The sequence below is a fragment of the Mytilus galloprovincialis genome, chromosome 1 (genome assembly GCF_965363235.1).
Source record: "Mytilus galloprovincialis chromosome 1, xbMytGall1.hap1.1, whole genome shotgun sequence".
NCBI lineage: Eukaryota > Metazoa > Mollusca > Bivalvia > Mytilida > Mytilidae > Mytilus > Mytilus galloprovincialis.
In genome coordinates this window covers 69,103,735-69,244,137 of record NC_134838.1, presented here as the reverse complement: position 1 = coordinate 69,244,137, position 140,403 = coordinate 69,103,735, and the positions used below count along the sequence as shown (strand labels likewise).

At 31.1% G+C, this 140,403-nt stretch overlaps 1 protein-coding gene across 1 annotated transcript; it reads left to right on the top strand.

The window, feature by feature from the left end:
- Positions 1-33,780: 33,780 nt before the first annotated feature.
- Positions 33,781-87,868, top strand: LOC143082635 (uncharacterized). Its single transcript, XM_076258425.1, has 13 exons — positions 33,781-34,090; positions 35,559-35,636; positions 37,766-37,855; positions 41,032-41,220; positions 41,725-42,027; positions 44,241-44,307; positions 47,295-47,350; positions 60,779-60,850; positions 64,380-64,430; positions 73,336-73,407; positions 78,700-78,795; positions 80,177-80,254; positions 85,527-87,868. The coding sequence occupies exons 3-12, from the start codon at positions 37,804-37,806 to the stop codon at positions 80,227-80,229; spliced, it is 1,011 nt and encodes a 336-aa protein (XP_076114540.1). The 5' UTR covers positions 33,781-34,090; positions 35,559-35,636; positions 37,766-37,803; the 3' UTR covers positions 80,230-80,254; positions 85,527-87,868.
- The last annotated feature ends 52,535 nt before the right edge of the window (positions 87,869-140,403 follow it).

The following is a 140,403-nucleotide window of genomic DNA, read 5'->3' as shown; positions in this document are numbered from 1 at the left end:
GGTACTTCGGATTATGTTGATGCATCCTTGTATGTTATCACATCTGGAAAAAAAAAACTGTAAATTGATTTGTTTTACTTGAAAAATGTAGGTTTTAATTGATCACTTAATTTAGAGCTAAACATTTTGTGTCGTCTTTCAAGTGTTTGGAAAGAAGTTCATGAAGACGTATTTAGATGTCGATAAAGAAACAAGATAACAAACGCTTCATTTTCAATTAGGATTGAAGATGTACTATAAACAAGTAAAATATTTAACAAATAGTGAAACTGTTTCTTGTGCATACCGATCATTTCTGCATAAGCCAAATATATATGCATTTCAAACGAAGAGAAATAAGTGGCAGTATTCACATTGTCGTAAATTGAAGGTGACTAGAGTATGCAAGGCATTAAATAGTTATCAAAGGTACCAGGATTATAATTTAGCACGCCAGACGAGCGTTTTGTCTACACAAGACTCATCAGTGACGCTCATATCAAAATATTTATAAAGCTAAACAAGTACGAAGTTGAAGAGCATAGAGGATCCAAAATTCCAAAAGGTTGTGCCAAATACGGCTGCGGTAATCTATGCCTGGGATAAGAAAATCCTTAGTTTTTCGAAAAATTCAAAGTTTTGTAAAACAGGAAAGTCTAGACAAATCAGGTACTTTTGTAAACATGATGCAATTGTGTCAAATGACAAACAAATTGTTTTGACGTTTTTGTTTACTTTGAAAAAAAAAACGACAGGTTTGCCGGTTCCTTGAAAGATGACCAATTGAAGACACTACTATAAAACTTACACTATTAATTTACTTACATTTCATTATCTCTGCATTGGCATGGCTGTAAACACCTTTTCCCATACGTGTTAACGTTGCTATCACAAGGTATGCAAGTATTTTCATCTGTTGCCTTAAAACCTATGGAACATTCTGAAAAATAAGCTTACAGTACCAAATTTTATTTTCTAAAACGTACACATAAGCTGTAAAAATCAATGATATCTTAATATTTATCCACACGCAGCGTTGTTGAAATTCATAAACATCAATCTCTTCATGCAATACAAGTTTCTATATGAAAATAATAAGATGTGTTAGGATTGCAAAGGAACACCTTTCAAAAGTAATGTTGTTATGAAATATAGCTCAATTTACAATAAATCATAAAAATGTACTTTTTCAGCCCACCATTTCTTCCTGAAATGTTCAGTACCAAGTCAGGAATATGGTAGTTGTTAACTAATACTTCGTTTCTGTGTATGTTGCATTGTCGTTTTGGTTGCAAGTCAGTGTTTCTGTTGTTTCTTTGTTTTCCTCTTATAATTGATGTTTTTCTATTGGTTTCAGTACGAAACCCGGAATTGTTTTCTCCTAATCGATAGATGACTTCTGAACAGTGGACTACTACTGTTGCTTTTCTTTAAATTAAGAAATTGATGCGTGCGTTTTTTAATGCAAATAACTAAAATCTTGTTCATATACGAGATCTACTTAATGATTGTAAATATTTTGTGACGAAAATTACTTATGAGATTATCTGACTGCTATTTCAATTAGGGAAAACCTGATTTTGTCAGATACGTCGCAATAGTTTCTAATTTTACAGTAAACAGATTATTATGTTTGAAGTATATGAAAATACTCTGCTGTGTGTAGTATTTGTAAATAAGATAATGCTTTAATTAAGCGAATTTGCTGTAAAAGTACGAGATTTGAATACAATTAGCACTTATGACCATACAATATTCTGGCAAAATAGAGAGAGGGGTGGAGGATAATTTTTTCTTAAGGGTTATTATTAAAATAGGACAACCTTTACCAAATCTCGTTTTTCTTTATTTCTTGCGCAAGAATATTTTTTCTTCACGTTTGAACAAATATTTGTCCAGCATTTTGTTCTGGAAGTGTTCACTTTGCTTCTGCAATCTTATCTATTTTCAGTTCCTCAGTTCTGCATAGACCATTACAGAATATTTCAAAAGGTCGTTCTCAAATTAGAGATTGAAAAACACTACCTGTATTTTAGTAATTGATTTATTAAAAATGATTACTTTATTTTAAAGTGGGCGTGCACCACATTTTTTATGTTTTTTTCGAATAGGCAAAAAAAAAATATTTCACTCATTTCTTATAATTTAATTCTTAATTCCATTACAAACCTGAGTAAATCATGAAAATACATTAATGACGTCGCGATCACATGACAAAATTATGTCTATGAGCTGATAAACAAAACAACGTCAGCCAATCAGAAGGCACGTTACATCCAAAATTAATTTTTTGTAAGATATGAGTACCAAACGCGATCCCCATTTTATGTTTAGATTTATTTAAACTATATCATCACAATAAAAGAAAAATGGTGCATTTTTTTAAATTTTGGATGTGAATACATCAAAATAACCTTCGAAAAGGTTGAAAAGCAAAACCTTTTTTTGAACAAAGGAGAAAAAATAGAAATATAAACTCTTACCTATGCACTTTTCATCCACAAGTATTAAATTGTTTATCAAACAGCAATATGACTTTGTGAAATAAAGGGTTAATCCATCTCTCATAACGCTGATATAAAATAATAGAAATAAAATATTAAAAAAATGAAGCAAAGGTTGAATTGTAAACAAGTTAATATAAAAACACACGATTTAACGCATTAACTCCGTGAAAAGCAAGATTTTTATTTGTGGTTCAGAAAATGTAAATGCATGTAATGTAGGTTGGTCCATGTAAGAGAACAACCTATAATCTAAACTGTATCTTCTTCAGTTTGAGGCATGCGTTTTTTTAGCATATTCATGCCTAAAGTGATTAACTATTGGGACTCACATTTATGGTAGGTTCCAGATCTATGGCAGATTCAAATATATCGCAAATATATGCCAAAGCACCATACAAACTACTGATCTATGGCAGTTAGTTTTCTCGAAAGCTATAGAATTGCTGATTTAGAAATATCGTAATTGTCCGTGGAAAAGAGAAAACTATAGCGCCACAATTAAATAACGTCAATCATATCAACTCACAGGACTCACAGAGTTTTACAAACACATACATAGGAACATACAATCCCTCACGAAGATGTAGCCTTTATCTATAGGAGGAACACTATATGCCGTACCATCTTAATCCCCCGATGAAAAAAGGCACAGCTGTTTTTAGAGCAAATATTTCGGGAAAGAAATTATAAATAATATCATAGCGTCTACGGTTATATACTTTACAGAAAAGCTAAACATGATTAAGAATTAAATTCTATTAACTTTTGTTCATGAATATACAATAGTGGAGATATTTAGAACATAAATTTGAATTTGACAATAAATTAAAACGAATAAGGTTTATCAGTCACTTTTAACTCAGATAGCCGGGGTTACACCACATTATTCACTCTAACTGCAGACAATCTTTCAAAATGCATTTGTATTTCTTTCATCTAGGTTATGCCCTGCTTTAAACAAAAAATCAGATTTAGATGATGTGTGGTGTAAACACAGCCAATTTAGCCAAAAGGTTCAGGGACAACAGTAAATTACTGAGTCCAAATTCACAAAGATACAAATCCATTTAACAAACAACAACCGAAGGAATCGCATTATCTCCAAAGGGAGCGAAATCCAGTTCGCCGACAGAGCAATAATCTACTTATAAAAACAACTGCCACGCGAATCCACACCTAGAAAAATGTCATAATCGACTTTCCTATCCAACCGGATAAATAACATACTAAATTGTTATCTCAAACTAAAAAGACTTAAAGAAAGACCAAAATAACAACAGTGGCGGTAGTTCACTTGACAATTTAAGATGTTAAGTCGTGGACCATTAATATACCATACATTTAAGCTAAAAACAGTTCTTCACTTGAGGCTCAGAGTAAGCAAAATATCAAAATTCAACGAATTGCAATCAATTGTGATGTTTCTATATATAACATACAAAACTTTCATAATTTCTTATTTTAGTTTTTTTTTAAATCACTGCTTTTAAATTAATGATTTTATAAGTCGTTGCGCACGATGTTTGTACGAATTCCATTTTTATTGCTATTGTATAGATCATCATACAAATATATGCGAATAGTAGTCATCTCGATAAAAATTATAGTATTTTTTTGGTAGAATTGAGATTTAATATTAGGCTTGAAAAGTCTAATATTGAGATAAACAAGAAATTTAAAATACCCCAAAATTTATACACTTAATTGCCACATTTTTAAGCAAAATTATAATGTACAACGTTACATTTTGTGTGAGAAAGATCTGCTTTTTTTGTTTTTCTTTCAAAATTTTCTCCGTTATCATAAAAGAATTTTGCTTATGTTATTATCCTGATTTAGAGTTTTTTCTCATAATTTGATTGGCTGATATTATAATTTCAGTACAATTTTTTATTACGTCAATTAGAATTATCTCCCGTATTTATCACGTCAATTGGAATTATCTCCCTTATATCATTGACCTAATAGAAAATACAAAAATTAGTTGCTTTATAATCCAAATATTTTTAGTTAATACTGTTTTAGATTAAATATCTAAAATATATTTGGTTGATATTGTCCTAATATTGAATTTGAATATGATAATATGTAATATAACAAAATCAAAATAAATTCGTTACAAAGTGTTCAATTGTCGTAATACGGAATATGAATTTTATTGACCCGATAAATTCTCGTATTAGGACAATTGAACACTGTGTAACTAATATTATTGTATAGCAATATAATATATCCCACAGAAAGTAACCAAAAGTTAGCGTGCAATAAATTATAATATCGCAAGGTCGTGCAATATAAAATTCTACTCGGGACAATATTCCCCAATATTCATGCAATAACCCTATATTATCATATGCATGTTACAGTAAAACCAACATCACTCAAACGGGAAACCTGAAAATTTAATACTTGAAAACTTGTCAAAGATTTAATTACACAGAAATTAATAGCCATAAGTCACCGTACGGCTTTCAACAATTTGCAAAGCCCATACCGCAGAGTCGGTTTAAAAAAAACCCGAAATAAAAATGTAAAACAATACCAACGAGAAAACTAACGCCCTAATTAATGTACAAAAAAATCGAAGGAAAAACAAACAAATATGTAACACAGCACACAAACGACAACCACTAAGTTATAGGCTGCTAACTTTGGACAGGCACACATATATATATATATATATATTGGATGAATTTATATCGTTGAATTAAAAAAGCTGAGCGGAAAAATATTCAAAGTTAAAAAACTAAATTCAATGTTTATTTTGGGCCAAATGCACAAAGCTATCTTAGGACAAAGAAATGTGTTAGGATGGTTTTATGACATATTTTAGTCATAAGATGGTTTTATTCACAAAGTGGTCTAAATTAGGACATCTCTTAAAGTTGGTCATAAAGCTATAACTAGACAAGATGTGTCTTTTGATGGTCTTAAGATAGTCATACATTTGCTTATATAAATTACACATTTATATAAATTTTGCAAATTATCTAATTATTATCTAATTATCTATTCTCCTCTTCATGTTCATAACTGAACCTGTATAAGTTGACGGATTATCATGATTTGTCAACAATGACCGATCGATGTATTGCTATCAATCATACGCGACTTTATCATTTAACCTTATTATAAATAATGCAGTGACAAATGGAGTTCAAATCATTTGTACACAAACAAATGTTATCATTTTATTGCTTATTTAAAGTTTCATATGCATATTGGTGTATTATTAATAGATTACCTAGAAAAAAGAAATACTATCATCTTTTTTATAAATTCTGAAAATTATCTAAATATATCAATTAAAACGTTTCGTAATTTATAGGAAATACATACCTCATTCACATGAATTATTCCATAAATCTATGTTAATACTTGAAAATTAAAAAAAAAACAGGATATCTTTGCTAAGATCATATTTAGGCAAATTCGAAGCGAGGCTGAGATGATATGTAATAGAAAAGATATATCTTATGGCCTGTCTTTTGATAGGTTTGTGAAAGCGGACCCTGGTTGTTGGTATTTTCTTGTCCGATACATGAGTTAAGTTACAACCGCAATGACTTCGAAAAGTATAACAATCTTGTTACAACTGAAAAAGGTGATTGAGGTTTTGACTTACTGTATATCAAATCAGCCTCGATAGATAATAGAAAATACAATTGTTAATAAAGAACTTCAGTTTTCTATTTTAAATTAAATAGTTTTATAACTTATTTTGTTAGGAAACAATATTTTTAGAACGTTTTGACACAATGTCCAATTTTTTAAAATTTATATTAATATAATTATTTGTTTTCATATAAATTTAAATAAAAAAGAAGAACCATAAGCTATACTATATAACCCACGTATAAAATTAGATAATTTTAGGTGAAAAATCTAATGTTGATCAAATGAGATTGATCAAGCACAACAGATAACGGGATCTGCGTATTTGAGTATATTTTTCTTCGCTTTTTTATCGTCATTTACAGATTTGATAAAAACCCATCGAAATATGTGGAAACTGAGAGAAGTTCAATGAAATAACTGAATAGGTAAAATATAAAAGAAATAAATAAAACGAAAAGTGTATTCACTATCTAATTTGATTAAAAAAAACCATTCTGTATAAATTCGAAAATTTATCTATAATTTGTTAATGCGAACTGTTAGCAAAAGTAAAATATTAGATTGTGTAGCTGGAAGACTGACAATTTCTCTAAATGAAATTTCGTTAAATATTCCATGCGATTTCTAGGTTTCATTGTAAACACGTGTTATTCTTTATACCAAAATTGGGTTTAACAACTCACTACAATTAAATAAGCTTTTCAAAACTACGCTTGAAACGATCTTTGAAACAATGTCAAATTCGTAGTATTATAAGAAACACCATAAACCAGCCACTAGTAACAACATCGTGCTCACTGTCACAAAACGTACGAAACAAAATAAAAATAAGCAATGATATTTTCAAAAGTTTTACAAGTGAGATTTACATCATCTGTCTATCATAACACATATTATAGAATAGCATACCTCTCCGTCCGAATGCACATATCAACACTCGATGTGACATATCCCAAAAAACAAAAAAATAAAAACACAAACAAAGTATGCATATCTATCAAAACTGGTTAAAGCATATGCTGAATGAATTGTTCAGGAAATAATTTTACAGCCGGATGTTGAATTATAGTTTGTGATTAAATTACATTACATTATTTCATAAATTTTCAGAAGAATTATGAACTTTACCCTATATTGACTTCCTGAAACAAATAGGTGTAAACAAGAATTTTATATAAATAAATTATTGATAATAACCTACGAAAAACACATGGAAAGTTTACTGAATTATTACCTATTAACGATGTTGATTATCATTGAATTCAACAAAAAACTTCGTTTATGAATGTTCGAAAGAACCCATAGATGTTAATTTCGAAATTCGATATACCTGATTAAAGATAACTGATTGAAACTCAGGTTAAATCTTGGTTATACGTATAGCCATCAAATGCTTTAAGAAATATTGCAACATCTTAAAATGATCTCGTATTCCATTGGTCAATATAATATATTAAAAATGCGTGTTTTTAGCATTCATAAAAGAGCCATATAGATGCATTAAAAATCTCTACCGGAAGGAAGAGCCCTTGCACAAAAAGCCAATGATTCTGTTACATACTGCATTTCTTTAAGTGTAACTTTTCCTTTTTCCATTAGCCCATTTATTTGATTTTTTAGATTTTCAATTTTATCATCTGGTATTTTAACCATCATCTCATCTGAATCAATTAAGAAACCTAAACATTCAAACATTAAAACATTTGTGCAAGGACATTCTGTTTGTTTTATTTGCTGTAGTAACAAACATTTAAAAATGCAGTCATAATAAAGAGACCTTCATCTTTATGAGCTTCTCCAGCAAATCTAAATTCATAAAGATAACGATCAATATTCTCAGAATGCGTTTTATTTTTAACTGACAAATGCAAAAAGGTTGAAAATCTCTCAAACGAAAGATAATTAATAGAGCATTTAATGTGCATTGTTTTTTTGTATATAGTATATAGAATATTTAGTGTGATGCCAAGGAAATCTAAATCACCGGGATAACATTTTAGTAAAGGAAATGCTGATTTAATTTTCATTTTTGCCATTAAAGCTGATTTCCCTATTTGTTTTAATAATTTTGACTACATTGTCAAATGATGAATAAAAGAGGGACGAAAGATACCAGAAGGACAGTCAAAGTCATAAATCGAAAAAAGAAAAAAAACCCTGACAACGCCATGGCTTAAAATGAAAAAGACAAACATACAAACAATTGTACACATGACACAACATAGAAAACTAAAGAATAGACAACACGAACCCCACCAAAAAATAGGGGTGATCTCAGGTGCTCCGGGATAACTGACCTTAGTAAACTGGGTATCAATAAAATCATTTATACTTTCATTGGGTGGGTAAGACAAATGAGTTATCAATCTAAGTCCACCAGTTTTCTTAGTAACTTAAACCTTCGGAGAGCACCAAAGATTTGAATAAGGTTTATGTTTGAATTGGGCCTGCCATTCTACCTAATGATATCTCATTATTCAACTCCTTTTAGCTTCAATAGGTGTTTTTAATAGAAAACAGACAAAATAGGACCTTTATGATAATGAATTTTAAAACCATATGTAAATCCATTCAGAAGTTTAACAGCACTTTGATTGTCAGAATATAATTCTAAAGGCGTAAACAGGTCATTTACATTAATGGAGATGTTCCTAGAGCCCAAATATTAAACTGGTCTGGATGAAGTTCTAAAAATATGTAAATTATCTTCTGTTAAACCGTACTTTTGGTTTTGTTTATTAGCAGAGTTGTTTAGCAAAGGTCCAATGTTATTCCTCTTAAATCTAGACGGGCCAGTATTAACTTTATGGTCCGTAAATCGAGGACATCATAAAGCAGGATAATTAAAATCACATTTGAGACATACATGCCTGTATTGGCAATTATTTTTGCAAAAAACTTTAAAATTAAAATCGTAGCATTGATAACCAAATGAGTTTGTTGTTGTTTTTGAGTATTGGTAGTTAAAATATCTAACAAAAAAACAATCTATGTATGACATGTTTTTTGTTTGATACTTTGATACCCTCAAGTGGAGTTGTTGGTCATAAGTATGTCATTTTTGATCAGGACGGTCAGCCTCTGCAGCCCTTACTAGAGATTTCCAATAAAATGACATACGTACATAATTCGTACGGACCAAATGGGACTGGATATTGCCAATCTTTGAATTTGATTAAATACGTTGCTGAAGTTAAAAAAAAGTATTCTAAGACATTAAAAATCACATACTGGAATTTTCGTCCATAAAAAATATTTTTTCACGACAAAAATTGACAGTTATCTGGCATTTTTTATTTATCACGTGGTTTATTTAGATTACCGCCTTGATTTTCTCTGACATAAGATCACATATTAACACATTAGCACACATATCCCATACCTTTCATACGTACGATTTGAGTTATCTTTCATGGATTTGAATGCGAGATATAAGATATAAGATATTTTATTGTGTCAATCACGGCGCCCTCCACTGAGCAGAATAATCATTGTAATTACAAAAAAGCAAAATAATAGGTTATTAATGATTAATATGATTGTAATAATTTAAGGTTTAATACAAATTGAATGTAGTAAAATATAAAAATGTAATGTTTGTCATTTTTTTTAAGCAACACACTGCAACCTAGACCTTAGTATTCATTTAGTATTCATATATTCATGTGTTCTGAATATTATTATTATTATTATTATTATTATTATTATTATTATTATTATTATTATTATTATTATTATTATTATTATTGCTAGTAATCAGTTCTTGTTTCGTTTTAAATAGTGACAATTATTTTTCAATATACTTTGTAGGTGAATGCCTGAATATACTATTGTTTCTGTCTTTCTATATAGTTTTGTTATTATATTTGTTGCGGGGAAAATATTTAGAAATATCGAACCATAATTTTGTCAAACTTGTTCCTCTATAACAATACTAAAAGTTGAATTGAGATAAAACAATCGCAATGTTTCATTTCTGAGCAAAATTATTTTACATTTATTTCAAAATATTTTGATAAATAATTTACTTACATAAATTGTTTTTAGAATAAAGGTGTGTTCGATCATGGATTGTTTTTGTTTTGTTTCATCCCTTGAATTAAATAAACGTCTAGTTTCAAAATTTGGATATCTTAGATGAAATTCTTGGTCTTATTTGATTTTTATATTTATGTAAAGAAAAAGTTTGTTATTTTCGTTTAAACTCTTTATTTTATTTTCCAGTAATTCTGAATAAAAGTTGCTTAAAATGATCTTAATCCATGTCTTTAGTTTTGTTTTACTTGTTCCATATTTTGACAGGAAACTATTTTTTGTATATCAATATTCATTACTTGTGTAGAATCTTTGATAAAAGTGTACAAAGTAAAAACAAATTGTGGGACAAGGTGTTTACTTAATGTATACTAGTAACTTTCTTTCAGTATTCAATCTAGCCCAATAAAGAACTGCTTTTGTTTTATATATTTTTTTATTGGTTGTCTACTAAGTTCAGCTTTTACACATACATAAGCAGATCTTATTAAGTACCTAGAATCTGTTTTACAGAAATTAACATGAACATTTTCGAAAGTAGTCTTATCTAAATATTGGAATTTATCTATATTTTTGTTTTGGGATTTTTAATCTGCCTTTTGCTCTATAATAAGATTGATATGTATCCATAAATAATATTTCTGCATTATATGTTAAAATTGGTTAAATAAGAGAATCAAAAAGATTACATGATACATTTACAGAGAAATTGCCAAGAAAGGCTGTTTGTGATTTTATTCAAAACAGAGCTTTCCTAGCTTTTTAGGCTAAATCTTTTAAACTTGCATTTAGATTTCCATTATTTTTTATCAGAGTGCCCAGAAATTTATATTCAGTAACGTTATCAATTTTTTCGTTGTTGAACCTTACAATGTGTGGTTCCAGATTTGTAGTTCTTGGTTCAATGATCATTGTTTTTGTTTTTTAGTATTTAGACATAACTGCCATTTTTCACAGTAATTTGAGTTATTTAAGCTATTTGAAGACCTTCTTTACTTTCGGATAAAATGATAAGGTCTTAGACAAACAAAAGACTTCCTATATCAGAATTTACAAAACTTTGTTTTTTTCGAAAAACTAAGGATTTTCTTATCCCAGGCATAGATTACTTAAGCCGTATTTGGCACAACTTTCTGGAATTTTGGATCCTCAATGCTCTGCAACTTTGTACTTGTTTGGCTGTATACATATTTTGATATGGGCGTTACTGATGAGGCTTATATAGACGAAACGCGCGTCTGGCGTACTTAATTATAATCCTGGTGGTACCTTTGATAACTATTTACACTAATGGGTAGATGCCACAGTTGGTGGACTTTTCGTCCCCGTTGGTATCACCAGCCCAGTGGTCAACAATTCGGTGTTGACATGAATAACAATAATGTGGTCATTTTTATAAATTTCCTGTTTACAAAACTTTGAATTTTTCGAAAAACTAAGGATTTTCTTATCCCAGGCATAGATTACGTAAGCCGTATTTGGCACAACTTTTTGGAATTTTGGATCCTCAATGCTCTGCAACTTTGTACTTGGTTGGCTGTATACATATTTTGTTATGAGCGTTACTGATGAGGCTTATATAGACGAAACGCGCGTCTGGCGTACTAAATTATAATCCTGGTACCTTTGATAACTATTTACACTACTGGGTCGATGCCACTGCTGGTGGACTTTTCGTCCCCGTTGGTATCACCAGCCCAGTGGTCAACAATTCGGTGTTGACATGAATATCAATAATGTGGTCATTTTTATAAATTTCCTGTTTACAAAACTTTGAATTTTTCGAAAAACTAAGGATTTTCTTATCCAAGGCATAGATTAATTAAGCCGTATTTGGCACAACTTTTTGGAATTTTGGATCCTCAATGCTCTGCAACTTTGTACTTGTTTGGCTGTATACATATTTTGTTATGAGCGTTACTGATGAGGCTTATATAGACGAAACGCGAGTCTGGCGTACTAAATTATAATCCTGGTCCCATTTACACTACTGGGTCGATGCCACTGCTGGTGGACTTTTCGTCCCCGTTGGTATCACCAGCCCAGTGGTCAACAATTCGGTGTTGACCTGAATATCAATAATGTAGTCATTTTTGTAAATTTCCTGTTTACAAAACTTTGAAATTTTCGAAAAACTAAGAATTTTCGTATCCCAGGCATTGATTACCTTAGCCGTATTTGGCACAACTTTTTGGAATTTTGGATCGTCAATGCTCTTCAACTTTGTATTTGTTTGGCCTTTAACTATTTTGATCTGAGCGTCACTGATGAGTCTTATGTAGACGAAACGCGCGTCTGGCGTATAAAATTATAATCCTGGTACTTTTGATAACTATTTACAGAACAAACCTTTTTTACTTCTTTTCCTTCTAGGTTTTTTACTGCGTCTTTAATGTTTTTCAGAAATGAAAATTGAAAAAAAATCTCTGTTTCCAATATCTTTGTTGGTTGCTATAACATATCAGAAAAAGGATTTGTTAAAATAGAAATTCTGTATAAAATAAACCTTTTACTTGAAACATCTGTTAACAACTTTTAAAGTTCTATTTGTATACAAAAATTTTGTCTTATTAGTTTATCAAAATATACTAAATTATGATTAAGGTTTTAGTTTACTATACAAGTCATGATTTATTGATGCATAAATATAATAAACAATGATCTGCAATATAAACTAATATAATACAAAATAAGTATAACTGTACATGTTGAATGGGAAAATTTAGATAAATATAAGAGAAAGTTTCTTGACAATAAAGTTTTAATATAGAAGTTAATATATATATCCTTATTATTATTAAGGTAAAATGTATACAGAAAATAATGTATCATTATTTTTTTTGTGATCAATAATACTGTGATGACATATCACTATATCTTGCTATCATGACTATGTAAAGATTTAACTGTTTTTATTCTAGCTCATAATAATCTATCAAACACCACATTCTTCTTATGGTATACTTCTATTAAACTTAAGATGATTTATAAAAAACAAATTTTAAACAACCAAGTATATATATATATATATATAGATTATTACATTGATACAAGTGGATTATCGGATTCATCCAATCGAGATAGATAAATGATCAATTTTAAAGTCCGAGCTTCGGCTATTATATATAAACTGCATTTACCAACACAAGATTTATAAAAAATTCTGAAGGAACATGAAGAATAAGATACACTTAATTTCTAATACTTTTCATTTCTTGCAGCATTAATTCTAACATTGAAAGTAAGCTGTCTTTAGGTTGCATTTCTGTAAATATTGACAATGCAATTTCCCATTTTACTTTTACGGCTAAAACTGTACCACTATGAAGTTTTGAAAAAAATCTTATCCTAGAATTGAAAGTTAATATGCACCACAATTTTTTTCAAAGGTCAAAATATAGGGCTGTGCGGCATATTTTCAACGTTTATATGCCCTGAACTTCTCAGAGTTTAAACTAACACTTATTTTCTTAACTACCCCTACCTCGAATGAAAGGTTACCACAGATTTCAATGTAAACAATATGCACATGTAAATTTACTGGTAACATTCCCAAGTTATGTCTCTGTGAGATGGAACACAGAGAGCATAACTGGGAACCAGTATGTAAACAAAATGAATTTTCTATGAATATTCAAGATCTCCCCAAAACAGGCGTTGTTTGCGAAACAGCTGTATTTACAAAGTGCAACCTTTACTGTTCCTATATTGTTGACGGTTTACATTTGGTACTGATTTTGCCAATTTTGATTTATATTTCGGTTTTGGGTATTGTTATCATTTTGCCAATTTTGATTGTTATAACTCATATTTCTTTATTGTGTATTATTATCATTTGTATTTCTATTGTAAATGCTATGTTTGTGTCCTACATTTTCTGTTGTGTTTTGATATTGTCTGTTTCGACAGTTTTGGTGTCTATGTTGGTTGTCTGGACTTCTCTGCATTGTAACTGTTGTAGTAATACCAAGTAACGGGTTGGTAACTTTCTTAGTACATTTCACCATGATTCCTGCTCCTACTTCATTAAGATGAACTCCATCAGTATAGTCTGTTTTTCTCATATCACTATATTCTACTAGTTGTATGTATGTTTTTGACAAAACAGTAATCTTTAAAGCCCGCGTCACACTGTCCCGATTTTTATATACGATGGACACCCGAATGCGAAAATTGTATGTTCGTACGAAGTTGGTCCCGATGTCGTTAAAATACCAAAAAGTGACCGAAGCAAGTACGATGAATAACGAAGTCTATACGATGGTGCCGAAATTATATACGATAGCAAAATATGGACATACGAAGGTTAACCGAAGACGGGTATTTAAGCTTCATATCTCAGCCGAAGCCTACACGATGGATCACGAAGGCTACACGATGGATTACGAAGGCTACACGATGGATAACGATGATGGCGCGATGGCCATACGATGTCTAAAAGACGTCGTGTACAGCTTACGATGCATTTAAATTATATGCCGAAGGCATCACGCGTTTTAAATTGTTTGATCAATATTGAATATATATTATATTGTACATTTCATTTCTGGTTTAATCATAAGACGGAAGACCGTTGGCTTGTAGGGTAAAACTTGACTCTGAGTCTCTGCATATAATGCCATCTGTACAAGTCTGCCATACATGGCGGGAAATCGAGCTTTTTGTCTAATTCTTATAAAACTTAGTTTATTATCCCCTCGCCTACTACATGTAAGTTGCGTGTAGATAAAATTGTTATGGACACTCTAGAACCAAAATGATCAAAACTTGGTATGGTGTTACTCGTTAAGAATATCCTAAGCGCTATTGACTTTAAAATTCAAAGGTCAAGGTCACAGTGGCAGTTGTAATACAAGGCAATATCACCCTTGTGGACACTCTAAAACCACTATGCTTCAAAAGATTTTAACCGCATTTGGTATATTGTTCCTCCTTGTAATAATCTGACGTTTTTTACGTTGAAGGCCGAAGGTCAAGGTCATGCAGATGGACTTGTTTTGTCTCCTTCAAATAGCATAATACACAGGCAATTGGTTGCTCATTTTTTACCTGCTGGTTCTAAAGACAATATTAAAGGTTTTTCCAGTTACTGAATGTTTTGGTCGATTTCTAAAAAAATAGTTTATGTATCAAATATGCATATTCAATTTACCATTTTCTGCATGTGTCATATACAAATATATAGTGTCAATATTTGTCCCCAATATGTTACATACGAGGGGATGCCACGCTCGGCATTGCCTTGTTTGAACTGTAAAATGTGTGCACTAGTCTGAATAATCACCCATAATTATGCTATAGGTGTACCTGCAGTGTTGGTGTACGAGGCGCGTTTATGATTTTCATTATGTTACTTGATATGAAAAATTGACACAAAATAATATTTTACTTGTAAAAGTAAATCCTGAGCCTGTAATAGCTGCTCTTCTTGTTCCATTTGAATTAATAGAAACAACGCTGTCGCCTTTCTTGTTCTCATAGAATCATATGAAATGAGCTCCATGTTTTGTGAACGTCTTTCTTAACTGTCGTATTACACTGACCAGTGCATATCGCGCATGCCTCTTTAAATGTATTTTAGCGCGAAAATTAACTTACATTTAGCTGGATTTATTGCCGTCGCAGTTCCATCTTGTCGCCTTCGTACTTTTATTCGATGGCAACACGACGGGATTACGAGGTCTTCACGAAGTCGTGTTGCCATCGTAAGACCTTCGGGTAGCTTCGTGATTCATTCGTGTAGACATCGTAATGTCAAAGCTGCCCGATGGAAACGATGGAAACACGAATGCAATACGATGTTCAAAGATGCATTCCCGGTGACATTACGATGGTGAGGATGGTGATACGAGCTCAATACGAACCCTCAACATCGGACGCACCTTCGGGGATTTTTTAACATGTTAAAAAATTTAGAACCCTTCCCGAAGTTGTCCCCGAAGGCTAGAAAAAGTGGCCGATGGTTAAAGATGGTTAAAGATGGCACTACGAATTGCCCGATCTGGATACGATCAGTCCCGATTTTGAAAATTTCCATAATCGTGTTGCCATCGGCGTAAAAATCGGGACAGTGTGACGCGGGCATAAGTAAGATATTTAAAAGTCGTTTCTGTTCAAATTCTTTAGACTGTTCTCAGTCTCTCAAAAAACGAGGTAGAGTTTCTGCTAGGATGATCTTAGTTTTTGGAAGTATGTGTTGTGTTGTTTCCACTAGAAATTCTATTTCTTTTAGTACAAAATCAGCTTCATTTCTTTCAAGATCATTTGATCCTGTCTGAAAAAGTACAAACACAGCTTTGTCTCTCAGTGTATTAAATCGTGTAATTTTATTTCTATAAATCCTTCTGCTATTCAAGTTCTTTGATAACATCCAAAGATTAGCTTAAGGAATATTTTCATTTGTTGAATTGTGTGTACTTCTAAGCTTGTTTCTGCCTGACTTTCTCTTAACTCTTCAACAACGCGGTTTATGTTTACGGCATTTGCAGTCTGTGCTAATAGTTTGTGAGTTACTTCTATTCTGTTGAGAACAATCAATGAATGTTGGTGTATTTTCTTTGAATTTTCAAATCTGTCTTTATCCATCTTAATATTTTCTTCTTACCATGCTAACTGCTTGACTACTGTTGACATTATTTTTCTATTGTTGTTGGTATCTAAATTCTGAACCACTTTTTTTCTAATTTCTCTACGTCAGATTTAAGTTTTGTAACTCTTGATAAGTTCTCATTCAATTCATTACACACTTAAATGACCTCTTTTGTTTTAGCATCGTACTCTATCAATTTACGTTCGATCGAGTGCAAAACTTATTTTGTATCACTTATCTCTTTTTCTTTCGATTCCTGTTGAACTGGGATATTTATTGCTTTGTTATCAGACATCGTTTCTGAAGGTTTTTTTTGTTTTTCTAGGTTTTTAGACATTGATTTTGAATAACTAGTTTGTTCATGTTGTTCATCAGATTTCATGCTAAGATCAACATTTACCGACACCTTGTTTGTGGAATTATTTGTTTTTCATCTATAGATTCATCATTTATTTCATATGTTTTTAATATAAAAAAAAAAAGAAGATGTGGTATGATTGCCAATGAGACAACTGTCCACATGAGATTAAAATGACACAGACATTAACAACTATAGGTCACCGTAAGGCCTTCAACAATGAGCAAAGTTCATACAGCATAGTCAGCTATAAAAGACCCCGATAAGACAATGTAAAACAATTCAAACGAGAAAACTAACGACCTTATTTATATAAAAAAAATAAACGAAAAACAAATATGCAACACATAAACAAACGACAACCACTGAATTACAGGCTCCAGACTTGGGACAGGCACATACTAAAGTAATGTGGCGGGGTTAAACATGTTAGCGGGGTCACAACCCTCCCCTAACCTGGGACAGTGGTATAACAGTACAATATCAGAACGAACTATAAAAATCAGTTGAAAAAGGCTTCACTCATCAGATGGACAAAAATACAAGTTGACGTGGCCGGGTACTTATACATCCCGACAACAAAAAGACACTAGGAACAGATCTGGGAGTACTCGCAGTTATCTGACAGCTAGTTCAAAGCCACTAACAACTAATAAAAAAAAATCATGCATCTAAGATTAATCTACCAATCCGTACACATTAAACATGCTTTGTTAAAAGGTTCGTAAAGTTTTATTTCTGTTATTAACTCGTCCATATTTGGATCACCTCCTTTTGTCCGTTGGTTAACTAAAGTGTCAATCACCAACCATATCTCTTTGCATTCATTTTCTAACCATGTGTCAATAGTTTTACCTTGGATCATTGCATTTGTCGTGGTGTAAACGAGAGTTACTACTAACAACTTTTATTATTCAATGATATTTCAACAGCTGATTTGTACAGCAAATCTGTTGGTGATTTCCACTGGAAGGGCTTTTGTTCATCTTTAATGGCAATTGATTTTTATTTAATGTCAAAATCTTTCCATTTTACTCCGTAATTTGGATCAACACCAAATAATTTAAAGTATTTATTTAAAACGGACAAGGATCGACCCCAATATGTCCAGAACTCCAGCAATGGAGCTTACATTGACGCAATGAGGCAACTGACTCAACAAATGTTTGACCATTAAAAATGAGATCGAGAGAAAGAATAATATATCATGTAGGTCATAGTATAAAGTATATTGAGTGACGACTGTCCATAATTAACGTTGACAGCTTTACCCTTGACTCACTCATTCCTCATAGTTAGTTGTTAATTCCTGTGTCATTTTGGTCTGAAGTGGAGAGTTTTCTCATTGGCTTATAAGTTATGTGTATCATTTTATATTTAGATAATGCAATCTCTGAATAGAAAATTAACGTGGATGAGTCTCTATACATAAAAAAGCATTTGAAAAGAATACAAATTTAGTCGTGTTTTAAATTGTTTATGACGAAATCGATATTAGTGACAATTTAGACATTATTTAAAGATCTTTATCACATCATCAATGAAAAACACTTTTCCTAGTAGGTTTGGTTTAAGGTTCGATAAGTTTTCACGTATGACATAGTGGTTTCCGCGCTTCTAGTTTTTTTGTTTTTTTTTTGTTGTTTTTTTTATCCCAAACACTCAAAGAAATTTGAGAATATTTAATACTACTATTTTAATAACTTAACTACAAAAAAAAAAAAAAATTCTGTGATAGTAGCAAGGGTGGTAGTGAGAAGCACTGACATAGTAGTACATGAACACTTACAAGATACAAAGATGAAAAGAAATTGAAATGGTTGATTTTGAAATTTAGATAATCTGTACCTAGTCTGGAGTTTCAAATGTTCGAAAGAGGCTTTAAGATGGGTAGTTGAAGTACTATGCTTGTTTACGAATCGACTCTCTGTGGAGCGTACGGAGCTGAATGTAGAATAATTGATAATTCTCGTGAAGTATATACGCACCACTACTATATAATAGGCTGCTTCATCTGCCGCTACGAACACAAACCGCGTTGCGAGTACTTTTTTTATTTAAGAAATAAATTTATCATGAACACTAATATCAATTTCAGAAATGTTTTCAGAATGAGATATTTGAATATGAACAGTATTCACATTTGTTTCAATTAGCTGACTTGTAATCTTTATCAGATTTTTTTCACGTTTACACCAATTTTCACAGTGGGCAGGCAAAGCGTCTGAAATGACACGACCATACTGTTTCCAATCTATAACAGACGGAGGAAGAAATTTGGGTCCTTTCATTAGAATCTTTTCTAAACATAAGTAAACCGCTTGGATGCCAAATTGCACGACAGTTGTGGCAGCGGTTCTTACTAAGTCGCTTTTTTCATTTTTGAATAATAATCAGTTTTTTATTTTTCAATTGAATGAAAAAAATAAACAACTGATTTTTTTTTTTGTGTTCGATTGAAAACTACAAAGTATTTAAGTCTACAGATTTCATTGTTGAATAGAATCTTTAGAGTAAGAAAAACCATTAAGTGCAGTATACAGGTGTGTTCTGGAATTCACATGTTTATAGCATTTTACGGTGCATAAGTAATTTTGATGAGAGATCTATGATTTTTTAAATACCAGAAACTAAGTGTTCACCATTATATTAAGTCTCAATGTTATTTGGTAATTGGTGACACTATTTTCTACATTTTTTTCCATATATGTCTGTTTGTTTTGTTCACACATCGTTGTCAATATGAATTTATATCAGAAAATTTTAAAACCAAACGATGAGAATTCTTATCATTAATGGTAACTAAGATTTTGAAAAAAAAGATGTTAGTAGTTACAAATGTATCATAATACTCTATATGCAGATCAATTTGAAGTTAATGAATATTTTAAGAAATTAAATCTAATTGTAAGATGAATGAAGATATCAAAAGTCATATAAAATGTCATTCAGTTTTTATTAGGAACAGAACTTTAGGCAAAAATCAGAAATCAACTTTGAAAACACAGATAGCTGGTTATCATATGGACTTTATTGCTCTAGATGTAATTAACCAAAGACAAAAAAGTGGTAAGAGATTAATATTAGTAATTGGGGATCATTTTCACGACGAATAGAAGCGTTCATACTTCCAGATTAACAAGCAGTACACGTTTCTGAAAAATTGGTCCGCGAGTTCATCTCCAGATTTGGTACACCCTTTTAAATACATACGGATCAAGACTAAAACTTTGAAAGCGTGAACTGCCAGAAAATTTGTAAAATCTGATAAGAAAAGGTATACTTCTTACAGACCATGTTTAATAATGGTAAAATTTAAAACTCTAATGCTAAAATACTATTCAGAATTTTGTTGATTAAAATGGAAATGACTTAAATGTTACATTCGTATAGAATGAAATTCAAAACAGTGTGGCTTTGGCCATTGATTGACACATTAAATTCATCCATTGACTGGGAGAATTTAGGTGAACGTTTGTATGTAACGACCACTGCTCACTATGTACTTTTTAAAAACACTTAAACTATGGGGTCACCAAAGGTTCTCAACACCTTAATAAAGTAATTCGAAAAATATTCAGAAATAACACGATGTTTTGATTTATATCAATTATATAAATCAACACATAAAGGTTATTCCTGATTAATTTGTCGAATTATTTTATAATTAAAGGCGTTAAGAAACCTTTGGTGACCCCACAGTTTAAATGTCTATCGTAGGTACGTTGTGAACAGTGGTCGTTACAGACAAACGTTCACGTAAATTGTCCCAGTCAATGGATGAATTTAATGTGTCAATCAATGACCACAGCCACACTGTTTTGAATTTCATGCTATCAATGTCAGCTAACAAAAGTATGATGCACCAAGCTGCTGGATTTACTATGAATATGATGATGTTAGACAGAGAAGTTAAACTTCCTAACCATTTAATTTTCCCATTCCCTATACATAGTATGTATAGAAGTAATAATTACTAAGTATGTTGATTAGTATTATGTTGATTGGTTGAAATCACAGCTTAAAGATATATACCATCTCGCATGTGAAAATCGTAGAACCAGTGCTCAAAGACAAACGAAAGATTATGATACACGAGTTTCTAAAAATCAATACACCAAAGGGTCCTTAGTATATAGATTAAATCAATATTATCAGAATTTAACATTTGTCATGACAGAAGTTCTGAGTTCTGTTGTTTATAAGACCAGAGTTCGTTTAAAATCAGGAATTATACACCATGAGAGCTGAAACTTTTTTTTCTGAATGTTTTTTCAGCTTGGATTGTTAATATCATAAAGAACCTGCATACTAATTAAAAAACCCGGGGAAGGTCCAGTGACCTTGTGTCATCAAGAAAGTGATTACACAATTTCATATTTATAGATATATACATATATATATATATAAGTACGTCTGAGCCAGTGACAACTCTACAACAGATTTATCCATCGGATCACCATCAGTGATGGTGATATATGACTGTGTACATTATGTATATAAAACTTGTCTAAACATCAACCCAACAATGTTAGATCTGTAAATTTGCTTTCGCAAATTTTTTGTTCTCACCTCGCCGGGATTCGAACCCATGCTACTGAGATATCGTGACACCAAATCGCCTTCACTGTTGCCGTCCAGCTAGACCACATGACTTCCTGGGCTTCATAAAAATGAAGCTTTCAGTGGCCGGGTGTTACCTTTCCACCTCAGTTTTAATCTAGCTTCGTACTACAGTACATGATATATAAGGCATGGAGATGTAATTTTTACAAATATATATATTTCTCTAATTCTTCGTCATTTTATCACTTTCTGCACCCATTATATAAAAACAATTAAATCAACGTGTGGTTTCGTTTGATCTCAGTACTTTATTGGTTAAAATCCGATTATGACGTCGAATTTTCTTTCTTTCCTCTGAAATTCCTATTGTGACGGCATGAAAAAAGGCGACCATGCCTGATGACGTCACATAGAAAGAACACATCTTTTTGCAGAACATTCGAAAAGAAGGAATAAGTTTGCCTGCATAATGTTAGAAAATCATTAGAGAAACAGATTCCACGACCAAATCTCGTGTAATACGATATTTATCCACTTTCGACAGTTAAATTTTAAATATTTAAAACGCTCGGACAAGCCTCGCGTTTAAAATTTGAAAATTTAAATGTCTCGAGTGGATAAATCTCTAAATCTCGTATTACACTCGATGCAGTGGTAGAATCTATATATATATATATATATATATATACATATATTTATAGTTTATGATGTCTGATTATATCTGCTATTTATTAATTGTCAATTTGAAGATTCGAAGAATTTAGCCATTCGCTATGTATTATTGGATCATGCTCTACCAGAGAATGGGACATATATATGTACTCTATGTTCGTTCAGAGCACATCATTTTTTTTCTGCAGACACCAAACAACATTTAGATCATATGAATTATTAGCAAAAGAAAAACCCAAGTCAAATGACTACTTAGATAAATCTAATATTACATGGAGAAACGGACAACAAGATTAAACTCTGAACATGCTGAAAGAGGAGAAGTATATTTATCTAGAGTCAAATTTAGTTCCCGTTTTACTGGTAATAAATGGGGATTATTCAGCGTAAAATGAACAGTGACAGAATCAATTGCAGGTCAGACAGAGAAAACCCTTGGAAGTACAGAAAGAAATAAAAACAGAAAATAGTGAGTTAAAACAAGAACTTAGCGGAATTTAACAATTTATTTAGGGTTTTAATGAAATGTGCGAAAACTAGGTTCTGAACAAAACGGAGTAACAACGTGATAGAAACAGAGAAGACTGGAGGAGGGGGAAAGTTTAATCATTTTAAATATTTTGACATGATATTGTGATATGACATTTTATGTTTGTCGTTTTTATTGTAAGTATTTGTCATGTTTTTACGTTTCTTTTAAAGATTAGACAACATTTGTTTTTGATATTTTTAATAATTTGTCTTAACAGACCTAGGTTGATAACAAACTGTTTTTCTTTCTAAATTTGTTAAACAATTTATCAAATAAACAAAGACTCAGAGATTTTGGTATTCTAAACTTATTTTCAATGAAGCTTAGTTGAAATGATTTCTAGGAAAACTCAAATTAAATTTTGTCATTTCATTGTAATACGAGTTAAAGAGTTAAATGTTGAAGTCCATTCCGTAGTTTTAAATACCGCAATTTGGCTACTAAGAGGCTCAGTTGGAAACCAGGTTTAATCAATCATTTTCTATATAATAAAATGTCTGTACTAAGTCAGGAATATGACAATTATTGTCCCTTCGTTTGATGTGCTTCTATTTTTTATTTTGCCATTTAACTAGAGACTTTCGTTTTGAATTTTTCGGACTTCGGTAATTTTGTGATTTTACTTTTGACAGATAATGAGTATTAAAAAAATTTCTTAATTGTGAATGAGAGCCAAATGGTTATATATGGGACAAAATAGATTCTCAGAGGGACTGGCAGTGTAATAAAATTGATGTAAGTCTTTCCATTTATGGAGAATTTCTACACTATAAATCACTTGAACTAGTTTGATCGGTTTGTCTAAACTAACATGATTAAGAATATAATGTGGAATTAGCTATGTGTATGGTGAAAAACTTACTTCCTATGGATAGGTATAACTCAACTTGAATAGTTTCATGTTCGTGTTAAAAATCCCGCGAATCTTCAACTCTTGTGCTGGAGTTATATGTCTTTGATAATAGAAGCTACTCAACTTTTATTATTAGAATGTATTGTGATTAGTGATTAGTTATTTCTGAAATGCACGATAAGAAATTAACCTATGATGAAACTTCAAGATCTTATTATTGATTTACTAGTTTTCGCGGCTTTTGATTCCGCGAAATTATTCCGCTGGAAATGGGGCGTGATATATTTTGTCACTTAGCGCATGGTTAACAAAACAGTAAACAAAGTTCAAATCGCATAGAGCTCTGACGTGGAACTTTGAGCTCCTCATTTTTTTTTTAGAGAAAATTATTTTAAAATTATTTATTATTTGGTACAATATAATTAGTAAATAAGTACTACTCATATTCCTATATATCTATTTTTAAAAGTCGTAAAGCCATGAAGTTCGCGACTTAAACAAATGAAAAGTCTACTTTATTTTTATTTCAAGCTGATTTAGAGTCCGGGAATTTGTCCTTCTCTAAAGGTGATGTTACTAATATTTATACAATATGTAGTAAATATTTAATATCAAGTTTGGCAAAATTCACTGACACATAGGTTAATTGTTTCTTTTAACTGTCCTATTTTATAAGTTTAAGGTAGATTCATGGTATACCGCCATCTTGGATTGCACAATCACAGTACAAAATCGGTCTAGTTTTTTACCCAAATCTGCAAATTTGAATACAGATTTGCAATTTAATGGTTAGACTGTTTTTTTATACAAAGAAAACTTGGTGATTTATTGTATTATTCAATATATTTAAACAAATATCATTCATTTTTGTTTTTAGAATCATTTTTTTCAAATGAGCCATTTAGGGGAGGTAACTCTTTTAGTAAAAATATTAAACTGGACTAGTAAAGAATTTTTTAATTTTTACTTGTAGCAAGAAAACAAGTTCGGTGACAATAAGGATTTGTATCTTACTATACAAATCCTTACTGACATCATTTTTTATTTTTATTTTCTTAAAACATATAATAAAACCTATTTTATGCACACAAATGTGGGTTTTTTTTTATGAACAATCTAACCAAATTTAGGCAATTTTCAACGATTTATAGCTTGAAAAATAGCGCGGTGACCCATACTTTTTATTATATTTTTGAAAACAGCATAGTAAAATCTTCATTTTGGCAAATTATAAGAAAATTCTGTCTCAAAAAGTCTATACTTATGATCTACCTTAATATTCGTAAACATCAATGTAAATAAATTAAATTGATTGCTTTCTTTGATTTCATAAATAATCAGAATCCTTTCTAAAGGTATTCAAACTGCTCGGAGGCAAAATTTCACGATACACTGCAAGCTTTTTCAATTAGCTATTACTTTGTTGGTATTAAGACTGATGTATACGATTAACTTCCGGGTCTAAAATAACTGGTTCTACCTGAACACACACAAACTGTCGTACCCTCTCCGACTCGCATCCATTTTAAGTAGTGAAAAAGAGAAACTGTTCCACTGGAGAAACCCAAAAGCATCTCACCAATTCCGCATATTTCGTTTTTACTTTTGGTTAATGAGAACTTTTAAAGAAGTTAGATTTGTTACGGATAAAGCACGTTAACATACCTTCTGTTCAATACTACTGTAAAGAAGTATTCTGAAATAATTTGAATTACTTCACCATGAACTGCATTACCTTTATTTGCTTTTATATATAGCTGGTTGATAGTACCTTACTACATCGTTTTATTTGTATATAAGTTTGCCATTGAATAATTTTTCAAGGTAAGTGAACGGTTTTACCTATATATAATTATAAGTGTCATCATCTGTTTATTCTACCAGTTCTGATTGGCTGACAGTAATTGATTGGCATTCGATTCCGAAATGAGTTTTTATTTCATATGACTGTTATAATATCACGACAATGCAGATAAAAATGTTTTTTTTTATTCATGAATGATAAGCATACAAATGTAATTATATTAAATTATTAAATTGGTTAAATTATATGTATTGAATTCTGAGATTGAATTAATCATGTTGCAATTTTATAGAGCTGTAAAAGGGTTGATTATCTGCATATTAGTATGAAGCGCTTCATTCATACAAAATATGACTCGATCACCGCTTTTTTGTCCCAATAAAATTACAAAAAATGAGCATTCAATTCTCTATACACGTGCAATATACGTTCAAATCAGACCGAAGAATGACATGATCTACTAATTTATGAGAACATTGAAACAGTAACCAATTCATGCATATCTTTAACAGACAAGATGGCAAAAGTATTTTGCAAAAATAACATACAAAAAAAAGTTCTCCTTTAACATCCATCAAAGTTTGAAAGATAATCGTCAAGTTGTACATAAATAACAGGGCCCTCTTCTGAATTGTTTCTACCTTTTATTGGATTCATAACAGAAATATCACAGTGGACAAAAATACAAGCTTAAACATGTTAAAAGCAGAATAAACATTATCAAGGTGTGAAAAAATAGTTTTAACTTAACGACGGTACGTACATGCAAACAATGGGAAAGCTAAGACTTGAATAAAAATTTAAAAGAAAGATTATCATTCGTTGATACCCTTATGATTAGTTATGGTTTAACTAAATTATTCAACAGTTCCATACATCTTTGAAATGCATTCGAATTTTAAATAAAGAACAATGTTTGGTCCCGTAATATATAAATCAATATTTCATAATTGAGAGATAACTGTATTGTATTGCTGTTTTGTGGATGTCCAACAATAGTTTACTATTATAGAAAATTGAATTTTCTAAGTGACGCGTAAAATGAAGTTGACGTTTAAATTATGATTGATTGATTGATTTTTTGTGCCCAACGCCTATGCATAACATTCACACAGGGTCTGCAATAATGGACGAACAGATCATAGTGCAGAATATAAATACAATCTCTTTCAATGGTCTTTAAAACAAAAGCAATCACATAGCTTAAAAAAAACCAAAATAATAGCTTATATAGACAATGCTATTTTTTGTTGTAAATTTAATATCACTCTTTAATCGTATTCAAGTTGAATAAAATTGTGACTGGAAATGGGGAAAATGTCAAAGAGAAAACAACTCGATCAAAGAGCAGAAAACAGTAGAAGGTCACCAATAGGTCTTCAATACAGCTAGAAATTCCCGCACCCGGAGGAGTGCTTCAGCTGGCCCCTAAAATAAGATGTATGTACTTGTTCAGTGATAATAGACTTCATACTAAACTCCAAAATATGTAAAACAAACTAAAATTAAAGCATATTCTATTGCCGTGCATCCTTTTTCTATAATCACCACTTCCTGAACATGTCGTAAATGAGCTTCCAAATGATATGTGTGTCTACTTTTATTTAGTTTGAACAAGCTGATTTACTGATTTTTGTTCACTAATGGATTTAATTCAAAACTTACCTATAATTTTGGTATTTTATATGCCTCCACTGGGAATTGAACCTGTCTTTCAACTCTGTTATGTGTGACTGACATCAACATATCGACGAAACCTCTCGGCTTCTAATCGGTTTCACTTTAAATGTCTATCTTATATATTAATGAGCATGTGATATACTACTCGGTACAATGGACATACCGGTCGTGTTCCTTTATATATACATAATAGGAAATCGTATAGTATAAGTTGGTAGCCTCGATGCAAGCGTGGTTAAGATTTATGAGCTAAAAGTAGGAACTTGTCGGTTTAGGTTTTAATCCCTGTATTTTCTTAGTTTCCTATTCTTTAGTTTTCCTGGTTTCTTTTTTTTTCTTGTTTTGTATGTTATTGTGGATATATTTTTGTAATTATGATTTAGAAATAAAGTATGATTCCATCTGTTTTACTTCATAATTTTTCAAATATTTATTTCTAAAATATCATTTCTATAGTAAAATATGAATACCTTTGCTTTGAAGCTAGTCTTGTCATTGTTTAAAGTTAAATCCCTAGAAAAAGCAGTCTTTGGTGTTAATGGTGTATGTTTTATTTATGACATAATCGTTAACTAGAATCATCTGATCAGGACAAAAAGTTCACTTTGTTTTTGGTGGCCATGCCGAAAATAGTAACAAATATGGATAGGGGAGAAGTTCAGAGTAATTTAAAAAGTAATTCAAATATATTATTCCGAAAACAATATATCGATTCATTGTATTCCGTATATGACAAGGAAAAAAAATAATAAAAAATCGTGTTACCACATTTCAATAGATTGTGGAAATCTTTATTTCTGTCACAAATCGCAAATCTCTCATTTTATAAAGAGCTCTTACAATGTAATATATGAAACCAAGCGTCAAATAAATAAAATAGGAAACAAAATAAGGAATAATCCAAATAATAATAGTTTAAAGCAAAAGTTTTTTGAGTTAAAAAAAAACATGAAGGAAATGGTTAAACAGAAAAAAGTATGAACATAAACAAAAACTTTATAATTGTTCAAGTGAAAATATCAATCAAAATCCAAAGGAATATTGGTAAATTTTAAAATCTCTTAAGAATAAAACAGAAAAAGATGAAATACCAGAGGTATTAAAAGATGAAGAAGTTTTAATAAAACATTTTCAAGATCAAGGTAAACCTTGATCTATAAATAATGCTTTTATGATAGACATTGAATCACAATTAAAGCTATTAGAAAATAATATAGACTTCAAGGCTGAAACAGATGCTCCAATATCTTGTTCAGAAGTAAATAAGGTAATCAGAGGACTAAAACTTCAAAAGTCTGCTGGACCAGATAGAATTATAAATGAAATAATTAAAACCTCAAATCAAGTAATAATTAAGTCAATTGTTAAAATATTTAATTTAATTCTAAAAACGGGTATATACCCAAAATCATGGAAGGACTCGTATATAATCGCACTTCATAAGAAGGAAAACAAATCTTATCCCAATAATTACAGAGGTATATCTTTAATCAGTAATCTTTCTAAAATATTCAATGCTGTACTCAATAATAGACTAATCACAGTTGTGGATAAACAGCTAGATAACTGTCAATTTGGATTCAGAGAAAACCACAGAACTGCTGACAGTATTTTCATATTAAAATCTTTAATTAATAAATATATACACACAAAAATAACAGAAAAATCTATGCATGCTTCATTGACTTAAGAAAGGCATTTGACTCTGTATGGAGGACAGCCCTTCTATATAAATTATGCAAAATGGGAGTAGGAAAGTCTTTTTACAGAGTAATAAAACAACAACATTTAAATACATTTCTGACTATTTTGACATTACCAGAGGTGTGAAACAACGGGACTCATTAAGTCCTACTTTGTTCAATATTTTTATAAAAGATATATCACTAAAGGCTTGGAAGATGATAACTCAAGTCCATTGGAGCGTATAATAGTAAACTAGGCTTCCTCCTGTTTGCTGATGATCTGCTTTTACCATAAGAATCTAAGGAGGGTCTCCAAAATAGTCTTAATAAAGTTTCCATGTTTTGTGAAAACTGACAGCTTTCTCTAAACATTATAAATAAAACAAAAAGTATGATCTTTTCAACAACAAAGCAAAAGCCTGAAACATCTATACTTAACTTGTATATAAAAAAAAATAGAGAATGTTTTAGAATATCCTTACTTAGGTCTGCTGATTAAATCGAATGGTAATCTCAGTCATAGTACAGCTGAATTAACAAAAAAGGCAAAAAAGGTTTTGTTTTCTTTTAAAACATATACTAATTCTCTTAGCAGCCTTCCTATCACCTTAGTGAGACCTATATTGACTTATAATTCTGAAATAACATATTTGGACTCATATATAACATATTTCAAAGCTAAAAAAAGAGCTTTAATTTCTGGAAAAAATGTGGACCCATTTAATTTTATTGACAAGACTCCAATAGAAAACTTGCATCTTGGTTATTGCAAGTTTACCCTTGACACTAACAAGAGTGCCTCAAATTTTGGTAAAAAGTACGAATTGGGAAGACTGCTTATTGAATGTCATATAAAAACCCAAACTATTAAGTATTTAGCAAGGCTTTTCACCTCAAATTTGAATCCCTTATTACATGAATCTTTTCAACTAACTAAAACTTTGTATTCTAGTGACTCCTATTCATGGTTCACTTTTGAAAAATATATTCTTTCTGAATCTTACATTGATATAGATTGACTTAAAACCTGAGATAATTTAAAACAATTAAAAAATATTAAAAGCTATATTAAACCCCAAATAAACTCATACTACAACAACCTGTTGATGGATAAGTTGAGATCTATTGATGATAAAAGTAAATTAAATTTTTCTAAAGGATTTGAGCCAAATCTATTGATCAAATCTTACCTCTCCAACTCAAACTTTGAATTAAGAAAATTAATTACAAAACTTAGAATCAGTGACCATTCATTATTAATTGAAAAAGGAAGGCATTTTAAAATTCCTCGCGAAGAGAGAATTTGCAAAATATGCAAAGTACTAGTTGATGAAGAACATTTCTTAATAAATTGTTCTAACAATTCAAATATTAGATGAACATATTTTAATTGCATTAACAGAGAAAGTAATTCATTTGCTTATCTCACGAACAATGATTAAGTTATATATATACTTAACCCATCAACACCAACACAAGCGAAAAAACTAGGATCCTTTATAAAAAAGTCAATGGAACTGAGGACAGGGGACCCTTCAATATTACCTGAATTTGTATATATATATATTGAGCTACTTAGTTATTGTCTTTATTTGTTTTTGTTGTTGTTATATGTCACAAACTGTAAAGTTTATATGGCAATAAAACTTTGAATTGAATAGAATTTAATTTAAAATTCGAATGAATGCTGCAGACCCAAATCACAATTTACATAGCCACTCTTCCTCTGTCAAAATTATACAATACCTATAGAACTTTCTTGTTCTTCCATTTGTAAATAAAGTTTTAATTATGTCCTAAATTGTTAATTTTATTAAAATTATGGTTGTGCTACAGGAAATGAATAGTACGACGTTATTCATACATTTGCATGAAAAATAATGTCAAGTTACGCTTACCAAAGCTAACACCAACACCATACTCGTCGTCTATAATACTTTCATTTTCACTGTATTGGCGATTCATTCTATTGTATATGCGATGCATTTTCATAGTAGGACTCATTTTCATCAAATATAGTGTTATTTGGGTCGACTCTTACGACAATTCTTACTTTGTGAGTAAAAGTTTAAGGAGCTACACAATTGAATTAGGTAAAAATAAGAGCATTTTTTGCTGAAAATATTTAAATCTAACTCTTTTATAATTCATTAGGATAGACACACGAAGGGTTTACTTTATTTATTCTATTGACATTTTATCATTGAAATAAATACATATACCTTGCATGGTTAAGCATTCTATAATTAATGGCACCGAAATCTATGCTTAAGTTTTGGGTTTTGATCTGTATCCAGTGTATTATACATCACAAACTAATGAAACGTCGTTATTGAATGAATCTCGGAAAATAAAATGGGTTCAAACAACGACCTACATTAATATTTTGCCCATGAATGACTGGTTGCGTTTTCACTTCATCTTTTTGTTTAAATCTAAGGAGCTATACATCACATATCGGTACGTATATAGTTATCAAAAGTACCAGGATTATAATTTTATACGGCAGACGCGCGTTTCGTCTACATAAGACTCATCAGTGACGCTCAGATCAAAATAGTTAAAAAGCCAAATAAATACAAAGTTGAAGAGCATTGAGGATCAAAAATTCCTAAAAGTTGTGCCAAATATGGCTAAGGTAATCTACTCCTGGGGTAAGAAATCCTTAGTTTTTCGAAAAATTCAAAGTTTTGTAAACAGAAAATTTATAAAAATGACCATATAATTGATATTCATGTCAACACCGAAGTGCTGACTACTGGGCTGGTGATACCCTCGGGGACGAAACGTCCACCAGCAGTGGCATCGACCCAGTGGTGTAAATAGTTATCAAAAGTACCAGGATTCTCTGACATAGAAAGAATTCGCAATTTTGAAATTACAATGTCATGTTGAGAACAGTTTATTGTTACAAATTTTAATGGTTCTATATATCCACCGTACAGTTTATTTCGGACGTTGCCGTATCGCGAAGTAAAGTTGGTAGATAAATAGTCCAAATAGATTTTTTTTTAAATTATGGCCATAATAGTTAGTACAACCTGTTAAGTTAAACAAGGTTAACCGCTCCCTGACGGCATTTTTATTTTTTTAAACATGCACACCCATTAATAATTTATACAACAATAAACATCATTAAACACAAGAACGCATTTAGTGTTTGAGTAAACATACCAAGCTTTTATTAATAGTTAATTCAAGTTTATGTTACATAGCTTTCTAGTTTCGAGACATATAAGCTCGGTGGTTGGGATGGGGGCTACTTTTTTAGGTAGGGGTGAGCAGCTGAAACATCAAGTCACTTACCCTTATCATATATTTTGTTTATCAAAAATATATACCTTGTCATATATCCATTAACAAAAAACAGACCTATAGATATTTTTGGATATTTTCTATCTTCTTGTACATCAAATATACATACTAGATTGTTTGGGGGTCCCGCTCATCATCATGCACGTACGTTCTTGTCTAGGAGCAACGCAGTTACAATAATCACACCTTGCTATTCCAATAAATTTGTCACATCTTATAAACTTTACTCTTTTTGCCCCTTTGATATCCTTCATTATGAAGAAATTTCAATTTCAAAAAACAATAAAAGATTTTTGGTCATATAAATGTAGCAACACCCCAGGGAGTAACAATTTCATTGAGTTTAATATTAATGAAAAACTGACAAAAAGTTACATTGCCGTTCCCTCTTAACAAATACTGACACTATGGAATTTCTTTAAAAAATTGTGATCATGTTTCATGAATACAAACCTTTTAATGTTAATTTGGTGCAAATGTCAAAAGACTGGGATTTATTGCGCCTATAACTAGCATCAGTGAAATACCACATTGGAATACATAGAGATTAATTGGTTTGACAAATAGCTAATGTATTTACAACTATGGTTTAACCGCATCAAAAATGAAGGCGGACATCTAATTAGTTTCAGATACTGATGATGTAATCTAGCAAGTGATAATATCAACCTAATGATATATTTAATCTGAATTTCTCACCCTTTTCAAATATCATATGAAGCATGAAAAAATGTGACCTATTCCAGCGGCTCATCCCTACCACTCATTACATAGTAAGTGCGCCCCCCCCCCCCCCCCCGAGCATATAAGCAACGATTAGGAAGTACCGGGGAATTAATTTTAATTAGATTAATAAAGTGCTTAAACAAAACAAAGACAGACTATAAAGTTAAAGGGGCACTAGCTGTCAAATTCATGGTCACCGATTTGACTCAAATTCTCATATTTGATTTATAACAATGTAAAACATTTATCCAAACTATCAAAAGTCTAAAATAAACAGTTTACAGAGCATGGGGTAGATAATATATAGGTTCGTTTCGTGTGTATTTTAGTCCAGACGCCATCTAATTACCTATCGATTTGACCTCAGATGACTATATAAGTGATGTAAACATAAATAAAGATATGAATAGATTAAACCAACACATGCAATTGGTTTTTATAGGTCTGTTTGATTTTATTTTATAGATTAAAATATATGTTTCTCATTGTTTTTAACCGTATAAGAATGAATTTATGTGCATCGAATTAGTATTCAAATGATTTACCGTAGTTTCACCTTCATTGTTGACATTTTTTTTCTTTAAATAACCAGTACACGTATAATGCATGCGTTTTTAAAATCTAGCTAGGGGTTAAATTGAAGTTCACATGAATTCGGATTTAAAGAGGTCGACTCATTCACTTGCAAATGAATAACTAATTATCAATGTTTCTACGCTTAATTTGACAAAAATTGAACCATTTTGGCTGCTAAAAGCGAATTATTATTTCACTATTTCACTTTCATTATTGATTGAAAAAAAACCCAATCTAACTTTAGATTTTTTATATATCTCGTAGCTAGTGCCCCTTTAAGAGCAACTTCGATTCAATATGGTTTTGTGTCTCATGTAGAAATATCATGGAAAAGCATATAGTAACATACATAAACATTGAGGATAGGGGAAAAGAGATAATGGAGAACTACGAATAAAGAATCATCGTCAAGGAAAAAACAATAGACAGGATATGCAACGAAAAAATGGGGAAATAGTCGACTAAGAAATACTGAATACAGCTGCAACGAAGACAGCGTAAATAGCAACAGATGAGTCTATATAAGGAACATCGCCCTGTAAAAAGGAAACAGTTTTAGAGGAAATTCACCGACAGAAACGAGACTGGATATAAGGTTAGGCAGTAAAGAATAAACCATAATGTAGAAAGTATATAGCAACTCTTTCTCGGAGCAAAAAGTAATTTAAACGCAAAAACAAAACACGAAGAAATCACGATGAAACCACATAGAGAAGTCAAGCTTACCGTTGATAGTTCACTTGAATAGTTATCAAAAGTACCAGAAAAGTGTTGAAACAAAATTTACTATATTAAAAATATACGCACTGATTAATTTAATGATTGATAAAATGAATTTCAGGGGCAGCACAAATGGGTTTTAAAATATACTCATTTTATGAGATTTTTATTTTTCTGAAATTGTGTTGTTAATCTAAAACACAACAAAACGAAAAAAACACCAAAACAAATAATAATGAACTAGATATTTCGAATCACTGTATATCAAAATACAACCAAATCAACTAGATCGAGAGATTCTGACACCTTTTTTTCACTACATTGATAATTCACAAAAGAAGAATGTAGGATATCCATCCTAGAATATATGAGCATACTCTAAAAAAAAAGACCATTGTGTCATATCTATTGACTAATTATTATGTAAATTTAAAGTGAACGCAGAGAACAGCAAAACTGTATAATCATGGAAAATGCAATGATTTAAACAAAAAATGTATCAAACTGGATTATGAAAATTTGACTGATACACACTGAAACTACTTTTTAATCATTGTAAAGGACATTGAACACAGATTCGTACCAGCATAATCAGACCAAATGTTGAAAAAAAAAACAACATATTTTTCAAAAATATGAAAACACGAGCTGATAATAAGAAGAAAATATTATATAATGAAAAACTTAACAAGTCAAGACGCTGAAACAAGAACATAATTCTAGAATAAAGAATCCAGACTATAACTTATGTTAATAAACAAAAGAAATCATTTGAAAAGGTAAAAAAAAGAAGAAAAAAAAAACAAAGCCGTATATAATAATGGATCGACTTAAAATGATTATCTAAGACGATAGAAGGTATCGCAGACAGACACAATGATCCGGAAGCTTTACAAGAGAAAAAAAAGAAGATAAGAAACAAAGGGCAGATAAACTATCAGAGTACTTTACTATTGAATTCACAAACGAACCACAATGTTCCATCCCTGAACTTAAACAACCTTCCTACAATTTAAAAAACAGGAACTATAAACATGATAAATAAGTAAATATACTGTTTGGAAATCTCTACAAGAACTAAATACTAATAAATTCGGTCCAGGATTAGTGTTAGGTATAGATGAATTTTTTAGTCAATCGTTAACTAATACAGCAGTCACCAGAGAATGACAAAATGCACTAGTGAATGTAATAATCAGAAAAAAAAATATAAACACTTTAGGCGTGTAAGCCTTACTTCAATGCTTTTAAAGTAGAGTTATGAAAAAAATCATAAAAGCATATAATTAGTCACATAATGCTTAAAAAATTATTATAAAACAAACATAATGGTATTATTTCAGGAAGACCGACTGCTCTTCAACTGCTCAGTGATAGAAATAATTTATAAATGGACAGAAGCCTGCAGTAAAATGTACCAGGTAGATTGCATATATACAGACCTCACGAAAGCCCTCGAATTGAAAATTAAAAAAGTATAGTATAATTACTTCAATATTAAACTAGGTTGCATATGTTTTAATGTATGGAACACAAAGAGTACCAGTAAATGGTGAAACATCAGACTAAAAGGAGGTTACATCAGAAATACCCCATGAATCAGTATAAGGCCCTTGATACATGTTTGTGTACCTTAAATAAATGACCTGTTAGATTGCGTTTAATTGGCTGCTTATCTTTTGTTGAAGATTCTAATATTTTCAGGATCATAGACGTGAAAGAGAAATATTACAAAGTCATTTTTATCAGCTAGTAAATGGAGTGACACATATATAGCTTCCGAAATTCCTTCATGAAAAATGTAAACATATCAATATAAGAAGAAATGTATAGGATGAAATCATAATCCACTTGGTCTAAATGTAAGCAGATGCAGGGAAAAGAAGAACAAAGGCGTGGTCATAGACGAAGAAGCATCATATGAAATACATATTTACGCAAAAAGCAATTAAATGTCGATACACTCAGAAGATCATTGATAAATCTGATGCTGCAAGATTCCTTCAACTATACAAAACATTATTGAAAATGTACTTTTGCGATTTTACTTTTTAGACTATTCTAGTTCAGTAAGGGCACCGTTTCCAAAAAGTATACACAATATTGATTATGTTGAAAAAGATGAACCCAATAAATACCAGGCTTCAGCAAATAGGTTTATACAGAAAACTTAGGACACAAAACTTGAAGCTACTAACATTGTCATAACAAATCAAATAAATTCGGGATTGCTGAGCTGCCCTTTCTAGGCGTGTACTTATTTAAGGACTCGATCATGTCGCATACACCTGTTGTATTTGTTATTTTTTTTTTAGACTAAACAAATATATTTTCAAATAACAAAAATGTTAATTTATTAAAACAAAAATAGTTCACTAAACAAAATTATGTTATCAGCATATTCCAATAAAAGGAATTCTACTAAAAAATAAAGTCCCCCAAAAATTTACCTAAATTTGATATGGATCAAAATCTACGCGTCAGGTTGAAATGACATGGAATCAGTATATACTTATTGATACCCTCCCTTGTAGGCAGGTGAAGTTGGAAATTTCAAACTTTAATCGCCAGAAATAATACACGGGTATATCATATATCGTTCCATTAGCAAATGTGTGTATTTTGAAATTTATTTGGTTTTCAAAAGAAAATATGGTGCAGTTTTTCAAAAATCAAGATAAAAGGTCACTTATCATTTCAAGAAAAGAAAACATTGAGCGTAAGGTATTAGCGATATGTAAACAAAATACGATGGCACAAATAATACAATACTATTTAGATTTTGGAAAATTGCCAATTGGAAAGTTAAAATCGCCATGAAAATATAAAAATAAGATGTGGTATTATTGCCAACGAGGACACAACATCTCTCCACAAGAAACAAAAGCACACAGACATTTACTTTAGGCCATTGTACGGCATGCAGCCTGCCATGAGTAAAACCGATACCACATAGTCAACTTAAACATTCCCCGAAATGACGAGTGTAAAAGAATTTAAACGAGAAAACCAATGGCCTGATTTACGTATAAAGATTGGAAATTAGTTAATATGCGCATGTTAACATCAAAGTAAATGTCGAGATGGAAATGGGGAATGTGTCAAATCTTTTATCACACAATCACTGGCGTATATAAAATTAATATAAGTACTGACTGACATGTGGGTTAAAGTGAGACAGGAAATCTACAATATACCTGAACTTGAAATCAAAGAACTTCGCAAAATGGTTTCTGTTGTGTCATTGAAAAAATTCTGCATTTCCATTTAAAATGCGGATTGTAATAACACTAAAACATGATACAAAACATTCGGTTTTATACGGAAAAGGATCGAATATTCCCTTGAAATTAGCAGTTTTATAAAATATATATGAAATCAGATTTTGTCATCTTTTGTATAGAACATTCTGAATTAAGTTCGCTGAACCTATATTTATTTTAACCATGCCTAAAGTTTTTGAATTAAATGAATTAAAATGTGCAACTTTGTTTGATCTAAGAACTACATTAATGATCTCTTTATTCGTTCTTCCATTGTTGTTTTTCAGACACCTCTACATAATCAGTTTGGAAAACAGAATGCTGTATGTATCAACAGAAATTTCTAGATATTTGTAGAATGTATTCTAAATTTACAGGTAAGCTGTTTTGACGTGTCTAAACATATGACCAAAATAAATACAGGTCATTTTTTGGCTAAGAACAAACCAATCTATTGATTTTTACCGGTTTTTTTTTAAAGTTGGGTGCAGATTAAGCATTACTTTTTTAACTCAAAAATTATAAAATGTATTTCGTGACTTGTTTTCTTTTTAAAGTGCATTTTACTGCGACGTTAACATGGTCAAAAATGAAAATTTGTCATGTCTAAGATTGGCCCCGCATTTATTTTGTGTCTCTTAAGTCAGACATTACATGTAACATGTATTACCTACATAGTTCATACGTTTACTTGTTAAGTCAAATTAACTTGAAGTAAACGCACGTTTTGAAGGAAGACGGTACGAGATGAAACTTTATAGTTAAAGTGGTACAGTGGTACGTGAAAGGAAATTACATTGTCTATATTTACAGAAGTGCAACCTATACTGGTTAAATAAAGAGACCTGCAGAATTTCACCAAATCTGGTTTATGGCCAACGTTAATCTAATTAACTCAAATATAAAGTTTAATTAATATTTCATGAAGATTGAGAAGTTCTTGTAATGACTTAGCATAAATTCAAAGTAAACAATATGAATAGTTTACGTAAAGTCCTGTATGCAACGTAAATTTATAATATATACATTTCTAGCAATTTAAATTATTAGGCAGTGCTTATAGTACATGTAACTCTTCGCAGTCAAATAAATGTTGTTGGTGTGTGTTAGACCTGTCAAAAACCCAAACGTAAGATACAAAAAAAAAAACCTCAATGAAACTAAGAATAATGGGTTCTATTCTGAAAATGTACTAAATATTTCATATTGACCATGATTACAGAAACAGCAGAATATCTTGGGAAATTTGTATTTTTACTTTAAGATTTTTTTAGTGCGGGTGTAAAATCTACTGTAAAAGAAAAGCTAGACCCTATTCAGTGATTTCTGTTAGGTTATGATTCTGATAAATAACTATTGTTGTGAAAACAAACGAAATGAAGATTTTTCTATTTGAATTCTTGTTAGTTTATGCATTTTGAATATGATTATGTTAATTTTTTAAAAGTTAATTTCCTCAGTTTTCATAGGAATGAACGTATTGCTTTTTTTTTTTTTTTTTTTTATCTAAATCAAGATGTATTTCTAATATTCATGCATAATGTATATAAATCAACACTATAAATTAATACTTAACAAAACATTAGTTTATGAACAAATGCAATAGTAATAGACCGGTGTTCAAAAGTCATAAATCGGTAGTGAGATAAAAAAAAAATCCGTGTTACAAACTGGAATCGAGAGAAACATATCAACAATAAGAGGAAAACAAATGAACAACAGGAACACTGAAGTGCAACAAAAGGAAACGCCAACATACATAGAAACGAACTATTTGATAATAACTGCCATATTCTTGACTTGGTCCAGGAAGTGTTAAGAAAAAAAAAAAAAAAAATTGGTGGGTTGAACTTCATTTAATGGATAGCCAAAACAAACCGCTTATATGATATTGTAACAAATTTCACTAAAATGACAATACCGCGTGACATATACAGCACAATCACACACAATAATACTCATCACAGAGAAACACAGAAACAAATAATATAATAATTGACACAATATGCAAACAGCAGAATAGCAACGAAAATCTTCAATTAACGACAGACATCACAAAACAGTTAAGCGCACTTGCGTAACGAACATGCAATCTGGAAATTCGAACCATTATTTTCAAAATACCAGTCCAAACAATTTTCATGACAATGATGGTATTGAAAGGCTATTTTATAATTATTTGGACGACAAACGAGAGGAAGTAACATATTATTATTCAACCAAAACTATAACAGAAACATTACAAATAGATACATGAATATTGATTCACTTATATAGGGACTTTGTATCGGAAATAAACACAATTATTCTAAAACAAGTTGTGGGCATGGTACGGGTTATGTTCTTATCATATATTTTATGATAGTATTATACTAAACCTCTAACGGAAGGGATTGTACTGGAAATTCATATAATGAAGACACCTTTCAATCAGTTTAATTGAGCTTAAGAGCTGGCTTGTCAGTAACTGCTTGTAGTTCCTTGTTAATGTATGTATCGTTGTCATATTGCTTAGTTTCTTTACCTATTCTGACATGGGACTCGGACTTCTTCAAGAATGAGTTTTACTTTGCGTATTGTTGTGTGTTTGTTTTTCTACATTGGCTAGAAGTATATGGGGAGAGGGGAGATCTCACAAAATATGTTAAACCACGCCGAGTTTTTGCAATTGTCCCGAGTGAGATCAAAACTAAATCAAAAAGTAGCTTAAAAGGTTGACAAGTGGACATGTGAGTATGGTAATATGTGTTTGCTCTCAAATTCATAAAGTTGGTATCTTAAATATGAAGATGTAAGTGCCAGATTTAAACTCAAGTTTTGATTTCGAAATTGGACATTATGAAACAATGCAATATATAAAAAAAATGTACTTTAAGATCAACTCGTTGTGCACATTAATTTGAATATACAAAGAATGTCGTAAAACGAGAAATAGTTACAACTGTCCTATTCAAAATAGCACATACAAATGCATTTTTCTTATGAATTTATGTCCCATAATTTTTTTTTATGAAATACCATGTATTTTTGGAAATCTCTGAATGTTTCCCCATACATTTTGGCATTATAATGCAATTGGAAATGTGGAGAGTATTGTCCGGGGAGGGAGAGAGAAGACATAAATATCTTATTACAATTATATAGTGATATGGATCATTGAACCTAGATCTGAAATATTTATATTTATCTTTATTTGTTTTTTTAAGAAGAGGACTGTCATAGAAATCTGTAAAGTCATACAAAGAAGTTTGTGAAAATATGTAATACATTGAAATAGTATTCAATTTAAACTCAATTGTTCAGAAAGTTTAAAACTTTTGATATCCTCTAAAAATTCTAATTACGGAGACAAGAAAGAAAGAACAAAAAAAGTAATAAGTGTATTAAAAGTGACCATTATGCTCAGAACTGTATCCTTAATCTTATGCTAAATCTATAGCTCATAGGAAAAGTAAATTATGTTTGATACTTTTTTGCAAATGTAAAATATTTCAAGCATACAATGTAAATAAAAGGGGAAATGGGCTACGATAATTATTCCTTTTTATTTCAGTTTTTTTCTGTTTAATAGCACTCCCATTGCTCATTCAACCCTACCATCTAGATTGTCCTTCATTTGCGCAATGGAAACTCCGTGGTTTCGGATTTTGCAACAATTCATCGGATTACACTTGTTTACTAAACACCAATGAAAACAAATACAACGAGCACTGTGGATTGGGTTTACATTTTCTTGTGGCAGGTAAATAAATACAGATACATGTATTAACATGGTCTTTACAATATTGACTCATGTACATATACTCTGAGTGGTATTTATCATCCTAAAGTCAAATTTTGTATCATTTTCGACTGTTTGTAGGCAGATGACATAAGGATTGAATTATTTATGGTGCTCACTATATTTTTTTCATGATGCGGCTTCAATCGGGGTAGATGTTTATACCGAACTATTGAATTGAGTATGACAAAACTTAATTTTAATCGGTTTATTCAACAAAATAGTCTTCTTTATACAAAGGTGTACGCGCGTTAATAGATACATTTAAAAAAAATAAGAAAAAAAAAAAAATACATTTTTTAAATTGAGGCGATAATTGATTTTTAACGATTGAAACTGAATGATAATGATATTTTTACCATTGATGAAACAACTAGCATTGTACTGCGTTACTCGATTTAAACAACATTATGTTTATTTTATTGCACACTCAATCGTACACTTTATTATACATTTTCGTTTTAGGGTACAAATTTGTCATAAGTGGCAGTCTCGATAGACAGCAATGTAGATCAAAACGGTTTCAACCTTTCACATTGCCATCAAACATTAGTAGCAGCTGTGTTTTGTTGAAGTCGGAATGCAATGAAGATGGACAGATAATTTTCAGCGAGGGAACAACAACTTATGACAGATCATGTCGATGCAATTATATAAAAAATTATGCATTTGTCACAAAGCCAAAGTCTAGTTGCTATTGTTTACCCTCGCAAGAAGATTGTAGTTGCTACAAGAAAAAGTGTCCTATCGACCACTATCTTTCACCAGGTGATTATAAAAGCAAATTATGAACATACTACACAATGTTAAAGCCAGTCTATTGAAATTAAACTAAAATACAGTATATAAAGACTCACAATTTTGTATCCAGTGGTAGTTTGTACAAAATTATTCTTTTATTGATTGCTTGGTTGGTAATTTAATGCCTCCTTCAGCATAATTTACTTTTTTGTGTCGGTCAGTTTTTTTTAATGGCGGATGCCGTTGTGTAAGAGGAGAACAACTAACCTTTGGCACGATTAAATGGAAATCCTTGTCAATTAAGATTGGAGGTGCAAGATTCGAAGTCACAATCTCTTCAAAGCACAAGCATGCCATATATAAAACATATGGTGCAGACAATAACGGAAAACAACGTTTGAATTCTGGTTCATGACGTGAAGGTACGTTAAACATCACGCACACTTACAATATCTGCCCAATGTTTTCTAAAACATATTTATATCTTGCATGCGACATACGTTTTTCAAAGTTCCTGATAAAATGATGATGCCTGTGGCAGTGTCGGCCTACGTCATACACTTTTTGTAAAAATAATCAATCTTGTAATGAGAATCATTTTACTTCGAATTATTAATTTGGTTCATGTTATGAAAAGTTCAGTTTTTGTAATTAATGTACAAACCAATTTCGTGTATAAAATGACTGTTATATGTGCCTGCCTTTTTGACGAAGTTCATTCTGTTATTACCCTCATCCCCAGCTTATCAGATTTATAAATTAAATCACAGTGAATATTAATTAGTAAATGCCTCTCAATTTAACCTTGCCTTTTCCATAAATCACGATATTTTTTATTAAATACAGTCAAATATTTACCTCATTCATTTACTTGCGATGCATGTATAAAAAAAAAAAAAAAAAAAAAACACTTCATGGATTGCATGCGTCCGAAACGATTTCTGGATTTGTTTTCATCATTGGAGCACAAAGCTAAAATGTTAATGAGACCGAAGCAGTTGAAAAGCAATATAACCAAAAGGACCCAACAAAAGTTAAACCATTTAGTTTCTTTATAATGACACAAATTATTAATGGAAATTTTTAAAAGTTAACATGCCTTTCTCGTACTGATAAAATTCTAAGGGGAAAATTAAGATAGTCATTCATCAGCGTTAGCATTTATAGTAATTGAGTTATGGAAAAAAATTAAGCACGCATAATTCAGCTTATTTAGACCTCGTATTAAGGAAATTATTGTACATGCCATGAGTAGAAGTTGTAGAAAAAAGAGACAACGGTGCCAAAATTGCACTCAAAACTCGCGAATCAAGAAAACGACAAAAAAATCAACAAAACAATACATAGAAAACTGCAGACTGAGCCTGACAAACACCATCAGAATATAGGAATGAGCTCGAGTCCTTGGGAAGGGTATGCAGATCCTGCTTCATACATTGTACATGTTTTATTCGTTTTGCATGATAAGTACACACTCGAAGTTAAGTCTCATTTCATTGTGGCGTCGGGACAATCGAGAAAAAGGGGATAGGAGTATGGCTGCGGCAATTGGAACATGAATTTGGCCTTCTGTGATACAAATATTCTATAACGGTCTACAAATTCATTCAGGAATTACTTCAACCTAACCACTAAGAAATCTTTTTATAACTGCTCTCTTTTTAGTAGAAGTCATCTATCAAGATCGTGAAACAATTTCTATTTTCAAACAAGTGATTTTTTTTAAATGACGTCTTAGATGTATTTTGTTTTGAATTGCTGTTTTACTGTAATTTTTAACCTTATATCATCACGAACATATAAAAAGAATAAAAAATAGTGTTTGCAAAAAAATTAGTAACTAATGAAAAACATGGAAAAAAGGTGGCGTTCTATTAATCTGTTAGTAAAATTTTCTCAGTTCAAACGTTATATTTGCACTTAAAAGTTGTATATTTAGAACTTAGAAATGTCAACTTGAAATTTAATCTGAAACTGCGTAATGTCAAAGTTAAAGTAAGAATATTTGATATGAAAATATTATTTGTAGTATCCTTTCAATATTGGTCCTCCTGTATTTTAACGTTTTTAAGAACTTTTCTTTAACTTATAATGAATGTTTTTTTTTATAGACGATTCGCATGGGAATAAAAAAATGACCGTTGATACATCACGTAACCATCTCATCAAACTCTTCATAAATAAAAATGAATCACAGTTATAAAAATCTTAAATGTATTGATATTGGTTTTTTTTTACAGATTATCAGTGTGTTCATTTTAGCAAATTGACAGGAATCTTTCAATGCCCAGAGATACACAAAAAAAAGTAAGTGCAATTTAAGTAACTCAAAATAGGTAGACTAGACAAATGTTTCATAGTACTGAATTTATATATTTAAAAATAAGATGCAGGATATAATGCAATCAATCAAACTACTATTTATCAGACAATAAGTTAGGTTATCAACCGTACGACGTTCAGCAATGAGTACAACTCTTACCATAAAAAGATGATACAAAGAAAGCATTGTCTGTCGTACAAGTGAGAATTTTAGCGCTATAAAACCAGGGTCAATCCACCATTTTCTACATTTGAAAATGCCTGTACCAAGTCAGGAATATGACAGTTGTTGTCCATTCGTTTTTGATGTGTTTTGTCATTTGATGTTGCCATGTGATTAGGGACTTTCCGATTTGATTTTCCTCTTGAGTTCAGTATTTTTGTGATTTCACTTTTTATATGCTTATTATTATTGGTGGTCTAATTGTGAAATTTGACAAACGATAAACGTCTTTAATGCATAATGGAAATATGTTTTAAGTCATCATTTCATAATTGCCGTTCAAACCACAATACATCAACACGTTATGCCAGTCACCTTGATTCTTTCGTGTACGGTTATTACTTAATTTTCGTGTTGCATTATGAATTGGATTGCAAGTTGATCAGAAAATTCTGCAAATATAAATCGAGCTTTTTTTTGAAAGAAATAACGTGAAATTCAAAGCGACTTTGAAAATTTGAACAATTCTTTCTTTTAGAATTTGGCATGTATAGTAAGATGACAGAACACTTTGGAACTTGGTGTGTACACGCCAACTTATTATTTAAATTTTTTGCCTTTTTTTCTTGTGTAATTTTCCGAATTGCACCATTTTGACTGGGTATGGATAAGAATGGCGGGTGATACAAGCAAATCGGAAGCCAATTCCCTTGTCGACCAACACATGGCCAATATCACTCTAGTTGGAATGAATGCTATTCACCCAATGTTTGCTTAAAACAATGAGTTTTTTTTATTAATTGTGTTATATTTTTTGATAATCGGAAGACAACTGTTGCCCAAATTTGTTTCTGTATATGTACTTCCACTCGCGCCCTATTCGTTGCGCTAACCGTAGTTGCAAACTGTAGGCCTATCACATATAGGTCATTGGCTTCAGTGATTTACTCGGACAATCATATTGCCAATTCAGTTTTTAAAATTAGTACAGTTGTGTTCTTTTTGTGTATATTTTTTTATAACACGACAAGTGGTACATTTTGTTGTCTTTCACTCGGATGTGGGGGTGGGGGTTATGTCTAAAACATCATACAAGACCAGAACATATTAACTTGATGTTGTGATGTTATACGTTTGTTTGAGATAAGGACAAAGGTGGGTACCTATTTAAACGTTTAAACCCGCTGCATTTGTTTAAGACATTACCATACTTTTTACACTTCTTCAAATCGCTTTCTGTGGTTTTAACCATATAAAGTACATTTGTAAATCCAAAAAGCTGTTAATTTAGCAAGGGTATGAGTCCCTTAGGAAGATCACCATCGTTGGAAATAAATTCAGAAGCAATTGCCCTTTTTTCGTTTTAATCTATTAGTTCTTTTTGTTTGCAGTCACATCAACATGAAATGTAGTTCAAATGATCAAATATTCATGATATTTGGAATTCGACGCTACACAATGATCAATGCTATGTCATAGTATGATCAAAACATGGTGTCCTTATACACGAACCTTGTAATTTAGTGTTTTAATTGGCGAAAACAATCAATTACCACCTCTAAAATCTAATCATCTCGCACTAAGGCTGAAACTCTATTTTTGAATTCAAACAGAATAAGGACAGAAAAGACTAAAATTTGAATACCACACATCTGCTCACCTTCAGTGCATTGTTTGCACCATATGTCCATTACATCATACACATTACAAAATATTTCATTAAAAATATGTATGAAAAATCATTCAGCTGTACAATACTTTTAATTTTCCACTCCTTGTTTGTTCAATTTAGGCATATCTTAATGTCCTGAAAATAGGGGAACACAAAAAATTAAAATAGGATTTTTTGTTTGTTCAATCATTATTGAAAATTAAAATCACAAGTATACTGAACTCTGAGGAAAATTCAACACGGAACGTCCCTAATCAATTATCAAAATCAAAAGCTCAAACACATCAAACGAATGGATAACAACTGTCATATTCCTGACTTGGTACATTTTTTTTCTTATTTAGAAAATGGAGGATTAAAACTGGTTTACTGAAAGTGAAATAGCGAAAACATTGTTAGCTTTCAGAAAAAAAATTGGTTCGATTTAGTCGAAATTAGATCAGAAACATCGTAATGAATGTTTCACTTGTAAGTGAATAACTTGAACTTTACCTCATTGAATTCATATTCAACTTCAATGTAAACTCGTATGAATGAATTTATGCATAGTGTGTTCAGTTGTTAAAAGGAAACGAATGTCAACATTAAAAGGGAAACAATGATAAACCATTTGATTGAATGATTTAATCCACCACAACTCGATCATTCTTTATAGACAGGTTAATACGATGATTAACATTTTGTTACCAATAATATGAAATGGGACACACCTAGAACAAATCCAATTGCATGAGTTCGATATTTATTGCTTATGTCTATATTTATGTTTATGTCGGGTTTTTGTCTGACGGCAGCCTTAAAAGTTCACATATATGGTTAAAAGAATTGCATCTAGACTAAAATACAAAACAATGATGATACATATTATTGAACCAATGCTTTGCAAATGTTTTCATTTCAGACTTTTTATATTTTAAAGATCGTTATAGTATGATAGAAAATCAAAATATTAGAATTTGTGTCTAATCAGTGAACATTAATTTGACTGAAAATGTCCCTTAAAGCGTTACTACATACCTCCGGTATCACATTTGAGAGGTGAATTTTAATCTCAGTTTTCATTTTTTTATATGCTTGCAACTTCAGATAAACATTGGTATTGTAATAATTTTCTTCTTATCATTATTACTTTTACAGGATACAACAATGTGTCGACACAACTGAGGAACTCTTGACAATGAAGTCAACACAAGGTATGTTTGATCTAGATTTGTTATTGCTATATCATTTTGTAAAAGAATATTTGAGATAAGGCCGGTTTATGAGCCATTTATATTTGAAATATATTTAACTTTTAAGCCCGTTCTTGAATATTCGTCTGAAGTTTAGGATAATTGCGGAAAATTGAATTATGAAAGATTAGAAATACTACAAATGGAAGCAGCACGTACTGTGACTGGTCTAACAAGCTATACTAGTAGCTATCACTTTATTGAGAAACGGGATGGGACAAGTTAAAGATAAGACGGAAAGTTAAAAATGTATCTCTGTTTTCCAAATTATGAATGAGGACGCTCCAGAATACATATTGGATTTAATACATCCTTCCATTGCAGAAACACACAATAAGTGTCTATTAAGTAGTCAAAACATATACCAAACCCCAGCAGATTTGCTCTTCAATGTACGGTAATAACATGTATAATATCGACATAACACGTTAGTTTTCACAAAAGTCCAGAAATACATTAAAGAGACCAATCGCTTTTTATAGGGTATAGACATTATTGCGAAATATATAAACATTTATAGTTTAACAACTTTTTATTGACTTTTGTTCAATTTATTCAACGACACGGTTGATTATATATATAATCTCCTATAAATTGACAATTTAATTGATTTAAATATTAAATTTTTTTAGCCTACTTGGTCGACCATAAATTATCTACGGTCAATTTACTTTTAGAAATCGAAGAGCCATATCATTTAAATTTTTTTTCCATATTAATATTGCATTTGATGTTATTAATATTATTTTATTTAGATCATTAATAAAATATTATTTGTAAGTAATGGTGAAGACGATCTAAGTTGCAAAACATGTGGCTAATCTTAATGTCCATGTTTTTTTTATAATAAAATATGTTTAAACTTAAACTTAAATTTAACCATTTGTATTCAAGTTATTATTCGTTACAATAAACAAACAAAAACAAGAGTTTGGGTCACCGATTACTGCTTTTGATTTAATGGAAGCAAACACTGGGCGTTCTTAAAAAAGTTGATCATAAAAGCGTAATCGTCTTTTTCATTGTTTAACAAACCAAAAGCTCATTTTGCATTTTGACAAACATTTCACGATAAATATTTTTAATACCACAACAAATTTTGAAGAAAAACATTACGATAATTTTAACCACCTTACTGCCGCATTGAAGTACATATAAGTCGCCGTACAAACTTTTACAAGAAGCTTACCTATAAATCAAATAGTGGTAGCTAAGCGACGATGTAGTATACTCTTTTGGGGTCAAATAAATTTTCCTTCTAACAAATATACAGAATATAAAAATAACAATAAATATAAATCTTACATACGTTTTAGTATGTAATAAGTCGATTATAAGAATTTGAGTAAAATCGGTGGATATGAACAGCTAGTGCCCCTTTAAAACTCACTTTGCGGACAATTTCTCTTGATACACATTAACTGCGTATCGTTCAATACGTCTGTACGTTCAAAAAAAGTTTGCAAGTCGTTTTTTATCATTTAAACAGAGTCTATAAAATGTTTGTTTCTTAGTCTGATGAACTTTATGTTTGAGGCTGTTGTTGCAAATGCCCTCCATTAGGCAGGTTGTCAAAGTGTGGTGTCCCTTGGCACATATTTCAAGAAGAAAGTAGGTTTCCCCAATAGATAAAGTTCATTATCACTCCAACTACAAAAATAAATAGAAATAACTATCGCATTTCATAAAAAAAAAACATTTAAAAAAAAGTTTGCCTACAGATTTGTCTGGTGTAAAATTTACCATAAAGATTTTCACTCTCTGCCTTACTTTAAAAGCGTTTAAATTATTTTATCAAAAGTGAAAATTTGTTTTTTTGAAATTGATGTTTTCGATCATATTTTGTTAAAATCTCAAATTTAAAAAAACAAATTGTTTATGATCTGATGCTCACAAAATGTTTCTTCACCTGGATCGTTAGAGGGATACATTTACAAGATTATACTTAAAACATTTAAAGTCATAGGAAACGACGGAGACCGTGTATATTTACGCCAAACATTTTTCATTTTAAGCTGAAATATAGATTTTGCAAAATACTCTACAAATTTTAAAGTTAATTTGTTTGATAAATGTAACAAAAATTTGATAAAGTCACTTCTTAAAATTCACTTTCGTTATAAAATTTGAAATTTGTTATTTTCATGAGATTACATTATTTGATTCCAAGAGGATAATATAAAAAGTAATGATAAGTTTGCGTTAAAAAAAACTCCATCTGATCAACATTTTGAATAAATTAAAACATTTGAATTTGATAGTTTTAGAAAAAAAAACAAATTTCAATCTCCTTCTTAAAATCACAATATTGAAATTGCTAACTTAAGCATTTTTCAGTTTGCCTTAAAAAATTGAAAAATGAAAAATGCTCTAACGTGGAGCATTTTTCAATTTTTCTTTAAAAATTGAAAAATGAAAAATGCTCCATCGTGGAGCATTTTTCAATTTGTCTTTCAAATTTGAAAAATGAAAAATGCTCCAACGTGGACCATTTTTCAATTTACCTTGAAATATTGAAAAATGGAAAATGCCCCATATGGGTTGAATTTTCATTTTTAGAAATTTTCTCAAAAATGAAAATGTTTTTGTGTGTAGCATTTTTCAATTTTTGTAATCGTGTGACAAAATGAAAAATGCTCTAAAAAGGATTAAGAAATTGATATAAAAGATATTGGAAAATAGATAATCAAGTTATTTTTTCATTCATTGTTTACACTTTAGAAATTTTGTTTTTATGCTTTAAATATAATACACATGTGTGTATGTGTGAACCCGTAAATACACATTTATTACCTAACCCCGAAAAGATAGGAGAACAACAACGCACCAGCAAAATTTTGTGATGTGGCGCAGGATTATTATGCAATTGTTATTTTCCTTGTTTAAAACCATGAATTTTATATTTCCCTATTTTGTTATTTACATTCAGGTTAACTAAGTATTTTCTATATATTTGTTAAATGAAATTAGATATTGGTATGTTGAATTCATTGATAGAGATATTTATTTTATTTTTACTCCCAAGATTAGTATTTGCATCGTTGCAAAACATTTGTTTTATGCATAGCTGAAAGCAATTACAATATTCCCTATAAAGCACTCAACGACAGAATAGTGTAACCGAAGCCGAGAGAGTTATTCCTGAATGAAAAGTAAATAAAAAATATTGTAACAGGAAATTTTATTAACATAAGATTTCGTACTTACATGCACTGGCTATGAGTTTGGTGATACCCTCGTTGACAATCTAGAAAAGGTGTAAATATAAAAACAACACCTAGGAAAGCTGTTCTTTTCTCAGTCTCCCTGTATAAGGTTGATGAATATGCCATATTCCTTCTAAATACGGCTTATTTTGGAAGTCATTGAATGCTCCATTTCTTAACTAGATAAAAATTAATTTTATATTTTTTTATGTTTTTTTTTTGGTTGGTATTTACTTAGCTATTTAGATACCAATTGCTTTAACATTTGGCATCCATCGTCTCTGTTTACAACTAGAACAAGCTGTGGTCCACATCCCCGCATCTCAATCAGAATAACCCATGCTAAATTTGGTCCCGCGAGGTTGATGTTGAATTTTACAGAAATTTTTCTGTTTTTAACTGAAATACATTATTTTGGAAAAACAGAAGCAGACATTTGAGTCAGTGCTTGGTATTCCTATGATGAAGACATACTCTTTCAATCAGTTTAATTGAGATCTGGAGCTGGCATGTCAGTAACTGCTAGTAGTCTGTAGTTATTTATGTATTATTGTCATTTTGTTTATTTTCTTTTGTTACCTCTTCTGACATTGGACTCGGACTTCTCTTGAACTGAATTTTACTGTGCATATGGTTATGCGTTTACTTTTCTACATTGGTCAGAGGTATAGGGGGAGGGTTGAGATCTCAAAAACATGTTTAACCCCACCGTATTTTTTCGCCTGTACCAAGTCAGGAGCCTCTGGCCTTTGTTAGTCTTGGATTATTTTTAATTTTTTTTTTTGTGTTTAATTTGTTTAGCATGAAGTCCATTATCACTAAACTAGTATATATATTTGTTTAGGGGCAAGCTGAAGGACGCCTCCGGATGCGGAAGTTTCTCGTTGCATTGAACACCTATTGGTGACCCTCTGAAGTTGTCTGTTCTATTGTCGGGTTGTTGTCTCTTTGACACATTCCCCATTTCCATTCTCAATTTTAGAAAAGGGTATTGTCTATTTAAAAAGATAAGAGATACAAAATTATTTTGTCTGAAGCTGTCAGGGAGAATTATAAAAGCCTTGACATTAAATTATCCATATTTTGAGTCAGAGACGGGAGATCTTCCCATAAAGCCCGCCCCTCCTCCCCCTCCAAAAAACAGTAAACAACACAACAATCTTATTGACTCGGTGTGCGCCTTTTCCTAAATTCCTTTTTTTTGTTGTTCTCCAGATCCCACCTTTTATGTCCCCTTGATTTCACTACCCCAATTTTTATAATCCTATATCCAACATCCCCTTTTTGTAACCTCAACACCACCCCTCTATATATTCCGAGGGCTACTTGCAAGATTCATTTTGATCAAGATGGATTTTATGCCCAAAATTATCAGCATGATATGGAACAGGATTAAAGTTGCGTGATCCCTGTAAAAAAACAAAACAGTTGTGACTTTCTGTTTACAGCAGGGCTTTCAATAAGTTTAGAAGTAGAAGGATAAAACCAAAAAATAGGAGTCCCATAAATGCGGGCGGCGAAGCCGGCCGCGGCGACGAGCTTGCTCGTCGAACCTACGGCCTGGGGTCTGGGGCCCGCTCAAGGGCCCCAGAATTTTTTTTTAAAATGGTGCAAAATCCTGCATTCTGGGAGTCTCCTGGACCCTGTTTCAGTCCTCACAAAACATCATTTTTTCAATGAAGATAATGTAAATGTTTGATTAAAATTTGTAGCATGGTTGGATTTTCTGTAAATATTGACTACATTTATATCTGCATTTGATCCAGACTTCAACTTAAAGCTTGTATTTGAAGTTGTTTGAGAATAGCAATGACATGGTGATAATATAGGGAAAGATCCACATCCAATCATATTTATTCATTAATAAAATTTTATTATACTTAAACTCAAGAAGTTCTGAAATAGAAGAGGGGACCACTATATTTTGGTACAATTATAGCACTATTAAAATCCCTTTTTATAATATAGGAAATTATTCAATGCGCTTTATGAATTAATACTATCAGGAGGCTGGCCTAAATTACAAATATATGTGTTTGCCGTTCGCTTACTGACCCGTCTGATGATTCACACCCCTCTAAAAATATTGATTTTCTGAAAAAAAACCATTTTAAAATTTTATTTAAAAAAAAATATTATTATTTGCCCCTTACAACATGCCTTAATAATTTTGTGATTATTGTGCTCTTTGAATAATAATTGAAAAAATAGTCATTAGATTAAAATTGAAAATAGAATATAAATTGAATGGGACATTAACATTCAGTTCAGTAGATACAACAGAGGCAGACAAATCCTTAACAGGATACTAAATTATATGATCCTTGACATGGGCATTGAGTGTGGGTACATCGTTGCATTGTGCATTGAAGTCAGAAGACCCTAAAGTGGTCCCAAATTTGACAGTGATGCTTTACAGATACAAAGAAAAGAAGATTGCGACACCAATTTATTTAATTTTTAATACAAAGCCAACATACTTATAAAGGAACATGTTCATGTAGTTCACTCTATGTAATAGGATTTGAATCTAAAACAAATGTGGGATCGGTGTCCTTGCGAACACGTGGGTCAGTGGCTGTACGTTGTTTATATTGGCGTTTGTTTGTTTTATATTTTATTTTAACATTGTGAAAATATATAGTGTTCTCCTTTGAATAAGTTGTATTTCCATTCAATATTTATAAAGCACCTTGTTTTTGTATTTTTTCTAATCCATTGACTGATGTCACTTTGGTTTCGTTTACTTATTTTCGTACACGCCTATTAATTACACCAATCGTAGGTCGTTTAAGAAAACCGGTTGTAAATCGACCAATCAGGAGTCTGTTTACAGACGGTGTTCGGGTGCCTTCTGCTGGTTTCTACTTTCAGTAGTTTTTGCCTTACTCTCCTTGTTGATAGCGATCCCAGCCTAGGCGTTCGTGACTACTCGGGTCACTTCACGTAGAGGTTATATATATCAACCACACTTTATCGGAAATCCCCTGGTTGTGTCAACAGCGTAAATTTCCCCTTCAGTCATTTTTATTGATTTTTTAATTTTACAATTTTGAGCAAAGTAGGCGGCGGATTTCCTTCAAGTAGACGACGAAAATCGCCGCCTACCGCCTTCTATTGAAAGCCCTGTTACATAACGAATATAAAATGGGAGCGGACAAGCTACACAAAAAATAATAGTATCAACAAAGAGGCAATATCGGTAAATGTTTTAATCAAATTATTTAGAAATTTTCAAATTATGACAAGAGTGCACACGCTGAAGTCTCTCGCCTTCTTTACCAACCATTGATAACATGTTGAGGGGGGTCGGAGGGTTCCTGATTCCGAAATCCCGGGCTTAAAAAACATGAAATCCCAAGGTCCCAAATTAAAAAAAAAATCAATGAACATAATACCGAAGAAACGTTGAAATCTTATTTTTTCTGAGTTTCCCCAATAGCAAGTACAGAAAACATCACCAATTGATACATGTACATTTATAAAAATTCATATATATATATATATATAGTATGTATGGCACATGAAAATATATAAAGCTGCCGCGCGCTCTCCGTTTATTCATTTACTCGATTCGTGAATAGCGTGCTTTGTAACTGAACTGACAAATACTAGTGTTTGTTTTATTCATAATTTCATAAAAAAAAAAAGATGTGGTATGATTGTCACTGACACATTTTTTTTTCATAAGACATTAAATGATGATGCAGTAAGCAAGTATAATTCATAGTAAAGTCTTCAACATTGATGAAAACCAATACCGCACAGGAAGCTACAAAAGATTCACAAATGAAAAATTTAAAACAATACAATCCATTCGAGAAAAAATAACTTTACGGCGCATATATAGAACTCTTAGGGATTAGATCGTTTTAGGTGCACAACCAAATTCAGAGCGAATAACAACCTATAAACCATCATGTGTCTGAGCCTACAAAATCAGTCAGTACAATTGCAATCGATTTTAATAATAAAAAAAAAAAAAATACTGTAATTTTATTACCGATACCTAGGATTACGTTAAGATTATGAATCAATTATGTATCAATATATCGACAGTTAATTTTTTATCAATTTTTTTCTGTAAGTTAGTTTTCTCAGCAGAATCTCTATGAAAACTATGACTTTATAATTCTCTTCATACCTTTTCTTCTATTACATCGCAACACGACGATTTGATATATACTGATATAAACAGAAAAAGATGTCGCTTACACAGCATCGAAATAACAACCCAACTAAACATACAACCAAAAGTCCGTTGGAAACACTTTTATTGTATTCAAGAGAAGACAGGTGTCTCTATACCTATATAATGTCAACTTCCGAATCGTTTGAAAAGTCTGATATACCTTAAGCAACTATCCAGTCACACTGGAAAACTATCAAGTTATTTTTGAAAGTCCCACTGGAAGTGCATTCGCTTGCACAAACTACATATAAACAAGGTTAAGTACTATAATAAATAAAAAAGAAGAAACTGGTAGCCTTATAAGTTCGTTTTGTTTGTAAGTTTTTTTTTATTTACTTTTATTTTATATGTTTCGGAATTTAATGTGACGTCCATTTTCGATGAACTAGTAAACATTTATGTAAAGGGTCCACCATGTTCCCGATTTTCTCGCTGTATTGAAGACCCACTAATGGCCTTGGGCTGCTTTTGCTTTTTGGTCGGGTTGCTGTCTCTTTGTCAAATTCTCGTTCTTATTCTGACAACAGAAAGGAAAGGGTTTTATTTTATTTATAATTCAGGGGAAAGTAAAAAGTATGAAACAGTTTATTTTACCCTACAGTGGTTAATAAAGTTCCATAGCTTTTATATATTGTTACATAAAAAGGAGAGAAATGAAAGCTATGCTACCAAGTTTAACAACTTTCTGCCATTTACATTAAGTTAAACCTTGCACAATCATGTTTCCGTAAGCGTATCACAAAATGATATGAAACAATATTCCAAAACATAGTTCCCTGCAGAAAAATGATAATTATCAAAAAATATGAAAGGACCATTATGTACATTTGTAACAAATAATTAAGTGCTGGATTGATTGACTGTTGGTTACCAAACAAAAAATAGGTAGACGAAGCGAAATAAACTAATTATAACTTTTAGTTTGTTATCATCATTATTATAGGAAATTAGCACGAACAAACCCAAAAATCGAAACAATAAAAGAAACGAAAAAAAAAAGAGATTTTAATAAAACGATGTAAAAATAAGTTATAGATGACAACAAATTGGACAAAGGACCACAACTGTAATACATTCATACAAATATACAAATCAATAGCTTGGGATACTACACACAAAACTTGTACATTGACAAAAGATTTATATATTAATTATTAACTTTTTATTTACCTTTCTTTTGACTAGCAAACAAAAATTAAGGCTATTCAAAAGAGATGTTTTATGTCCCGAATAAAACGCAAAATCCATGACCGATCATGGTAACAGTCACGAAAGCAGAAGGAATGTAGGATGAAAAACTTCAATCAAATAGTTTGGGGTGGGAGAGGGGGAGGTGTTGTAAAATTGTTGCGAGTTTGGTTTATCAAAAATCGATTTTACATATTTTCATATTTTACAATCAATTTTTCTCAAATTAAGTTAAGAAAAAAAGGGGGTGTCAGTTAAAAAACTATGTTTTTTTTTTATCCTACATTGAACTTTTGATATCGTCCCTTACTTCTTTACTTTGTGGAAGCGTCAACCATGTGCATTATACACTGTCATCATTGCAGAAGTTGAAACACTATGTGTTTCCGTTGGTGCCCCCCTTTTGTGGGGAAAATTTGGTTAATCATATAGGGAATCACTAAAGCATGACTGGAGTCCTCCCCCTGTAGGTTAGTCAGCCCCCCTCCCCCTTATGAAAAGTTCTTGACCCGCCACTGCTTTTTGCTGTCGCTAATGCTTTACCAACTCTAGCCTCAGACACGTTGATTCCTTTGCTTGATAAATGGCCTGTCATCATTTTCCGACCGTTTGTGGGTCCAGCCTGAAAATAACACACACTGTGCGCACACCATGTTTTAAATGTAACTACAATGTACTAGAATATGTTCCATGTACATGATGCATATGGCTTTGAATACGTGTGTGTCGATCAGTGTCGATCTGGTTGTTTTTTTTACTTTCTGTTATTTCAAAAGAATATTGTTACTGACTGAGAGCCATTTTTTGTGTCGACATATTTGTCCTATAATACTCGTTTTGCTTTCACATATTAAAGATGTAAAATCATATTGAATAAAAGGTAATAGAATGTACATAAAACAGAACCTCATAGGAACTGTTTTATGTTTGTTGAAATACTATTCACATAATTATGATATAGTCTTTGCTACATTTTGTTTCGGTAAAAGCAAATATAAAAAGTCATTCATCCTTCGAAATATACATTTACCACACCTACATGCATGCAAGCTAAGTTCATATTTTCTTTTATAAGATACTGCTTATTTGATATTCTGCGAGAATTGTGAAGATTATAAGCTTGGGAAAAACAAGTTCGTATTAAACAGATTCAAAATTAGGAAATGATATACAATGCAAAAAAATACAAATTTGAAGACAAATACTAGCGAAGTGATCAGAATAATATAACATCTACACCCATCCATCCCCACCCGCGAAGCCTGCTCCTTGAGCATGTACATAAACTGACATGGACACTATCTAATATTCTAATATTTTCCCTTCTTTCCTAACATGTTTGACACATTCAGCCACGATATGGTTTAAAACTCCTTCGTCTACTCCTCATCGGCTAGTTATTCCATTTTCAGAACAAAAAACGACTTATTGTTCGCGCTGATGCATGCTTGATTCCTATAGAAGTCAAGTGTTGAGAAATGTCTTTGTGTGTTCTTCCGTCAAGTATCATTTGTTGAATCAAACATCAATGGTCTAAAAGTTCTACCATTCGTACAACATGTACATGTATGTGAGCAAGAGACTTTTTCACTTCGAGAGTACTGAATTAAAGATTTCGACCCTGACAATTCAAAGAAAGAAAAGACAAAGAAAAACAAAATTCAGATAGATAGACAGATAGATATATACAATGAACGACAGATTGATAGATCGAAAGATATATATGAAAATGTATCTACAAAGACGACTAGGTATATAAATATAAAAGAAAGAATGATTTTTTTTGTGGTCATTATCGTACTTGTCAGTGTACCATTCTTGTTGGGAGTTTGTTGATACCACACATAGTTCACACACACACAGTGACACACACCTTAAAAAGATCTTTAAGATATATTGACTTAAAACAAGAAAGAAGAGAACGGAAACAGTAAAACATTTAATAAAAAGTGTCAACAATTGAAACATTCGAAACGCCTATATTGAAACAAATTACATTTCGTTCTCATTATTAAACATTTAAATAATGAACATTTTTTAAATTTGAATATTGCACAGTAAAATGAAAAATGAGAAATTGAATCATTTTTCATTTTTCATTTTCAAACGTCAAATTGAAAAATGCTCCGCGTTGGAGCATTTTTCATTTTTCAATATTGTAAGTCAAATTGAAAAATGCTCCACGTTAGAGCATTTTTCATTTTTCAATATTGTAAACTAAATTGAAAAATACTAAAGGTCAGTATTTTCAATATTTGCTTTTAAGAATGAGATTGAAATATGTTTTGTTTGCTAAAGCAAGCAAATGCAAATGTTTAAATATATTAAAACTTTTGACAAAATAAAATCATTTTTAGCACAAACTTATTGTTATTTGTTTTAGTATCTTCGTAAAATCAAAAATGTAATTTCATGAGAATAACAAATTTCAAATCTTATAGAGAAATTGGTTTTTCGAAAGTGATTTGAATAGATTTTTGTTACATTTTTCTAACCAACTACATTTAAAATTTTCAGAGCAATTTGAAAATTTATTTTTCATTTTAAAATGAAAAATGTTTGTCGTAAATGTACACGGACGCGAATGACTGTTGAAAAATAATTTTTATCCAATTCTTGAACCAATGCATGTATATATCACAAACTTAGTCTTCTGTGCACTATTTTATCATTTTTTTACGCAAAAATATCGTATAATCGTCAATTTGTTTCTCTCTGTCTGCTGTGATTTAACAAAAATGGCAGCTCATTAATTTCCGTGTTTTGAAGCCGTACTTAACCGATTGTCACCTTATAGTAAACAATCAACCAAAAAGCATGGATATTAAGCACGTGTATAACATGTACAATCAGATAATAGTTTATTTTAATGACAGATCCATGCGTATAGCGATCACCGGATCACGAGGAGGGTCACGCTAAGGTCACTTGCATACGGAAAATATGTCGGCGAATTGCTCCCTGGAAGCAAGCAGTTAAAATAAACTTCTCCTAAATGTGGACAAATTAAAGAATTTTCTTCAGAAAAAGAAAATGTACATAAGTTTTATAATGACAACTATTCATTTATTTATAAAAACATATGCATAATACTTTTTTTTAATTTGAGGTTTCATATGACTTTTAAAGATAGATCTATTGATTGATTGATTGTTTGTCGATCAAAGTCAAGTAACAAATATTTCATGCATATTTAAGACGAGGACAAATTAACAACACAAACTATAGGTAAGTCATGTTATCTGGGATAAATATCGGAGAAATTTGGATTGTCACTTGAACATTACAGTATATAAGATAGGGTGAGAAGATTTGTCCTGCAAAACTAGAATCACAAAAATACCGAACTCCTTATGAAAATTCAAAACGGAAAGTCCATAATCAAATGGCAAAATCAAGCTTAAACACATCAAAAGAATGGATAACAATTGTCATACTCCTAAAATGGTACAGGCATTTTCTTATGTAGAAAATTGTCAATTAAACCAAGTTATACACATGTAGCTAGCTAAACAGACCACTAATGGAAAGATTCTTAACGTGTATAGAACATAAGATTCTCTTTATATGAGACATCGGATTTTAAAAGAGTGTCACGCTTTCTGCACGACGTTATAAAAACTATTTAAGTGACCTGTAGGTAAACTGTTGACCAACATTCCGGACAGCCTTTATTGACCTTTTGTATTTATTGTTATTTTGTTCTCATCTAGAACATTCATGAAACCTTTGATAACTATGCCATTGCACTTTAAGAAACCAATAATTATTTATATCACTAAGTGCCTAGTTGTTCATATGATTATTATAAAATTTTGCAAAGTTAATATTATTACTGAAAAAAGATTCAAATTTATGGAAGTTTTAATTCCTTTTAACTGATTGCAAAAAAGGGATTGGCAGCTATGTATTGTTAGAACCTGAGTAATTCTCTTGTGCGACAAAAATGTAGTTAATCAAAATTCCATCCAATTCTAATGGTGGAACATACTAAGTGTTTCGACTATTTCAACAATTTAAAGACACTAACCTTTAGAACATGACAATAAGATTAGTAATATACACGGTAAATTACCAAAAATAAATAACTACTATATTACATACTATCAATTATTACAAGAACATACCCGCGAAATCGCGGGTATTTAGAGCTTGGTTGAAAGTTGTTAACTGTTGTGGGATGATTTTTTGTAAATGATTTCATGTCTTGAGAATTTCAGAAAAGGTATCAAAAGTCATAAGTACTTGGAGACAGGACAATTATTTTTCAGCCCTCTCACCTTTTTCCAAACTCCGTCATTTTTTTTGTTTTTCGGTCGAATTTTATGATTTTCCCAATTCTGCATACTATGAACATACATATATCATAAATAAAGTGTATTTGCTATTAACATGATTAAGTATCAAATCCAAGTTTCTTCTCCACGGCGATCATAGCTATATTAATATATAGACAGTCTCTATATATTATACGAATATAATTATAGTATACATGCCGAATAATGCGATAATAATTTTCCTGTCCCCGAGTAATTATGAACATAATTTTTAAAGTCTAAAACCGGAAGTTTGGTCTATTACTTAAAAGTCGGTCTGATGCCGGAAACAATATCCGGACGCCTTATTTTGTTTTTTCTCCCCAAATAACCCAAACTGAATAATCATAAGAACATTGATGACAAATACGACTATGCATGATATCTTTAGGACACAGAGGCATAATGATTTATTTATTGCGGAAGAAAGAGAAGCGATACACACAATGAGGTCTTCTCGTTTAATAGCATAGATGATCTTTTTCAGATATGAATTCCAGTATGAATATATTAGTAATACATGTAGTAGCTATGATATTGGTAATTGTACTTTGTGTGGGTAAGTATTTTTCTTAAATATAGACATTTTATCGTTTACAGCAAAATAGGGGTAAATAATGAATTAAGAAATTGAGATATAGTAAAATTTACAAATGATTCACCAGCCACCCTTTATATCGTACTCTTAAAACATGACAACCAAGAAAATCCGTTCATATCACATGGTCGGTTTTGGGGTGTGTACTTCGTGTTGTGATAAGACTAGGTTGACTCTCAAGAAAATACTACTGTACAGTTCAATATTATATTTAAACATTAGCATATACATAGTAACAATAGTACATAGCTATATGTAGATACGCAAAGTCATATAGTAAGTGACGACGTTCTTGCAATCTTCGACAGGACAAGGCTTCTTTGAAGGGGCACTAGCTGTCAAATTCCTGTTTACCGATTTGACTCAAATTCTTATATTTGATTTATAACAATGTAAAACATTCATCAAAATTATAAAAAGTCTAAAATAAACAATATACCGGACATGGGCCCGGTAATCTGTAGCTTCGTTTCGTGTGTATTTTATTCAGATGACATCTAAATATCTGTCGAGTTGACCTCCAAAAACCTCCGATTGCTATATAAGCGATATAAACATAGATAAAGATATTAATAGATAGCAGACTCGTGTAATTGGATTTTTCTAGATCCGTTTAACTTCATATAGTAGATTAAAAAAAATACATTAATCATCGTTTTTACCTATATAAGAATGTTTTTGTTGAATCGAATAAGTCAATCAAATGATTTATCTTTGTTTCACCTTCGTTGTTGACATTCTTTTCCTTTAAATAATTAAACATGCATAATGCATGCGGTATCCATCTCTAGCCAAGAGGTTAAATTGAAGTTCACATATATACGGATTCAATCAGGTCAATTATTCACCTGCAAGTTAATAATTCATTATCAATGTTTCTTGGCTTATTTTGACAAAATTAAACCATTCTGGCTGCTTAAATCGATTTATTGTTTCACTATTTCATTTTCATTTATGGTTGAAAAAAAATAAATTCATATTCTATATCATTTATATATATCGTAGCTAATGCCCCTTAAACTCGAAAAATCTATAAAATATGGATTGTTTGCAACTTCAAGTACATCAATTCGCACGATTTAAATTGAACATGGAACATGGTTAGTAAGGTTGTTTTGCGAAAGATTATTCTCTACTGTTGATGTTGTGCTGATTGGTGCCCGCGAGTCATGAATATATGCTCTTAGATTTGTTTGTGCCAGAATGACACTAACACATGTTAAACAGGCACGGATTTAGTTCCCGTTATATTTTCTATTACTACAACCCCGTCTTCTTTCTCCGGATGTTTCAAACAATTTTTAAAGTAATACAAACTTTATACAGAAGAACGCTTAAATAATTCTAAGATTTTAAAGTCTACATAAACTAAATATTAATAATAAAATAAGATGCGTATGCATGCATAAAAAAAAAAGAAACAACACATCCAGCTGCACCATTAAAACTTCATCAGGCAATATCGACCATAGGTTGATTTGGCAATTATTTTAGTCCATTTTTGGGGGATTATAGCTCTTTAACGGTTTCGGGAATAATCCATCTTTTTTTAAATTGTTGGTCTCTCCTGCAAAGAAAGTCCTCTCATTATACTTTATGGGTGGATTTAACTTATATACCTTTTTGTACTCGTTTGTTACAAATTTGTTTGTCTTTATAGTGATTAAGATTATAACACAATTTTGACTGCTGTACCCTTATTTTAGACATTGTAACCTTCTAAATTTGTTTGTTTTGTTTAGGTATCATTGTCAATATAACGGAATTTGATGCGACTGTCATACATTCGAGAGGTTTAGCTAGCCACAAAACCAGGTTCAATGTACCATTTTCTAGATAAGAAAATGTCTGTACAAAGTCAGGAATATGACAGTTGTTATTTATTCGTTTTAAATGTTTGAGCTTTTGATTTTGCCATTTTAGTTAGGAACTTTCCGTTTTGAATTTTCCCCGGAGTTCAGTATTTTTGTAATTTTACTTTTTCGCAGTATACGAGACATATGTATTATTATTCGGCGGCGTAAACTGTTTGTGTAAAGCTGTCAATTCAGAAGGCAGAAGATTAAGATGCTTCTGTCATGTGAAATTCTCATTTTGTATGAGTAGTAGAACCACTAGTCTATTTTCGTAATTTATGAATTCCTTGCAACGCCTACATGTCTTTCAGTCAAGGTTCGCCTAACCTCGACACCGCTTCATTGATCAGTGATTAAGGTAAAGGTCACATGGTTATGTCTGTTGCTATACTATATTAAGAAGTAGGTGAACTATATGTGGTGTGTGGAATGATTAACCTCATATTGTTGTTTAATCAATGTTAAGTTTTCTGTTTTGGTCTGTTTTTCAAGTATTGTCAACAATAGGTCGACTATACTTAGTGTATGCAATAAATGTAAGGTATACTTGTAAGTCTAGCCGGCAGCATCTGGCCTTGACCTAATTTTTACGGTTCATTGGTCAATGTAAGGTATGGTTGTTTTGGTTGGATTTCCTAATATACCAAAAGGTCACATATGTTTGGTATATGTTGAAATTGTACGGTGTACAAATACTGTACATGTGTGTCTGACAGGTATTGGTAAGTGATACATTTTCGTAAATTTGTCAGTTTATCAAGTTCTATAATGAATAGGTCAACTATATTTGGTGTATTGAATGATTGTAAAGTCTGTCTGTCTTGGATAATCTGACCGTGACCTCATTGTCATAGAACATTGATAATGTTCAGTTTATGTGATACTTGTTGTAAAGCCTTCATGTTACCGAATTCTAATACAAATAAAATGATACCTGAAAGCAAGACAGGCGAGACATTTCAGCATTTGCACTATTTTGTCATATTGTATTGTTATGGTAGAAACAAATGTAGATCTAGGACCATAGAAGAAAAAATCAACATTTAAAAAAGGACTTGTGATATGTTTGCAGTCAGACAACATTCCAAATCAATCAAAATAAAGTGGCTTTATGCAACTTAATTCAAATTGTAACTGATTTATTACATAACAATTATTATTAATAAAATATAAAGGTCCGATAGAAAGAAATGACAACCACGGAAATACATTTTTAGTTATGTTATAATTATTCAAAAACAATGTCAGTACCGATAAATAAACTATTTCAAAGATCTAACTACGTTGTTAAATTGATTTCCATTCTGAATAAATTTATTCCAAGGATCAGTGTGTTGACATGGATCCTGTTTGAATTAAATGCCTGATAAAAAATACTAAGGATTTGAAAAATAACTTCTGCAAATACTTCAAAACTAAATCTGTGTATCTATGAAAGAAGATACACTGTTCTATAGTTTATTATATTGAAACGAAGACTTAATAAGTTACAATTTATACATATATTGAAATTTCAACGTTACTAAAAAGTATATAACTACAGTTTCAAAAAGCATAAATGATAACTATTAATTGTTATTTCATTATATTTTCATTATACAATTATTTAATTGATTTCATGTTTTATGTTTTAGGATTTTTTGTTTTGGGTAAATATTTTCAACATGACCAAGAATTATTCAAACGTAAGTATAAATCATCCAAAATCACTATGATCATCAAATATAGGTCAAAACATAGTTTAAAGAGTAAATTAGTAATGGAGATTTTGTTCTATCTTATTTGTTTCTACCGAAAAATTAAGAATGGAAATGATTACATATTGTATTTGTTTTATGAAATGTTGTGTTTTCTGTTTGTTGTAAAACTTATTAAAAGCATTTGAAAATACATATTTGGGGGAAAAATCGTTAATCAACTCATGTGTGGATCGAAATAGCACATCCGAGAAAAGTAATCAAATAACATAGTTACGTCAAATGTGCGATTCTACGTCAAAATTAATGTTTATTTAACCATATGTCTGTCAGGGTAAGGATTCGGTCCTAGTACTTAAAATCTGTCAATCCTTTATGGGTGGATTTACATATATAAATAAAAACATAAAATAAAAAAGCAAAATGAGGTTTTAATTTGATGCATGCCTTTTTAGCTGACCTTGACCGAAGGGCCAAGTGAGCTTTTCTCATCACTTTGCGTCCGGCGTCGTCCGTCGTCGTCCGTCGTTATCTTTGCAAAAATCTTCTCCTCTGAAACTACTGTGCCAAATTGAACCAAACTTGGCCACAATCATCATTAGGGTATCTAGTTTAAAAAATGTGTGGCATGACCCGGCCAACCAACCAAGATGGCCGCCATGGCTAAAAATACAACATAAGGGGTAAAATGTAGATTTTGGCTTATGACTCTGAAACCAAATCATTGAGAGCAAATCTGACATGGGGTAAAATTGTTTATCAGGTAAAAAATTTATCTACCCTGAAATTTTTAGACAAATCAGACAACCGGTTGTTGAGTTGTTGCCCCTGAATTGGCAATTTTAAGGAAATTATACCGTTTTTTGGCTATTATCTTGAAAATTATTATAGATAGAGATAAACTGTAAACAGCAATAATGTTCAGCAAAGTAGGATTTACAAATAAGTTTAATATGACTAAAATGGTCAGTTGACCCCTTAAGGAGTTTTTGCCCTTTATAGTAATTTTTTACCAATTTTCCTATTTTTTTCTAATCTTTTACAAACATCTTCTCCTCTAAAACTACTGGTCTAAATTTAACCATACTTGGCCATAATCATCATTGAGGTATCTAGTTTAAAAAATGTGTGCGGTGACCCTGCCAACTAACCAAGATGGCCGCCATGGCTAAAAATAGAACATAGGGGTAAAATGTAGATTTTGGTTTTTAACTCTGAAAACGAAGCTTTAAGAGCAATTTAGACAAGGGGTTAAATTGTTTTGCAAGTCAAGATCTATTTGCCCTGAAATTTTCAGATGAATCCGACAACTGGTTTGTGGGTTGCTGCCCATGAATTGGAAATTTTTAAGGAAATTTTGCTGTTTTTGGTTCTTATCTTGAATATTATTATGGATAGAGATAAACTATAAACAGCAATAATGTTCAGCAAAGTAAGATCCACAAATAAGTCAACATGACCAAAAAGGTCAGTTGACCCCTTAAGGAGTAATTGCCCTTTATAGTCAATTTTTAATAATTTTGTAAATTTTGTAAATTTTTGTAAATTTTAACAAAATACTTTCCTCTGTAACTAATGGGCCAAGTTCATTATCAATTGAGATAATTGTAAGAAGCAAGAATGTTCAGTAAAGTAAGATCTACAAACACATCACCATCACCAAAACACAATTTTGTCATGAATCCATCTGTGTCCTTTGTTTAATATGCACATAGACAAAGGTGAGCGACACAGGCTCTTAAGAGCCTCTAGTTTTGTTGTTGCTTCTTTGTAACATTTATTTGTTTTTATAGTAATTAAGATGATAACACAATATTGACTGTTGTACCCCGATTTTTGACATTTTAACCTATAGTCGCCGTCACGTAATTTGGCACCTTGTTTTTGGTTTAAAAAAATTAAACTACCAACTGCATTCTTTTGAGATGATGTTTTTTTTAATAAGCGTAATAAAAAATCTTTCCTAAAAACGATACTTTCCTACCTTCCGTTGTGATTGCACTGTATAATCCAGACCTTCACATTATCCAAGATTCTTTTTCATTGTAAAACCGCCATCTTGATTTCTGTGGGAATCCCTTATTTACATAACATTCGTTACTCTCCGGTTATATCCTTGTCATTGATGTGAAACTGTTTCCTGCGCTTGTTGCATTGAAGCAATAAAGATGATGAAAATCTCCGAGAGACCTGAGAAAATAGACAGCACGTGGAACTCCACGGCAACACTTTTGGTGATAAAATGTCGCATTCCAGAATACAAAATAATCTTGGATTATGTGAAAGTCAAGATTAAACAGTGCAAAAACAATAAAAGGTAGGACAGTAGTTGAATTATGGAATGATATTTGCTTCTGCTAATTAAAAAACGTCATCTCGAAAGAATGAGGTGGTTACTTTTAAATTTTTCATCAAAAACATGGTGCCAATTTTACGTGACGGCGACTATATTTCGTCTGTTTGTTTTGTTCATGCATCGTTGTTAACATAATGGAATTTGATGCGAATGTCATACAAGTGAGAGGTTGAGAGGTTTAGCTAGCTATAAAACCAGATTAAATTCACATAACAAAATAGCTGTTCTTTGAATATCAAAGTTCCTGTAGTGACTAGTTAGAAAATGTATCTTTTTTTAACTTACCAGAACCAGAATTTGATCATTTGGAAATAATCAAATACAAATGGATGCTGCTTGTACCAAGTCAGGAATATGACAGTTTTATCCACTCGTTTGATGTGTTTTAACCTTCTAGCATACAGGACATAGCGCCAACCATTTTTATTATAAATTTTATGAAGAGAAAAAGACAGATATGGTTTTGTTTGTATGTAACTAGAGAGTGTTGACCATAATTTGAATAATTTGAATAATGTGTATTTTTATATTTTATACATCTATTTGATATACCCAGTTAGGTATGACAAAATTGAGGGCAATTGTATTATACATCATCTTTATATTACATACTTGTTCATAACTTGTCCACGGAATTAAAAAGTGTTCTTTGTTGATAAATTGGAATACACATTTCTTTTATTCTTTTTTTAATTTCTTTTATAGACGAACGTAAAACAAAACATTCACTCTCTATGAAATAATGTAATTTATACTACAGTATAATATTAGTTATTTACAATTTTTATGGTAACGATCTATCAGGGTTTCCGATGCCGATCAATAAAAATCATATAACGAACAATGAATAAAATTGAGAATGGAAATGGGGAATATGTCGAAGAGAAAGCAACCCGACCATAGAACAGACAACAGTCGAAGGCCGTCAATGGGTCTTCAATGCAGCGAGAAACTCCCGCATTCGGAGGCGTCCTTCAACTGGCCCCTAAACAAATGTGTATACTAGTTGATGAAGCCTTTTTTTTTATTCATGATAAAGAATTTTTGAAGATTACTTTATATATTTGCTTGGTAAGGTTAGTGTAGTGACCACTTCAATAGTGTATATCATAAACATTGAAATCAACACTTCCTATGTGTATGCGTTTGATATTGTGTATATAAACTATGTCTATAATATAATTGTAACAAAGATGTTTATGACCACTTCACCCTGCAAACAGTAGTGTAAAAGCACATCATACGAACTATCTAGACATTAATTGAAAATTATAAGAGTATCCTTATTTTATGAAAGCTTGTACTTAAAAAATATAAAGTGATGTATTTTTAGTTTAAAAAAAAACAAAATCAATAAACTATTTCAAAGATCTTACTACGATGAAAAATTGATTTCCATTATGAATAAATTTATTCCTGGGATCAGTTTGTTTACATGGCCTGTATTAGAATTTAAGTCCTGATAAACAATACTCAATATGATTTGATGAATGAATTCTGCAAGTCGTTCCAAACTGAATCTGTGCATCTATGAAAGAAGATACACTGTTCAAGACTTAATAAGCTACCATTTAGGCATAGATTGAAATTGAAAAACGTTACAAAAAAGTATATAACTCTATAGTTTCAAGAAGCATTAATGTTAACTGTTAATTCTATTATGTTTTAATTATAAAATTATATAATTGAATAATGTTTTATGTTTAAGAATCTTTTATACATGGTTAAAAAGAGGGACGAAAGATACCAAAGGGACAGTCAAACTCATAAATCTAAAACAAACTGACAACGCCATGGTTAAAAATGAAAAAGACAAACAGAAAAACAATAGTACACATGACACAACATAGAAAACTAAAGAATAATTATACATGGTTAACAATTTTCTGGTGTACAAATGACTTGAAATGTTTGCACCTTATGTTTGTGATATAACATCTTTGCCGCAAGTTTATTGTTTTCTGTTTAGTATCAAATGGAAATTAAGATCCATTTTGTTACATCTTGTGATCAATTTTATTTGTCAATCGCCAATGGCAGTCAGCAGGGTTGGAGAACATCAGTTGTTCGACCTGTTAGTCAAATGCGTTTTGTAAAAATATACTTTTTCACTTTTTTTTACTTTTGGAAAAAGTTGTTTGTGCTCTATTTAGACCCTTCTACAACGAAATTTGATTTGCATGCATAAGTATAAAAATTGCGGTTTTTACAACGCAATCATAGGTTTGAACGTAGTTTTCAAATTAGACTTGTTTATATATATATATATATATATATATATATATATATATACATGTAAATATATAATATAATGAATAAATTTATTCCTGAGATCAGTTTGTTTACATGGCCTGTATTAGAATTTAAGTCCTTATAAACAATGCTAAATATGATTTGATGAATGAATTCTGCAAGTCGTTCCAAACTGAATCTGTGCATCTATTAAAGAAGATACACTGTTCAAGACTTAATAAGTTACCATCTTGCATAAACAAAGGCCGAAATGAAATGCTATAACAATCGAAATAATCAAATAGTTTGTATGCGAAAAATGTATATAAAAGATAAAATGCATACTTTGATTGATAAATTTATATGAATTGATATACAATACTAAATATGATTTGATGAATAAATTCTGCAAGTCTTCCAAACTTAATCTGTGCATCTATGAAAGAATATACACTGTTCAAGACTTAATAAGTTACCATCTTGCATAAACAAGGGCCGAAATGAAATGCTATAACAATCGAAATAATCAAACAGTTTGTATGCGAAAAATGTATATATAAGATAAAATGCATACTTTGATTGATAAATTTATATGAAATGATATACACATATATAGATAGAACATCATTAATTATATGGGGCGTTTTCTCAAAACAATATAACGGTTGCATTATTTCATACATCAATTGCAAATATAAATACAATGTGAGCGAAATAGGCTCCTTTGAGCCTCTAGATTTATATGCCTTGGAGGCAAATTCCGAAACAATAGTGATATCATGCTACTTAATTGTAGAGAAAAGAAATCATGATCAGAACGATAACGCTTCATGGAATTTGCCTTGGTGATTTATTTTTCTTCTTGTTGCTGTTTTACTCTTTGCTTACAATTGCAACTCGAGTTATGTCATTTCAAATGAAGGTCGAGTAACATAAACGTACTTGTTAATTATTCATTGCGTCTCCTTGAACAAAAGTTAAGTGACATACTGTTTTTTCTCTCTATTTCTTTGTCATTTTTATTATGTTTTCCCAAACAGTTGTTATTGTCCTGCCTTTTTTTTATTGTTCTGACACCATTCTGTCTTGCCTAGTTCTTGGAGATGACTTAACTGGTTGGAACTTATAATGACAACCACCATATTATGTAGCGTTGCATCTGTCCAGGAAAACATTAAAAATGCGGAAAATTTGAAAGTGCTAATAAAATTGTCAATACTATACAAAATTATCCGTCTCTACATCGTATATAATCATCCTCTTTTTTCGTAGGAAATCTAAAATGATATTTACAAATACCGACGGAAATGCGTTCACGTGCGAGCCTTAAAGACATGATTGGAATAGTCATAATATTTGATCGAAAACTAATGAGCAAATGTTCATAATGAGTTGTTTGTCTGGTCTACTGAACAGTACTAGAGAGATTAAGAAGGATTTTGACTGTCAAAAAAAAAGACGGACAGAAATTGAATGTGTTACAATATTTCAAACAATATTTATTTTTATTTTGTTTTCATTTATTGTTCAAACAAATAATTATGATATAGACACATAATTTTTGGAATGTGTCATGAGAATTCTATCTTCCTCTGCCCATCTTCAAATGACTAGATTAGCTTCATATTGATAGTTTTGCAATTCACATAGGAAAGGAAATTGCTTTTAAACATGTACTGTTTTAAGTTCTCTTTTTCTAGGGAAAATTTTCACACAAATACATGCCTCGGATGAGATTAAGTTGTGTAAGAGTAGATTCAACATATGATTATTACTTATTCAATTATTGAAAATAAAATTGAAACTTTTGATTTTAATTTTGAAAAACGGATGTCATTATGATCTTAGGAAGATCCAATGATTAAGGTGTACATTTTGGTTTCGATGAAGTTAGGTTTATAGTTCACAATTAACAGGGAACTACAAGCATATAATGTTATTTTGATTTTGATACATTACATTATTTAATTGGAAAGTTAAAAATCATCAGTGTTTTGAGACGTCATCAGACAATTATGTGTTTTAATTTTTTTTGAATACATATTTTTGTTATATTGAAACAATAATCATTATGGTCAATTACTTTTCGATTCATTGGTAGACCGGATCCTTATTTCTTATTTTGTAATATAGCCAATTATGTTTTCTATATACCTTTTTGTGTTTCTTTGTTGCATATTTCTTTGTTCCTGTAGTTAATATTATTACATAATGGTGACTGCTGTACCCCTATTTTTTACATTTTTAACTATTGTGTCTGTTTGTTTTGTTCACAAATAGTTGTCAATTTAATGGAATTGCATGCGACTGTCATACAAGTGAGAGATTTAGGTAGCTATACAACCAGGTTTAATCCACCATTTTCTAAATGAGAACAGGTCTGTACCAATTCAGAAATATGACAGTTGATATCCTTTCGTTCGGTGGGTTTGAGCTTTTGATTTTGCCATTTGCCATTTGATTTTTGATTTTCAATTTTGAATTTTCCTCGGCGTTCGGTATTTTTGTGATTTAACTTTTTCATATCAGTATATTGAACCGGAAACATCATTCACTTCAATTATATGTTTCTTCTGTTTTGTCATCTGTATAATGGTTTAAATCAAGTGTGCAGAATTTACACATTAAGTATGAACCAAAGACTGAAGTAGACAAGACGTGTATAGGTGAATCCTATTGTCATAAAAACAGACGAATACATTTGAAACAATATTAACAGAAATATTGAAATCATGGTAAATAAAAAAAGGTGGAGGTCCATAAGCTATTTGATAGAGGCTACTAGATATATGTCACCAACAATAAATAAATAATATTTCAAGAACAAAAAAAAAGATAATGTTTATAGATTTTTCTTACTCAAAATAACGATTTATACATTTTACAGTTTATGTAAATTTTTTTCTCACCGTTCCTATTTTATTGTAATGAGTAGTGAAGCCATTTGTTTTAGTAGAACTGTAGTATCGACCATTAAGAAAAATATTGAAACTTTGATATAAATAGTATTGTAATCTTCGAGATTAACAGCAAAATTAAACTATGATTTCATTCATTGTATCAACAATTGCGTAGTTATTTATGTACTCAATATTTTGATATATGCATCATCCCTTTTGTCTGACTTATTTGTATAATAAATGGAAAATGCCTTGACCAATATGATTTTTGTTTAGTTAAGTTAATATATTGATATTGTTATATTAAACAACAAGTTTTTGTTGCATTTATATGCGTAGTTAGAATTAAATCATAGAGAGACAGTCGTTTGATGTGTTTGAACGTTTGAATTAGCCATTTGTGTAAGGACTTTCCGTTTTGAATTTTCTTCTGAGCTCGGTATTTTTGTGATTTCACTTTTAAAACGTTTTAGTATGCGCCAACTTTCACTCTAATCGAGATAGTAGTCTAGTATTACAGCACAAAAAGAAATATAAATTGAAATGGCTTAGGTCGATAAAAAGACATTAAAACATAATAAAGCAAACATACTCTAAACGAATATGTTTGATAAATGTACTATATAAAACAATATTTAAATGTAGGTGCCGATATATCATAGACTTAACAGATAATAATAAAAAAAGAAGTAGGGAGAGATTTAACAAGACAACACTTACCCTGGATAAAATGGCGTTAAATAAAACAATAGAGACTGGTATTTAGATATGTTTTCTTGCTCGGAATGCTGTAGTAGACATTTTTATTTTACAAAATTAATAAATCTGTTGTTCAGAGTACGAAGACAGAAGTCAAAATGTATCATCATACTAAATACAAAATTGGTACAAATATAAACATGATAAAACAGTGAGACGAGATATAACACAAAAAGGTAAATATTGAATACAATAAATGCAATACAAATTGTGTTAACAGATCACATTAACACGAAAGAAAAATTTGAGAGTACTCAGTTACTGAAAGCTAGTAAAAAGCCAGAAACAATTAATAATAAAATAAAATCATGCATCAAAGACATAAAGATCTTATAAATGTTTAAGATGTAATTTTCAATCTGAATTAAATTTTCAATTGTTGTTCAACGCAACTTAGGGTTTGTTTTATAGTTTTTAGTCTTAGGGCTTCAACGGCAAATGATAAGTTTGATTTTGAGGTATTTCACCGCAAAGCTAAAGTTCATAAGCATTTTGAGTTGTCGTTAGGAAATTATGTGATGTTTCACATTTCTTAAAGACATATGACATATATCAATATTGAGATATTTAAGATCAATTTCTGTTTTGTTTTATGATATAACGGATCCTATTCCTCATTTTTAAATGTTTCTAATTTTCGTTTTAGAAAATCTACTAGAAGAGATAGAAATATTGAAACTAAAGAGGGCATGTGCACAACTTATGATTAAATTTGAAGGTACGATATCAGTTCAATAAATAGTTATTAAAGGTACCATGCTTATAAAGTGATCCGCCAGACGGAACGTCTACCTAAATAAAAAATCATCAGTAACGCTCTGATCAAAATAGTTAGAAAGCCAAACAAGTGTAAAGTTGAAGAGCATTGTGGACCCAAAATTCCAAAAGGTGCCAATTACGGCTAAGGTAATCTTTGCATAGGATAAGAAAAACCTTAGTATTTAGTATACTTTTTCCAAAGATTAAATTTATAAAAATGACCATATTATTGGTATTCATGTCCATAACGAAGTGCTGACTACTGGGCTGTTGATACCACCGGAACGAAACATTAGAAATCCATTTCTGCTAGATGTAAAGATTAAATAATGTTTATATACATTAACTAAAGTTGTCTGTCTTTGAAACAATAAATAATGTTTGTAAGTTAGTAAATTAGAATACACCACAATACATTGACATATTTGAGTTTAATAATGTTTGCCTGTAAAAAGTAAAATCACAAAAGTACTGAAATCCGAGGAAAACTCAAAACGGAAAGTCCCTAATCAAATGGCAAAATCAAATCATAAAACACATCAAACGAATGGACAACAACTGTCATATTCCTGACTTGGTACAACAAATAGTCTAGGCTTGTGTAATTGTTTTTTAAACGAATTGTAATAAATTTAACCAAATGAATCGGATTTAAGTTTATTTTAGATATTTTGAAACAATACCTATATAACAAGTACAGAACATTGTAAACAAAATTGTTAATTGTTTACAAGACAAATATGGTTATGTTTATTCACAGGTTCAACCATGCATGTCGGCATGTGTTCAATATATGTTTGTAAGAATGCTCAACCATGCATAAGTAACGATATGAAACATATTGTGTTTTTTTTGGGTTTTTTTTATTTAATTATGTGTAAGTCATAAATATTATAAAGAAAAAGATATACATGTATCATTTTAAAATTATGATTTATAGTGTAGAGAAATTGTGCATTCTAAAGTGAATGATTTAACTTGTGCAATACATATACAGGACAGCATACAATAGATCAGTAGGAAACTTTAAAAAAAAGTGTATACTTACCGAAGTTTATCAAATAAGTTAAATACAAACAAGATTTTCCAAAAGACCAGATAAGTGAAAGGTATATTTTATCAAAACACATTTGACTAGCAGTTCGAATAACTGATGTTCTTAAACTCTGCTGACTGCCATTGATGATTGCCAAAAAAGTTGATCACAAGATGTAACAAATTGGGTCTTTAAATTAATTTAATACCAAACAGAAAACAATAAACGTGCGGCAAGAAGGTATACCACAAATATCAGGTGCAAAACATTGTACACCATATGCGGATTTCGACAATTAATGTCTCTTCAGTGTTGTTAGGGATCGAAACAGTATTTGGAAGGCCATATAACTTACCTCAATTTAGGATATACTCTTGAATTAAAAGAGTCGAAATAGAATTAACAGTTTATACAAAAGGGAGGAAAAATATAATACAAGCAAAAAAGAAAAAATATAAACAAGTCCAAATTGAAAACAACGGGGATGTGATTGTAGTTACGACATAAGAACATATCCGATCTCATCTTTCTTTCAAACAGATATTTCATAACGGTCAACCAACGATTGATGGTGTCTGTAAAATGTACGACAGGATGATTTTAACTTCACCACTTGAATCTCTTGGTTTGAATTTTTTTTCGGCAGCAATCCTCTTTTAAAGAAAGCAACGTAGGATGTACAAGCCCTTGCATGTCGTATCAAGTTATATACTTCGTATGGAGGCGCTGCTGGAATGTTGCTACACAGAAATCAAATGTTCACAGTTGGGAAGCTGAAATCGTCGCTTTTTTTTGTAAAATTTTGTTTTCAGCCGACCCCTATTTTCAAATTTCCTATTTAAGGTAGCACAATACAAAGATTTTTCATCTCCAATCAGACATCTTAAAACTGATGTAATTCCACTCATCCTTCTTTTAATTTTATAAATGAGGTACCAAAAGAAAGAAGAATGATTAATCTTTCAAATTGTGATAATTTCATTATGACATAATTATTACATAATTCATTGTTATGTAATTAGTTGGTATATTGCGATGTCCATACTTGAATGAATTTAGCTTCTTTGTTCTTCATAGCATCCCGAAATATTTTATAGATTCTTGCACAACACAGTTTGACCTCCAAAACTGTGTCTCAGATTTTTCCTATTGTATTTCATTCTCTCATAAATCTTCAATGAAGTTTGCAACATCAATTCATAAGAGATCACTAAATTCAATGTGGTATAAAATTTGTTCTATTGATGTTTTTGGAAATCTGAGACACAGTTTTGGAGGTCAAGCTGTGTTGTACAAGAATCTATAAAATATTTTGGGATGCTATGAAGAACAAAGAAGCTAAATTCATTCAAGTGTGGACATCATAATATAGCAACTAATTACATAACAATTGATTATGTAATAATTATGTCATAATGAAATTATCATAATTTGAAAGATTAATCTTTCTTCTTTCTTTTGGTACCTCATTTATAATATATAAAGAAGATGAAATGAATTACATCAGTTTAAAGTTGTGTGATTGGAAGTGAACAAATCTTTGTATTGTGCTACCTTAAGTCGAGATATGAGGCAGCCTTAACTTTATCTGTTGTATTCGTTATCTCAAGTTCGATGTGAAAAATGAATTCCACATACAGTACAGCCTGTGACATTCTCTTAATTATGTCCACCCTCTTGCATGGTCAACATCCAATGGTGGCCATTTATTGGGGTATTCAATCTTGAGATGTTGGCCATTTATTGGGGTCATAAAACATGGGTTGATGTTTTAACTTATAATGTTACCTGTTGTAATCAATCAGGGTTGAAGTTTTCAACTTGTATGTTTCTTTAAAATTTACCTGTACAGGTAACTTAGGTTTCTTTCAAAATTGACATTTCACCTTTTTTTGAAAATGTAGAATAAGACATTGTTTTAGTCTTTGTTAATTAATATTATTTTTGATTTTTCTGTCTTTTGAATTTATTCAAATTTATTTTCTTTATTTTTTTAATTGTTTTTATTCATTTTTGTATGATTTTTTTTCTTATTCTTTTAATGTCTTCTTAGTAAGAATCTTGAGAAGCAAAAAGACAAAAATGTCAAAGATAAAGTTATTGACTAGCATTTGAAAGACAACAGACTTTATTTTTTTTAAAAGTAAAAAAAAATTTAATGTACATGATGTTCATTGTATTTAATTGTTTTGTGCATTATTTAATGAATTATCATTAATAATAACTAATAATCAAGTAAGTGATATTTTAAAGAAACCATGAAGGAAGTAATTTTTAGCAAGCCTGTTTCTTAACAAAATAAAATGATCAGACAATATCAATCCTCTTATAATAAATTTGTATAACATCTATTATTATTCAGGAAAACTACAAATATCATTATACGGTTTTAATAGGAAAAAACTATTTTTGGCTATCTTTTTTTTTAAATCTGAAATCATGAGTTAACATAATGGACATGTTGAAGAGACTTATATTTCAAAAAAAATATTTAAAGAAAAAAACTGTCTTGCTTTGCCTTTTTGAAACAAATGTGAACTTATTAAATATGACATCTTCAGTTTGGCTAATATCTATCAGTTAAAAGCCAAAATTTGACAAAATACATAAATAGATGGTTACACTTTCATGGTCTATTAATTAAATCATTTTTTTCTGTGTACATTTATATTGTTGGAAGTGCTGGACTGGTATAATACATATTCTTGTTATACATTTGCAAATATTTCCCTCAACCCAGGCCTTTTAGATAAAGTTAACAATTTCAGGGACTTGAATGAATTAAGACTTTAAAACCCTTGATGAAAAATCAATTTAAAGAAAAATTTAAGAACATTTTTGAAAATAGATTTAACATGTTTAAGAATAAAAACTTTGGTTAAAACTGTATACTCAAATGTGTCACATAGAGAGTTAGTGGTCATAATTTAGAAATAGAAAAAAGTGGACAATATAAAATTTCTAGAAAAGATAGAATATGTAAACTGTGCCACTTGCTGGACAATGAAGACCACTCCTTCCTTAATTGTAAAATGAACAAAACAACTTGAGATAATCTATTTGAAAATTGTTTACCTTCTCATAATATTGACTCTTACTCAAGAACAAAAAGTGAAAGAAATGCTAAATCTTTATTACATGAATATGTTGAAAATATTTGCTCCCTTATAAAATAGTCATTATTAGAACTGAGGGCAGAAACATAAAAAAATCCATGTATTTTAATTTCTTATAGAATTGTTAATTCTTTGCATTATAATTGTTTTTTTGTTTGTTTGTTTTTTGTCACAACTAAATACCATATGTTTATATGACAATACAAATATTATCAAATTTTGTTGAATTAATGAATATTTTGATGTATTTATTCAATAGAGAAAATTGCCTAAATTTTATTTAGAATAAGTTCTAAAGACATCTTTAACATTTGTAAAACATCATTGAATGCAGATAAGTCATCTACTATCATGACTATGATTAAAGTATAAATCATTTTGATTTAAGAAAATTAATTTGAGAAACAACTTTTCAATAGGAAAAGGCATGCATTGGGAAAGTTTGCATTATATTAGAAGATGATATTCATTTATTCTTCACTTACCATAAAGTACATGTAAAAAATAACTTAAATTGATTAAAAACATGAAAAAGGTATAATGTCAAAACAAATAGTCATAAGTCAAATTAAAAAAAAAACAATCAGCTATTTATTCAACTAGTTATATTATTTCATTTATTTTTGAATTTTCTTGTCATAATCACAGGAATTTAATTTCACAAACACATACATGTATATTTTACCTGAGACACATGACCTGTAAGTTATATAATTTTAACACTTCAATGCAGTCAAGATTTCCCTTTATCCTTGACTAGTTTTTGATTAATACCTTGTGTATTAATTAAGCCACAGGGGGTATAATGATGGACATATAGGGCCACCATGGTGGACATAATTTGTATGGCCACCATGAATAAGATAATGTCACAGGTAGTACTGTAGTCACGAAGTTTTGAATTATTTTGTGAGAGAACATCATCTGTATCATACTTATGAAAACGGAATATTCTATTAATTAACGACACAGCAAAAGATCATCAACGTCTCTATATGTCTAGAAACAATTTTGTATCTATTCATATGGGTGATGTTACAAATTGTCTCAAGACATCGATTGTTTTTATTTATATGTATAACATATCTTTATTCCGCAGACAAATATGTGCAACGTAAATCATCGTTACTTTATGTAAAAGTCGAAGTACAAGATGCCTCAATACAATGTATGGTTGCATTTGAAATGACAAGAGGTATGATATCATTGATAAAATTTAAAACATTGAATATTATGTTCGTTTCATTGGAATATTTACTTCAAGTGGTTGTAAATAAGATACATATTTTTTTCGAGCGCTGTTATGTGAATTATGTAGGTGTGTGACAGTAATTGATCTAAATATATTGTTTGTCATCACAGTTTATAAGCTTATTATTACTCGCGTTGCATGTACAAGTGTACGGACTGTCAAGATTTTCATCAAGGTTGAAATTATATACCAGAATTATCAAAACTTCTTCTGTTTTTAAAAGGACAAAATGCCGGAACCCCCCCCCCCCCACCCCCCAAAAAAAAAACAACACTAAACACTTATTATTGATGCAAAGCGCTGTGCTGTCTTGACCTTCATTAGAAACGCTGAAACTATACAAACAAAATGAAAAGATTAATTTTCCCTAAAATCTCACAGGCAAAAAACATAAAGCACAGTGAATTTGATATTTTATCTAATATTGCGTGTTATACTTATACAAAGTATATAGAATTATTAGGTTGGCATTTTTTAGGGGATTAGTTTTAAGAAATCATGATGAAATAAGAGCTACTTAAATATACACAATTGACCTAATTGAAAAAAGAATGTATTAATGTTGAACATTCATATAAAACTTGTTGCTCAATTGTTTTCACCTTAACAAAAAGATATTTTGTGCAAGTCAACTTAATATATAAAAATATAAAACTCGATTGAGCAAGTTTCCTATTTAAATGTGTAATTCTATGTCATAACTCGCATTCGTTAATTAAATATTTTTACTTATTTGAGAAGTTCAAATTCAATATCTTACCATTCTTGTATTTTTCTGCATTTTGCAAAAAATCGCCATACACAAGTGTGAGAAATTTTAGCAAAGTTAAAAGAATGAGGTTAGGGTCAAATAAAAGACACGCTAATAAAATATTCTGCTGCTGGAATTTTGCTATATAAAAATGGAATGTTAACAATTGGGAAGTTGAAATCGTCTCTTTTGTTGTAAAGTTTCGTTATCGACCGACCCTCATTTTTAATTTTTTAAAATGTAAGTCGAGACATGAGGCAGACTGAACTTTATTTGTTGTTTCCATTATACCAAGTTCGATGTGATAGATGCGTTCAGTAAAGTCACGAAATTTTAAATCATATAGTGAGAGAACATAATCTATATAGTCATTTAAAAACAAAATATCTCATTAACGAACGACAGAGCAAAGTATCATCAACGTCTTGAAATATCGTGAAACAATTTCTGTCTTTCAATAGTTCTTTACTAACTAACTGATGTTTCAATATGTCTCTAGACACCGACTGATTTTATTTATCGAAATAACAGATCTTTACTCCTCATATTCAAGCTATTCTAATTTTCTTTCAGATGAGTCTGTGCAATGTGAATCTGAGTTACTACAAGATTCCTTAATACAATGAATGTCTCCATTTGATCCGCCGAAAGGTACGATATCATTAACAGAATGTAAAGCATTTAGGTCCAAGTTAATTGTCATCACAGTTTATCAGCTTATTGTTACTCTGTGTTCGTGTTGCATGTAAAAGTGTACGGACTGTCAAGATTTTCATAAAAAAATATTATAATGCTGAAACTATTGAAAGAGGGGCGTAAGATCCCAGAGGAACAGTCAAACTCGTGAATATATTACTTAAATGATAATAACTAATTTCAATATCATGCAATATCTATTTAAGAAATCAACGCATTTTGAAATCTTAACGAATTACCAACATCGTGTAACACGTGTTTTATAAAGTAGTTCATAAATATTATTTAAAAAAATTCAAATTCTGATTTTTTTTTCATTCTACAAATGAAAAAGCCCATAAATAGTGCCTATACAACAAACATCAACCCAAATCTATATTTAGAATATAAAGGCCGTGTCAACTAAGGTCTGTTTGATTCATGCACTTGTGCACAACTAAATAATATCATAAAGAATCAGAAGCAAATTGTTCTAGAAACGTTGAAATCGTTTTTAAATAAAAAGTATAGCTAGTTTATAGTTGATGTCCATTTTTTTTCAAATTTCTATCATGATGAATAAAATAATCGCCTGTAGTAAATAATATATCCAAAAGAGCACTAACGGTTGAGAATCGTATTAATCGTACCTGATACGTACAAAAAGTCGAGCGGAGATCTCAGATTCCCCAGGAGAGAATATAAGGTCAGCTGTAGCTTGTCTGTAGAATTAATATACATTATTCGTATCCTTATAGCATTTATTAATCTTACATAAACATTCTCTCTATAGTTATATGATCATTGTTAAGCTTCTATGGATAAAATATTTATATCAGTCACTATAAGTACAACGTTAACTATAAGTGAGGTATAGACTATATTAAAGATATACTCATGTTGATCTGACTTGATATTGAACTCACGGTTCATAGGTCTTCTTGGATGCCACTTTTTGAGTGCATGTACGTACTATATATCGGATCTAATAAAATAATGTTAATTGATCAGGTCCAGCTTATTTAAACAAATTACCTAGAAATTGTTAGCATAATTAATTGGTAGGTTTCGTATTCAAGTTAATATTTGTGATATTTTATATAAGTAATATATCATGGTAACTATTTTGGGATTTGTAGTTCTTGACTACAATTGTAAATCGAAACTGAACAGTCCTAAGTTTGCACATTTGCTCATTCATCAATATTTTTCAGTGCCAGGTACATTTTTATAACTCTGCTGTCAACATTGTTTGTCTTTTATTTCATTGTATTTGTACGAAAACCATTCTGTACAATGGAGAAGGCTCATGATAATTTTTATATGACCAATTACCAAGTAGAGATTGTTTAAACTAATAATAATTATCAACTTGTCGTCATGTTATATTATATTGTTTATTTATGTGTTTCTCCGTCTTGTATGTTCTTTCATTTATTTGTAATGAAGTCCTGTCATGTGATGTTGTTATTTTAATGTTATATCTAACATTGTCATTAAAGCGGGAGGTTTGGCTAGCCAAAAAAAGCAGGGTCAACCCACCATTTTTTTTTTAAATGTTCTGTACCAAGTTAGGAAAATGGCTATTGTTATCGTATAGTTCGTTTCTGTTTGTGTTGCATGTTAGTGTTTCTGTTGTGTCGTTGTTCTCTTATATTTGATGTGTTTCCCTCTGTTTTAGTTTGTAACCCGGATTTGTTTTTTCTCAATCGATTTATGAATTTCGAACCGCGGTATACTACTGCTGCCTTTATCTGCTCATCAGTTGTATGAGTTATTGTATTAAAGTCATATTAAACGAGTGACTGGTGAAAAATAATGTTAATCCAATTCTTGAATTAATGCATGTTTGTATCATAAACTTAGTCTTCGGTGCACGATTTTATAATTTTTTACGCAAACATATCTTATAAGATGCTTGATTTTTTGATTGACAATATATTTGTTACGTTCGGAGGACGTGTTTTTCAACAGACTGTCGGCATTCCAATGGGAACAAATTGTGACCCTCTTCTTGCCGACTTGTTTCTTTATTAGTATGAGGCTGACTTCATACAGGAACTTCTTATGAAGAAAGATAAGAAATTAACAATATCCTTTAACTCTACTTTCCGCTATATAGATGATGTTCTTTCACTAAATAATTCAAAATTTGGTGACTATGTTGAACCCATCTATCCTATCGAACTAGAGATTAAGGATACTACAGATACAGTTAAGTCGGCCTCCTATCTTGACTTACATCTAGAAATTGACAATGAGGGTCGGTTGAAAACAAAACTTTACCACAAAAGAGATGATTTCAGCTTTCCAATTGTAAACTTTCCATTTTTAAGTAGCAACATTCCAGCAGCACCTGCATACGGGGTATATGTCTCCAAATCGATACGATATTCCCGTGCTTGCATTTCCTATCATGATTTTCTTGATAGAGGGTTGCTGCTCACAAGGAAGCTATTAAACCAAGAGTTCCAAATGGTGAAGTTGAAATCATCCCTTCGTAAATTTTACGGACGCCATTACGAGTTGGTTGACCGTTATGGAAAAACCGTTTCACCTTTCATGAATGTGGTCTACCGAATTAGACTATTTACCGGATTTGTTATCACTAAAGCAACACGACGGGTGCCACATGTGGAGCAGGATCTGCTTACCCTTCCGGAGCGCCTGAGATCACCACTAGTTTGTGGTGGTGTTCGTGTTGCTCATTCTTTAGTTTTCTATGTTGTGTCATGTGTACTATTGTTTATCTGTTTGTCTTTTACATTTTTAGCCATGACGTTGTCAGTTTTTTTTCGATTTATGAGTTTGACTGTCCCTCTGGTATCTTTCGTCCCTCTTTTATAATCGTCTTTTTTTCTCTCTGTCTGTTATGAAGTGAAAATATGGCAGCTACTTAATTGTCGTGATTTGAAGCCGTAGTTCACCGACTGTCACCTTATAATAAACAATCAACAAAGAAGCATGGATATTGAGCACGTGTATAACATGTACAATCAGATAATAGTTTAATTTAATGACAGATCCACGCATGCGTATTGCGATCACCGGATTTTTACGAGGTGGGTCACGCTAAGGTCTTTTGCATATACGGAAAATATGTCGGCGAATTGCTTCCTGGAAGCAAGCAATTAAAGTAAACGTCTTCTTAATGTGGACTAATTAAAGAATTTTCTTAAGAAAAAAGGTATATGTACATAAGTTTTATTATGAGAACATTTCATTTAGTTATAAAAAACATATGCATAATTTTTTTAATTTAAGGTTTCATATGACTTTAAAAATTACATGTTTTTCTTTTATAGTAATCATTACAACAAAATATAACTCTCAGCCTGTCTTCATTTAAGTACGACTTCTTTATAGTCTTCGATAACGCAAATAACAAAAACAGTTCTGTAGATCATTCGTATGTTTGAAGAAGAACAAAAATCTGTTATAGTTATTGTCCAGTGATGTAATTAAAGAGTAAAGAAACACTGCCGTTGATTGTAAATTCCGGACTTGGTTTGTCAAATCATTCATCGACAAGTTATGAATAGTAACTGAGCGTAGAACTGATAAAAAATCCGTAAGGTCTGTAAAAATGGACTTAAAAAATATATCCTTTTTAATTTTATTTTTGAAAACAAACAACCTAACAATGAATATATACAATGTAAGTTATATGTAAATAGTTTTACTGTATTGTCCAAGTTTAACCTGGTCCATTTTGAAAACAATCTTCAACGTCCTTAGTATGTATACTTTCAGCGAAATAAAGATCCAAAAGCTGTAGTGTCAACATTGTAATACTAATTAAGAAAAATAATGTGTATCTCATGACAATAAATATGTGTATTCATTCAGACAATTACTTAGTTTCCAAATGAGGTATTAAATTTAGTAAGTCTTAATCGGGAGTTTGAATTTACGATTACTCAGATTTGTGTAACAAAATGTTCAAAGTGTACTAAATTAACAGAAATCCTGTTTTAAAATGATGTTGAACTTATTAAAAAAACTAGAACATTGAGATCAAAATGCACACACCTGAATTTTTATCAATTTTCTGTTGCGTGAGACATATATGTTACTGTTCATATTCAATGAAATACATCATTAAGCTCACCACTTAGTAGTAGAGTAGATGTCTAAAATTTAATAAATAACCGTAGCACTTTTGAATACACAAATGGTTGAACTTCATTAAAAAAACTTGAAAGATATATTGCATTGAGTTTTACTTTGTTTTGGTTTTTATATGTCAGAAACTGTGATACTAGTATTATACATAAATAGAAACGGGTATCTGGTTTTATAAAAAGCGCATATATTTAGAATATTGCGGCAATCCCTTCTAAATGTAAACATATATTTGTTATATTTTCTCTGCATTTTTCAACTTCCAAAAATTTATGAAATCACCTGGTAAATTATTTCGCAAAGGATTGTTTATAAATTAATTACTACATTCTGCCAAATTCTTTCATAAATTCTAAGATGAGTTTTAAAAGTTTGGATTTACGGTAAGAAACCTTTTACAAATTAAACAGTAACAATCACTTTCGGTCCTAGACTCAGTCGATAAATATCTTTTGGCATTTTAAGAGATCATGCTTTTCTAAATGTACAAATATGGATATCAGATATGATTGATATGGAGACAACTATCAATCAGAGTTCAAAAGACGAAAAACCAGAAACAGTAATGTCCTGATTCGTTATCTTTCAATTTACGAAAACAAGTATAAAAAGACATTAACCAACGACGACTACTTAAAAAGTTATAACGTCTTTACATTTAATTCATTTTAGTTCGGAAAACTAGTATATTATGTTGTTTTTGGGGAAGAGTGTAATTTCAGACTTGTATAACCCCGCCACATTCTTTATTTGCCTTTCCAAAGTCAGGAACCATAAATATGCCGATGATTTTAAAGCTTATGATACGGTATAGGTTTTGCTCACCGTTTAAACTGTACAGTACCTTTTGTTGTTTACTCCACAGTCTCTAGTCTAAATAGGAATGATGCCAAATTTCATTTTTTATATAACAGTTACGGTTGTCTACGAATCACTGTTGTATATAAGAGAAGTTTGATCACGGTGTTAGTGTCTTTTTTTAAACGTTGCAAGTTGACATGTTAAATACTTATTCATACATCTTAGTATTAAATTATGTACTACCTTCATTTTTTTCAAACGACCTGCAAAATCTTTGTGTTTAAGTATAGACTGAGATAAAACTAACTTATCATTATTTCAGGTAGTTTAAGTACATCTTGAGAGAATTAGTCCGCAACCGATTTATAAAGATACTGCCAAAGAATATTATGGAAAAGTGCATGGTGAAGTATATGTTTATCGGTCAGTGGAAAATCAGTATTTTATATCAGTAAGCGGACAAAAGGTTACAAAAAGGAAGGCTAGTAGATTTTTGTAGTAAATAAAGTGTATGAGACAAAACTACAATGTATACCAAACACAGTTGTTTGTACTCGATGTTATTTGTGTCAAAGTAACATTTAATCACTTTCTTTTAACTGTTGGAATATGTTGACAGGCGGAATGCAAATCATGGTAGAAGAAAAGTAAAAAACGATCATTTCTTTTTAGCTCACCTAATATAAAAAGCAAATGTATTTCACTAATTTGAAATGTATATTTTATAAATACAAATGAATAAAAGGCAATTGATATTTGTTGTGAACAAAACATACTAAACTAAGCGTAAAGCAAGCTTTCGATACATAAAATGCTATTGTTATGTCTCAACTAGTGGCATTATATTATCTGTGCGTTCATGCGTGCGTGCGTCTGTCCGTCTGTCTGTCTGATCTTTAAAATTCTAATGCTAACTTATAGTTTTGACCCCAATTTCACGGTCAACAGAACATAGAAAATGATAGTGCGTGTACTATAGACTCATTCTTGTTTTTGTAAAGATGTAAATAATTTTTTGAAATTATAATTCAACCTTTTTGTATGTCATAATATGGTTTTTATATGTCTGTCAAAGCCGTCTTTATGTTCTGATATACTTTGAATTTAATTGCATTGGTCCTGGTTATGGACGAACCAAAATTGCACAGAAAAATAAAATAAAGAAGAGTTAAATTTCAAACGTCTATTCCTTGATGTGATTAATTAAGACTAAGGATGAATTTCTAAAACTGGCATCTCATATTCAAATCTTGCATGATGAAATTCATCAGTTTTCGTCGACAAAAGAGAAATATACAATGAAGAAGAATCTTCACGGGTCATTGATGTAAACGTCTTAATGAAATATATGTTTCATGTATTTTGTTAGATGCGATTCATATATCGCATTACATATATCATATATAATATTGGACAAAAACGATGCTTATCCTAGTAAACGTTACTCGAAAATGAAATTTAAAAAAAATAGCGTTAGTTATTGTCGAAATGCGCATCTGTCGCAGTTAAACTTGGTACCTTTATTGTTACACACTGATTTGGCTGTAAAGTTAAGTCTCTTATATTTATAGAATTGATTTGTAAAAGACAAAAATATAAAAATAGCTGTTGTACCTGTCAGCTTCAAAAGGACAAAGCGTGATTGTGAAAAGTTGTTTCATGCTAGGCCAAGTTTTGTCAAGATAGATGACGAATATATAAAGTCTTTCTATTTGACGAATAGGAAAGGGTTTCTTTAAAACATACAAATATTCTTAGCCTGTATCGTTAATCCAGGAAGTCGTTGTTTTACCTCACAACGCACATTCAATTGTAACATTGGAGATCGGTAATGTCAAAATTCTAAATAGTTTTATTTGGAAATGAAGCAGTTCTTAATTTGGTGACTTTTTCTTATACCACTTTATATGCATCGGATACACATAAGGTGTGGGCCTTCATGGTAGAGTGGTCTAAATACAACACAAACAACAGTTTCCCTGACATAAAAACTAACCTAACAGTTTCCAAAATATTAAAAAGTGTGAAAAAGTATACTTTGTATAAAAGTGACACCTAATATCCACGTATTCCAACATCATTCCGAATTCCGATAGCAAAAATCTTATTCGAAAGACTCCGTATACAAACTATTAGTATTTTATTGTAATTATATTACAAAATATTGATCACATGATGGTAGTTTTACTAGACTTGCAATTGCTTTACATGAATCCATACTTTGTATAAAAGTGACACCTAACATCCACGTATTCCAACATCAATCCGAATTCCGTTAAAACATAACATGACATTCAACATCCACGAACTCCCAGCAATCAAATGTCATTTATATAATGATTATTTATTTATGCAAGAGTATTAATACTCTATGGGCTATTCGCCTATATTTATACAATAAAATTTGGAACTGCTTACATCAATCCAAACTTTGTATAAAAGTGACACCTAACATCCTCGTATTCCAATATCCGACAATTAATGTCTCTTCAGTGGTGTTAGGAATCGAAACGGTATTTGAAAGGCCATCTAATTTACCTCATTATGTATATATATATATATATATACATGTTTTTTTTCCATTTATATACTACATGTGTTCATTCTACTTGTCTATATTGTAATATGATTTGCTGTAGATTTTATAATTTTACTAAATATTATATCAAAGATTATGTTTTGTGTTTTCGTTCATCCCAAAAACATATCTGAATATGCAACAAACATGAACAAACATGTGAACCTCTAAAAATGACAGAGCCTTAACTATTATATCGTTATCAAATAAAAGACATTCATGTTATTTATCCGTATATATAGACAATAATAGCGCATTTCCCCGTTTCTAAGCCTCATCCTCATATCGTTGATATGTCAAGTCAATGCACTATTATTGTCTTTATACTGCAATCTAAAAAAAAAACATTTTCAATTGTTGTTTAGTGTGTTAATGTTATTTATTTGATTTAAATATTGGGAAAAATCCCCCTTTAAAAAGGCCTCATATCACACAGAGAAATATACAACACGATAAAATGTACATCATTACCTGTTGAAACCGCAATCAATGTTGAACGACTTCGTTTGTTTACAGACTAAAATATCAACAATAAACATAAAACATAATAATGTATAGGTTGCAAACAAAAAATATTAATAAGTGAAATATGTTTTCCCAAAAATTGTAAAAGAAACAAGTTTGAGTCGTTAAACGCATCGTTGTTTACATTGGAAACAAGAACAGGTTGAAGAGTTCGTATGAATAATTAAATATAATTTCGACAATTTCTATTTAAATATTCATGAGGAAATGTAATATCAGGTCAGTGACTGTATATGACATAGATATATACGGTCAACGCATTTTGACTGCTCAAATAGAACGAGTGCAATATAAATATATATAATTGATCAGCTTCGAGATGAAAAAAACAATGAGCAGTTGTTGAAAGCAGTCAGATGTGTTGTTTAATACTTTTCTCAATATGATTCATACTTAAAGTTTCATGAAATTAAATGAACACCATCAAACGAACAAAATAACGACATTAAAAAATAAAACAGATTTTATGAGATTTGGTTAGATAAACTCATCATAAATACCAGGACTAAATTTTGTATATACGCCAGACGCGCGTTTCGTCTACAAAAGACTCATCATGCAGTGACGCTCGAATCCAAAAAAGTTTAAAAGGTCGAATAAAGTGCGAAGTTGAAGAGCATTGAGCACCAAAGAAGAGAGAAGGATTGTCATGACCAATATCGATAGCATTGCAGGTTCTTGAATAAAAAACATGTTAAGTCTTTTTTATGGTTCGAAATCTTGTTTTCATTTGATTATAAATTTATTTGGGGTTCAATAATTTGATTCAAGGGTTGGTCCATGCAATTCTATGCTCAGTTTTGGAGCGGCATCGATTAAATGATCAGACAGCGTACCTCCCATTTATTGACACAGATCTTTCCAAATACCAGTTGTGAAGTTTAGTTTAACGTATTATAAAACGGCCAGTATTGTGTTATGTGGCAGAAATTATGTATATTGCGTATACGGAAATAAGTGCAATATTTAATGAAGTAAATATATAGTGACCCATACATCTTATTGATGTTACAAGTGTAATACATTTCAATATCAAAAAGAGAAAAGTTTAAATAAAGTGAAAGTTTAGATTAATTCAAACTGAAAGTATTTGATGTTCCAAGCAACGTCATAGATCTTGGCCGCAAACAGAGTGTATGGTATTAGCTATGAATGAGACATTTTGCTGATTTGTTTCAATTTATATTAACTAACATTTTATAAGTTGTGTTTATTTTTTTATTTGTATTCATTTGCATGTTGTAACTATGTATAGTTTTGTTTGATTTTGTTCAGTTTAGTTTGAGTAAAATATTATTTTTGCTTGTGTTTCTATGGATGTTGGCCAACTGACAATCCGAGTATCCTACGTCTTTACAATTGTCATGAATACCTTCATCCATTGGGATAATATATATAATTATTGTGAAATGAAAACGGTAAAGAAGCAGAAAACTTCACAGTATTTAAATATTATATAAATGACCTTATAAATACCACTCAATATGGAATAAGCTGAAACAGGATACCAGTAAGCTCAAATAAAGCTTGGCATATCAAAAATATATAATGATTTAAAGTCTTCTCTCTTTTGACAATTAACACCATACAACTACAAGTATAGGAAGTACATAACTAACGAATGTCAGCTCTGTTTGTGTCATTTGTTGCTTTGGAGCGTACCATACTCACTTGTGTAGATCTTTGTGTGTTTGCATGTTCTAAAAGCTTCTTCAGTTCCTGAGTAGCTTTATCAACTGATCCCATTTTGAATCTGAAACGATAATTATGAAAATAGTATAATTGACAATGAGAAAATCCTCATCTAGATATGAGACCAATAACGTAAAAGTCAACTGTGACGAAACAGAAAATTTCCTTCAAAATATAAGTTCCAAGTGTTCTGTAATATTAATTCAACTGGAACACATATTACAGTATTTGTTCCTTACGGAGTAAAAGGTATAGAATATTTGTTCCAACAGTTTTGTATATTCGAATAAATAAACGTTGACAGTAAGACCGTCAATAACGAACAAAATCCATACCATGTAATGTATGTCTCAGCTTTGTGATGGGCTATTTTTAAAGGTTCCTACGACAATTTGTTTACCATAGATTAACCAAAATGTATTTTTAAAAACTACATACGATTAATAAGATTCTTCATTGATTCCGAATTTGATAACCTAACCACCGTTAATAAAAATATTCAGTGAAAAATTATGTTTTCACAATGTAACGAAAATATAAATCTATGATTTAAAGCACTGGCATCATATTCTATGTCGTTTCCTCTATTTTTTTATTATTAATCGTGAAATGCAATGATAAGGATTTTTTAACACCAAACACATACAGATGAGATAGTTCTCATTTTTTAAAGCTAGCAAAATATCCTAATATAAGATAGTAACTGTAGTATACCGCTATTCAAAAGTCTTAGATCGATAAAACAACAGTAGTATTCCGCTGTTTAATAGTAATACATCGATTAAGCGAAAACAAATATGGGTTACAAACCAAAACCGCGTAAAACACTTCAATGGTAAGAGGAAAACAACAGAATCACATAACTGCAACAACAACAAACGCCAAAAAACATAGACACGGACTATTATATAACAACTGCCATATTCGATACTTTGTACAAGACATTTTAAGAAAAAAACATGGTGGGTGTATATACAAGGACGTCAATAGGATATGAGTAGTTCATCACTATTCAACAAGAATAGAAAAGATTAGGTAGAAAAGTATAAAATGCACAGACATAATAAAGTTTAGTAGTTTACTCAAGATAATATGAATGGGATCCCCTTTTAAGTCATTGAAGTTTTTAGAAACAATACCAGATCAGATTGATAATCAATTGGAATGCGACTAGTAGATAACCTGTGATTCTTATACTCACTGGTTGACAGGACTGACGCAAAATTGGGTTTAGCCATGATCCCCGGCTAGTTAGCAGAACGCCAACTTCAAGTCAACACGTAATGCAGTATTTGTTTTTTATCCATAGAGCTAGAAAAAGATCTTCTATCCAATAAAACAACGGGAGAAGGGGGGGGGGTTAACTGCAAAGATTGGAATATCATCTACTTGAAGAGATGATAAAAAAATAAATCGAAATCGCCAAAAAAATACTAATTGTAAAATACAAAAAAATACATGTGTCCAAATTGAATACTTTTATATTCTAAATGACATTGAGAATATCTCATTTCGTACTTAAATATCAACCGGTATATACATACTGCAAACAATTGTACTAAATAGACATTCAACATTAAATTTAAATGACATGGAGAATATCGCAATTCTTACTTTAATAGCAACCGGTATATAAATACGGCAAAAAAAGAACAAAACGCAGAATTTTCAAAACGAAGATCGAGCATGGTGATGCTGAAAATAAACTCATAAATACCAGGAAAACTCATCATAGACACCAGCATTGAAATTACGTGTATGGTTTAAAGTCGTAGAATCTAATGACAATGTTTTCCTGTCTTGTTAAGCATTATCGTCAATAACAGAACCTTTGATTAATAAAATTTAACACGAGGAGTGCTACGTTTTGGCGACAGTTGGTTTTAATGAAAAAGTAAGTTAGTCTATTACATTAGATTCTAACATGCAATTACAATTAATAGTAGTTGTAGAGCCTTGTGTAGGCAGTTACAATTTAAACGCTAATACAAGCGTTATGTTTGTTTGAATATATTGAATATATATCTGATAAAAGAAAGAAAGGAATTTTAATTTGGTGTGAATATCAAAATAAGAAGATCTACTATGATTGCCAATGTCACTACTCTCAAAACCGGAGAAAAAATGACGTAGGTCAACGTTCTGCCTTCAGCTTTGAGCAAAACCAATACCGCTGTGTGTAGTGTTTCAATTTGATTAAAATCAAAATTTCCTCTTTGCTCCGTTCACATATGTAAAAGCCGAAAAACATCCCTTCGCGGTCAGATTCAGTGTTATTAACACATAAAATTCGGTGTGATCTCACTTGCTCCGGAAAGGTATGCAGATCCTTATTTACAAGTTAAACCTCTTGATATACTTTAACAATAACAATTTCAAATACCTCTTTATTACATTAACCACTTGGAAAAATTGAAAAGGTTGTCACTATAAAACATTGTTTTAACTTGCCTTAATGAAGTGTTTGTAATTTTCCTTTCGTTTGGTTTCTGTTATGGATATACGAGAAGTAGGATCTGCTAACCCTTCCAGAGCACATGAAATCATTCATAGTTTCTGGTGGGATTCATGTTGTTCAGTCTTAAGTTTTCAATGTTGATTTTTGTGTATTATTGTTATAACAAAGGTAATGTGGTATGATTGCCAATGAGGCAAATATCTACCAAAGTTCAATTGAAGTAGATGTAAGCAATTATAAGCAACCGAGAAATGATAATCAACAATGAGAAACACACATACCGTATAGTCGACTATAAAAGTCCCCGACATGATATTATATGAAACAATTTAATTGATAAAACTAACATCATGAATTATAACAAAACAATTAACGAAAAATAAATATCCCTGACATGAACCACTCTATTTCATACCTTTTTACTTTATCTGTTATTTCATTCATTCTAAGGGGATATTTGGTAAACTTACCTGTCGAACATTCACCTGAGAAATGAACTCAAAACGATATTTGAAGATTATGACAAATACAATACCTGTCTTACACCTCAGTAAACAACCGCAAACCAGTTTCAAAATACGTAAATCGTATACTCGAAACTCTTATTGGTATTTGTCTCTTTGATGAATAAGGAATTTGACCTTGTTTTACTTCACGTGTACCTGCATGGGATGTAGATGGGGAAAATGGTTTAAGTTTGAACATATTAATATAATAACTAGTTTTTTATTTAATTTAGATTTCGGATTTCTGCTGAGGTTAAAAGGACAAGTTTTGATTGTACTAAAGAAATGTAAAAATGTGCATGTATATATGATCTTCGCTAAATTGTAGTTTTGGATTTCTAAAGAAGACATATGAATACATAAATAAATTTACAATCAACACTAAAGATAGGACATCAGTACAATTTACGAAAATGTAGCTTACTGTATTGAAATAGCTATAACTTTGTCATTTAAAAGATATTCAGGCAACTGAAGTACCATTAAATTATCATAGATTTCATAGATGTGTACATATGACTGAACCATTCCGCTCGAATTGAAAAAAAAAATAAAAAGGCATAATTAAGTCCGGAGTTTATCATTGAGAGTCCAATATTCTATAAATTTGACGATAAACGTATGTTTATTCATCATGTAGAGTATAACAATGTTACAATACTGCGTCTCATATATTTGACATAAGGTTCAATTAAAAATTAAAAACGAACATTGATATTTGCTACTTATAAGGTTCATATAGAAAAAAAAACGTGCCATTATTGCTAGAAAGGACAAAAGTGTGAGTTCACGATGGGTTAAAATTTAAATTTCAATTTTAACAGGCAATAAAACTACAATTTTCACACAGAAAAAGTTATGATATTACTATTAATACAAAATAACTTAATTTTGGCACATCATATTAAATATGACAAAGTTCTCAATGAATGCTAATTGAGTCACCCTCTTTGACAGTTTTTAGCATAATTTACTTTGCCGTCATCCAAATTCAAGTAGATTTTCGGTATAGGGATTCAATATCATCATTAGCAATTCTTGGTTACAGAACATTTTGGATCCTAGGTTTCGGCCAATGGTTTCCTAGAGTTTTAGACAATATATCCAAAATGTGCTGATTTTGGAGCTCAAAATATACTCTTATGAAGATATTTATATTAACAATTTATTTAAAAATAGACCCATGCATTAAAGAGCCAAATTTTAGCCATTTAAAGTTTTTTTGATAAAGCTGAAATTCAAGGACTAATTTGGCCTAAAGTAAATTAACCTTGTTCAAATTTGCCATAGTTTATGATACAAAACAGATCAAAGTATTGTACATTATTTGTAACATCTCTAAAATGCATGTATCTACTCTCATTTTCAAAGTATACCAATATATATTATCGAAAGCCTAGAACGTATAGAACAATACAGCAATAAATTAGAAACATATGATAAACGCTTGTATCTCATATCATTTTCGTACACAGACGTATATCTCGTTTCACATCAAATTTCTGTATTTAAATGATACCTCATTGGTATTGTTAATGCTTGCGTCATAGAAAAATTAATAGGCTTTAAACCTATAACTAATCCTGCGATGAACCTTTTTCCCACCTGAATTATACTTTTGACTTATCATTTAATGATAATCTGTGTTTTTTTCGTCTGATATCAGGAATGAAATTTGATAGAATGTGAATAAGAAGATTATGTAAAATTGATACGCCCTAAATTATGTGAGCTATCAATTGAAAAAAAACAAGTTGGTATTTCTAATGCGGGATGTTTTGGCTAAAATATACCCAAAACAGTTTATGATGAGGCATTTGAAATCAAAATTCACGATCTATTTTTAAACAGGACGATTTATGGTAACAACTATAATCTGGCCTGGGAATAAATTTTGATAAAAAAAAATAATACTGTATTTAACTTTTTGATTTTGCATTAATCATATTAAAATTAAAGAAAACTGCACCAGTTCTATCTCATGTGTTTGAGCTTTGGATTTTGCCATTTGATTAGGGACTTCCCGTTTATAACTTTCGTCGGAGTTCAGTATTTTTGGGATTTAACTATTTTCAAACATTTATCATTTCATGTAAAATTCCGTTTGACAACTTTAGTCGTACTTTTTTGTGGCCTTTTTCAACGGGACCAACATCACTACTTTACTTTAAGACATTTTATTGTTATTTATAGATTCCTACACTGCAACAAGTGTGTTACGATATTTCTCCACTCGAGACAGTTGAATTTTTATATTAAAGAGCGAGGCTTGCCAATCTTTTTAAACAATTAAAATTTAATTTTTGAGAGTGGAGAAATATCGTAATTCACGAGTTACAGTGTTGGTATCTGTTTCTCTAATGATTTTGATCCTTTCTTTTCTAGGATTTTCATAAAGTTGTGTTCTTTATATGTGACGTCATCAGAAATGGGCGCCTTTTTTCATGACGTCACAATAGGAACATTCAGAAAAAGAAACCAGGAAATTATAACGTCATAACTAGATTTCGACTAATAATTTGCCAATAACAGATCTTTCACTACTGAGGGGAAATATATTTCTCACACTGATCAAGAAATGTGAAAATAGCACAAACATTAGAGAATGGGTAATTTCATTCCCTTACTAGCTTGTTAGATAAAAGATTTGCTTCACAATATAAAATAGCGTCCTTCTATCCAAACAGAATTATCAAAGATGAGTTCTGCCACGTGTATATCTTCTAAATAAGGAACAACCAATTAGAGTAGCAAATGCAGACACGAGCTTCTTTACACGAATAAATCACGCCTTAAAATTATATGTAAGCTAGCATTTACCTTAAATGACACAAGATTCCATGTGCATTTGAAACTCTATATACTCGTAGATGCAGAACAGCTTAATGTCCGGAATATCTCTTTCATACTATGCACGTGCCTATCGAAATACTAATTAAATAGTGATACATCAAAGTTTTGACTGACCGCAAAAGTATAGAAATCTGTAGAGAACATTATCTGTGTGTGAGTTAAATTGTAAAACAAGTATCTATTTAGATCATTGATAAAGACCGCGAAAGTAATAAATATGTCTCATTGACGATTTGTGGTCAACATCACCTAGTGGAAAATCAAGTACTTCTAAACATAAAATTGAGAATGGATACAGACTACCACATTTATTCAATAGATATACATACGTTTATGATTATACAAACATTTTTTTACCCTTGGGAATCATCTCAGCTATGTATAAATTTTGATCGGTCCCTGCCTAAAAAGTTTATTAGCATTCATGAGAAGCAAACTTCAAAGGCAGTGACACACCCGTCAGTTCGAAGGAACACAGCATGGTTCCCTACTGCTTTAGAACGAGTTGAACTGACGGTGGTGATGAGACAACCGAATTCTTGGGGGAATAAATGAAATTTGGTTTATAGATCCAGAAAATAAAATTTCATTAATGTCCAAAAACTCAGATGAGAATCGGCTGAGTGCGCCCAAGGATGGTGTGAGGTGATTTAACCTTCAAGATATCAACGATAATAAAACACGCTTCAAAGACAAGTAAAAATTAACCACGTACACTAAAAATAAAGTGTATTAATATACATAAGCAAACAATCCTTTATAACACAATGAGTATATACCTATGTAAAAATAAATTTACGACTCAGGGGAAATCTTGATATGTCTACAATAACTATCTGATTTCCATCGACCAAGTACTTTAATCATATAATCTTCTACGCGTGCTTTCCCCTCACTAGTAGCGGCACTAGATCTGAAAGAATGACCATTATATAAGTTTGGGTCATAACCGCAAAGTTCTAAAATATTCTTCAATTTCACTAGAAAAAACTGTCTTGTTAAAGCTTCCTTTTTACCTGTTATAAAAAGCGGATCAGATGGAAACCCAATTCCAAATTCAGAATGCCTAATACTTAAATATCTCTTTAAACATGTTAAAGCCAAAAAAGGGCAAATAATTTTATTTATTTTAAAAAGTTTAAAATCTATTCCCTTTCGGAATGAATTAGTTTTAGATTCTTTAAGTCTCAGAATAATATAATCAATCTTTAAAATAACATTAGATATGCACAAGCTAGTTAAAGGGTCAAACTTATCGACATTCATGACGGTAAATTCTCGACAACTCAAAAAGGCAAAAAACGCAACTATGCAAGTTGTTTCTATTAAACAATAAATATATTTATCAAACACGCCCCTTCTCATTCTGAGGCAAATTTCCTGTAAAATTTGAAAAGTAATCGGCAACCTAGTTCTAGTTTGTGAGACTTGTATGCGTTTGACAGATTTTAAAATCAGAGTGAGTCTTGGTAAAAATTCGACATGAGGCGTTTCTAGAGGATTATGATATCCTGAATTCAAATAAGCATGTCTTATACCACATAAATACTTTTTTAGATGTATAGTAGTGTGTTTGATTTTCAAAACTTTAAAACAATTTGCTATAAAGTATGTAAAAACGTCCTGTGATATAGGAGGAAGAACCTGTGAATTATATGTAATACCATTTAGCAACAAAAATCTAACAAAGAGAAAAAAACATATATTATACAAAGATCTTGATGTATTAGCAACAGCATGTGTCCATAATTGTTTGACTGTTTCATTCAACACCACATTAATTCGTAGACACTCGGGCAGTAGTGTGGCAGCTTCTCTGCATGTGGAATTTGACTATCGCATAAGCTTCATAATTTCGATACATTTTGATCTTCCCTTATAACAATTACTGCAGTCACCTCATTGTCACAAAGAAAGATAATTTTCTTGAATTTCCATTCTTTAAAAGAGCAGCTACTACTTTCGGATATAGATCTAAAAATGCCATGGATAACAATTTATCGTTTAAAGGAGGTAATTCCTCTGGCCACGTCGAGAAAAAAAAATTCTTTGATAATAACCTCCGTACCCAATTGTAGAAAAGGCGTCAGTGTATAGTGGCATATCGAAATTACAAGTGTAATTGCAGTCGTAAAACATATTTATTCCGTTGCTATTATGTAGAAATCGGAGCCAAAATTCTAGGTCAACTCGACATTCCTTCCGCAAATTGACATAGAAAGGAAGTTCTTTTACCTTAGTGGATATTTTTATTATAAGATAGGAAACAAAAGATCTACCTGGCACAATTGCACGTGATGCAAAGTTTAAATGGCCTAAAAGTTGACTTTTGAATTATGGAAATTATAAATTTGCAAATTCTTTCTACTTCGTTTGCAAGTAATCTAGCCTGTAATCTATCTGTATCTAACACAATACCAAGATATTCAATGCACGTGAGTGGGCCCATGGTTTTGTTTGCCGCAAGTGGAACATTTAATTGATTAAATAGCATGGTCATTCACGCCATTGTTCTTTCAGCATCGAACTCTCGAGGGTCAACAGTAAGGAAGTCATCCAGTAACATATTTTAAATGCATTTTGACTGTAGAACTTACAGAGTGTTGTCCCTTCACCATATTTAGTAATGAGACGAATTGCATCATCTATCTTAACACACGACATATAGCACAAATCTTTGTCTATAAGGTCGTTGATGCTAACGTTTTTATCGTTGTGCGGTGCGGACAAGTCTAAAATAAGTCGCTTTTTGAAAGAAAATGTACCCTCTGAAACTCCCAACGGACTTACTCGATAATCATCAAAAGGTACATTTTCAAACAGACCATAAACGAAACCGTTACATAGTTCTTTGTTAATAAGATCTGAAACTGTATCTTTCTGTAACCTATCGCTTAAATTCTTTCTACATTCCATTGTTTTAATTTTATCATATTTAACCATAGTATGAAAGTAATATTGTAACCCATTACATAAATAATCAACGAAATGTTTGTCGGGATGATTCATTAGTTCCTATTGACCGGGGTTGTAGCGTGCATATCAAATTTAATTAGTCACATTTTGCGAGATGTCTTTGGAGTTTCTTTGTCATCCGGAGGTGTTGATTGGATGAAAACGTTGTTGATGGGCGTTTCCCATAAAGAACCTGTGAATGTCCTGGCGAACGGCATTTGGTGCAAACGTGTGAGAAAGAACAGGTGCGTTTTGTACACCCTCTAATGCTATTAAAATATGACAAATTTCTTTACCGTCCTGAAAATATTTTGGTCGGCCGTACTTATCGCCACGTTCATCATTTCTCAAACTATTAACTCTTGATGATTTACCTTGTTTTTCAGCTGCAGTAGACAAAATCCTGTAGTGTGATCGCACATGTGGCATAATTTACATACGTTGATTTGAATCCCTGCCGCTACGGGGGTGAATAAGTCACGGTCACGTTTATTCCAATCTATTTTAACGTGATGCTCTCTTAGTAGTGTCGACGCTTTGGCTGAAAACATTTTATGGTAATCATAATACTTAGACCCGTAAAAATAACTAATATCAATAATGTCTTCTTTGTACGCATCTAATTCGGCGCGTCTTTCTGGGTAAGCTTTTGACATTATTCTTTTGTATTTGCCGAATGCTTTGATAAATTCCTGAATGGTCAGTGTACGGTTTAATCTTATGTCGGGGTTCCCTGGGAGATTAACCTCAATGCTGTCAGCAATTACGGTATGTGATTGTGTGCATTCGTATTAGGAATAAGTAAGGCAGAAATATTAACATCCTTACCGTCAATAATCTGTCGCTGCAGTGATGAAAATACAATATCTATACTGGTAAAATCATCTGATCTGGCTCCCTTGTTGGTGTCTACGGATTCACAATTCTCCTGTTTTCCGGAATGTGAAATAGTAGCGAGGTCAACGGTACTAGACTGGTTGTACCAATTTTGAAGGGTAGATCCGTCTTTGATTTTGTTTTGCTGTTTTTCTCCGGGATTCCTCAAAAGAAGTTGGGTAACGGTACTTTGTAAACCTGTTACGCATTGGGACATAGAGACGGACGCATTACACATGTTACTTATCGGAATAGCCTCCGGTTCTGGGTTGATGATTGGGCGTTGCTCCGGGGGGGGGGGGGGATTGTTGAGTTCCGATATCTGGAATTTCTTTTTCTTCATTTCCATTTACGGTTGCCTCCTTTCGTTTGGATTTGATGTTACTGTTGTATAGTTGTAAGATGATGGGCTTACTAAGATCGACAGGAACTTCTATATTCATCCCCTTTAATTCCTGAATTAGTTTTGTTTTACTCCACGTGGATAGGTCCTCGCTAGTGTCTACAGGCGGACGTTCGTAAGGCATTTTCCTTTTCAGTTGTCTCTTCGACTTTCTGGTAGCCATGATGTTATTCATGGAACTTGATTATAATGTTACACAAAAAAAAAAAACTCACGTGTGAAAAAGGAATACGAATATCCAAGTTTACTTAAATCCAAGGAAGGAGAACTTAATCAAAGCTTAAAGTTTCAATCTGGATGACAATTAATATAAAAACCCTCAATCGTAGAATAAAAGAAAAGTACTGTTATTACTGTAATGGTATTGAACAACTAAAGAAACAATTTGCTTCACAATATAAAATAGCGTCCTTCTATCCAAACAGAATTATCAAAGATGAGTTCTGTCACGTGTATTTCTTCTAAAAAAGGAACAATCAATAAGAGTAGCACATGCAGACAAGAGCTTCTTCACACAAATAAACCACGCCTAAATTATATGACCTGAAAGGTATGAATATTATCATCATTGTAGAATGTTCGGTTTGTTGCCTTCAATACGTTGGGGAGCTAAAACAGCCTGTTAAACAACGCCTCAATGGCAACATAAGTTTTATCTCTAAGAAACCATGATTACCAGTTAGCTAGCATCTAGTTGTTAAGAAGTATCTGCATCGTAATATTAAGTCATTGCTTTTGGTTCGTACTAATACATGTATATCGTATAATTGTATAATCCTATGTTTCCCCATTTTCACCGCAGGATATCTCAAACATCTAAATCCTTCTTCGTCTATAAGGGAATGACCTATTCTGAATTCAGATTTCCCCCATACGTATGGTGTTGAATATTGAAAAAAATAATTTGATTGAAAGCGTTAAAAAAATAATTCTGACTCAGACGAACATCTCCCACCCCTTTCCCCCTTTGAGTTTAAATGATTGCTCTCTAAGCACCCTGCTGCAGCATTCGTTTTTATGGCGTAATCGAGACATCTTTAGTACCTTTAAAGAACTGAAAATTGTCAAAATGGCTTTCATAACTGTTAGAAAAGTTGTCTGAGAAATTTGAATTCGATTCTATGATATATAGTTTACAAGTGTGCACAAATCTTATGTACAGATTATTAAACCAGGTGAATAGATTTGAAAAAATTTTAATGTGAAACCAGTGTACATTACATTAAACTACATGTAAACATGTTTTCTGTACATAGCGTTTGGTGTGAACATGGCCTAAGTTTATATATGTTCGAGTGTTTTGATTTGTTTTATAAGATGAACCATTTCCGATTACAACAATATTTAAAACTTTACCTGTGCTACTGAGAATTATTTTTCATATTAACGACAAGTATTGTTTTCTATTTAATACAAAAAAAAACATTGACACTAATGAAGGTTGTTTATTCAACCAAAAATTTGAATACGTTATTTCATAACATCCTCTTCTTATATTACTATCTTGAAACACGCAGTACGCGGAAAGCATGACCTTGTGCAAGTACACAATATTCCAAGTGTTGTATTTCGAGAGAAAAAAATGCACACACCCTTTCACAGTGTTAGAGTAAATTATTCAAGCACTTTCTATCCCCACGTATAAGTAAGGAAAAGTAATATAGTATATCTTGGACTTTTTCGAACGTAAGTAAAACTCTTGCCGTAGTGCGATGTCCGTTTGGCTGTGCGGGATATACAAGTGCGCAGCCACAGAGACATTTGAATTTAAATGATTAATAATTGAAGGAACAGTCAAGGTATTTCCTGTTTTATTTTGATACTGTTAACCGTGAAATTTATTGCGCCGTCTGCATGTCGTGTTTTATTAACACAATCTAAATTCGCGCTTTTTAGATTCTCGATTTCCATGTGACCTATATAAATATCTTAATAAATGATTTAGAAGGTAAACATGTGTCGTAAATCAAGTGTTAAAATCAATCAGTAATCTTTTGTTTTCGGTTAACTAATGTTAAAGGAGATTTAAAGTTGTGTCATGTTTGCTTGTAAAAGCACATACACAATAACGGAAAAGAAGACCTAATTAAAGAGAGTGACGAAAGATACCAAAGGGACAGTCAAACTCATAAATCTAAAACAAACTGACAACACCATGGCTAAAAATGAAAAAAGACAAACAGAAAAACAATAGTACACATGACACAACATAGACAACTAAACAATAAACAACACGAACCCCACCAAAAACTAGGGGTGATCTCAAGTGCTCCGGAAGGGTAAGCAGATCCTGCTCCACATGTGGCACCCGTCGTGTTGCTTATGTGATTACAAATCCGGTAAATAGTCTAATTCGGTAGGTCACATTCATGAAAGGGAAGGGGATTGTAGTTACGACGTAAGGAACATATCCGATATCATTTGTGAAACGGTTATTCCATAACGGTCAACCAACTCGTGATGGCGTCCGTAAAATTTACGAAGGAATGATTTCAACTTCACCATTTGGAACTCTTGATTTAATAGCTTCCTTGTGAGCAGCAACCCTCTATCAAGAAAATCATGATAGGAAATGCAAGCACGGGAATATCGTATCAATTGGGAGATATATACCCCGTATGCAGGTGCTGCTGGAATATTGCTACTTAGAAATGGAAAGTTCACAATTAGAAAGCTGAAATCATCTCTTTTGTCGTAAAGTTTTGTTTTCAACCACCCTAAGAGTGATTTGAAATAAAATGCTGTCAGGATTAATGCTTATTAATCGATAATTTGATCTGATTAATCTTTGAAGAAGATTCAACGAGGTAGTACTTTAAAACTGATTGACAGGTGTCATTTACATATATGTAACAAGTTTTTTAAATAACAATATATGTAATGTCCGTAATGTCCGCATGCTTGAGATGCCTTCCATTTTAATAAGATTTACTCGAGTTAAAGTCATGATTTGTAACATTGTTTTTCATTGAGCATTACAGTTGAGATTTTAGGTATAGATTTGTCGTCTGTTAAATAGGTGTTATACTAAATTCAATCCTGGTATCTATGATGGATTTATATACAGTGGTCCGCCACATATCCTATTCATATACGCACATGTATAGTCTTCATCTACTGAAAAGAGTTTCCTTGACATTTTCGCAGTCGTTTTATTTTTGCGTTTCAATTCTTTCCGCGAAAATAGCGAAAATAAAACTGCCGCGAAAATTTCCCTGTTTACAGTAGAAAAATATACATCACACATATCAAGAAGTTAAGAACTTATTTATATATTTGACAAAAATGTCGACTAAGTTTCCTACTTGGAGTGAAATTTGAATACTGGAAACACTAAAGTTTTTATATGTCAATGCATGGGCTTTGCTCATTGTTGAAGGTCGTACGGTTACCTATTGTTGTTAATGTCTGTGTCATTTTGGTCTCTTGTGGACAGTTGTCTCATTGGCAATCATTCCACATCTTCTTTTTTATATGTGTGCACTTAACCATATTTGTCACATTTTCGATTTGCAATGCGCTCAGTCAACATCCAATTTTATTTGACCTTCCATCCGATTGGATAGGAGTGCCATTGATGAATCTTATGTAGTAGAAACACGCGTCTGGGGTAACTAAGTGTAAGTATGGTATCTTTGTTTTTTTTAAACTACTTGGTCGAAGCCACTTTCGTCCACGAGAAACGTCCAGGAGAAACGTTCACGGCGCCATAAACAGGCTAGTTATCAGGACTTCTTTATATCAATGATACGTTCGTTTCCAGTAAATTTTCCGTTGACCAAATCTTTAATGACTCGAAACACTAATTTTTTTCTTCCCCCTGGCATAAATAGATGCTCTTCAATTTCGTACTTTATTTGATCTTTGTAACAGCTTTTGATTCGAGCGTCACCGATGGGTCTTTTTGTTGACGAAACGCGCGTCTGGTGTACCCAACTTTAATCCTTGATGAATTTGGCGCACATTTTCGGAATATTTTGTTAAGATTCGAGCGCAACTGATGAAAACAAAAAGCGCGGTTTGCGTAATAACTATAAGCCTGGTATCTTTGATTTAATGTCCTACAAGTTAATCACTGTGAGATATTAACCATGGGCTTGTATTAACATGAGAAACACGACGAGTGCCACATGTGGAGCAGGATCTGCTTACCCTTCCGGAGCACCTTTGATCACCCCCATTTTTTTGTGTGGTTCGTGTTGCTTAGTCTTTAGTTTTCATTGTTGTGTTTTTTGTACTATTGTTTGTCTGTTGGTCATTTTTCATTTTTAGCCATGGCGATGTCAGTTTGTTTTCGACTTCTGAGTTTGAATGTCCATCTGGTATCTTTTGCCTCTCTTTTACTTTTCCTTTTTCTGAACCAAAAAAAAAAATGTTTTGAAAAAAAACTGATCTTTTTAATTCATTCTGAATTTTGACAACAGATGTTAACTTTATCATCTTATTTTATCAATCCAATGTTGAACAATGTTTGTCACATAATACACAATACAGCTTTATCATTTAACGTTTAACAGTATTTAATATAGATAAATAGTATTATCTTAAAAACTTTTAACAGTAAACATCTTCTATATAATAGAACATACGAACATCTGATGTGAAATACACGTGACTGTCTACAGAGAAATCTGATATGAGATACACGTGTTTATCGACAGACGTGTATATCGACAGACAAAATTGATATAAAGTATACGTGTCATCAGGCAATGTGATATGAGATGTGTTATGTATGTCTCTAATTAGGTGCAACATTACTACAAAATCATATTTTTATAACCCCAATGACCAATTGTAACTTTAGATCATTCAAATATGGATTGAAGAGTTAATCAACAAAATATAAAATTCACTAGCCTGCTCCCCGTGAAAAAATCTGTATGATTAAAAATATGAAAACGTTAATGACGATTTACCTTTTGTCAATATTTTACTTGAATCAAATAGGAATATTTATTGAAAACCCTTACAGTTTGATAAAATATTTGGTGTAGACTATTCTGGAATCACTGTTTTACTTCATAAACATTTGGTAAACACAAGTAATTATATTTTTAAATTCAAAATCAGTACAAATATTACAATAATTAATCACAGAAAAGAAAAGGATATACATCACCCAATTAAGTGTAACAACACTAAGAAAGTATGTTACCAGTAGATGTTAACATGTTTTGTACCTCTATTTTTGACATTTTTTATCTACTATGTCTCTGTTTCTTTTGTTCACACAGTGTAGTCAATAAAATGGAATTCTATGCGACTGTCATACACGTGAGAGATTAAGCTAGATATGAAACCAGGTTTAATCCACCATTTTCATTCATTTGATGGGTTTGAGCTTATGATTTTGTTATTCGATAAGAGACTTTCCAATTTGATTTTTCCTCGGTGTTCAGTATTTTTGTTGTGTTACTTTTTTTTGTAACAAAGACAATATCAGCATGTCATGCATATAAATGGTATTTATAATATTCTTGGAATACTCTAGTCATATCTCATTTGATAAAGAATAATGCAATAATGATAACGGCATGATACAACGTTTCAACCATAAGAAAAAAAAAATAGACGTTCATTTGTTTTATTTTCCTAATTCATGGAAGGCATGGCATCAGTGCACGAAATTTGTTTATAAGTGTTTGTCTCATGTGTCTGTTTAAACATAGAAATACAGGTACAACAGCCGCGATGTTCATGAGCTGACAGACGGTTTTCAATACAGAAAGTGCATCAAAAGTATCCTCAATTTCGTATAATGATACAATTTCGGTTCCAAACGAGTTGAAAACCACAATAAGATCTACCACAAAATTCGGTAAGCATGTTAAAATAAAAATAAACGAACTAAAGTTTACAGCTATTGCCAGGCTTTCAAGACTTGTATTTGTACTTTGATTGTTTTGTAGCTGTCTTCTTAGAATCCTCCTCTTCTGAATTTGACAAGATAGTCCAACACCAAATCCTATATATGTTACTAACGGAAAGAAATCTTTTACGACAAAAGTAATTAAATTTCTGTATTCACCGATTATTTGATAGTGTACAATCTTACAATAGTATTCTATGGAACCTGTTTCAGTATTTCTATAATATGCTTTGGAAAATTTCATGTCAAATTTTGTAACAACTGTTAACGGAATTAATAAGCAAGGAACTACAACAATGATTAACACAATTCTTGTCTTAGACACAATGCTTTTAGCTCTTACAGAAAAATAAAAGATTGCAAACTGGTGTATTGTCATGGATACCTTCATCCATTGGGATATTATAGATAAGGATTGTGGAATGAAAACTGTGAACGTGCGGTACACTTCACAGTATTGAAAAGGTATATACTCATTCTTATCAGAGATTACAAATACAATCCAAATTGGAATACTTTGAACTGTTATACCCAAAAGGTCAAACAGGGCTTGCAATAATAAAAAAATGTAAGAATGGAAATTCTTCTCTTCTTTGACAATTGATACAAGGCATATGAGGAAACCAAGCGACACAGCTACCAGTATTGGAAGAATATAACGTCGCTGGGCTTCTAAAATGTCGTATATGACTTTTTTGGCTAAAAATACTTTTTGACACCAATGGTCTGGGCGGGAGGAAATCTTTAGTATCACAAAATAGCATACAGTTAGACCAATCAAAATGTGTGAAATAAGACATATTACAAAATTGCCAATGTCAGTTGTTTGTAAAGTTTGCTTCCAAAATGTTGTATGAAAACTTGAAAATCGTTGTAGAATGGCTTTGGGAAAAAAATAATTGTACATTTCTTTATTTTTGTGAAAATAATTTAAGTTCTTGGATGATCCAGAAATGTCAACGTTTTTATTTCACTGCTATTTACAAAAATGTTCAAGTTCACATACGACATTTTGGAAGCATGCATTTTACCAAAATTTTCAAAGCCTGTTTGTAAGAAAAAAATTTCTTGAAAAATTTGTAATATACAACATTTTAGAAGCCCAGCGACGATAAAGAATATATGTAATTTCTGTGCCTGAATGTTGTTGCTTTGGAGAGTACCAAAAATATTTGCGTAGATCTATTTTTGATTCGTATATTTTCGCCTGTTCTAGGGAAATTTTAAATTCTTTCGACATCCAGTCTAGAGATCCCATACTCATTCTGAAACGACAAAGTACTATAAATAAGACTATATTTCGTCGAGTAGTCATATGTTCATATGCAGTTAAAATGAATATATATATTAGAACTTCAATGATAAACAATGAGAGAAATTCCCAAGTTAGCAAAAAAAGTCTATTAAAAGCACATGACAACATGGCCAATAGGTAAGACAACGAAAACAATAGCAAAAAGCTTCACAGCAGCAATCAAGAAAATTATGATAGGAATTGCTCTCTATGGCAGAAATAGAAAACCCTTAGTGTATAGATAAATTCAACATGTAAAGTAACCTTAACTGCTTCTGTTGTATTTTCATTTCAAGTTCTTTGTGAAAGATACAATTACATGGCCACCAAACTTTAAGTTATTAAGTGAATGGATAAACTCTTTATTGCGTAAAGTTTAATACCAACTAAAAATAGAAGCTCCTGTACAAAGTTTGCCTCGTAAGAATAAAGGAGCTAGTCGGCAAGTTGACGTGCACACTTGGTTCCAATAGTTAAAAATAGTCCTTTAAGTTTATCAAATATGGTTTCAATGAAAAAAATCCCGTGTCTTGATGAGGTCCGTTTCGGTGAACTTTGTATGAATAAGTGTGCTTTATTTACAGCGTATGATTTGTCTCTCCCTAAAAACATATTTGTTTCTAAGTTTCCAATTCATCTTTTATGAAATAAAGTTGGAATCATTTTCAATTTTCAAATTGTCATTAAGTTTATAACTTAGAGAGGAAGAAACTAATGGAGCATTCCAAAAGTATAAGCCCAATAAAAAAGAACAATACAATGACAAAAAAAAAGAAGAAGAAACGATCGCAAAAGAAACACAGAAATAAATAAAACACTACACAGACAACTTGTGCAGTAACGTTAACCCCCTCAAATATTGAATTTCTTCCTTAATCAGAAAATAACAAAAATACCGAACTCCGCTAAAAATTTAAAAGGGAAACTCCCTAATAAAATGGCAAAATCAAAAGCTCAAACACATCAAACGAATGGATAACAACTATCATATTTCTGACTTGGTACAGGCATTTTCTTATGTAGAATAAACCTGGTTTTATAGCTAGCTAAACCTCTCACTTGTCTAACAGTCGCATAAAATTTCATTACGTTGACAACAATGTGTGAACAAAACAAACAGACATAATAGGTGAAAAAAAGTGTATGCAGATTGGTAATAGTTATAAAAACAAGAGTTTATATTTTTTTTTGGTCTGTTATTCCAGAAAGGTAAGCTATTCATGTTTCATTATATATACAACTGGGTGTTCCCGCCAAGTAATAGCGAGTAAAAATCCGTTTATAATTCGCATTATATAATTATAATGTTACAATCGAGGAAAAGAGACCGGGATGGTTTTACGACAGAATTGACAAGTAGCAATATACATGGTAATCTGCGACTCAGATATTTCTTGACGGTCATCAAAATCATTTTATCATCCGTACAAATTTTGAAGGGATGGCCTCAAAATTACCATTGGTTTTAATATTATTGCACAAGACAGGGACTGTAAGTATTCAAATGAATCTTTTTAAGTATCCATATATAATTCATATCGCTCCTTAATTAGAAAGTATCACAGTAACTATAATGCCCGGTTTTGGTTGTTTTTTTAACTGATGAAGATGCATACTAAGTTGCTGAAATGCTCATTCGTAGGAGTAAAACTAGTACATGTAATGTTATGTTTTATAGATCATTCGTCAGATCCTGCAATATAAATGTGTTTGTACGAACACGTATTTAATTTCAGTATCCACATATGATTCAAATCGCTCCTAGAATATCCCCATATCATATGTGGATACAAGTGGCATAACGACAAATCCAGCTCTGCATTTTTGGTTCAAATTCCTTATGAAGATTACACCGACCTATATTTATTCAGAATTTACTCTTAAAGGGAAATTCCGCGATTTTTTACTTATCATCTTAATATGTTTGTCTTAACATAAAAAAACACAATCACAAAGTTTTATATTTATATTCCTTCTAATAACGGAGAAAATCAAGTATTTGTAACTTTTTTGCTTGACCTACGAGAGTGGGTTGTGACGTTTTAGCCCGATTAGTTGAATCATGGGAAAAAATAAAATCTGTTAAAGTCTTAATTTCTTCTCACAATACTACATAATTAAAAGCGCACAGATGATCGTTGGTCGTAATTAATAACCACAATATCAAAATAAACGTGCGTGTACCGTTTTGTATTATTGAATAAAACTTCCTATATAATTATATAAAAATAAATATTTTCGAATTAATTTCAAAAATTATTGTTGAGATTGTTTCATAAAATATCTGTTGAACATTTTTACTGATCTTGAACTGAAAATATTTTACGTTTTATTTACCGTTATAACTTTGATAACCATCTCAATGAAAAAAATGTGTGAAAAGAGTGTGTATATTATTTTGTAAAGTCATTGTATATTTCTCGATTTGCGTAGAACTTTACCTTGCAGCAATTTAACCTCAGGTATACATAGGTGTGAATTCAAGTGTACACAGCTGTGAATGTTGTCATTTCGAATGAATTAACAGAAAGGGTATAGTGAGTTTAATACACCGATGACAATAGAGAAACAATAATTTAATTGGGTAAATTTATTGAAAATAAATTTTAAATTTCGGAAGTGTATGCAACATAAAAATGGTACAATTTCCGATAAAGTTCTATGCAATCAGCATAAAATTAAAATAATAAGTTGAAAGAACCTTAAAAATTAAATGTTACGTTTCCCGAATAAAAATTATTGCACATCTGATTTACTTTACCGGAAGTTTTTAAATTGTGTTTAAATCTGGCGATTTTTGAATGATAAGTATCGCAAATCTTTCGCAATTTTAAAGTGTTTAATTGAAAAAAATACAACACTGCAACTAGCATGATTTTTTCTTCTTTTTAACATTTCGTTCTTACTAATTTAAATTAATCTGACAATCACTAACTAAATTATTTGTGAAAAGAATACTAATTATCGTTTATTTCATTAATGGATGTACATATATTATAAATCTTATCTAATACATTATTTTGTTTGAGGATTTTTTTACAAGTTTGCTTTATATTCTATGCATGATAATTGTGTGCAATGTTGAACAGGATAGCGGTCAATTATCCAAATTAGTAGTACAGTAGTTGTAATAAAAGGCATATCTTAGTAATGTATAACTGCTATTGACGATTTTATATAGATTAATTCGTCCCGACCTCGTTGTTCTTGAAACAATCTTTACTTGTACACTTGTAAGTTTTATGACGTATAAGTGCCATTGAGGATGAGTTCCAGAGGTCCTCTCTACCAGAAAAAGCAGACTAGTACCGTTTCGTTAATATGATTGTTGGGACAGACGAGGCCAACCACTTGTATACAGATAACCAGAATTACCATATAAGCTTATGTTATCAACACCATCAGAGAAGAGTTCCCATCTTCGAATGTGGTACATGAAGGCTTCCAAGAATGTACAAGTGGCATTTCTGACTCTAAACAGTTTGTAAACGGACTTAACAGTGACCTATAGACATCGACCGCTAATTGTTCTTGATATTTGAAACTGCATGCATATATACGTTTTTGAGAGTGATTATTTATCTTGTGTCTGACGAAAACTAAATGCCTGCATGGTTATATCGTTCGTTTTGGTTTGGTGAGTGTTCTCTCAAAAAAGTAATTATATTTCACAAATATATACCACGAAGAAGCTCTGAAGGTATATACTACTCCCATTTTGTTTGGGTGTTAAACATTGATGTTTACAGCAATATTTAATGAATAAAATGATGATGGTAGAAAGAAATATGAGCGTCATGTGGCAAATATTACATGATTTCGGACCATGCCTAGTTGTCAATCTGTATTCCAATACAACCATATTAAGTAGCTAGTATTACAGGGTTCTTATGTCGTTTTACTTTAAGATGTATGAAAGGCTCTCTCTCTCTCTCTCTCTCTCTCTCTCTCTCTCTCTCTCTCTCTCTCTCTCTCTCTCTCTCTCTCTCTCTCTCTATATATATATATATATATAGATCGTATGTAACAATAATCAAACGTCTATAGGCAATAACTAAACAGGTATGAAGATTTTTTATACAGTTTACACAATCATTAATAAAGAAACACAGCAACACTACGATATAACAAATGGAAAACTTAATTATTTTTAAGTTATAACCATGCCTCTATGCAGACATCAAGTAAGTGCACGTGAATATCAATTAGGAACACGATGTGTGATTTTGTATAACTAAAAATATCAAAGCGAGCAATAACTTTGTCATGCAAACATTTGTTTCCCAATGTGCCTCTCTTTTTATATCCGCTTCTTTGCAATAACTAGTTCCCATTTTCGTCGATCATTCTCTTTATTTTTTCTCAATTCGATTATACATGTATATTGTTTCCAATATGCCTCTCTATCTACACTTCTTAATTTTAGTACAATGACAAATTCCTGTGTCATCCTAATCCTTATAAAGATATAGGGGACACAAGACAAAAAAAAAACCGGACAGACATAGAAGGGATTCTCAGCTTATCTTCAAGTGACTATAAGTGTTGCATTACTGTATATCTGCACATTTGTCAATCGACAAAAGCTTGTATTTGCATGAAGGTTTTTTTTTCACAAAAAGGCTCCATAATCATGACAAAACAATATCTATTTCTCAAAAATTTCAAAGATCATGTTTATGATTTTTTTTAAACTTATTATCAGACACAAATATGTGGTTCAATAAATGTTACCTGTGCACACCGGGTACATCAATAAAGAGACCATGCATGACATGTATCGTATATATGTACTTGGAATACCTAGCTGAATTTGTCACTCTGACATTACATCTAACAATAATTCTGACATAACTTTTGTCAATTCGGGAGGAAGCCAAAATATATATTTAATAAGATAACGAAATACAATTTAAAAAGGAAACAAACCCTATACATTTTTCACCGAATATACCAGATAGGGTCACACATTTTATTATAAAGTGTCTTTACAAATGACCGTTCTGAATTGATTCCGTATATCATTCAAAGATTAGTTTAAAAAAAAAACAACTCTTTAATAAAGAAATTGAAATGACCGATATTTCGATATTTATATTTCTATAACCTGGCAGTGGAAATATTATATTACATTTGTATATCAACATATTATGTCCAAGCTAAAGCTCTTCCTAACATCGCTCCTTGTCAATAGCCGTTGTATAACATAATTAAAAAACATGTTATTCATAATAGTATAACTTTATTAATTTGAAAAATTACCTAGTCTATATACGGAAATATTCTTGATATAAATCAATATACTTTAAATAAAAGAATCTTTTGTATATCATTGATTTTTACAAGAACACTGTATTAATTTTGTCTTTCTTATAATTGAAACTTTTCTTCTCATCAAATCTATATATTTGTTTATCAACGAGATCTTATCATATAAGGATTTGATAACTATAGCTATCAGCACTGCTAGGTTATTTTGGTATTAAAAGAGTATAATTACCAATCTCCCTCGAAAGAAGGTTGTTCAAAATGGTCGTCACACACCAACTTAAGCTTGCTATAGATGAAACTTTTTGCTATTACTTTAAGGCTGCACAACCATGCATTGCATGTCTTTCTTGTGTTGTGAGATCGGGAAAACTATGTACACTGTTGTCACAACCTTGTTTGGCAGAACAACCCTACACTTAGCAAGATTTTAACACTGTATGACGTCTACGGCAATACCCGATTGATTGATGATAACGCACGGTCGGTAATCCCCGAATCTGTTTGTTCTTTGTGGTTTATAGATATTACCAGAAGTCACGTGACATTTTATAACGGACATGCCGACAAGATGGCGATTTCCAAGAACTGATAATTAATTTCAAAAATCCATTTTGATCTCTTTACATACAGAATTAAACTTTTTTATTGATGAACATGTGGCTTATTATGCTTCAAGCACAAAATATCAATTTTTCATTTTTTTGCGGAGTGTCCCTTTAAGTAAGCGTTATGGAAAATATGATTGTTATTCAAGTAAATTAACATGTCAATACTTAATTCTTCCTACAGCAGAAAATATAATGCAATTTACAAACAAGACGTATATTGTAAAGGACTATATAAAAAAGATGTGGAGTAATTGGATGAGACAAAAGACAATAGTAATTCATCACTTTGTTGCAGCATGTAAAAATTGTCGCCAGAAAAGGTTTTTTAAATGCATAGTAATACACAGAGATTGTCACAATGTGCATAAGTCCACTAATGTCAATTGAAACTTTGCTAATGGGTTTCTTGAAGGCGTGTTGTGAAGATTAATGTCCTTTATAATCTGATAACATTTTTAATAAAAGGAAGGTTTTTAAAACGCAACTGTAAATAGTTGTAAGTGATCTTGCAATAATTGAAAACAGCACGTTAAATAATTTCATGCGTCCGAAGCGCTTTTCTGGATTCACGTTAATCATGAACGCTCAAAGCCGATTATTTGAAGGCCAAGGATATATAAAAACCGAACCAGTTGAAGAGCAATATGACAAAAAAAAATACCTTAAAAAATAGCCAAATCCGTCTATAATCAAATTTGCCTGTGGCAGTTGAAACCTTAGTTTCTGTAAATGGCTACTTGTCCAGATGATTACTAAAACCCTTTTTCTTTTTTCTTTTTGTATGTATTTTTTTCTAGGTATTCTTCATTTTCAAATGTTGTTATACAGCGAGCGGATTCAGTGTGTTCTACTGTGCTTCGTTCGATATGGATTCGATGTAATTTTGGAAATAGTCTCATTATAAAATAAAGGGGGAAAACAATCTGTTTTCATTTTTTTTTTTTTTTTTTTTTTTTTTTTTTTTGCAGTATGATTTTGGAAATATTTGCCAATGAACTATTGGTGAAAAAAAGAGAAATACGACGTCTGTTCTAGTATTTCTTAAGACTTATGAACGGAACCATGATGTGTTTGTTGATATAATTATTTGAACACAGCTTATTAGATTTTTATAATCACAAAGTTCCTTAACGTTTTGAGACATCGGTGTTCCTTTGGCCGCTTCTTGTTGTAAGTTTCGAATAATTCATTCTAAGTTTGACGCAACTTCTTTTGGTGTTTTGGTGGACAACTGTCTCATAGTGAATAATACTACATGTCGTTTTTCAACTTGGATTAGCTACATTCATGTGGCAGTTTATTTTTGACTTATAAGTTTGAATGTCCTTTTGGTATCTTTCGCCTCTCTTTTACATTCCAATTCTCTTTTCTTCTTTTATGAAATCACCGAAACCAACTTATCGTCAGATTTTTACATCATATATTGAATAGTTTGGGTGCCAAAATTGTAGCAGGAACAGATATCTCTTCCAGAGGATTTAGGTTCACGATTCACAATCTTCATTTTAATGTGTAAATGTTTAGATCACGGTACAAGGCAATGTCTGTTTCTTTTTTCTCGTCTGGAGGTTTATGATTTTTCTCTTTTTTTCCAATTTCTAGCTCTTTGAAAAGAGGAGCAATTCGATACTATTTAAGAAGATGGCTATTGTTTTTCCTTTTTCTGCTGGTTAATGTGAATCTATGTTATTTATAAGACCATTACATGAATGATATCTGACTTTTGCCAATTATATTTTTTTATTACATATACATTTGAAATTATCACATCTTGTACCATATTGAATCTGTCAATTATTTTAAAACAAAATTCATGTATAGCATTGAGATTCAGTTTTACTTTACTTACAATTTGAAAACATTATTCAAATAAATTCGGGTGTCGAAAAAAGTGGCAACGTAAACAATACTTGAACAAACCTTTAACTGTTTTCTGCTTAATGGGTTCCTTTGAATGGTATAACTATACAATGGGTTACTTGATCTTTTATATTATGTTTTGGACAGATGTTTATTCAACAAACGAACAGAAAATCACTAGAAATGTTATATTGTTTAATCAAAACATAATATTTATATCACACCTCTAAAAATCATGAAACAGTTTCAGATTACGTATATAATACACACAAATGCATGAGTCACTATAGTTTTCTTTATGGACAAAACTGTTCTTGATGCATAACCCGAAAAACACGGTCGTTATAATCACTCCAGTAACTGGTGTACTCTGACCGTAAGAGGGAGCTATTTGAATCGAGTTATTTGATGTATGGTTCCTCCACGACAAGAATGATTTTGTAGCTACAAATTTAAAAAGAGAATTATAATTGTTAATATGTCAATATGATAATTATTGTATTCTTAGTATTTCCTTTAGACTGTCAACTTGTGGAGACCATATCATTTTAGTTTTTAAATTAAGTAATATACATGTATATGTAGAGACATATTATATATGTATCTGATAAATTCACTAGATATCTATTTATTTTCAATGTAGGTTTAAAAAATGAATTGCTCGTATTGCATCTCACAATTACCACGAAAAAGCAAATATGTCCTAGTAACAAATAAAAAAAATAAGTTTAAAGTTTAAACAATGTTTTGCAAGGGGAATACACACAAGCAAGAACGAAAATGGACCCTATCATTACCACGAGTAAAAGAGCTGTTGGTTTGTTTGAAATCTACTTTACATCTGCGTTTCAAGACACAATCTAACAAAATTAATGAATGAATAAATGGGAATTTACATACAAGGTATTTTTAAACAACACAACTAATAGTTATAACAACATAGTTGTACTTATTGACAAGTGTCTTATGCAAACGATTAGCCGTAATTATCAAATCCTCGGAAATGTAATTTGCAACTGGTTGTATCTCCCATTTGATTCGGCATTCCATCCATCTCGGTTATATTTGAACGTTATAGGGTATTCCTATGTAAACGAAACACGCGTCTTGGGTAACATATGATAATACATGGCATTTTTGATATATTTCTAAAACGACTGTGTCGATACCTCTCCTGATGGAAGTATAACCACCGAGCTAACTGGCAGACTAGTTGTCAGAACGTCCGCTGTCGACATACATTATCAAAGATTCGTTTATTTCCAGTATTTCCGTTGACAAATCTTGAATGACTCGAAAAAATGAGGACACATTTTCAAAATATTTGTTTTCTATCACACTCCAACTTCGCATTTAATTTGGCCTTCCATTTGTTTAGATTCTTTCAAGTGAGAGGTTTAGCTAGCTATAAAACCAGGTTCAATCCACCATTTTCTATCCATTCGTTTGATGTGTTTGAGCTTTTGATTTTGCCATTTTGATTAGGGACTTTCCGTTTTGAATTTTCCTCGGAGTTCAGTAATTTTGTGATTTAACTTTTTCGCCACTGATGAGTTTGATTAAGTTGATTTTTACAGTTGGCCTAATTAACAATAAATATGGTATCTTTGATTTAATACCTACAATTTGATCACTACAAGAGTTTAACCTTCCTTTTCCTGAACCAAAACCAAATAAATTTGAAACAAACTAATTTCGGGGCCTTTTATATGTGACTATGCGTTATGGGCTTTGTTCATTATTGAAGGCCGTACAGTAACATATAGCTGTTAATTTTTTGGTAATTTGGTCACTTGTTGTGAGTTATTTCATTGGCAATCATACCACATCTTCTTTTTTGTAATGTTATTTTTAAATATGAATGACAACTTTTGATAACAGGTTTAAACCTCTGTATCAACATATTTTTGTCAAACGATACACAAACATTTAACATATAACTGTATATGAAATCAAATAAATAGTATGGAACGCAAGGACTGTCTTATAGTGTAAATATGTAATGTGTTCTGTCGCTTTGTCTTTACGTCCTGTCGTTTCTTCTTTATGGTATGTGCAAATGTCTGTATTTCATGACACGGCATCTCTGTGTTATTTCAAATTAGTTATTTGTTTGGTCAAACAGTTGTATGAAATGTCATTGCTAAAGTAAGTTTTGTACAATAGGCATTACATCAAGCTTTAACTACTATATATTCTGTGAATACTTCGAAACTTTATGATCAACCACCTTAACATTCTCTCATATTTTACCTATGTTGTGTCTATTCTTCTTGTACGTAAGTCAGTTAAAAATTGAGCTCTGTCTCAAATGTGATTGTTATCCCGAATGTTCTAAAGGTTTTGTTTTGATACACCTTTGTTCTATGTAAATCTCATGATATTATAGTCTTATGGCGTTATGCTGTGTTTATACATATGTATCTCCAGTGAAAAACACAATACATCATGGTATAGTTCATATGCGTTTTGCCATACAGTTGATACTCTCTGTGAACATTCACTACGTCATGTGCAAAAACCTTTTACATTATGTGCAAACAACTTATACGTTTTGTGCAAATCTCGTTTACCAAATGTGCAAAACATAATTTACCTTATGTGCAAACACCTATTATGTTATGTGCAAATACCTATTAAGTTATGTATAACAACTACATCATAATGTGCAAACACGATTACGTTATGTGCAAATACCGCATACATTATGTGCAAACACCTATTTCGCTATGTGTAAATGCCTATTACTTTATGTCCAAACATCTATTACGTTATGTGCAAACACCTATTACGTTATGTCCAAACACCAATTACGTTATGTGCAAACACCTTTTACGTTATGTCCAAACACCAATTACGTTATGTGCAAACACCTATTACGTTCTGGTAAACGCTTTTTTTGACACAGATTAAAACAAAACGCATCAATGATATACACTTTGAAAATTAAGAAAATTTATAAGTTTTAGCTTTATAAAAAGCTCTGAGTTATTTCGCTGTATTCTTTTTCATGGTAATATGTGTGCATTGGGTTGTTGATTTAGTATTGGAAATGTGGTATTTTTATATATTGATTGATATAAAAATGTTATATTAATATTTAGTTTTTAGGGGAAATTATGTTGTTCTACTTGAAGAGTGTGCGTTATACATCCATTCTTTTTATATTTTGTTCACTTTACTTGTTGAAAATTAAAATATTTACAAATATACAGACACGATTCTCTAGGTGTGTCACTCTGGAGGTGTGCCTAGATTGGCAAAAGTCATAAAATACATATAATGCATTTTTGAAATTATTGTACAGGAACATTGTTTAGCAAACATATCGTGCATATTGCAGATTAGCAATGCAAATAAAGACGTATTAATGGTTGATATTTCAATTTTCAATTTCAGTGTGTAATTATGCATAATAAAACGACTATGAATTAATAACATTTGATCTGAAATGTAATACACATAGTTAATTTTCCGGCATTTGATGGCTTAATATCCTCAGAAGAGAACAGTCCGTAATTCTTTATCTCATTTAAGCCAATAGTTGTTGCTGAATATCAGCCACATCATGAAGCAACCAAACAGAATTTATATGTGACAAGAAGTTATTTCAAGATGGCGTATATATCGACTGAAACTAAAAGCTCTGTCCGTTATTCGAAGCAAAAAAAAAAGCTACATGTAAAAAACAAAATGCAACCTCATTTCTTAACAGAAAATGTGAACCGAAAATAAGTTGATATAAAAAAGAAGACGTGTATGATTGCCAAAGAGACAAGTCTCCACAAGAGACCAAAATGACACAGAAATGAATAACTTTAAAAGTCAACGTACGGCCTTCAACAATAAGCAAAGTTCATACCGCAAAGTCAGCTATAAAAAGCCCAGAAATGATTATGTAAAACAATGCAAACGAGAGCGATAACGGCCTAATTTATGTTATGTTCTCTTTCATCTGCATCAAGCGGGTCATTTCATGGGTCGCCATATCTTGCATACATAATCATAACATAAGGTTTTGGAAGGCGCCGAATTACATTTATCAATTATAGACTTTTGACAAGGTCAACACATTATATATGCGTCTATTCAGATTATATTTACCGAGGACGAAGATATTATCTCGCCATCTCTTATCTTGTTTTTTTTTTTTTTTTAATTAACAGGCAAAACTGAGTCCCGAGCCCCCCTCTTAATCAAACTGCTTATAAAACCAACAAATGCAGCTCCATCATTTTCCAAAATTCTGGTTCCGCCACTTGTCATTGAATGAGAAATCAAAAGGAGAACAAAATTAGGTCCGTGTGTTTGTTTATCTAATGATATTTTAATGAACAACTTCTCTTTTCATTTTACATCGGAAGACCGTGAGGGCATTCATGTGTATTGCTATCGCCTAAATTTCCATTACGTATCCTTCGTTTTGAGATTGTAACCGATCTATAATGTACATGATAAATACGCGGACATTATCGAGTGCAAAATTACATTCCTTATCATGTGTTTAATTCATTTTAAATGGATACTCCTAAAAATATATTTTTTTTGAACATAAATTAATAATATGAATATGTCGTTAGACTCGTTAGAAACATAAATAAAGTAAACAAATATTTGATATTTATACACAATTCAGAAAAAGTGTTTACGCATGCGGAAGAATATCTCAAGAACGTTTGTAATCTCCCATGCAGAGTTGTCTGTCTTTGCTCCATCTCTCTGCGTGGGACATTGAACGTTTTGCGGGAAAATATGAATGCCCACTCAAATTCAATCTATAAGAAAAATCGAATTATTACAGAAGAGTGTCCACCATGCACTTGCACAGCACTATTATTAATATAGTGCAATATAATGATATACAAATGGATGAAAATTATATATACATGTAACTGTAATTTACAAATATATTAAAATAATGTATAACAAAAAAAAACAGAGTTTACTGATTTATATTTCTACTACGATGAGGTTGAATGTATCATCCACGCATGGACTTGTCTCAGAAAAATATATATCTGTACTTTAACGTCACTTTCAGGTAAAGAGATGTGATTTGGTTTTCAGAGACAAGTGTTTGTGACCGTCCACATGTACTTGCGGTCATCCGATGTTCAGTATTTCAGTACTTTGATTCCTATCTTTAACATAAGGATGTTCTCAAAAAGTAATAAAACATGACAAGGGTTTTATATTTTTTCAAATGTCTTATTATCCCTATTTTATCTTGATTAATTTTGAGAATTCAAATCGTATCAATGACATACTGCACATTTAAAGATTTTTGAAAACTGGAAGTTAGCTGGCAATTGTTTTAAGGTGCTTTAAACGGATGAACAAGAGGGTTCCGAAATTCCAACAATACAAAACATGACAAGTGAACTTTCCCAATTTATTATCAGTAGCAGGAAAATTACAGAAAAAATTAAGCCTTCCCTTTCGTGATAAAGTCTATCACAGTTTTCTTTTCGTTTTATAGGTGATTTTTCAAAAGAAATTTGACTAAATATGTTACGCCGATTTCAAGGCGAACAAGATTGCATTCATTCAAGATTGTTTCCGCACTTTAAGATTAATTTGGATTGAATCATATGAACTTCATGCCTTGCAAGCTTTTAATAAAAAAAAAACGCTTCACTTTAACAGGAGCCGAGAAAAGGGGAACCGATATATCTAAAAATGGCAATATTTAACGGAAACTGTCAAAACAATATATATTTAAAAATGATAACATTTAGATCCAATAGAATATCTTTGTATGAAATTTTATATTTTTTAAAATAAGATTTCTCAGAATAATGATGTGCAGCAAATCCCTTTATGGACATTTGGCTTAATTGTGTATTTAGCTATGTTTATCGAACCATTCACGTTCATAACTAAACGCATCGAAGCTTACCGTTTAAACCGTATATCCCGCAATAAAATTCATTGAATTTATGACTCTCCGTTCGGAAAATAAGTTGATGTTTCTAATTTATACGACGATATTCGTTAAAATATTGAACACAAAGATAAATTTATATCAACAACTGTTGAATAATGTATTGAGTTAGGCCTGCCAATTGATATTTTATCGTGTGTTTTTCTATGTTGTGATGTTATGCTATTGTTTCAGAATAAGGGAGAAGGTTTGGATCCATTTAAACGTTTAATCCCGCTGCAAATGTTTGCACCTGTCCTAAGTCAGGAATCTGATGTACAGTAGTTGTCGTTTGTTTATGTAATTTATACATGTTTCTCGTTTCTCGTTTTTTTTTATATAGATAAGACCGTTGGTTTTCCCGTTTGAATGGTTTTACACTAGTAATTTTGGGGCCCTTTATAGCTTGTTGTTCGGTGTGAGCCAAGGCTCCGTGTTGAAGGCCGTACATTGACCTATAATGGTTTACTTTTTTAAAATTGTTATTTGGATGGAGAGTTGTCTCATTGGCACTCACACCACACCTTCCTATATCTATTTATTATAAATGTACTTTGTCGGTAAACGTGAAATTCATTTGTACGAGCTTTAGAAACTGGACGAAAAGCGTGGCTTGCCGAATTTACTCCTGTTTCGCCGCGAGAACTTACACATTTTATATTTCTGACAATGTGCATATATTGTTTACAACTTACACCTGGTTTTTGAGCATACGTTGTTTAAATCTTAACCATTGTCTCTGTGTTTTACAATTATTGAAACGCGGACTCAAAGAAAACCCAAAAATGAACTATTACCCAAAAAGAAATATCAATACTACCGATTGATCAACATGGAAGCAGGTAGCTGGAAAATTTATTTGTATTTTATTTATGTTGTTTACCTGTCATTTGTATACAATAACTAGCTAATTGCAGGATAAAAGCGAATTACTTAACTGTAACCATTTTTTTAAAACTGGTGAAAAAATTAAATGGGGTAAAAAAATAGATTTGCTGACTATGTGGTATGTTTTTTTGTTAAAGGCCAGAAGGGGATCTATTGTTATTTCTTTCTTTGTCATTTGGTCTCATGGGAGAACTATCTCATTGGTATTCATACCACATCTTTTTTATAGATAGTCAGTTTTTTTCTGAAATTCAAAATGGAAAATTAAGTTATGATGACCATTTTAGCAACGAAATTATTTATTTATTCTTATAGACAACAAAAGAAACGATATGCACATCACTTATATAAAAACATATATAAGAAAACAATAACAATTTACTAGATATGTATTTTTTTGTATCGTTCTTGATGACACGGTTCGAAAAGTTACCGGGCCAAATACGTCATTATCTGGAGTTTCAAGTTGCGGGATTTAATTTCGAGTATGGCCAGTGAAGGGGAAACAAAGCTGATAACCCTTTCGTTCAGAAGAAATATGTGTATACGTCATTTTTGTTGATAACAGGATATGGTAGTTTTTAGTGTGAAAAAAATAGTTTTTTTAGAGAAAATGCAGCTTTTTGGTACACCCTTCTACCTGTCTGATCCAAAATCGGATCAAATTATTCCAAAATCCCTGTTAGTTTAAAAAAAAATGTCAGATAAGAGGGGCGGGTCACCTTACCACCCCTTTTCAGGACACCCACCCGTCTCAGAGGAAATAATAAGTCTTAGGAAGGTTATTCATAATAATATTCACAACTGTTAAGGGAAATGAACGAAAATAAAATCTTAAACATATTGTAGGATTCCTTAGCTGCTACATGGATCGTGTGAGACGTCATTGCATTTGTAGCATTAATCTAATACACGTTTCTCGCTAGATGAAAATCCTGCTGGGAGGGTAATAACAATTCATCCTGGTCTCTTGTGAAGAGTTGTCACATTGGCATTCGTACACATCTTTCTTTTTATATCGTATTATTCCTTTCGGTTGCACTTCTTTAAAAATAGAGTCGTGTCTGTATATTTGTTAAAATTTTCAACAAGTAAAGTGAACAAATTTTCAAAGCATGGATGCATAACGCACACTCTTAACGTAGAGCAAAATAATTTCCCATAGAACTAGATACATTTTTACACCAATCAATATATATATAAAAATCCACAGTTTGTTAGAAAGCTCAAACTTTTAATTTTCTTTATTTTCAAAATGCATATCATTGATGTGGTTTTGTTTTAATCTGTATCAAAAAAGCGTTTACAAGAACGTAATTAAGAAATAATTCCTTCATGTCATGCTCTATGCTAATTTTAACATTGGTAGGCATTATATTTGTCGATATTTTACACTGAGCGTTAGCGAGGTGTAAAATGTGGTCAAATATAATGCCTGCCCATGTTAAAATGAGCTTAGAGCATGACATGAAGAATTATTTCGATTCTAATAGAACAAATACAGTATTTTTATAGGTCGAAGCGTACGAAAATACCGTATAAATGTTTGGATTTTCCCGTTTCCTCCCCGAGGAGTCTGTGCATTCATGATTACATTTCATATTTGATAAGTTTAAAAACTACGAGCAGGATAAATATATGTTGTTTTATAAAAACATATAATAAAAGTTTATCTTAGCTGCTTAAATGTATATATTTTAAAGGATAACGATGGAAATAAACGTAATATACACAGTAAGTTCGTGCGCATGTGTCAAACATATGTTGTGCTCATTAGAACACGGCTTTGTTTACAAAGCGTAAGAAGGACGTCATATTAGAATAGGTGTTTGCACATAACGTAGTTGGTGTTTGGACATAACGTAATAGTTGTTTGCACATAACGTAATAGATGTTTGGACATAATGTAATAAGGCATTTGTACATAACTTACATGGTGTTTGCACAAAATGTAAGCGGTATTTGCACATAATGTAAGCGGTATTTGCACATAACGTAAAAGTGTTTGCAAATAATGATGTAGTTGTTATACATACCTTAATAGGTATTTGCACATAACGTAATAGATGTTTGCACATAAGGTAAACGATGTGTGCACATAGGAAGGACGATGTTTGCACATAAGGTAAACGAGGTTTGCACAAAACGTATAAGTTGTTTGCACATTATATAAAAGGATTTGCACATGACGTAATGAATGCTCACAGAGAGTATCAACTGTACGGCAAAACGCATATGAATTATACCATGATGTATTGTGTTTTTCACTGGAGATACATATGTATAAACACAACATAACGCCATAAGAGTATAATATCATGAGATTTACATAGAGCAAAGGTGTATCAAAACAATACCCTTAGAACATTCGGGATAACAATCACATTTGAGACAGGACGCAATTTTTAACTGACTTACGTACAACAAGAATAGACACAACATAGGTAAAATATGAGAGAATGTTAAGGTGGTTGATCATAAAGTTTCGAAGTAGTCACAGAATATATAGTAGTTAAAGCATGATGTAATGCCTATTGTACAAAACTTACTTTAGCAATGACATATCATGCAATTGTTTGACCAAACAAATTACTATTTTGACATAACACAGACATGCCGTGTCAGGAAATAAAGGCATCTACACATAACATAAAGAAGAAATGACAGGGAGTAAAGACAAAACGACAAAACACATTAAATATTTACACTATAAGACAGTTCCGGCGTTCCATAAAATAGCATTATTTTTTTTAAGTTTGAGCAGTAAAAATCTCCTGTATAAGATAGTCGACGACAATCTGATATGGGATACATCTTTTTATCGACAGGCTAAATGGATATACACATGTCTTCAGACAATGTCATACGAGATACATCATGTACATATGTGTAATGTTTGTCTTTAAAATTTGTGCTTTAAAATGAAATTCCTCTAGCCTGCTCCCCTCCTCCACACAAAGAAATACCTCAACTGCAAGATGAAAAATAGAAAATGTTTTTTACATAGTTGATGCGTTTCCCTCGGTTTTGGTTAGTAAGCCTCGTTTTGGTTTGTAACCCGGATTTGCTTTTACTAATTCCATTTATGACTTTTGAAAATCGGTATACTACTGTTGCCTTTATTTATTGACTAATCATATTTTGATATAATAATATATCTGGGTTCAATTTGATGTTTGCACCAAATAGTAAGATAAATTGCAAGATAATGTGGACTCAGTGTTTCCCTTTATAAACATTCAGTAACGGGTGCCACACGTGGAGCAAGATCTGCTTACCCTTCCGGATCACCTGAGATCACCCTCAATTTTGTGGGGTTCGTGTTGCTTAGTCTTGAGTTTTCTATGTTATGTCTATGTAATGTACTATTATTTGTCTGTTTGTCTTTTTCTTTTTCTTATTCTTTTTTAGCCATGGCGTAAGTTTATTTTCGACCTGTGAGTTTGAATGTTCCCCTGGTATATTTCGCCCCTCATATAGTAAAAATTGAGTAGACCTTTCACAGAATATTCCTAACTATAATACAATCTGTAAATATTGCAATATATATATTGTTGTTTTCAAACTTCAAAGCAAGACGAACAATAAATGTTTTTAATTCAAAATCAGTAAATACTTAGTTTATTAAAATAATCAAACGCAGAAAAGAAAACCATATAAATCAACCAATTGAGTCTCACAATACTAATGAGGTGAGTAACTACTACGTGATAACATGGTTTGTAAAAAAAAGACAATACCTGCAAATCGCGCAAATAAATAGTATGAATAATACTCGTAGAACTCAAGTTATATTCCATCTGATGAAGAAGAATACGTAAACAAAACGATATGCTTCAACGTTTCAACGACAAGAACAAAAAATAAACGTTCAATTCTTTATTTTCCTAGCGTAGGCACGGCACCAATGTACGAAATTTATTCATTAGCGTTTGTCTCATGTGTCTGTTTAAACTTAGAAATACAAGCACAACAGCAGTGATATTCATAAGCTGACAGACGGTTGTCAATACAGCAAGTGAAACAACAGTGTTCCTAATTTCGTTGAATGATATTTGTTCTGTTGCGAACGAGTTATAAACCGCAATCAGATCTACCGCAAAACTAGGTAAGCTGGTAAAAACAAAAATAAACGCACTAAAATTATTAGCTCTAGCCAGGTTTTCAAGACTTGTATCTGTACTTTGATTGTTTTGTAACCGTCTTCTTAGAATCCTCTTCTTTTGAATTTGGTAAGATAGTCCAACACCAAATACTATATATGTTACTAATGGGAGGAAATCGTTTACGACAAAAGTAATTAAAATTCTGTATTCCCCGATTATTTGATAGTGTACAATCTTACAATAGTATTCTATGGAACTTGTTTCAGTATTTCTATAATATGCTTTAGCAAATTTCATGTCAAATTTTGTAACAACTGTTAACGGAATCAATAAGCAAGTGACTACAACAATGCTTAATGCAATTCTTGTCTTAGAAACCATGTTTTTAGCTCTAACAGAAAAAAAGATTGCAAACTGGTGTACTGTCATAAACACCTTCATCCATTGGGATATTATATACAAGGATTGTGGAATGAAAACTGTGAACGTGCGGTACACTTCACAATATTGAAAAGGTATATACTCATTCTTATCAGATAATAAAAATACAATCCAAATTGGAATACTTTGAACTATTATACTCAAAAGGTCAAATAGGGCTTGCAATAATAAAAATATGTAAGACTTGAAAGTCTTCTCTTCTTTGACAATTGATACCAGGCATATGAAGAAACCAAGCGACACAGCTACCAATATTGGAAGAATATAAAGAGTATATGTAATTTCTGCATCTGAATATTGCTGCTTTGGAGAGTACCACAAATATTTGCGCAGATCTATGTTTGTTTCATATATTTTCACCTGTTCTAGGAAAGGTTTTAATTCTTTTGACATCCAGTCTCGTGATGCCATACTCAATCTGAAACGATAAAATACTATAATTAAGACTAATGTATTTCATCGAGTAGTCACACGTTCGTCATATGCAGTTAAAATGAATATATGTGTAAGAATTTCATAATTTAACTGTCTCGAATGAATAAACATCGTATCACACTCGATACATTGGTAAAATCTATAAATTTGTGTAAAAACTTCAATTATAAACAATGAAAGAAGATACCAAGTAGGCAATAAAAATCAAGTCCAATAAAAACAGATGACAACATGGCCAATAAGAAAGATAACGAAAACAATAGCAAAAAGCTTCACAGAAAACTTAAGATTTTGTAACACAAACTCCACTTAACACATAATTGCGTTCATTGATTAACCAAATTTGGATGGCGTGCATAAAACATTATATGGGAGGTCTTCAACTTTACAATTTTGAAAACTTCTTATAAGTTTTAACCCTCTGTCAAAAAAAAATATGATAGCAATTGCAAGGTTTTAAATGTTGTATCAACTGAGAAATTAAAACTCAACATGCAAGCACTGCTGTAATTATTCGACAAACAAATCATAAATATGTTGTTACAGTACAATCTATGACTTCCTCTTAGTTATGTCCACCCTCTTGTATGGTCACCATGGAATGGTGGCCATTTATTTTAGGTATTCAATCTTGTGATGTTGTCCATTTTTTGGGGTCATAAAACATAGGTTGATGTTTTATCTAATTATGTTACATGTTGAAATCAATCAAGGTTGAAGTTTTCAACTTGTATGTTTCATTAAAGTTTACCTGTACTCTTTTTTCTAATGTTTTTATTTTTTTATGTTATTTTTTATTTTTTATTTGTTTTTTTGCTTCTTATTCTTAAATTTCTTCTTGGAAAGAATATTGAGTAGAAATGACAAAAAATCAAAGATAAGTTATTGACTAGCATTTGAAAACAAAACAGAGAATCCTTTAAATAATTATTTTTTTCAGTAAAAAAAAATTATTGTACATGATGTACATGGTATTCAAATGTTCGTTTGCATTATTAAATGAATTAATTATAACTTATACTCATGCACATGATATGTTTCAAGGAATCATGAAGCAAGTAATTTAACGAGCCTGTTTCGTAACAAATTAAAATTATCAATGTCATGTATATCAATCCTTTTACAATAAATTTTGTTAACAAAGTTGTACAATCTATTATCATGATTATTATTCAGGAAAACTACTTATATCATTTTATGGTATAGGAATAAACTATTTTTCTTTATCTTTTATATTTTTCAAATCTCAAAACTGTAGTTTTGCATGAAGAATCACTAAAGAGACTTAAATTTTCCAAATGGCTACCTAGTTATCATCAAATTTTGATAAATGCTGATCACAATGCTAATCAAAATAAAAAAAAAATGTTCTTATCTCTGAATAAAGTAAATCTTATGAAAAGAAACTATCTAAAGAAAAAAATGTCTTGCTTTTTGAAACAATTGTTAACTTATCAAATATGTTATCTTCAATTTGACTAATTTTGTCAGTTGACAGGCAAAATTTGTCTCCAGAAAAAATAAAGTACACTTCTTTATAGATTGTGACATTTTTATGGTCTTTTAATTAAATCACTTTTTGTTATACAGACGGGTGCGGTCCTAACCTTGACAAAAGTTAACTTAGAGCAGACTTGTTGACTGCTTTCTAAGTTAACTTAAGAATTTTTAACCAGACAAGCAAGTTTACTTCGTCGTTGGTGGACCAGACCTACGGTCTGCTTTTTTAGGACCGCTACAGACCTATCGACAGGTCTGCTCCAAACCAGACCTTAGGACAAGTCTGCTTTTGACCAGTCCTGAGGACAGGTCTGTTCCAGACCAGACCTGTGGACAAGTCTGCTTTTGACCAGTCCCGAGGACAGGTCTGCTCCAGACCAGACCTGTGGACAAGTCTGCTTTTGACCAGTCCTGAGGACAGGTCTGCTTCTGACCTGAGACCTGTGGACAAGTCTGCTATTGGCCAGACCTGAGGACAGGTCTGCTTATCGTGTTTAAGAGTTTTCATATCAGACTTCAGCTGTAATTAAAATATGTCCACAAAATTCGAATAGTTTTTCCCCAGATAGCAGATTTCTTTACTCGTCTAGACTCTACTAGATATTATACATATCAACAAAATTCCTGTTTTTTATTTTATATATTCTTATATAATACATAAAACAATGGCTATACAATCACATAGAGCTATCATAAAGGAAATGAGAGGTGTTTTTTTTATTATAATGCGGATAGAAAGGTTATCCAACGCATCGGAAGAATATTCTTATAATCATAGGATATCAACATCACTGTCGACGTTGCTTCGTTCCCCGGATTTTACCTGTCTCTTCCTAAATTTTACTTTATATGCATTTATACATGCATGGATATTTCATTGTTATTCAACTTGTTTGCATTGAATTTACAATTCTATTTTCCGCAGAATATTCAAACGAAAATTGTACAGTGTCCGGATATATACGGTGTGGTAAAACTCGTCAAACTTGTCGAGAGATTTGTCTTTGCCGATAAATTGATGTATGGGACGTCCCAAAATTATACTTAATTGTACATGTGCACTTCAATAAAATAGTTGCCACTTGACCTTTAACTACAAACAAAATCAATCAACCGACATAATTGATTAATAGTATACTATTCCAAGAAGAGAACCTTATATACCTTTTTTTTATTATTAAAAAGTACAAACGTATTCTGACATGTCAGTGTTGGTACTTTGATGATGCAGCCTTATAGTTTTGTTTTACACACCACCCTGAACTACTCTATCTAGTGAATTTATGCAGACAAAAATGTGCACTAATTGTTTTCCAATATTATTGCTTATACATTTGCTGTCTTACTAAAATGTGAACAGGAGCGCCAGGAAAAGACATAAAGGCGCCAATTACGTATCAATATTTTGAATAAAAGGAGAAAATTCTGGCACCCCAAATTTATTCGAACAAAAATTTGTTGTTATTGTATTGCAATATTGCTGTATATTGTATTATACATTCAATCCTGACACAAAAAAATATGGCTGATTTACTATGCGGGTATATAGATTTACATATTAAACATTGTTTAAGTGCACATATGGTCAGTTTTGGTTGATGGGGTCAAAATTCAAATAATTTTGTTGTACAAGTCAGCTTGACATGAGGTATCAAAACTACTGAAATTTTGTTACGTATCAATATTTTGAATAGAAGGACAACATGCTGGCACGTACTCTTAATTTATGCAAACAAAAATTTGTTTTTATTGTATTGCAATATTGCTGTCTATTGTATTATACATTGAATCCTGACAAAAAAATATGGCTGATTTACTTTGCAGGTATATAGATTTACAAATTAAAGTGCACATACATGACATATGGTCAGTTTTGGTTGATGAAGTCAAATAATTTTGTTGTACAAGTCAGCATGAAGTATCAAAACCATGAAAACTACTGAAATTTTGTTACATATTAATATTTTGAATAAAAGGAGGACATTCTGGCACGTACCCTTAATTTATGCAAACAAAAATTTGTTGTTATTGTATTGCAATATTCCTGTCTATTGTATTATACATTGAATCCTGACTTGAAAAATATGGCTGATTTACTATGCTGGTATATAGATTTACAAATTAAGGTGCATATATGGTCAGTTCAGGTGGACACGGTCAAATAATTTTGTTGTACAAGTCAGCAAGAGGTATCAAAGCTACTGAAATTATCAATATTTTGAATAAAAGGATGACATGCTGGCACCCTTAATATATGCGAAACAAAAATTTGAAAAAATATTGCTGATTTACTATGCGTGTATATAGATTTACAAACAAAAGTGCACAAATGGTCAGTTTTGGTCAACGCGGTCAAATAATTTTGTTGCACAAGTCAACAAGAGGTATCAAAACTACTGAAATTTTGTTACGTATTAAAATTTTGAATAAAAGGAGGACATGCTGGCACCATTTATTTATGCGAACAAAAAATTGTTGTTATTGTATTGCAATATTGCTGTCCATTGTATTATACATTGAATCCTGACATAAAAAAATATGGCTGATTTACAATGAGGGTATATATATTTACAAATTAAAGTGCATATATGGTCAGTTTTGGTCAATGCGGTCAAAAAAATATTGTTGTACAAGTCAGCATGAGATATTTAAACTACTGAAATTTTGTTAGATATCAATATTTAGAATAAAAGGAGGTCATTCTGGCACCCTAAATTTATGTGAACAAAAATGTGTTGTTATTGTATTGCAATATTGCTGTTCATTGTATTATACATTGAAACCTGACATTAAAGAATACTGCTGATTTATTATGCTGGTATATAGATTTACAAATTAAGGTGCACATATGGTCAGTTTTGGTGAACACGGTCAAATAATTTTGTTGTACAAGTCATCATGAGGTATCAAAACTACTGAAATTTTGTTACGTATCAAAATTTTGAATCAAAGGATGACATGCTGGCACCCTAAATTGATGCGAACAAAAATTTGAAAAAATATTGCTTATGTACTATGCGGGTATATAGATTTACAAATAAAAGTGCACAAATGGTCATTATGGTCAACGTGGTCAAATAATTTTGTTGCACAAGTCAGCAAGAGGTATCAAAACTACTGAAATTTTGTTCCATATTAACATTTTGAATTAAAGGAGGACATGCTGGCACCATTAATTTATGCGAACAAAAAATTGTTGTTATTGTATTGCAATATTACTGTCCATTGTATTATACATTAAATCCTGACATAACAAATATGGCTGATTTACTATGAGGGTATATAGATTTACAAATTAAGTGTATATATGGTCAGTTTTGGTCAATGCCGTTAAATAATTTTGTGGAACAAGTCAGCATGAGGTATCAAAACTACTGAAATTTTGTTAGGTATCAATATTTTGAATAAAAGGAGGACATGCATTAATTTATGCGAACAAAAATTTGAAAAATATTGCTTATGTACTATGCTGGTATATAGATTTACAAATTAAAGTGCATATATGGTCAGTTTTGGTCAATGCGGTCAAATAATTTTGTTGTACAAGTCAGCAAGAGGTATCAAAAGTACTAAAATTTGTAGTCATGTGTTAAAGTGATGCTTTCATTTTGTATAGTTAATTCTATCCTGAAATTAAAATATTGCTGATAGTGGCTACATAGATCAAGGACATATAACTAACAAGGACGCATAACTAACATCAAAAATACGTCCTTTCATAGATATACATATGAATAAAGTGCAAATATGGTTGAACTTGATAGGTATTGGAACATATATTCAGTGCCCGTTATCATTGTTACCAAGATCGTTTTTTAATATAGATTGGCAGACCACAGATAAACTTGTGTTAAAAGCAACGTTTAAATGCGTACTTTATTTTCAAATATTTGTATTAAATCCAGTTTATATAACGGAAGTATTAATTTTTCTTCATTTTCTATGTTTATACTACGAAACAAAGATATTAAAAAATATTTTTAAAAAGTTGATGTAAAGCGGTCCTGATTACAAGTTAACTAAGTGTTGAGCAGACCAGTCAAAAGTTAACTTGGGACAGTCTGGTTGCGATCGGATTTGTCAAAGCAAAAGTCAACTTATGTTAACTTTGTGGCAGGACTGGTTTCGAAGTTAACTTACGTTAACTTTACGGCAGGACTGGTTCGAAGTTAACTTATATCAATAGCTGTTTCGAAGTTAACTTTTTGGCAGACATAATAACAGTCCTAGGAGCAAGTCTGCTTTTTGAGTTAACTAGATTTTGGTCCTAGGTCTGGTCAGAGCAGTCCTAAATCCGGTCACAGGTTAACTTTGACCAGTCCAAATGACTGGTTATCAAGTTAACTTGCTGAACAGGTTAGGACTGCACCCATCTGTAGGTATTATATTGTCGAAACTGCAGGACTGGCATTTCATGATACATATTCTCAAGTATACATTAGCAAAGAACATGTTTAAAATATTGGCTCCTTTATTAAAAAAAGTCATTAAAACTGAGGGCAGAAACCTTTTCCCATGTGTTTTGATTTCTTTTAGAATTGTTATTTCTTTGCATTATAATGTTTGTTTTGTTTTGCTTTTTTCTGAAACTTGATTAAATTGTAATATGTTAATTTATAGGACAAGAAAAATATTATCAATTTTTTCTATAATGAATGGATTTTTAAAATACATGTATTTATTCAATAGATAAATAATGAATTGCCTAAATTTTATTTGGAATAAGTCCTTAAGATAATCTTAAACATTTGTTAAACAATGTTAAATGCAGTAAGTATAAACAATTTTGATTTTAGAAAATTAATTTGAGAAACACCTTTTCAATGGAAAAAGGCAGGGTTTTGAAAGTTGGCATTATATATTAAAAGATGATTTCATTTATTAATCACTTGCCAAACAATACATGTAAAAAATAACTTAAATTGATAGAATTATTGAAAAAGTATAATATCAAAACAAACAGTCATGAGCAAATTTTTACAAAAAAAAGTTAGGAATCTATACATCTATATGTTCAACTAGTTTTATTATTTCATTTTATTTTAGAATTTTCTTGTCATAATCACAGTTATTAAATTTGACAAACACATATATTCTACCGGAGACATTTTACCTGTAAGTTTCATAATTTTAACACTTCAATGCAGTCATGATTTCATTTTGTCCTTGGCTAGTTTTTGATTAATACCTTGTGTATTAATTAAGCAACAGGAGGTAAAATGATGGACATTTAGGGCCATCATGGTGGCCATATTTTTTTATGGCCACCATTAATAAGATAATGTCACAGGTAGTACTATAACTTTAGTTCGAAACCGATTCGCTTTGTCTATTTCTTTATGTTACTCAAAATACAATAACTCATTGAATACTAGAATATTATGATTACAAATTTGTACTCCAGAAACACTCCAGCGACTCATCAGTGGTGCTCATAGCAAAATAGGAGTATTAAAGTTGGAATAATTTTTAATTTTCAAATTGTCTTTAAGTTTAAAACGTAGAGAGAAGAAACCAAAACGCATTTCAAGAAGTATTAGACCAATAACAAAGGACAACACAGTGACAAGAAAAAAGAATCAAACGATCACAAAAGAAATGCAGCCATAAACAAATAACTACACTGAAAACTTGATCAGAAACGCGAACCCCCTCAACCATTGAATTCTATCTATAATCAGTTTTATATTCGGTCATTAACAAATGATATTCTTTAGCGGACAATAACAAATTTGTCATGGTTGTAAAAAAAAAGTGTTTATACTTATTTTGGTCTGTTGTTCCAGAAAAGTAAGCTGTTTATGTTTTATTATAGTATATACAACTGGGTGTTCCAGCAAAGTCAAGCGAGTAAAAATCCGTTTATAATTGGACTAAAGTTATATTTCAATTGAGTTAAAGAGATCGAGATTGTTTTACGACAGAATCGACAAGACGCAATATCCTAAGTCATCTGCGATCGACTCCGATATTCCTTGGCGGTAATTAAAATTATGCTTTCATCCGTACAAATTTCGTAGAGATGACTTCAAAATTACCACCGGTTTTATATTATTGTACAACATAGGGACTGTAAGTATTCAAATGAATCTTTTTTGAGTATCCACATATGATTCATGTCGCTCTTTAATTAGAAAGTGTCGCAGTAACTATAATGCCCGATTTTTGTTGTTTTTTTTATAGATGAAGAGACATTATAAGTTACCAAAATGCTCATCCGTATGAGTAAAACTAGTGTTTTATACACCATTCGTCAGATATTTTAATATAATGTTGTTTGTACGAACACGTAACTATGTAATTTCAGTATCCATATATGATTCAAATCGCTCCTAGGATATCCCCATTTTATATGTAAATACTAGTAGCATGACACCAGATCCAGATCTGCATTTTGGTTCAAATGCATTAGGAACAATAAAGCGATCTATATTTGTTCAGACTTTAGTCTTAAGTAAGGTTCATGGAGAATTTGATTCTTATTCAAGCTACCTGTCAAAACATAGTTTCTTTCTAAAGCAGCACTTATAATGTGATTTACAAACAAGACATATATTTGTTTTCTGGGACAATAGCAATTCATCATTATGTTGAAATATGTAACATTTGTCGCGAGAAAAGGTTTTTCAAATGCATATTTACGTTTTGAGACATCGGTGTTCTTTTTACCACTTATTATGGTGCTTTTATCTCTTAACTTATACGCTTTTTCAGTAAGTTTCGCCTCTCTTTTACATTCTCATTCTCTTTTCTCCATTTATGACATCAACGAAACCGACTTATCATCAGATTTTTGCTTGATATATTAAAAGATGAGCAATTCGATGCTATTCAAGACTATGAATAATATTTTTCTTCTGCTCATGGTTAATGTGAATCTATATTATTTATAAGTCAACTACATGATGATATCCGACCTTTGCCAATTATGTTATATATATATATATATATATATATATATATATATATACTAGTCAACAACAACAACAACAACAAACGATGCACGGCAATACATTTTCCATATATAAAGTACCAAGGTAAATAATTGGCCAATTGATCTAATATTAACATGTTATATATCGGCAACACGATTTTTTTCTTTCAATTTTTGTTAATATCAAAAATTGCATTTTCACCCAAAAATTCAAAAGTCGATATTAAAACATTAACATGGGTTGCTTAAAAATGTGAATGCTTGCAGATATTTGAATTCTCATCTTCGAAATGAAGTGCCGACTTTTGTTATCATTTTCCGCAAAACAAATTTGACCCCTATTTGCAATAATTTTTGTTAGTATTTACTCACTTTCCAATTCGGTCAGATTCTTTAAATTATATGCATCGACTTTGCAAATAAATGTTTTTCAACGAATAATTTAATTGTTTTACCTATTTATTATATTTTATAATAAATGTGACGTTAAACTTGTGTATAATTACTTTTGTTGACTAGTATACACCTTTAACTAGTTTCTGCTTATATTGTTTCGTTTGTCAAACTTCTAGTTTTCGTTGGAGTCAAACAACGGGTATCTCGAAATATCTCACTTATCTGGCTAATTTCGTTATAACGAGACTCGATTGTATTTTAATTAATTGAAATTCGGTTATAATTTGAATTTGAAATTTTGATTTGAAAACATTATCCAAATAAATTCAGCTGCGCGTATACCTAAACATTATATGAACAAACCTAAACTATGTCTTTGTATGCTCCCTTCTTCGTATGTTTCCTTTAATGGTACACCTATAATATTTGATTACCTGATCTTTTTTATTCTATGTTTTGGGCGGATATTTATTCGATAAACAAATAGAAATTCGGTACAAAAGTTATATTTCCAACAGTATTTGAGAACTGCGTGTGTATTTAATTCAAGAATAATGATATACTTATATATCATATCACTTAAAGTCGCTAGACAGTTTCAGAATACCAAATCCAATCCTTTATTTACGCAACAAGCTTATTTTTCATTTGCGACTACAAGTAAAAACTATATTTGCACCATTTACAAATAAAATATTTTTATTGCCAAATTAAATATAGGCAAATGACATATTCGAATTTACGTTCATTTCTATATAATATATTATATATTAATGATAAAATGTTATACGTCATCTTTAAGATATTCTGTTTGATACATTTTTTGGGGAGAGGGAGTGCACAGAAAAACGGAGATTTCATTCCGACTGAAAAAAAACTGTTTGAAATATCGTTCTCTGAATTTTTATTTGAACTTTGAACTTCTTGTGCGTGTTGGATAAGATCAATGACTCCTGAAGATAGCGGCTAAAAATATGTCAATATGTTTAACTTATAAATTAAAATTTTAAACCAAAACAAACTGACACTGGTTAATAGGTTAGTTGCAAATTTGTATTTGAATGCCTTTAAGGTTTATGACCCCTTCTGTAGCCATTATTGTACGAATTTTCAAACTTCAACAGTATTAAGACTACATATATAATGAATAATAGAGATAGGCCATTTTGTACACATACCAAGGGGAAACTTGATGCAAAGCATTATTATTTACTGTTTCATTGCATTTAATAAAAGAAGAGAACTTTGTGGCAAACAAACCTAGATTTTTATAAAAAATCTACAGCCTTTAATACAAAGAATTTTGTAATAAATTTAAAACAAAGGTTACTCACTTGCTTTTCTATGATGTGCTAGCGTTTATTTTTTACCAAAAGTTCTAAGCAACCTGTAAATTCAAAAACAGCTCGTGCTGAGTCACTAAAGTCGAGTGCACCCTAAAAGGTGTACTTGATTTGGTCCATATTTATATTTGTTTTAACCAATAATGTACATTAATAAACTTGTTTCAAAGAAATTAATGCTAGCACATGCAATAATCGTATATCTATCAGTCATCAAATTGCCAAATATGAGAGTACAAGGATAAAGGCTGTGGATTTTCTATAAAATTTCCATATGTTTAGCATTGAATCAACACAAGGGTACATAATCCTTAACATATTACATAGATTTGCTCTTGTCCTAAAAAACATCTTAATAATTTTGTAATTGGTGTTTAAGGCAGATCTTTGATCAGATCTGAATAGTCATCCTTACAACAAATTCACATTAGAAATGTTGTTTATTCTTAGCTTCTCGTCATGATGTTATTAGTTTTCCTTCATCAAATGTGTTTGGAATGTCCTATTACAAAAAAGAAAAAGTAAAAAAGAAAACAAATGCCTCTTGATACTGAACATAGTAAGAAAAAAAGCATAAAAGTGGCAATAGCATAGAAATGGTTAAAACTGAGGTATTACACACTTTGAAAAACGCAAATTGTACAAAACCTCATAACCAAGAAATGTAGCAATCTAAAATGTATATAAATCGAATGGAAGGTCAAAGTTTCCACCAAAGTATTCATAATTACCAAGGGAAATATTCATAATTTCTATTTCAAAACACATTAAAACAAATTAAGTTTGTACAATTTACGGGGAAAGGTTGAAGGAATAAAATTTATTCTAGCACTAGCTTGAAAAAATCAGCTGAATTGTGAGAACAACACTTTATATCTACGTTTCCAGTCAAAACCTACCAGCATCAATGAAAGACTTCAGGGGATTTTGAAAGATATGTATCTACGAAACAACTAGACTCTCTGTACTGACATGGTAAAATGGTTATACTTATTGTCATAAGTGTAAAGCTACCCATTTTAATATCTGTAACATTGCAATTGTAATACCAACAGACATTTAAAGCTTGAATTAACAAACTAAACGTAAGTAACAAATAACTTTTTAAAAAACAGTCTTGACACATTGCTCTTATCATCTGTGCCAAAAACTACAATAATGACTATTCATTTCATATTTCTCTTTTTCCTTGTCCTTTTCCATGACTTATGATATCATAAGGGCATTCATTTCTATTTGTTTTAAGTGGTTACCAGTAATAAAGAGCATAACAAACAGTAATTAAATTACAATAAACAGCTTCGCCATGAGCGCGTTATCTTTTTTCAAAGATTAATATTCCATAACTTCTCAATGTCCTATCAGAAATGTATCAAAAACAATCTAAAGGGACGTTATTCTAAAAGATATAAACCAGTCACCAAACTTTCATGAAAGCTGCACAAAGAGCTTTTGAGTATTTGTCCAAAAACAGGAAAATCACCCCTCTATATTGTACTAAACCTCATAACCTAGAAATGTAAAATCTAAAATATATATAAATCAAAAGAAAGATCACGCCAATAGATATAAACAAATCACCAAAATTTCGCGAAAAAATGCTCAAAGCATTTTTGAGTTATTGTCCAAAAACTGGAAAATCCCTTTTTTTCAATGAATAAAATCCAATAACTCTGAAACGTAAATCTAAATTTGATAAAAATCGAAAAAGAGCTCACGCCAATAGATATAAACAATTCACTAAAGTTTTATGCAAATTTGTGAAAGTCTTTTTGAGTTTTTGTACCACATGTTGATGATGGACCGATGAACATACCGAAAATGCATAACATACATTTACACAATGTAAGCAAACAGTACATAATGCATATATGAATGCTTTGTTTTGCAAGTAACATAGGAAAAGTCCAAATTTGTTCACCAAAACTTAAATACATTGCTTAAAATGTTTGATTCAAATTTGTATAGTTGAATGCCTAAAAGATATTACATAAACATGCTCTTGTAATAACAACTTTGTTTTTGTTTTTTGATGTTCATGGCAGATCTTTGATAAAATGTTGAAAGTCAAATTGATCACTTATAATCCTGACAACAAATTCACTTCAGAAATATTGGTATATCTTGCATTGAGCTTCTAATATCCATTTGAAGTGGATCGGTACTTATACATCCCGTCTTTGTGCTATTGTGCTATGGTGAATTTTTGTATTCTTGTCTTTCGTTTTTGCTTATTTGCTTTGTCTATATGCCTTTTTGGTTTTCTTTTTTGACATATTTGTTTGTTTTTATAGTGATTACCATTATAACATAGTTGTGACTGCTGAATTCCTATTTTTGACATCTTCATCTATCATGTCTATTGTTTTGTTCACACATTATTGTCAAAATAATGGATTTTTTTGCGACTGTCATACAAGTGAAAAGTTTAGCTAGTTATAAAACCAGGTTAAATTCCCCTTGTTTTAAATAAGAAAATGCCTGTACCAAGTCAGGAATATCATGACAGTTGTTATCCATTCGGTTGATGTGTTTGAGCTTTCGATTTTGGCATTTGATTAGGGGCTTTCCATAAACATGATGAATGCTTACAAAACTTCAATTAATTTGCTTATTACAGACACATTACCGATTTAAAGAATTGTCTCTCTTGACACAGCCCTAATCTCTTATAAATGAAAACAAAACTGTTTAAGAAACAGTAATGTTGCAGGATTTTCTGATCAGTTTCTATCTGGTCCAAGTTGAGAAATATAAAAACATCAAAACATTTACAACTGGAAGAACATCACTTCTGTGGATTCATTCATTTTTCTTAGAAACCATTTTTATGGATAAAGGAAAATTTATATTGTCCAATATTTTGTGGATTTGCAACAAAAGTCATCATTGTTGAAGGCCTACGGTGACCTATAGTTGTTAATGTCTGTGTCATTTTGGTCTATTGTGGATAGTTGTCTCATTGGCAATCATACCACATCTTCTTTTTTATATAATGTATACAAGTCTTTAGAAAATGTGTACTTTCTTGAACATTTAAATTTGTGGTTTACCTTTTACTACAAACGAAATCCAAGAAAATTTGTTTCCCTCCAAAAATAATGAATACATGGCATTTAAAAATGTTCGAAGGAGGGCAATATTCATAATTCTCAAGGGCAATAATCATAATTATCAAGGTCAATATTCATAATTTTCAAGGGCAATATTCATAATTCTCAACAGTAATATCCTTTTATTGTGTGGCAAAACTTTCATAATGATAAGTATACAATGGGTTACTTGATCTTTTATATTATGTTTTGGACAGATGTTTATTCGACAAACGAACAGAAATGTTATACTGTTTAATCAAAACATAATACTTATATCACACCTCTAAAAATCGTGAAACAGTTTCAGATTACGTATATAATACACACAAATGCATGAGTCACTATAGTTTTCGTTATGGACAAAACTGTTCTTTGATGCATAACTCG

Excerpts from the sequence above, each read along its gene's own strand:
- LOC143082635 (XM_076258425.1), top strand. The coding sequence starts at position 37,804 with ATGTATCAACAGAAATTTCTAGATATTTGTAGAATGTATTCTAAATTT. Across the intron at positions 37,856-41,031 it reads AATGTATTCTAAATTTACAG|TTTTTTTCTGTTTAATAGCA; the intron begins GTAAGCTGTTTT and ends TTTTTATTTCAG. Across the intron at positions 73,408-78,699 it reads ACTTATGATTAAATTTGAAG|ACAAATATGTGCAACGTAAA; the intron begins GTACGATATCAG and ends TTTATTCCGCAG.